The sequence below is a fragment of the Diadema antillarum genome, unplaced genomic scaffold (assembly GCF_040938485.1).
Source record: "Diadema antillarum isolate AM-2024a unplaced genomic scaffold, OU_Dant_1.0 scf00000014, whole genome shotgun sequence".
NCBI classification, from domain to species: Eukaryota; Metazoa; Echinodermata; class Echinoidea; order Diadematoida; family Diadematidae; genus Diadema; species Diadema antillarum.
Window position 1 is genome coordinate 2687645 of NW_027270903.1, and position 144179 is coordinate 2831823.

The 144179-nt window shown below is 38.4% G+C and overlaps 4 protein-coding genes across 4 annotated transcripts; 1 reads left to right on the top strand and 3 right to left on the bottom strand.

Moving 5' to 3' along the window:
• The first annotated feature begins 23235 nt into the window (after window positions 1-23235).
• On the top strand, window positions 23236-26299 carry LOC139721863 (G-protein coupled receptor GRL101-like). The gene is made up of 4 exons (XM_071633189.1): window positions 23236-24108; window positions 24878-25016; window positions 25598-25827; window positions 26162-26299. Exons 1-4 carry the CDS (start codon window positions 23302-23304, stop codon window positions 26297-26299), a joined length of 1314 nt encoding a protein of 437 aa, XP_071489290.1. The 5' UTR covers window positions 23236-23301.
• Window positions 26300-29837: 3538 nt separating this feature from the next.
• Window positions 29838-33616, bottom strand: LOC139721874 (histamine N-methyltransferase-like). Its single transcript, XM_071633199.1, has 3 exons — window positions 33391-33616; window positions 32242-32577; window positions 29838-30202 (listed from the first exon to the last, which is right to left on the bottom strand). The coding sequence occupies exons 1-3, from the start codon at window positions 33614-33616 to the stop codon at window positions 29838-29840; spliced, it is 927 nt and encodes a 308-aa protein (XP_071489300.1).
• A 14392-nt stretch (window positions 33617-48008) lies between these two features.
• LOC139723325 (uncharacterized) lies at window positions 48009-115042 on the bottom strand. The gene is made up of 8 exons (XM_071634591.1): window positions 114689-115042; window positions 98895-98937; window positions 86475-86538; window positions 83117-83218; window positions 58881-59046; window positions 52907-53138; window positions 51710-51954; window positions 48009-50561 (listed from the first exon to the last, which is right to left on the bottom strand). Exons 1-8 carry the CDS (start codon window positions 114834-114836, stop codon window positions 50389-50391), a joined length of 1173 nt encoding a protein of 390 aa, XP_071490692.1. The 5' UTR covers window positions 114837-115042; the 3' UTR covers window positions 48009-50388.
• A 17745-nt stretch (window positions 115043-132787) lies between these two features.
• LOC139721885 (magnesium transporter NIPA2-like) lies at window positions 132788-144007 on the bottom strand. The gene is made up of 6 exons (XM_071633210.1): window positions 143977-144007; window positions 142807-143055; window positions 141967-142023; window positions 138142-138232; window positions 133973-134133; window positions 132788-133428 (listed from the first exon to the last, which is right to left on the bottom strand). The coding sequence occupies exons 1-6, from the start codon at window positions 144005-144007 to the stop codon at window positions 132788-132790; spliced, it is 1230 nt and encodes a 409-aa protein (XP_071489311.1).
• Between the last annotated feature and the right edge of the window lie 172 nt (window positions 144008-144179).

Consider the following 144179-nt stretch of genomic DNA (forward strand, 5'->3'; position numbering starts at 1 on the left):
GTAAAGTTACTATTATACACAGTATATATATATATATATATATATATATATATATATATATACACACACATATATATATATATATATATATATATGAAACATTTAGGGTTGCCTCCTGTTATTACGTTTACAGTTAAAATGCATCACCTTTTAGTAGAGTCGATGTTACAATAGAGGGTTGATATTACATTTAACATTATTATTTGTTTTGCTTATGAAACCTAATTGTCTGTTACCAAAGAGAGTGAAATGTGTATGTTCTCGTCGAAAGAAAAAATAGAAATACAATGTGAATTTAATTGAATATTATATTCAAAGGGTGATGCAACACGTACGACATGTACAACTTTAACATCACGATGACGCCCCTATTCAGGTCCGTTGGATTTTAGCAGCAATGGAGGGTTCAAAATGTAATTGTGGACCTTTCTGAGGGAGTATTAAGTGCCGAGCGGGATAGGGTCTGTGAGGATCATACATTTTCTTTTGTCTTCTTGTGTCTTTTCAAGCGGATCCTGCTTGATAGTTAACCCACAACCCCCGGGGTCATCCCACAAGGTCAACACCCACAAGTCACACAGCCCACGAGTTCGACATTGAAAACAGGTCCATGAGTCATACAGTTTCCAAGTCAGCTCATGAGTTCGACGCTGGGCAATAAAGCCCATGAGTTCGACACTAGGTAAAAACAGCCCACGAGTTCGACAGATACAACAAGGTGCTTAGTGTGTCGGTCTCGTGGCCCTTGTTAGCTTAGTGTCGAACTCATGGGTTGTATGAATCGTGAGCTGTATGACTCGTGGGTGTCGGTCTCATGACGTGCACACCCCCCCCCCCCCCCCCCCCCGTTGTTACGTATTCTGCTAATACGAAACAACATCGTAAGATGCTGGTTGAAACCCATTCGATTTCCTTCTTTCAGGCGTGCTTTGATCGACCTTACTACGTCACTGGAATCCTTATCCAGGGCGGACCGGAGAGCTTTGGTTCGTGGATTACAAGTTTGACTGTTACAATGGACGACAGAGTTCAGGAGGCAAGTTCCACTTTATTTAGTTTAGCCAAATACACACAGAATATCAATAAGCGTGAAATATACCTCTTACGCAAAATCTCCGACGTAAAACTCCAAATTCAATAAGATCATTGTGATGTCCTGTTTATGTCCTATGTTATCTATTGCCTTTTTGTTTAGTCAATTTCATTAAATTAAAACTGTCACCAGAATTATGAACAACATTATTATTATTATTATTATTATTATTATTATTATTATTATCAGTGTCCACAGAGTTGGTAAATTCCAAATCGTTACAGTGTGATCCAAAATATTAGGCGGCGATATTTACCACAGTATCTGAATCTAAACGGATATTCATCGTCTGAAAGGATTAATGAGTATTTTCTTTTATAAAGGATAAATTGCAGTGAAAATCTTCATCTTCTCTAATCGCAAACAATCAAACACACTACGTGGGATGAATTGGTAGTAGACAGCTTGGTAAATTTATATTGATTTCATTCCTATAGGTTCGGTATGCAAACTGGGACCCACAGAGGGCGTCACTCATTTTATTTTCCCGCGCTTGGTCTACGAGATGCGTCAGGATTACACCACGTGCTAAAGTAACCGAGCTCGTGTCTCTCCAAATCGAGTTGCTCGGCTGTGAGAGTGGTAAGCAGATTGTTTATACCTGACTATGATGTGGTCATCCACTTGACGTCAACTTATGTAAAGAAATTGGGAATACGCATTAAAGATAAAGTGACTCATGCTCCAGTATTTGATTCGATTTTAATCATGAACAGTCGTTAATGGTTCATATAACTGTATACTACTGAGTACCCCTTGCTTCTAGCTTCCATTACACACATTTGTGGGGCGTTATGAAGGCACTGCAATTAATCGCACGATAAAGGAGACAACAAGAAAAAGAAGAAGAAGAAGAAGAAGAAGAAGAAGAAGCCCTTTTCACCACGACAGTATAATGACATGAATTCTGTCCTGTGATGGTAATTGTGCCAAACATGAGTATATAGTGGCAAAAGGTCTGTTTAAATATGAATCTCATCAGCATGAAAACTTTCTTTATTATGCCTTTCTAGTATATTATCATATTTTTGTTGTTTTATCTGCCATTACAAATTGCATGTATAGATTGCCATTTCGATATGGGATTGTCATCGCGCCACCTGCCGACTGCAAATGTCAATGCATCTTCCCTGAGCTCACAGTCGGCGTCTCTGGATGACGTCAGATTACTACCATTTGAACACTATCCCTTCACGGGATGGACACCACACGACAATGACACGGAACCTCGAGTCAATGTCACGTTTGATGACGTCACACTCATTAAGGATATCGTCATACAGCCTTGTCGTGGATCACGATTGTTAGGCTTCAATTTTTCGATAGGCAGCAATGACAGCGTCTTTACGTTACACTTTGTAAGTACCGCGTAGAGAACCAAGATACATGGCCATGCATGTTTGTAGGTGGTATTATGTGAGGTATGAAAAACAGGAAAATCAAAAGAAAGGAATAACAAGGTGAGGTTTAGCTTTCTTTGTGATGGATTTCAAATGAATTTTGAACCTTTTTGTAAGTAGGTGATGAAACTGAACATTGATTTGAGATGACTTCTCAATCAAAATGTGATTATATATTACTTTTGTTTTCAAAGATTTCATCTTTGATTCAGACTTATCGTAATTAGCATCTGATTTATTTTCAATGAACCACATTTGCTATTAAAGCTATCGACCAAACATCTAAATTTCATCATACAGGGTCTACGATGTATCTAGTTCTATCATTTCGAATGAGATACAAAGTGTTCAAAGTAGTTGCTGTGTTGTCCTAATATTCTATGGATACTTCATTTAAAGGTCAAGATTCGAACAAGCTTGACTTTGATTTTCACGCTACTCTTCAGGACATCTCTGCTTGTAATTCATCGATGTGTAAAGTGTCTCTACCTTCAAACGCAACCGAGAATCGTGCGCGCAAGTTTTCAGTTTGGCCAACTGAATGGAACGACTTCGTGTGTTTCCGATTTGAACTGTTAGGTTGCAGGTTCACTGGTAAGGATTCAACAGTTATTACTTTGATATAATTTCGACGGGAGAGATGGGACATTATGAGTATAATTATATAATATTGATTGGCCTCGAGGGAGATACCAGAAAACATTCTTTCAGTGCGGGCAATATTTATCTGGTATCTCCCTCGAGGCCAGTCAATATCATAATTATTACCTATCCCCTAGGTAAATTAGGAAAATATGTGAATACGGCTATACACGAGCCACATTTGACAACCTGTAGATCATCACCAACATGTCGAATGATTGAAAATTGTTCATCAATGTATACCATTCAACTCCAACTACCAAGATATATGTAGTTGTAACAGGCGAACTTCAAACATCTGAACGCTTTTACACTTTATTTTTGCTTCTGTTTCAATTTGGAGAGTTGTAAAAACTGATTGTCACAGTGCAGTTATTGAGCACAAATGGACTAGTCAATGTTTGACGTGTAGTGCTGCTGGAAGTGATCTACCTTGTATGAGTTGATTTATCGGCGTCCTTGAATGTCTTCGCTTTGTGGTCGACCGGAATGTTTACATCTAAAGTGATTGGCGAGACCGGAATGTTTACAGTGCACTCCCGTTATAACGAACACGGTTATAACGAAATTCTGGTTATAACGAAAGAAAACTGCCGATCCCGAGGACTTCGTTATAACAGGAGTCCACTGTATATGTAAAACCCCGGATGCTCGTGATATGCTCTAATGTCGCCTGCTGAACTCCACGACCCTGCAAAATACCAAATGCAATTGCCTCGCAAAACTACCTCGTATAGGTAATAATGGTTATTATCTTAACTATTTTGATCGCTATCTTTACTGGTGGAAACAGTTCTTTTGTAAAACCGATGACACAATGATTGCTTTCTTTGTGAAATACTGCAGGATATCCTTACTTCTTGAAGCCTCTTCTACAGTTCAAATACCCATGAATTCTTATAATATTGCCTTTGTTATGGACAACCGACTCATGATTTGCTATTCAATTAATTTCGTGGTATAATTGAATGTTATGGAAAGGGAGACAGCAAAGTTTTAAAGGAAACCAAAGTCCAAATCTAAATGTGGATTGAGTGAATTATGCAGCAGTATTATAGAAAACATCGGACAGTCAATTCGACAGGTATGAATCTTTAAGTTTCCGTGCAGCCACAGCTGAATAAGGGGATTTATACACTTCATGATGTCACTACGAACATCATTATAAATAGAATATAAAGAATTTTCAATATGTTTTCACTTTTCCAGCATAACAAAAGAGCACTTGACTTACATCTTCCAGAAAGCAATAGTATTAGAAAACCCTACCCTTATGTTAGTAACAAGTCTATGGAATATGTACTTTTGGTGAAAAATGAACTTTTGTGGAATTCTACGTCAGAAAGTCTCGGTTTTCATTTCATGCCTTTGTCATGTCTGTTGAAATTTGGTGGACATCATAGTTAATTCTTGTCTAAAGCGTTAGAATGATGTTTAGTATTCTGTGAACAGCACAGCTAGCTATTTATTTTCGTCAGACTGCGTCACCAGGTACTGCGAAGCGGACTGTTCGTCCGAGTACTTCGGGCAAAGCAATGCCGGCGGGACGCTCGCTCATCTCTCGAGACCATTCCCGCCACGTGCTGTGTGTCAGGCCGACCTCTCAGTACCCGAGGGGCTCTTTGTTGTCCTGATGCTGAGGGGTTTTAATGTGAGTATCAATTTGGTATCCTTGCTGAAATGAACGCAAAATAACCAGCATTAGGCTACGGTCACAACCTTAGAGCGGCGATCGACCGATTTGTAGCCTGCTCGGTCGCCGCTGAAACTTTGGCACTGCTGAAACTTCGGCACCGCTCAGCAGTTTTTGGAGATGTCGAGCAGGCTTTAAAACCTCGGCGATGCCGAAACGATGCCCTGTCAATTTCCCGTCAGTCACTGGTCGATTTTGGGTTAAAAAATTGCGAAATATGGGGATCTTCTTCCCGCAGAGACCGAGCAGTCACCGAGCAATGCCCCATCGGCAACTGGACGATCTCCAACCGGCTACCGGCCGATTTTTACGAAATCGCTGAGCGACCGATGGGTGATCGATTGGCTATCTATCAGTGTCCTGTAGGCGTACCGGCGGTCGCCTGCATGCCTTTCTCTGCCGGAAATTTCTCACGAGCTACCTGGGTTTATTAATGTACCTATGTGATTTGTGATGTGATAATTAATTAATTAATTAATTAATCAATTAAGATACAAATCGACGAGGCTAAAGCTTTAAGAGTTAAATTACCAACTACCAAATCTCAGTTACGTGAAACCACACATAACTAGAAATCAGGAAATCAAACAAAAGTGAGGAAAACCCAAGATGGAACAAAAATTTAATAGATTAGAATTTTTCAAATTATCTTTCTTTGCTTCTATAAATAACGGTATTTTTCTGTTCCTATTTATTGTCACATTTTCATTTCCACTTCTCTTGTCATTCATTACTTCTCCATTCAATAGGCCTTTAATAAATGATAAGATAACCAAACCATATATTACTAAGTCTATATATCAACACTAACTTTTAGCTTTCATCTCTGTTGCCCCAAAGTGGTTGTCCCTGTCTTTCATGTCCCTCATGTCGGTTGTCGAGATGTTGAGATGCTGAGATGTTGGTGGGGTTTCCTTGCCTTTATCCCTCCCATTGCTTCTTCCACATTGCCCTGGCTTCTCTTCCCCATCTAGTCCTTGGTTTCCTTCAGTGATTCTGTCATTTTTATCTTTTTCATATTTAGTCCCTAAATTGCTCGTCGGCGACCGCTCAATCTATAAATCATCACTTGGTTTTCTTCTGTGCTTTTGTGATTTTTGTCTCTGTTATTTTTGTTCCCTAAATTATTCGGTGGCGACCGCTCAATTAGGTCTGTGCCTTGGCGGTTGCTGCTCGGACACCGAGCGTATTTTGAGCAGAGAGTGAAAACTGGTCGGTCGCCGCTGAAATTCAACTCCGCGCTAAAACTTCAGCGGCGACCGACCGATGCCCTAAAAATCAGTGGTGCTTGGTCGGTCACTGGTCGGTTACTGTTCGATCGAAATTGGCTGAAAACTCGACGACCGGTCGCCAAGCAGGCTGATTTCGGGGGTTGTGACCGTCGCCTAGTAATGAAAATATTCCAGATAGCTTGCCTGTGTGCTGATTTGTGATAAATTGAATAGAATAAGTCGTACATGAATCTTGGAAAAACTTAAAAAAAATACTTGGTGAATCTTGTTTTTAGTTTTTGCCGTCATTTTTGTTGTTTGTTTGTTGAGAGTTGGTCCACAAACTGTACAAGTTTTGTCAGTGAGTTCTACTATCAGACCACATAATGTAATGGGAGTTACTATCTGTTAAATTGGCCATGTTTTAATGGTGAGCATGAACTGTTAATCGTTTCAGACGATGACGGATATCAGCGGATATCCGGATGGAAGTATTACAGTGATTGACCCAGCCACAGAAAATGTCACTGAGACCTTTGACCTCGAATTACTTCCCTACGTCTTTATCGCGTCGTCGTCAACTGTCAGACTGAAGATTTTATCTGGTCTCATGACAAACACGGCAAATATTGTCGCATCGTTTGGATCAGTTGGTATGTACACATACATTCTGCAAAGGCCAAGTCACACAGTGTACAGAAACGCAAATCTCTCGGTGCTATCTCCTTGAAATACTTTTGTACAATTCTATTGACGTAATGGTATCAAACTTGTCAAATTATCATTAATAACAATGTGAAACACGCAACGCCTAAGAAGATAGTGATAGGTCTGATTTGTTTCACTTTCAAAAAGTGCTATGAGTGTTCAAAATTTCTTTTTTTGGACTTTACTCAAGAAAATTTGCTGTGTTATTTCATACTTACAGCCGATATAGTCTTTGTTTCCTTGATATACTTGTTTTATTTCATTAAGGAAAAAAAAGGAATTAACTACATGTAAGTTCAGTTCGACTCAAATCAAATCTACGCTTTGAACAATCGCATAACAATGTAGATTTGTTTTGTGTTATTCCAATTGATGGACTTGAACTTTTTCATATGAAATTATACTAAATTGTTTAAATCGTAGAAAATTGTTGTGTTGCTAGGTATAAGCAGCAGGAAAAGAGCATGCCAAAGAAGCCATAAAACTTTCGTACTCCAGTGTAACTCAATCGCTTATCACCTTTCAATTTTCGTGTGTTGTCTCCCATTCAGAAAAGCCGAGCTGTTTTCACGACAGCACTCTAGGAACAGAGAAGACGGTTACGTGCACAACCAATCAGGGAATCGTGTCGATGCCCAACTACTACGATACTTACCGGAAACTCGATAGGCGATTGTGGCGCATCATTACCGATATCTCTGCAACGATCACTCTCTCTTTTATCGAACTCAATGTTGATTGCGATAAGGACCATCTGTTACTCAATGACTTGCAGACTTTTAGTGTTATCGGGCGATACTGTGTAGACGACTTGCCTATCGATAGCGTTGTTTCGTCGTCCAACGAATTAGAAATCCACTTCAGATCGCAGAGACGTTCTGGATTTAGTTTTCTCGTTGAGTACACCACAATGAAACGGAGTCCAAACAACGTCGAGATTTCTAAACAAGCGCATGAACGTAAGTCTCTTAGTGCCAATATAATTCGGCCACTCAAATTCCGTTAACTGATAAACTGTTCATGTCCTCATTTTGACGATAAAAGCGATACAGGTATCATAGGTTTTCACTTAGTAACATAAACCTAATAAACAAAAATTGATTACCCTCCCCCACCCATGTATATGCAGTTCTAGTGCAGAATTCTTTCAACGCAACAACGCCAACAATGGAAAAATGATCTGCATCGTTACCTGGCGCAATGAAAAAAGAAAGAAAAAAGGTGACATTAAATTATTGGAAGGAGAGGAGTTCTTGAGAAGATCATTCCTTCATTCCTGCAGAAATATAATGAATAAACACAAATAGATAATAACAATAATAATAATAAAAGGACATTTATATTGCGCAGCTACTATAATGATATACTCTACTGCGCATTACAAAATGACATGCATACAAGCAATGCACGGACACGTATATTTACATCAACGCATTATGCATGATTGTGCATCTGTTTCATTGATAGCGGTCTACGCGTGCCAGGATGGCTGGGATTACTTCTCACAGGCCTGTTATAAATTCGTCGATATCGACGAAGGTCTGTCGTGGCTCGAGGCCGAGCAGTACTGCCAGTCGAGAGAGGGCGCACATCTCGTCAGCATCCAAGACGACAACGAGATGAGATTTATTGAGTACAATGTCATGAGCTACAATAGATGGATCAGTTCTAATCTTGGAGCTGCAATTAGGATATATATTGGTAGGTCGGGAACAGTTATACGCAACAGTTTAAACGAGCTCAAATATTCGATTTTTTGATATATCCTCTATTTGATAGGCCTACGCACATGTATGGCTAGGGTAAAGTTGATATGAGTTTATGTGGTCTATTTCGTTAAGTTCGTCACTCAAATGGCGGGGAGGTGGTTCAGTCGGTTGCGTATCTGCCATTCAGTCAAATGGCTCGGTTTGGACTTAAATGAATCTTGCTGAGCAATGTTGGTGTTATCATGCCGTCCCCTCTAGTGTAGAGGCAAAACACACTCTCTCTCGGATAGTAGGACCCATCCGTGAGAGAGTCAAAACTCAGGCAGGTAAAAGATTGGGCTTCGTTCGTTCATCACAAAGAGCAGGGTGCATAACACAATAAAGTGGACCATCCCAAATAGGCCTGCTTGCAATTGGACCCCATGACTAATACAGCAGCATGCGGGCTAGCTATCCATCTTGTGAGATGGCAAACTGGCAAATGTAAACGAAACAGCAGAACACAAAACAAACAAATTGATTTTGCTATCCTTCAATTTCAAAGGCTTTGGTCACATGCAATTGATATGTCGTTCAAATTCATTTAAGATCCGTTTAATTTGTATTCAAGTCGTTAAAATGTTTACTTATCTGAGTTTAGATGAGAGAAAAAGGAAATCGGGAGAAACAATGAGTAGCAGAGGATCCATGTCTTATATCATTATTTTTTCCAAGGTTTGGGATCCAAAACGCTGCGGGGCTTTTCGAGATGGAGTGACGGCACTCCTCTCTCATACACATCCTGGAACACGTACGTTGCTTTCATTCTTATCTCACATCAGGACTACATTCTTTGCAGGTTACTGGTCGAATACTGTGTTTGTGACAGTATATATATATATATATATATATATATATACATATATTGTCACAAACGCAGTCAATATAATAGTTTCTTTTATTTTATTATTCAAATTTATAAAATTCTTCCGTCGATATGTTTTCATTGCAACTGATTGACAAATTCCCCTGTTTATTCAATGGACATGAAAAATAAAGTTAAATAAAAACGCTTGATATATGGTATTCTTACCCCTCGGTATCAAATAAAATGAGATTAATTTCACAATGACCAGTGACCCTCATATACTGCCATACACTTACGAAGCCCATGGACAAGCTCACTCACATAGACACACGCATACATGAGAAGTAGCATGTAACCCAAGAAATACGTCACAATCTGAAATTATGTATTATTAAATCTGATTATTGTGCAATGATGAGTAGTATTACCTTTCAGAAACTAGAAAACTAAAATGGTAATTTACTGACGGTAATATTCGACCAGGTACTAGTATTTGTTTCCAAACAATGCACCTATGTTGCAAAGGGCACGTGTTTTTAGTAGCATTGAATTACGATAAAATATAAAAGTTGGGAATACAGTTGAAAGTATATACTATTTATATGTTATAGACTCCACATGAAACTTATAAATGAAACTTATGAATAAAAGTTATCGGGACATTTTATTAAAGGGTATTACAGAATAAAAAATAGCTAATAAAAATAATTTAAAAAGATACCAAAGTTGGAGCAGAGGAGCTTTGCGATTATTTTGTGAATAAAGGTCGCCATTGGCAAAAAAAAAATATAGCTCCATATCAAAAAGTTGTTTTAAAGATACCTTTTTGAAAGATCCCATTTTTTGATTAATTATTTTTACCCTATGAATAAACAAGAAGTACTATGATAAAATAACTTCAAAATTAAAGTAGCTCTGGTTTTGATAATTTTATCTGATCATTTGTTAAAAGATGTCGCTCCTCACGTAATCTGTCCTTTGGTAAATGTGTATATAATATAAATATGTATATATATTCCTCAAAAGATAGATTATGAGTAGATATATGTACCAAGACTTGCCATCCAAAAGATGCTAAATCCACTTTTAATCGTAATTAACAAAAAAAAATGTATCATTACACATGAATACATATACGTAGGCCTATACCGTCATAATATGGTCGAATTAGGAGACAACAGCATGATGCAGTACATTTTGAAAATACAAGTACAATGTACATTGTAGCATCCTTCAAAGGAAGGATTAAAAAAAAAAAAAAACTGATGATGGCTCCATCGCTTCATGTCTCGAAACAGTTATCCCAAGGCCGAACCAAACGGGGGGATCGTTGAGGCCTGTACCGTCGCAAACTTCTTCAAACTTCCAAAGTCAAAGTTTGGAGTCGGCGTGTGGCGAGACATAGCCTGCGTCTATCCTGACACTACAAACTTAATCTGCGAGAGGCCCGCGATCCTCGCACAAGGTCGGAATGATGGATGTTGATATAGAAATTAGTGAACATGAAAGAACCAGATTTAAGTCACGTAGCCAGAGTATGAGATATCATTAAATGACGAATGAAAAGTATTATAGATACACAAGTTAATGTTTTCAGATATTTCACGTATGGTTTCCTAAATAATCTATGTTAACTTGTTTCAATGCAGTTAATATAATTTTCTTTTAAGGGGAAGTGGAAAATTCCCTTCTCAGACCCAATGGACACTATTCTGGGTTATCGATTCAGAACATGTAGAAACAACCAAAATGCTGGCCAAGATCGGAATTTGGATGGAATTTATTTGAGTGATGCAGCTGATATACTTTAAAAGACAAGTCAATGAATTCATTATGAAATATATCTTATTTAATGCTACCAATAAGATGCTACCCTAATGACGAAGATCTTAGATGACGCCGGGAAGTTTTGAGTTTTGTTATATAAATCCTGTTTAAGGTGAAGACGGAGTTACATTTTATGATCAGCACAACGTACATTCATTATTTTCCTTTCCATCTTTCAATGTGTATTCATGTTCAGGTGAAGAAGACAACGTTACAGCGCTGTTGGTAGAAGCTGGTAAGAAAATAAGTGTCATTTCTTCCAATGTTAGATGTTGACATAAAATACAATCACGACAATACAGGATTTCTCCTTGCCATTTTTCATTGCATGGGTTAGATGTTTTGATGCATAATTTGGAAATGAACGTATTGGTGTGATTTTAACGTTTTTCTCTCAAGTGAATGTATTTTTTTTTTTTAATGGGACTACACTTTAAGAAAAGTAGGCTCAACTTTGCACCTTTCTTACGTGTGGACACACTGGGAAAACCTTTACGAGAGCAGTTTTTTTTTTGACTGCAGGTGACTTATCCTCACAAGTTTAATTCTATCGATCTGGTAGTAATCTGTTAATCTGACAGGATTACGTAATCTGTCGTTTGGATTTCCCTAATAATCATGTCTATCTTTGATTCGCTTAAAGCTAATGGCCATGATGAGTGTGAGGTACAATGTATAAGATTTCCCGATGGATTTGAACTCTTGGCCGATCAAATTTCTTAATGTGGGGACCAAATTGGTGACCCTTTTCCACATTTTCATGCTCTTCTTGGAATGATCTGTTACCAAGTTTGGTAGGCATTGACTTTAGGGTGATGCAATAAACAAACGACATCATCCCTCAGGACCCCCCCCCATCCCACACACACTCACACACACACACACACACACACACCCCACGAATACAAGCCCTCATCCAAAGTAAACATCATCATATCTACAACCGTGCATAATCTTGATATTGTAGATCCAGGAATTACTTCCTGTGGGTCAGATCTCCTACAATGTCCTTCCGGTGAGTGCATCAGATCCGTGTTTGTGTGTGACGGGACACAGGATTGCAGGGACGGCAGTGAAGAGTTTGATTGCACCAAAGGTATGTGGATTTCATGCTTTCTTTAAATTAGCAATAACAGAGTAAACTATGTATACAATAAGTACACGATTACTTTTTGATTGATTCTAATTTGTACAATTCATACACTTGACATAATTATGGAGAAACGAGAAGATAATGCAATAAACATCAAGAGGACCTTTGCAATGTTTGGAACAAAAACTTTCCTAAGAGTCTGAAAAGTCTTTGTATGCACCTAATGGATTGGGCTTTTAATCAGGAGATGCATTAATCATTCATTCAATCATAGTTTATTTCCAATCATCGAAAATCAAAAACATAGTACAAAGTATACATGTGATGAAATAATATTGTTCAAACGTTTGCAAAAGATTCATGTAATATATATACGAGACAAATTATAGAACAACATATAATATTAATCAGCAATTATTGTATAAAATATACAAAAATTGCGTATCTGACAATGCTACTGTGTTGATAATGGTGGGTTGGAATGATAGATGAGAGGTCATCACGGGTAAGTAAGATGACGCCATATCACAAAAATTAGCTACACTACAAGTTCTGATATATACTACTACTCACGTGGTACATGTCTGAAGTGCTTGTCATTCTTTTCTACCCTTCAGGGTGCGGAGAGAACCAGTTTCAGTGCACAAATGGGACTTGTATCTCTCTTTCTTTCCTCTGTGACGTCATTCCCCACTGCCAAGACGGTTCAGACGAGAGAGCATGTGGTAACTAAACACTTTTGAGAGAAAGTAGTACGTAGTTACAATACTCATGGTATAGCGATAAGTAACAATGCAGCAGCAATTCACGTGGTAACTGTCCATTGTCTATATAGGCATAAAGGGCTTACACCTAATAAAATGGAATGTCCAAGACCCTTCACAAATTCTTACCAAAGAAACAAAAATAGATAAAGAAAAAAATAATTAAAAATCAATACTGCAGTGTGGCAAAAACGAAATAGCTGCAGATATTGAATATGAATTCCTCTACAAACTGCATTTTGGTTGGTAGATGAAAGCTTTTCTCATGGCATTTGAAAGGACTATGTTTCATTGGATGGAGGTACAGAAAATAGGTGATATTCTGAGTGAAAAGAACTCATAGTCTTGCTTTGCGGACCCTTGGACAGAGTCTGAGCCGAAGAACCAGCCTTGGGAATTTGATGGATGAAATAATATATCTCACTCGTCCAGGTTAGTGAAGATAAAACACCTCATTTCTCCCTGCTATTTTAGAGAATTTTTTGAATTTTGAATTTTAACACACGTCTCTATGGGGAATTATTTACCCATGTGAGCCCTAAAGGAGCGTCACCGCGTTAGAATACTTTCTATTAGACTATGCAGGAGAAAAGCTCTTAAAGTAGACATTATGAGAATTCGTAAAATAAAAGAAAACGTTAAAACTTACAGTTTTGCATTGCAAATATGAATTCATGAATGGCATTAAACATGGAAAGGACGACATAAAATTTGTATGATCTTTAGTGCAGTTCACTCAACGTTCAAGTTCAGTGTAAAATTACAATCAAACAAACAACGGTAAAAGTTTCATTACAATCGTTTATGAAATAAGAACGTAAGTAAGATGATTGAAAATATCCATGCCCTATATAAAAGTCTTCCGTTGTCCTGCAGTTAGATTCTCATAATTTTTTTTCTTAATTAAATAGACCAATCTGTCCATTTTGCTGCAGTTTCTTTTCTTCTTTTAACAACAAATATGGCATAATGCAGAATATCCTCAATGTAGCGAGCATGAGTTTGCCTGCCAGAGCGGAGAGTGCATTGACCTCTCGAAGCGATGTGACGTCATCGAAGATTGTCGTGATTCATCGGACGAAGAAGATTGTGGTGAGAATCAAAAGATTTTAGAATTATTCTCTTTAATCAAACGTCGAGATTACTCGCTTCTACTGTTATTACGTCAGAATAGGCCAAAAATGTAGACACTTGGTTTGATCGTGCTCTGGATAGTTATGAAGATGATGATGATGATAATAATGATAATAATAATAATAATAATAATAATAATAATAGAAATAAAAATAACAAAAACAGAAACATTGTTTCTTGACTGATTTTCCTGTGCCAGATTCCAACATTCTTACAGACCATGTTCGAGGTGTTAATTTCGAATCACCAAAAGTTCCATGTTGTAACATAAAACTAAAAACCCTTTTCTCTTCGGTTTTCTGCTTCTTTATACCTTTCCTTTTCTTCAGGATGTAAAACCTGATTTATCTTGTGTTATGTTTTTGTTGAAAAAGAGAAAAGAAGAAGAATGAAAATAAATGAATTGAATTGAAAAAAATTGAAAATTGAATTGAATTGAAGTGATTTTTGAATAAGCCAAATTTATTCAAATTCATGTTGTTGTTGTTTTTTTTTGTGGTTAATTTGTACCAGACATTGAAATTTCACTGCCAAACGTCTTCCGGTGCTATGATGGAACCCTGCTTCCCCTGACAGCCAGATGTGACGGTGAGAGGGACTGTATCGGACTCAACTATGAGGATGAGGTATCGTGTAAAGGTACGTAACTTTGTCCCGTATCCCCTGTATCCATAATAACGGAGGATACTTTGGATTCAATAATGACCATTCATGTTTATTTTATAAATATGTAGGCCTATAAAGACGAGGCATATTTAAGAAAATGTCTCAGACAATATAAAAGTGAAATGAGTTAGATTGAATCATTGCGGGACGGTTCTTTAGTGACAAGGTTCTTTAGATTCGTATATTATGAAATCGATTTTGATAATGATCGTACGTACCCACACACATTATATGATATATATATATATATATATATATATATATATTTATAGATATATATTAGTGTGTGTGTGCGTGTATGTGTGTGTATAGCCTCATGTCTGTATTTCACTACTGTATTAGGGCCTTATGATTTGTAGTATGAAAAAGTACTTGCAAAAATCCCACCCTTATCTTTATTCTCCTTTTATATCTAGCAAAGTGTGATACCGTGACTGAAATAGCATGCAAAGGCAAAAAGAAGGCTTGCACGGATCGTCGTTTTGAGTGTATTTACGAGCGAGATAAGTATGGATTTCCGAAGGGCTGTCGTGATTTCACTCATTTGGACAATTGCAGTAAGTATAATGAATGTTATATGATTTTTTTTTTTTTTGGTCTGGCGCTTGATAAAAGAGCACTCTAAAATGAAAGAGCACTCTAGAATATAGGGATTATTTCCTAGCTGAAGTTCTTTCTTCCTCGTTCAACTTTATTCTTATTATATAATTCCTTAATTCTCCGACATATGAGTTATTGTAAAGTTAAATGGGGGAACTTCCGGCTCACCAAAATAAATTCTATCTAAAAATTACAAAAGAAAGTTATACGTATTTGTACTCGATCGCATTTCCTGGCTCATACTGATTCTTTATATCATGAACTTAAAATATTTAAGGTTTTTGATTTGAATATTATTCAAGTAGCAGTAATTATGTTTAAATATATTCATGTTTAATGTTTCCAGGTTAGCATGCCTGTACAGTGACGGGGCATTAAACCGCACATTACTTGAATATGAGACCGTTCTGAAGCAAATAATTTTCACACAACAATAGATATATAATGTGCTCTTAAATGAATCCCACAAAAATTGGAACAATCATCCCCCAGCATTCCCCCAATTCCCACTGATCAGTTACTAGCCATCCCCTTTAATCGCTTACGATGGTGGTCCTCTGCATGTAATGATCTCTGTTATTTACTGAAAAATACTGTATTTTTTATTTTATGTTTTTGTGTATGTACACTGCTCAATGCAATCACCTAGTATCTATTTGTATACTGTTATCGACTTATTTCACTGCACTTGCCATTCTTTGTCTTTGTATTTTTTGAAATTTGTATTTGAATTGTATCTGATTGAATGCAGAAATAAAACAACTCAAATCAAATAAAAATCAAGAGCACTCTTTCCAACTCTACGTCGAATATCATACCGTAGACATTATGTTTCATCAGTAACAAGTCGAGGGAATGTGTACTTTTCAAAAAGCATGGAAATAATCATCAATATGAGACCCACTTTACATTTTCTTGCACAAAGTGACATCACATGAAAGTACTTTGTGCTGCATTCTTCTCATCCAGCGATGGCGATATCTGGACTAACCCGAAACTTTAGAAATTACATTATGAAAGACCTGTCCCAATTTTCCTTAATCCTTAATGACGTGCTATCCTCATCTTCACCAATAAGCTCAAATCACATTATGTGCTGAATACCAGTTTAAGTATGATAACTATACGATACAAATATAGAAACATGATTATCTATTTCTCTTCATTTGACTTTCAAGGAGAATTTGTGTGTCCCATCGGGTCCATAAAGTGTCCCGATTCTTACTGTATCCCGCTGAGATATCGGTGCGATGGAAAGATGGATTGTCAACATGGGGAAGACGAACAACTTTGCGGTAAGATTTTATAACTTATCTATCTGTATTTCAGTGCCAGATCAGTTTTGATATTTCTGAAGTGCAACAATCCGAATAGGTGATCGATTTAAAGGTTTTTGTTTAAGAATTTATTGTGTTGTCCGAAAACTGCTAGTAACTGATCAAAAGGAATCAGCGGGATTGCTGGGGATGATTGTTGCAATCCTTGTGGGATTCATTTAAGAGTACATTACATATCCATTGTTGTTTGGAAATTATTTGATTCAGAATGGTCTCATATTCAAGTAATGCGCAGTTTGATGTTTCGATGCCTGTACAGTGACCCGGCATTAAACTGCACATTACTTGAATATGAGACCACTCTGAAGCAAATAATTTTCACACAACAATAGATATCTATAATGTACTCTTAAATGAATCCCGCAGGATTTGGAACAATTATCCCCCAGCATTCCCACTGATTCCCAATGATCAGTTACCAGCCACCCCCTTTAAAATGCATGCTATTTGGGATAATATAAAGCAAATTTGTAATTATAACATGATCATTACTGCTGCAATAGTTATTGTTGTTTTTTATCATCATCATGGGGATGGGGAAGGGAAAGAAAACATGGAAATATTCCCTAGTTCCTGACTTTTGCGGGTGGAAAATGATGTGACTAGCTAATTAGGCTATTTTTCGGATCATCCCGAGAGCTAGACAATCACGACTTTACACGGCCCACGAGCTAGACATTGAAATAAAAGGTCCATGATTCATACACCCACGAGTCATGCAGCCCACCAAGTACAATTCCCACGAGTCATACAGCCCACCAAGTAAAACGGGCCATCGAGCTAGACATAATGGCCAACATACTCGACACTACGTAGGTTAAGCTTAGACTGTGATGCGAGTTCATGTGCCTTACTTGCTTAGTCTTTAGATCGTGGACCGTATAGCTAATGGACATATTTCACTCGATTTCAAGCTTGTTGGCTCTATGACTCTTGGACAGCATGAGTTGTGGGCAGAATGACTCGTGTATGGCACGCCATTTGCCCAATAATTCCGAAAAACTATGTTTATCGCCGATAAACACTGTTTATTGGCGATAAACAGAGTTTTTCGCCCGCTAAACAGAGTTTTTCGCCCGCTAAACAGAGTTTTTCCAGAATAACTCTGTTTATCACTCGATAAAAATAGTTTTTCAGAAAAACATTCTTTATCGGCAGATGAACAGTTTTTCGAGCGATAAACTTAGTTTTTCAGAAAAATTATGTTTATCACTCGATAAACATAGTTTTCGCCATAAACTATGTTTATCGCTGATAAACAATGTTTTTCGCCCGATAAACATAGTTTATCGATCGCAGAACATTGTTTATCGCCGATAAATTATTGGAATTATTGGGCAAATAGCGTGCCATACTCGTGGGTGTCGAGCTTGTGACAGCCACCCATTTTTTCATGTCATCTGGGCCCTGTTTCGTAAAGCTGTTCGTAAAGTTACGAACAACTTAAGAACGACTGGTGATCAGGTCTGATGTGCTATACTTATCAGAATTCCCATAATTCAGCACAAGAACTGATCACCAGTCGCTCGTAAGTCGTTCGTAACTTTACGAACATCTTTATGAAACACCCACAGGTTTATTCAACTTGCCGTAAGTCAGATTACATTAAAGTCCTCTGTTGATGGGTTGATTTTGGCGCCATTATTTTTAACCACGTGACCGTGTATTTCATCAGATTCGTATGTATGTCCTCCTGCATCGTACCGTTGCCATGGAGCTCCATTCTGTATCCAGCATCATCACGTGTGCGATGACGTCACGGACTGCCCAGAGAGGGACGATGAACTCTTCTGCGGTAAGATTGTCTGCTATAGGCATATCTGTAGTGTTCGTGTGCTCGAACCACATATGTACTAGTACTATATGTGCGTGTTTTTTGTATTCATGTATGCGTGTATGAAATGATACATTCATACTTCATCGTTTGAACATACACACACACACACACAAGCACACACTTTTAATTTATATACTGCATAATTTATACATCATATAGCATAATCGGTTTGAAAAAAATGTCGCTAGAACTGAGCGCACCTTGACTACCCTTGCTATAATATTACTTTCTGTATTACCAACTGCATTGCTTTGCGTAATGTGCACGATTTTGGTTATAAATATACTCAATTACAATATTACACTGTACAATATATCATTTGATGACGTTTGTCTGTTTTAGATACTTGTCCTAGTGGGTGCACCTGTGACGGATTATCCTACCGCTGCAATGTCACGTTATCGACCGTTGGTTCGCTGTCACGAAAAATCCGGAAATTGTGAGACTAATTCTTTTTTTCCTAGCTTACATTTCGTTTCATAAAATAACTTGAGTAGGCTGATGTAGTGTAGTGTTGGGTCTGAACATTTAATTTATTAAGTGCAAATTAAAGTTAGATATTACCGTACTAGAACACAAATTCAACGCACTTATATTCTTGATATAGTTGTCTTGATCTCGTTCGTTAGTTTGTTATCGAGAGACCAGTCTGACAGTATGAGACTTATATTGCATTTTTTTTTTCGTTCGATTGGCACGTGAGTTAAAGATTGATATGGCCTACTGAAGTGTCAAGCTTATGGACCGTCTCTCTATGTTCTCTTTACCGTATGCTTAATAGTTGGCCAACGGACAAATAGCTTGTCCAATTTTGTTATCCATAAAGGTTGACGTACGATTGTCAGCCATCAATGCATATTTTTTATAGGGATAGTAGTGACTTGAACGCGAGACTTGTGACTGCAGGCGAACGCCTAGGTGACTGCATCGCACAGCCATCTACCATGACCAGTGTGTTTTTCTTGTAATTAAGCAATGAACAATCTAACTTAATACTTTTATAGTAGGTAGCTTGAATATCTCAACACTTTCATACAGATGTTCGCTGCTATGACTATAAAAACAGTTTTCAATACATATTTGTCTGAAGGTTATTCGTAGGTAACACTTCGTCTTTGGTTGTGGCGACACCAACAGTAACTACTAACGTTACTGAGGGAGACCTCATGTTCGTACTGCCACCCCTACCGAATTTGATGTTCCTGTGAGTAACGTTAAAATTCATTAACTGATCCTCACCAAATTCAAGAAATATTGAGTGATTTTCAAAAAAAAAAGTATCGTTGAAATAAAATTCGATCAGTAGAATGGACAGTCATAACCTTGAACAATGAATAGTCCAGTCAATTTTAATGTTTTGCTATTATCCTGTTCTTTGTTACTTGTATTTTTGTCTTTGTTGAGTTAAACTTATATTCAGTGCACGAAGTGATTGGTCAAACTTACGTAACTGTTGATAGATCTCCAGTAGCACATATCTATACATTACACACCTGGTGCGCAGAGTATACTGAATCCGTGCGAATTATTCTGTTGCGGAGACATCGAATTTCTAATGAAGGATAAACATAGAACAGTTACTTCTTCTTACCTTAGTGATAGACAACCAAAATATGCCAGGAAGCATCTTTCCTGGAAACATTTTGTCATTGTGCTGTCCTTTTCATACTCTAAGTAAATATATTAATCTCATGTGTCCTAAGTTAGCATGCTCTAAAAAGTAAAAAAAAAAACATACTATTTTATCTTTTCTTATTGAATGTTCCCACATTACGCCAACTTTCACTTTTTCCAGAGATTTGCAGAATACTGGTGTTCACTGGATAAATCCTGGGTCTTTTGGTGAAACAAGGAATATCTTACATCTGTGAGTAAAATGATGTAGGCTACTCATGTTATATGTGATGACTCAATGACGTTTGGTAGCTATATATAATATGTATATATATATATATATATATATATATATATATATCCATTTTGAATCTTAGTTGTGCAAGCAGGCCACCATCCACCATAAGACAATATTTTTTAGTGGTCCCGGGCAATTAGAGCCCTGCGAGTTTACTGCATGTAAACGTGCAGATGGAAAGCCCACCAGCTGTGTAATCATATTATACGTCTAGTAATAGTTACCGTTTTCCTTTTGATATGTCGACATCTATTACTCAGCTTGTAGATCATTACTAAAATCATACACCAATACTTTTTCGCAAGGCCGGAAACATATATGTTTCTCTCCTCTCCCTCTCTTTATGTTTAGTACTCATGTGTGTTTTTGCTCTTTTTTTGGTATAGTGCTATATAGAATTGTGCTCCTGTTGTCAGTATACTAATGCCGATTCATTAAATTCAGCAATTCTTGGAAATGACTGAAGTGATCATTTATTACAACTGTAAACACCGATATCAGTACACTCATTACATTCTTCATATGCCTTTCAGCTACGATAGGAAGTAACGGTTAGGTGGACCCGACTGAAATAGGCAAAATGACAATACATTGAAGTACCATTATTACAATTACATTAAACTTATTTTGTGTCTCATTTTTACTTGTATGCAACATGTGAAGGAAATGGTACCATTAAAAAAGGAAAACCCGTAAATGAGTTGCTTTTTAATCAAGTTTGGACATCATGATTCCTTTTGTATGTTTTGTTTTGTTTTTTATTTTAGAAACCTAGCTGCCAATAGATTACGGTCACTGCAGTTTGGAGTTTTCCACGGCTTACAGCGATTGCTAAAATTGTAAGTGTAGATGTTCACTACATACAGTGCATAACAGATCACGCCATGTGACATGCAGTTCCCGTCCAATCACGGAGAATAATGGGTAATGAGAAATAATTTCTGTACTCTAGCATGTCTATCTGTAAGTAAACGTCAAGACACAAAAGGGCCAGAACGGTTAATTGTTTAATCTGAAACTTAACGATGAAACAAAAAAGTACAGTAGGTATTATTCTATTTTATATTTTTTGCTAAATAGCGGGGATTTCTTGAATGAGGACATTAGGATATTCAATTGGTTGTGTCTGTCATGAGAAAAGCAAGTATTATTTCATATTGTGATGGATTTCACGAAGGCAAAGTAATGTTCACTAGCACACACTTATTACGAGTGAAGTTAGCAATATAAAGCTTTTCAAACTTAAAGTTCTCACTTAAATCTAAAATTTTCTCAGAAATCTATCCGGAAATCCTCTCCAAGCAGTCGACAGAGGGACATTTGCCGCTTTGTCAAGTATTGAGGAATTGTAAGTATAATGTGTGCTCCCATTCAGCGGTTGTATCCCTTCATACTTTTAATTTTATGAGTTAATTGTTTCTTAAAATCTTTTTGGAGAAAATAATCTTATATTGTTTATTTCTATAGGCATATGATATACAATTCATTGAGAAAGGTCTTTGAGTGACATGTGTACTTATATGTTATTACCTACTATTACTATACTATCACTCCGCTGAGTTGGTCAAAAAATTAGGGGTAAAACTTAAAAAAAAAAATTAACGAGTAATGCAAAATATTCCTTCACCAAGACGCTGTATTTTTATACGGCGTTATCTCATTACTTTGTATGATCACAAACATGCCTCAATTGCACAGAAAGTTATATGAATTGTAAAACTTAAGTGAAAACAAAAAGGTAAATTTGTTGAAATAAAATCTGCTTCGACAAAACAGAGGATAGCACCAATTTCATGGAATGTAGTAAAAATGAACCTAATATGTCTTTGTATCCACGTACAGAGATATCCGTGGTGCCTCAGTTCCCATTTCTGCGACCTTAAACAATGATTTGTTTGAGGGTTTACACCTCACAACAATGTAAGTATACACGCTCCATGATAATCATGCGCTCTTTTATGGAGCGAATATAAAGATATGACCTGTACAATACAATATCGTTACGTTGATTTGTTTATCATAAAGTCATACAGTTGTATTAGTTCTAGCATTTCTGATGTGCCATGTCAGTAGTAAAGGTTGTATTGTTGAGTTTAGAAAATATATGTTTGTGTAACTGCATCTTTATATTCCATTCAATTTCAATTTATTTTCATATTTTTCAAGAGAATGTCATACAAAAAATACAATGATGCAGTGCAAAAATTGCAAAGCGCAAATTGGATGCAACTTTAGCTGAATGTACAAACGCCTTGATGTGAAAATAAACATAAGATCTGTTTACAGGGTATTGGCAACTGTAATATTACAATATGGGAGAAATAGAATGGGGCCTACATTAAACAGTTGACAGCTACCGAAGTGGAAATGCTGCAATAACATGTATGCATGCATGTTCACAGTATTTAAACGATCCTTTTTTTCTGGTAATATCACACTTGATCAGAGTCACGTCGAGCATAAACATTATAAAAGACATCTCAGCTCTCTCGAGTATTACTGGTATGATGTCGTAACTTCGTAAGATAATCAATGTATGTTGTTCGTTCGCATAGCTTTCTTTCTATGCGACACGTACAAAGAATTACTGATGAAGCATTAAGTTATACCACCAACAGGGGAAATATCGGTTGTTATCTTTGCAACGAAACCCTCTGGACCATGATACCTTAGCTCTGCAGGGACAGACACATCACTGTTTTATTTCTTTTGATATTTCTTTATGCAGACACGCAGATGAGTACAAATTATGCTGCTTAGCCGGACTGCGCGATGATGACGTAGGTTGCAAAGCACCACGTGACCAGTTTTCGTCCTGTGAAGATCTGATGTCCAACACTGTTCTGCGCCTCTTCATTTGGGTCCTTGGTTCTAGTGCTTTCATCGGTAACGCGTTTGTTGTTGGATACAGACTGGTTCATTCGAAACGTGACAGAAAGAGTAGCGTCCAGGGCAGCCTTATCACCAACCTGGCTATCTCGGACTTCTTGATGGGTCTCTACATGATTACCATAGCGGCAGCAGATCTCCAATATAGAGGAAAATATGCCCTCTATGCTAATGAGTGGCAGTCAAGTTTTCTCTGCAAACTTGCAGGGATCACGTCAGTCATCTCGAGCGAGGCCTCTGTATGTCTTGTCATGATGATCAGCATAGATCGATGCTGTCATGTGGTGGCGCCATTTAGCCATAAAATACACCTTTCTCTCAGAGGAGCGCATTATGTAGAACTCACTGTCTGGATTCTGGCCCTATCAGTTAGTCTGCCCCCGGCGCTGATACCGTCGTACGTCGAAGGGTCCTTCTATGGCCAATCTGGGGTGTGTCTAGCACTGCCCTTGACCGCCACTCGACACACGGGATGGCTCTACTCTGTTCTCCTCTTCATCGGCGTCACTTTCGGTGCGTTTCTCGTCACACTGATGTGCTACGTCGCAATCTTTGTGTCCTTCCAAATTTCAAAGCGCAGACTCGGTAAAGCGGAGAGCGGAAGCCATGAAAAGAGACGACTTATGGCTGAAATCAAGATGGCGTCCAAGATGGCGTTGGTCGTTGGAACGGATCTACTATGCTGGATGCCAGTTATCATCATGGGCATTATGTCTGCTGCAGGCAAACTTGTTATCTCGTCACAGGTATGAAGTCGAGTGATGTCCGTTGTTCCGAAGGTTCGTTAATCCCAAAATGAAATAAAGTTCGTTATTCCGCAGTTTCATTATTCCGAAACACAAAATGCCCTATTCCTGATTGAGATCCGTGAACTTGTAAATAAAATAAGGCTCGTTGATCTAAACATATGTGGCATGATTCCAAAGGTTGGTTATTCGGAATGTTCGCTAATCCGAAAGGTTATTTCATTTTCGGACCACTGAACCTTGAGAATATCGAATCTAGGCCTATATCCATTTTTGGATGAACAAATCTTTGAAATAATGAAATTTATTTCATTTTCTGAATTGCGAACCTTCGGAAAACGAACCTTACCTTATTTTCGGATTGGCGAACCTACCGAATACGAACCTTGTTTCATTTTTCGGATTAACGATCGCTATTCATTTCCGGATTAACGAACCTTCGGAACGACGAACCTCATTGAGATTTTCGGAATTACGAACCTTTGGAATAACGAACTTTATTTCATTTTGGGAATGTCGAACCCCCAAACTGACAAAAACCTTATTTCATTTTGCGGATTAAGGAACCTTCGGAATAACGAATCTTATTTTTATTTTCATTTTTGGAATTACTAACCTTCCGAATAATGAATTGAAACAAAAAAAGTATTCGTTATTGTATTTTTTCCAAGATCGTTGTTGTTGATTATTATATAGTAATCAACAAAAAGGAAAGATAACCTGAGGAAATACACGTGTATCTAGTTTCGTATTTTTCCTTCTTCACCAGGTGTATGCATGGATTTCTGTGTTCATCTTACCCGTCAACTCTTCCCTGAACCCGTACCTGTACACTCTATCAAGCGTATATGGGTCTAGGAAACGAGCCTTACCGTTTATAGGAAACGCAAGAGGCGATCACACGAAAGGTAGTGCAAGCACGCAATTTTACCTTCCAGCTTGAAGTTATTGAGAGTATTTTTGATCAGTACATTACATCCTTATTGTGACCGTGTGTCTATCTTGTTTGAAGTTTGGAATCTAATAACGATATGTAAAGAAAATAATTTCCCGTAAAGATGAGAAATGGTGAAAAGTACTACGACAGAGATAATTGACGATAACATAGGTTGTAAGTACAACAGCAGTAATGACGATATCATAAGTTGCTAGTAAGACAGAAGTAATTGCTGATGTCATAAGTTGTAAGGATGTCAGCGGCAATTGACGATATCATCAGTTGTAAAGGATGACTACCATAAAATTGACGATATTATCATAAATTGCAAGCATGACGTACCGGAGTAATAATTGATGATCATAAGTTGTAAGTACATCAGCGATATAATTGATTATATCATTTACAAGTTGTAAGGGTGACAACAGTAATTGACGATACCCTAAGTTGTGGGGATGACAGTCGGAATGACGAGCTGATAACGGTACTAACCAAAGCATTCTTGGGTGAAGATAATAATTCATTGATGTCTTGCTCTTCTTGCAATCCAAGGGAAAAACTATTTGGACGATACTTGTTCCTCGCTGGTCACATCATCTAACGGTGTACTAAGTCCTGGGTCAGAGCGCATGCGCGAGTGGCTACTACGAAACAAGCGACCTTTCACCAAGGAAGAGCTGATGATCTTGACCAATGACCTTTGTGAAGCCGCTGGTCACGTGATTGAAGGAGGAATTCAGGCAGACTACTTCTTGAACTTGGACTCGGTCGCTGTCCAAACGGTGAGCCCATAAGCCATATTACTTTTTTTATTTGATTTAATTTCCTTTGGTACTGAGGGTTAGTCTGGAAATTAGAGTCAATAAAATCTTACAAATCTTACAAATACCTTCTGTATCTACCGTTTTTTCAGTATGGTTGTGGTATAAGGCGGTGCAATCACAAACGCAAACGTGTGCAAAAGGGTTCTACATAATGTATAGACTTTATAGACAGAGATAGATCTGTCTGTCTGCATGTCTGTCTCTCAACATATATACCATATGATATGAGTGTCCTCTAATATATATTAAAAAAAAATAACATGGAAACCTATCACCCTCTATTTTCCTATAGGATGCTTCTGATTTCATCGCACGGGCATTCCTGGTCATAGACCCGTCCTCAGTAGCTGCGGAACTGACCTTATTAAACCAGCAAAAGTCCAGTGACAAGGAGCAGAGGGAGGCAAAGGCACTTGACTTCAACCCTTAAAATAGTAAATAGCCTCACCGATTGGGAAAAAAAAACTTGTAACGTCAAGAGCACATGATAGAGCTATCGCTTGTTGAAAAGTTCGCACATTAGTTGTCTCACTTAAAAGCCATTTCCCCCAATCTGTCTGGTCTCTATTATGTTCAAACGCAATGTGTACGCCGAAAGAGAGAAATTAAGCACTCGGTTACACAGTCCAATTTTCACAATGCATACGAGCATGCATATATGCTTTGGGATCATACTCGTTACGCTCATTGTATCATTATTCATCACGCACGCAAAAAAGGGATAAAACAAAATAAAAGCAATACCAAGGAAGCGTCTAAACAGAACGCAATAGTCTGTAGAGGTAATGTCCAACTTATTTTTAGTTGTGTCAAAACGAATTTTTCGCATTGAAATAAAAAAGGGTGTGTGACGATAAGTTTTCCCGTTCAATTTCGTACTTAGTGCATGGTGTGTAAAAGTAGTGATCATCAATGATAGTGATCATTGATCATTCCTCTTTGCATGACAGAGGAATAAGTTGGTCATTCGAATTCGCTTTTAATAAAAGCAACCAAATTATCCAATCGGGATAAATCAATCCATACATAGCGAAAACGAATTTTGCTCATGAAATTCCCTCGAGCTAAGAAGTTTATAGAGCATTAAAAAAAATCGTAGCCCTATATGACATTATTTGCATTTCCAATTTAGCGCATGATAAGTCTATTATGCGTTCTACATACATATATCGCTTTTTAAATCACTTTCTCATGTACTTCTCTGCTTCTCGTGTACAATTATATTGTTATGTCGTGTAGTCATAGACCTTTTCAACATATGGGATAGCTAAGAATCCAGCAAAGCGAAATGCGATCTTAAAGAAGTTAGGACGACGTTCATAAAGAAATCTATCTTTTCAGTAACATACATACATACATAATTATCTTTCATGTACTGTTTGTAATACAGTGTACATGTACACAGTTATGAATTGAATGCACTCAAAAATTGAACATCAATACCCAAAATGGGGAAATTGAATGTTCTAATTTGATCCACGTGTCCTCTTTTGAACGGTGAAAATGAATGATGTTTTTATACTTTTGAGTGCTGTATATAGCGCATTTGAATGCTCATTCTGTATTTTGGCAACCCAACGGGGAAATCGAGCTGCATATCTATATATTCTCATATGCACTATATAAATGCAAAAATACATGGAAAACTGTATACCCGGTTACACTCAAGGTTACGTATATTTTGTGAAAAAGTCGTTTCTGAAATCATTAATTTCTGAAATTATTAATTTCAGAAAGTGTCAGTGTTGGATGAATCAGAAGGAGGATCGAATATGGTAATTGTGTCTGCTAAATCTGCTATAGCATATGACAATGATAATTTCACTCATCTTGTAGACTGATACTTGAATTCGACCAAAGTATTTTTTCTCATGGCCAAATTTCATCTATTCAATGATAGAAATAGGTATACTCAAATCAGGTTAAACATAATTATGTCATGAATATGTGGTGTCATGGAAAATTAAGTCTAAGTCTAAGTCTATACCTCTATACAGTTAGGCAGACTTCGTGAACCTCGTCACAGTAGATCCTACGTGGTATTTGAAGCCCCTTATCATACTTCAGTTTGCGCATGATTATCATGATTTATAATAACTTGAATGTTTCGTATATCATTTCACTATTCATTCTTTTTTTCTTTCTTACTTGGTCAAAGTAGGTGGTATTTGAGGCACTTCATTGTAATTACCAATTTTCACTTGATTTTCTTGGTTTATTGATTCATTTAAATGCGTACTGAAATGATCGTGTTTTCACGTAATTTTTTATTTCATTGGCCACAGAAATGAAATTTGATGATTTCGTTCTTTTTTCAAATATGAAAAGTTAGTGTCGATCCTTGTATAGAAACACACTGTATAGATGCAAATGAGAACGTAAATAGAATGGCATATATACCGTATGAGCTCAGAGTGTGTTTTGTATTGTATGGTATAGATAAGTATAATTATTCATGTGTGTGTGTGAGTGAGTGTGTGTGTGTGTGTGAGTTCTCGTTGTCTGTTTTTGGTAACTGCGTTTCCCATTTCCACATTTAAGCATAGCTTTAGGGAACCATCAAAACTCCATATTTCTCATTGACTGCAGTGCAATGCAATGAAGTGGTAAGATAAAGTTCACACAGATTTATCTTTAGAAAGAATTGAATTTCGGCTACAAGCTGGCATGACATGCGTTACCAATAGTTTCATGACCAAATTTGTACTGATTTCTATCTGAACCGGAAAAGCTATTGCTGAGCGATCTTCCATTCAGCGAACAGCCATATTGGAAAAGTCCTCTGCTTTTATGTACGTGCCTTGAGGTATTGGCTGGGAAACCACTTATTTGGTTTCATTTGATATTTCCATAAGTTTCTTTTACTAAATGTATTCACATATCGCGTTAGTGTAACACGTTGTATCTAGACAAATAACACACTGGTATACTGCACAGAAATCTGTCAAAACGATCATACGGTCGAACCTATATAGCTGCAGAATTCGAATTTAGATGGAAAGTAACTACCGACCCAAAAGTAAGAAAAAAAAGGCATTACAGTTATGCTACGATAGCAGTCAACATTTATAATTTGTGCAGTAGCTACTGCTCTCCCATTCATCCACACACACACACACACACACACACAGAGTATGTATATATATATATATATATATATATATATATATATATAAACGTATAAATGAACACTATACTATATATTATGTTTAAAATCTTAAAATTACAACAACAAAACGACAACATTGTTCTCATGATTATAAAGCAACATGACCAATAATGTGTGATAAAATTGACATATATATTTTTCAATCTTGATGTATAGGTTTGTTTGAGTTCTATTCATCTGAAGTATTGATTCATATCTTTTGATAGGGACCATCCCTGAAACATTATTAGACATATCTCTGTGTGATAAGATGATTCAAATAGAACGGTGCCATCCTACTCAAATTTTTAAAGATCACAACTCAATGTTGGTATCTTATCCTGTCATCAATATTTTGCCAGGTTAGCATATTGCGAATCGTTGATAGCGTATTTGTGATCAATTATCGAAGTATAAAAGGCCTTGTTATACAGGGTTAGTGATATCCCAGCCTTCTGTCAATAGTCATAACAAGATGTTATGAAAGGAAGGAGTTGTTTACTTTATCAACAATATACGTTGTAGTTGCATCTTAGGTATTCAAAGTCATGTATGCATAACATATAGCCTCTTTCTGCTATGCTGAGCCCCATAAGCTTTCTTCTACAGTGATCTATGTTAAAACCATGCCTTAATGATTGTTGTAAGCGATGTTAAAACGTATCTACTGAGTTTTATCTAGAGCTGGACGTTTGATGACAAGTCATTCATGCATCAGATAGCATTTGTCTACTATGCTAAGCGCTATTATAGCATTCCTCTAGAGATCTATGTTTAAACCATGCCTTCACATGATTGTTGTATGGGATTCTAAAAATATTCACGGAGCTCCACTCAGAGCTGGACGTTTGATGACAACGAGGACGTCCACGGGATCATCCAGGATGTACCTTCCCATCTCATCTCTGGTTGCCAGGGATTTTAGGGAGGCGAGCGTGCTTTGGAGGAGGTCCGGAGAAGCCGAGTTCCGGAAACCTGAGACCTCGGTCAAGATGTCCAGCAACTTGGAGCCGTCTGCCGAGTGGACATCAAAGACGGAAGTTACGTCCAGGGTTGATGACGACAGTGAGAAACGTTTGACCACATGGCTGGACCCTTTCAGGTATTTCAGTATGCTTTCTGTCACGATCACTGGGAATTGGGTCCATGGTTTGTCAATCAAAAATTCTTCTGTTTGGTTTGACGCTGTGGGGGAAAAAAATCACAGAAATGTGTGTATTTGTGTAAAAGTATATAGAACTTCATGGTGTTATAGAAGTGTATTATACATTTTCTACGATGCTTGTATGTTGATCCCTGAAGTACAGGACATACGCTGAAAACTGACTTGATATAATATTATGATTATCATATGTAAATTATTTACACAAAATAGCAGTTAGGAAAACAATAGAGAACTTTATGTTAATCTTTTCACAGTTAAAAGACATAATGAAAACGGCTTGACAGTTATAACGTCTTTGAAAAGATCATTTTTTGACATAGCCTATCAAAATACTGGCAACAATCGATGCTATGCTTGATCAATTAGCGGGTGGCAAATCACACAATAGCCCTACTGTGCTCAAAAGTTGATATTCCTTTAACAGAGAGGGTACCGCATAGTTATCTTCGAATCTTGTTATTACGTTCCTCGATATTTGACGATGCATATTTTCTTTTTTTCTGTCCAACGATTTAAAGAAGTTATGACAAGGAGAATTCCACAAAATTTGATTCTTTTTAAAGAAAAGAATAATACATTGCCCTCTGATGCCAACATGTTAACGGTAATTATAATTCCCTCTGTGTTCTGAAAGACGTAACTCAATAATGATTTTTCATTCTGCTGGCAAAGTTGTCAGGTGTTGAATTATGCCGTTATTTTGTAATATCGTTCATGCGTTACGTCATGAAATGTCGTAGTCCTCTAAGCCAGACATAGCACCGAAACTTCTTAAACGCATGCATGACTTTTGAATGGATTGTCCGATTTTTGTCGAGCCCACCGGAGGTGAGGGGAGACTAAAGGGATCGCCTGCGCCGTCTGTCCGTCCGTCCGTCCGTCGTCCGTCCGTAACGCTACAAAAACTTCAATAACTCTTTACTCTGGGCTTCAATTGCAATCTAACTTCGAGGAAAGAGGGGTCATACTAAGTTTCACATTTTACCATAATATAAAGGTCACCTCAAGGTCAAAGCTCACAGGCAGGGGTCAATGAACTTCAGGGGCCAATGTTAAGTTTTTGTGGCGCGTTTCTATTATGGGTCATAACTTTTGATCCATAGGTCCATTTGTGACTAAACTTGAATGGTAGATGTCCCTTGGGGAATGGATTGTCACCACAAGGTCATTGGTCACAAGCATGGGTCAACAAACTTTTAGAGCCAAATGTTCAGTTTTTGTGGCACGTTTCTATTATGGGTCATAACGTTTGATGCATAGGTCCGTTTGTGACCAGACTTGGATGGTAGATGTACCTTGGGGAGTGGATGGTCACCACAAGGTCAAAGGTCACAGGCATGGTTCAACAAACTTTTAGAGCCCAATGTTAATTTTTTGTGGGGCGTCTATTATGGGTCATAACTTTTGATCCATAACTCCATTTGTGACTAAACTTGGATGGTAGATGTCCCTTGGGGAGTGGATGGTCACCACAAGGTCAGTGGTCACAAGCATGGGTCAACTAACTTTTAGAGCCCAATGTTAAGTTTTTATGGCGCATTTCTATTATGGGTCATAACTTTTGATCCATAGGTCCGTTTGTGACCAAACTTGGATGGTAGATGTCCCTTGGGGAGTGGATGGTCACCACAAGGTCAAAGGTCACAGGCAGGGGTCAACAAACTTTAAGGGCCCAATTTTAGGTTTTTATGGCACGTTTCTTTTTTGCCATCATTTTTTTACCCTTTTAGGCCTATATCTCTTTGTATCTGTTACATCTCTTTTGTTGTATCCGTGATATCCCATTCGCGTACAAGAAATTGTACGCGAATGGGCGAGACACATTATGGCACTTGCCTTGTTCTGAAACCTTTCTATATATATATATATTTTTATTTATTTATTTTTTTTTTTTGTGGCTAATTTCTGCATTTGCTCGATCAGATACATTCGGATTTCATTCTCCGGTAAGTGAAATTCTTAACACGTAAAATATATTCATTTTCATGTACATTCCATGATTTTGCAACAATCTAAGTAGATTTTTAACAACAACAACAACAAAAACAAAATCTTATACCTGGATTTATTTCAATGAGAAGAATACCGCCCTCTTCGAGGCTGTCAAGTAAGAAATCCATCGTGGAGTCGATATCTTGTACGTAATACAATGATTGCAGGGCGGTGATGAACGCAAATCGATGTCGTTGGGAAGCCCGCAGCGATTTCTTCATGTAACTTTCGAGTGTGATCTGGTGCCATGTGAAAGCCAGGCTGTTACCGTCAGCTCGATTTTCACGAAGCGATGCTGCAAGCTGCTGGAATTCGCGAATTATGCCGGCAGGCTCGACGACATTGACCCGGACGCGTTTGAAACACTTCCCGAGGGCGTCAATCATCGGCAGTTCTTTGCAGCCTGATGTGGGTAGGACGAAAAGGGAGTTTGCACGGTTACAGTGGGCTCCCGTTATAACGAAGTCCTCGGGACCGGCATTTTTCTTTCGTTATATCGAAATATCGTTATAACGTACCGAACAAATAAACATTGAAAAAAAAAACATAGAGTGAATAATGTTGTGATCTGAATTTGTATTTCGTTGTAACCGGAATTTCGTTACAACTGTGTTCGTTATAACGGGAGTGCACTGTATAACAAATCTATGTGAAGGTGCGACATAAGAACCAATCGCTTTTTATCACTTCTAATAAACGTTTAATAAGTTCATGCAATACCACTTTAAGTCAGATGAGTTTAATAATGAACTATTTCTCTTCTTGTAACACATTAAACAAGAATATCAGTTTAACTCAAATTAATTAGCCGAAACTGGTCTCCATTTAAGAATTACTACGTTAGAATTGACTTCTCCAAAATTCAGCACCATGCGCTACTGTCATCCTGGGGGAAAATAGTGTAAATTGAGTGCTTAAAGGGAAATGAAACTCAAATATAAATGTGAGTTGAGTGAATGTGTAGGAATATCAGTAGAACTTTGAGAAAAAATCTCCCAATCCATTCTGAAGTAATAAATCTTTAAATTGTCGGTACAATGTACCACCATGCATTGCTGGAAAAGAAAACTGCAACAATGTCTTCATGGTGTTTAGAGTAGGACAACAATAAAAAAAACCCCACGGATTTCAACATCATTTCACTTTTATGGCGTAATGAACAAGCATTTTCTAACCTGACGAAAGAGGACCGTGTCATTTTCTGAAATTCACTCACCGTTTCCGGTCCCAATTCCCAGTACGTGCATCTCGTGCTCCCCTGAAAAGCTCTGCGTCAGTCGATCGACCACTTCCCGCTGAAAGTGGTCCGTCACCCAGTATTCGATGTCGTCCCCGTCACAGACTGGCAACATTCCACCGTCGTAGGCATCGTGGTAGCTGTCCAAGTCGTCGAGAATGGAGGGGAGCTTGATGGCGGATGGAAGAAGCTCAGTTTCAGCCATCATTGCCGGTTGTCCAGATGACGTATTGAGATATTCTCAGTCACACGGTCTGAATTGCAAGCCAATATCAACGAATATTACTGAATGCAAGCGTGACCACTAGTGCGTGAGGTGATCTAGGCCGAACTTATAAGATTTCACTTTAATGTACAGGTCAGTGCTGACCATTCAACCATCGAAAAAAAGAAGAAGAAAGAATTGTTCCAACACAACCAGATTTTGTTCATTCCCACCGAAAAAAAATGTCTAGGCCACTCATTAAAAAACAAACAAACAAACAAACAAAAAACTATTATTCGCAATTTCGCCTGATTCTATGTGTGTGCAAGTCGGGCGTCGCCATTCAGTTTATATAAATACCAGGACAGTCTTATTCGTACTCTTATTGTATCTTGTCATCATACACTTCAGTGTACTAAGCTCCATGCCTCTATAGGGCTTTTTACACTTGTAAAATTTTGCTTAGCCCCGGACCAACGGTGGGGCTAAGGGGGGGGGGGGGGCCTTAGCCCCACCGTTGGTACGGGACTATCCTTAGCCCACTTTCTGTTTACACTCGTTTTTGCCAAAGTGGGCTAGCCCCACCGATAGTACGGTACTATCTGGCCCTGCAAAATAGCAGGGGTTAGCACCGCAATTGCGGTGCCAAGCAAGTGAGTGTAAACAGAACGAAAAAATAATCCTGGGCTAAGCGACGGAGACGAAGTCCGACCCTCACTGACCAATCAGAAACGAGGTAATCAAGTGCTGCCGGTGCGTGCGTGTACGTGTACAGTACACAGCGTAATTATGAATATTCATGTGGTTTGGAAAGTCCGGGGCTAAGAAATACGAGTGTAAAAAGGTCAGTTTTCTCCTTAGCCCCGGACAAGAGATAGTACGGGACTAATTGGCGAGTGTAAAAAGCTGAAAAAATTGGTACGGGACTAACGATAGTCCTGGGTCAGAGAAAGTCCGGGGTTAAGAAACACAAGTGTAAAAAGCCCTTATTAAGTGTTCGACCCTCGAAGAGCTTTAAGGGCTTTTTACACTTGTAAATTTTTGCTTAGTCCCGTACCAACGGTGGGGCCCTTAGCCCCACCGTTGGTACGGGACTATCCTTAGCCCACTTTCTGTTTACACTCGTTTTTGCCAAAGTGGGCTAGCCCCACCGATAGTCCGGTACTATCTGGCCCTGCAAAATAGCAGGGTTAGCACCGCAATTGCGGTGCCAAGCAAGTGAGTGTAAACAGAACGAAAAAATAATCCTGGGCTAAGCGACGGAGACGAAGTCCGACCCTCACTGACCAATCAGAAACGAGGTAATCAAGTGCTGCCGGTGCGTGCGTGTACGTGTACAGTACACAGCGTAATCATGAATATTCATGTGGTTTGGAAAGTCCGGGGCTAAGAAATACGAGTGTAAAAAGGTAAGTTTTCTCCTTAGCCCCGGACAAGAGATAGCACGGGACTAATTGACCAGTGTAAAAAGCTGAAAAAATTGGTACGGGACTAACGATAGTCCTGGGTCAGAGAAAGTCCGGGGTTAAGAAACACAAGTGTAAAAAGTCCTTCAGTGTTCAGTTGTTCTGAAAAAAAAAAAAAAAATCTCTCCCTCGAAGGACTTCCTGATCTCATCACAATGTCTCAAGCCTTGTCCTGTATCGTATCATCCGGATGATGGAGGACAAAGTTACAACTGAAATGAAATGAAATAGATAAATTAAAACGACGAGAGAGAGAGAGAGAGAGACTAGCACTTTTCAAAAGTATATCACTTACAAGTATCAGGAGACCCAGTGCGTGATCATCGTATAGCACAGCGTGTTGTTACATATGGCTTTAAAGTCTATATTCTTCTTCTATAGTTCAACGGCTGGAATAAGCTACCACAAATTGCCATTGACGCCCCCACACTCCTAAGTTTCAAAAGACAATTAACGCTACTGGGTTTTAAATGGGTCCTATGGGACCCCTTAACCCCGCCACACCACATTATCTGCAGAAATGTACTACCATGACTGACCGTAATAGCGAGGTGTGGCCTTCAATGTAAATTCAACGTAAATATATAGCAAAATGCAGTATACCATCACAACTAACACTATGATTCACAATAGCTTCAAAATGTTTGTTATTAGACGTCCAAGGAAAGCTATGCAAGTTCAAGTTTGAGTTCTTCATTTAAAGGGACATTCCAGATGATTTTCATAATCTTTCATATCATGTATAGTACATTCTTTATTCGCTGTTTTGATAAACCCTTTTCTATCATAACTGTTTTGTTGATCTGGTTACTACTGACTATAACTAGACGTTTTGCTCCTTTCGACTCTGATTGCTTGTTTGCAGTGTTTTTATGCTTATATTTATGTAACATGATTTTATATTTATATAGTTGGATTGTACAGGACCTTTATGTAAAACAGCACTCACCTGCTGATCTTGTTATCCTGTCAAAATATGTTGAAATAGATAGATGAATGAATAGATAAATAAGCAAGTAAATAAATAAATAAATAAATGAATAAGTAGATGAATGAATAATATTCGACATCTCCATATAGATTTGTGGAATTAATTGTCGTCCTTGAGCAGAGAAACCAATACTCTGAAAAACCTTAAACAAATTACACTGAACACATACTGTTGATGACATAGGAACGTCACATATTTCAGAAATGTAACAGTGTAATTCCATTACAATACCGCTTGCTTTTATATACGTCGTTCAACTGAGTGAAATCTACGCTTGCCTTCTTCTTTTGTTCTGCATCCTTGAGCCCCAACTCGTGCATTCTTATGGTGAGGCTGCCATGTCATCACCCTTGTTCATTGCAGTTTGTTTTAAATTTTGAAAACATTCCTCATCCCAATTACTATCAATTCCGAAATTCTCTACTCATTATCACTACTTCATAGTTTTTCAAATGTAAAAATCTGAAAATCGTGCGGAGGTCTCCTATAACACGTTGAAATCAAACACAATAAAAACATTACACAATAAAAACATATTGACACATGTTAAATCATACAACAACTTACAGAGCAGAGAGAAAACAATTCTCTTGGACTCTAATGACAAAATGATTCATTCAGATTTATATGTTGATACACACACCTACACACACATTTTGAGGTGACACGTCGATTAATATCTCTTCTTGAATTGATTTAGTGAAAAGAAAGTTCTTAGTTTATATGGTATATCATTCCATACCAAAGGACCTCTATATAGAAAACAGGATTTTTGAGCATTGAGGTATCCACAGACGGGAGATGATAATTACAGGAATTTCTTGTATACAGTGAAAAGTGTTTGCATATTTATACAATTTACAATGTCCATTTGTCAACGGTTTATCCACATCGAATCATTCCTTGTCCCTGAAAGAATAAAGCTCATCACATCAAACCAAATTCGTCTCAGAAACATGCACTCGAAAATGACTCAAGACTTCAGGCTGAAATCAACTCACCGTTTCCTTTTTCGAGTCCCGGAGTACGTATTACTCATATCTTATGCTTCGCTGAAAAGTTCTCTGTCTGTCGGACTCTGCAAGAACTCCGTCACAGGAACGACGCGCCGATCATGCTTTACATAATATTGTACTCTCTAAAAATATTCGAGTGAGTTATTCTCTCTTAAAGGACTGAATACAAAAACTGGAGTGAATTTAGAGTGAAACTAAAGTGAATTTTGAGTGAAAATGTGCATTTTCACTCATTTTGGAGTGACCAGGGATCACTCGAAGATTTTGGAGTGATCCCTGAGGTCACTCCAAAACGAGTGAAAATGAATATTTTCACTCGAAATTCACTCCAATTTCACTCTAAATTCACTCTTTTTTGTATTCACTCCTTTAAGAGTGACTATTTTCACTCGATTTTTTTTTTTAGAGAGTAGATGTCCTCGTTGCCATTTCCGCTGGTGTATGTTTCGCTGTATCCTCCGCCACGTTCACAAGACTCATCAGCTCATTATGCAACCACTACGGGTTCTGTTCGTTATTCAGAACGTTAGATATTCCGAAGGTTCTTTAATCCGAAACACACAAATTCCCTATACCTAAAGGTTCGTTAATCCTAAAATGAAAAGGGTTCGTTAATCCGAACATTTGTGGCGTCATTCAGAGGGTTCGTTATTCCGAAGATTTGTTAATCCGAAAATGAAATTCGAAATACGAACAATTGGAATAACGACCCTTCGGAATAACGAGCTGTAACCGGAACTACAGGCAATAACCAACAGTCCAGAATGCAAGAATGTAGAATGGTCCAAAACCGTTGTTTTCTTTTGATGATTATTTTTTCCGACCTCAGAACGCCCCACCTGCATCAGTGGCTGGTTCTCCTTCGCTTGATCCATTCCCAGAGCTGTGTATGACATCACGCATCCTCCGTTAATGAGGAATAGCGGACCAGAATAAAAGTTAGTCCGACAAGAAAGAGTAAATAAGAAAGAGTAAAAATATCAATGAAGTTACGCAATTGTGGAGTTCCGTAATGTGTACAAAGCAGACTCGAATGGTTGATTATATGAATATGCAAATGAGACGTGATGATGTCATCATCATGTTCTCACAACTCTTCACTGATAGTGCACGAAAAAAAAATGACGTTTAAATGTAAAACATGTTTTTCCCCTGATTAATAACTTATAAATAGTGATCAGTCAAATGTGTTTGGAGCATAATTGTGTTTGAACAAAGAAACTGAAAATTTCAAGATTTTGTGTACAAGTAAAATACAGTATATGGCAGGCAGTGAGACCCCGACATCATCAGCTCATCTACTTTGTATATTACATTGACCACTGTTGACTGTTCACGAAGCGTTTCGGGAAACTTACTGAAACTTTATAATTTCATAACTTTTTAAAGTTGTACTAGTAAAATACAGTATATGGCAGGCTGTGAGACCCCGACATCATCAGCTATCTACTTTGTATATTACATTGACTGTTCACGAAGCGTTTCGGGAAACTTACTGAAACTTTATAATTTCGTAACTTTTTAAAGTTTTAGAAGATTTTAATCACTTTTTTTTGTACTGTTGTGCTTATAAAGTCTAACCTTAAAATGTTCTGGATTTCCCTCTGAACTCATTACATGAGAATTCTTTTTATTTGCACCTTACAATGATGGTTTTTCCAACTCCCCCCCCCCCCCCACATATAGAGAGAGAGAGAGAGAGAGAGAGAGAGAGAGGGGGGGGGGTGGAGAAGGAATGACACGATAGAGAACTGCATGAATTGCCTATGTTATTCATTAAAATTAACAACTTTTCGGGGGCCTCCCCCTTCGTCAGGGATGAAAGTGTTACATATCTTTACACTCGAAGCTGTACTAAATACCAACTGCTAATAAATGCATTTCTCTGTCGTGTCATTTCTTCTATCACTATTACTACTAATAAGCAGATCAAATAAAATATATGCTGGGAAAGAGATCGTTTTCATGTCGCACAAACATAATCAAGATATGTATAGATAATTAGGTGTAAGAACATTGGTTGACGGAATAACGTAATGTTATATCTTCATTATACAGGTAATAGATTTTATCTCTTAATCGTTTGTAACTATTTATTTTTTTGTCGATGCCTGTACAATTTGTCGAAAATGTGGTGTTTTGGGAGGTTAAAGGGATGGTACAGGGCTTTTTACTTTTTGCGAGATATCAAGAAACCATTTATAAAGTAGTGAAGAGCGTAGCTCTCTAAGTGGAATTCAAAGTTCATCTGATGAAAATCAGTTTTGGAATTGCTGATACATCAAAAGATAAAGTAAAACAAAGCGATCGTAATAAAATGTGGGTCCCACATTTTCTTGGAATTGCTCCGTTTTGGGTATCTCGGCCATTTCAAAACCAATTTTCATCAAATAGACGTTGAATTCCTTTTCGAATTACATGGTCTTTCATATTTCATAAGATATTTCTCGTAATCTCATCCCAAAATGTTAGAAACCCGAGGTTAGGTCTCAACCAAAACTATACGATCCCTTTAAATGATTGAATAACTTTGAATTTGGAATAATTTGAATTTAGCTTCCATAGAATTGCAGCTGTAATTGAACTTCGAGAAATTTGCATTTTATAGTGATTCTGAAATGATGGCAAATCTTTCGTCAGAGAGGAAGAGAGGAAAAAGGGATATCGACCGTGGGGTGGATTGGGCGGTGTTTGGAGTCTGTGTATTACATTATATTCATGCATGTGAACACACACACAGAAACATATGTGTGTATATATATATATATATATATATATATATATATATATATATATATGTTTATATTCCCCCTTGATATGTAAACTGACCCGTGTATGTTCTAATTCAGCTACTCTTATAGACAATATTTTTACCAATTCTTCTGACCATCATTTCATTTCTGGTATTTTACTCTCTGATTTGAGCGACCGTTATCCAGTTTTTTTTTCATAGTGTATTATCACGGAAAATAACACCTTTGTCATTATCATCACTGATGGGCGATTTATCGAAAGCTGACTGGTCAGATATCCTTGAGCTGACCGACGCCAATCTTGCCTATGAGTTATTTTTGGACCGTTTTCTGTTTATATTAAATGAACATATGCCGCTTAGAAAAGGGGGTTCTGTTGATAAAAGGATTAAAAAGCCCTGGATCACACGTGCAATATTGAAGTCAATCAAGAAGAAAAACAGATTATTTAAATTGTACAAACTTAACCCAAACAACAGTAATGAATCATTTTATAAGCAATATCGTAATAGATTGAACTCTGTTATTCGACATGCTAAAAGAAAATATTACTATGATGAGTTTCATAAGACTAAATTTGATTCAAAACGTATGTGGAAATTTATTAACCGGACTCTGGGAAAAACTGATAGCAATCTGCCTGAAATTTTAGTACAAGGAAATGATGTTATATGTGATCAAGTTTTAATAGCAAATATTTTTAATGAACATTTTGTGGATGTTGGTCCAAATTTGTCTCGTTCGATTGATACATCAGATACGTCTATGAGTTTTTCTGATTTTCTCTCTGGTAATTTTGAACGTTCTTTCTCTTTTAAACCGGTTTCTGAATCAGAAATATATGATATTGTTCACAAAATTGATGGTAACAAGAGTGCTGGCTTTGATAACATACCCGCTTCCATTGTAAAATCAGTTATCATACTTATCATTAAACCAATTGTACATATATGTAATTTATCTCTCGAAACCGGGGTATTTCCATCCAGTATGAAAACTGCCAAAGTTATCCCTGTGTTTAAGAAAGGGGACAATAATGATTGTAATAACTACAGACCTATATCAGTACTTCCGGTTTTTGCAAAAATATTGGAGAGAATAGCATTTGATAGGCTTTACACTTTTCTTAATCAGAATGATATTCTTTGTTCTAATCAATATGGTTTCCGTTCTCATTATTCTACTGAGTTTGCTATAATTGATTTATATGATCGGGTATTGAATCTTATCGATAAAAATAAGCATGCAATTGCAATATTTATGGATTTATCGAAGGCCTTCGACACCCTTTCCCATTCAGTTTTACTATCCAAATTGCAATACTATACGGGGTTCGTGGTATACCATACCGGTGGTTTCATAGTTATTTAACTGGGCGAAAACAATATACTTTATACAATACTTACTGTTCTAATAGCAACTCATTATTATGCGGTGTTCCCCAGGGGTCCATATTAGGACCCCTTCTGCTTTTTGATATATATCAATGATATTGTAAAATGTGCACCGTTTTTTCAGTTCTTATTATTTGCAGATGACACTACTTTAGTAGCATCCCATTCTGATTTTTCAGTTTTGATTGATTCCATAAATGAAAATTTGAATTTAGTTTATACTTGGCTTCTCTGTAATAAGTTATTATTGAATGTTCTCAAAACAAAATATGTCGTATTTCGTTATTCGCAAAACTTGAGTGAAAATTATGACAACATATCATTGTATAAAATGACACTGAAATTGAACACTGCTCGGTAGTAACATACTTGGGAGTGACATTAGATCAACATTTTGCCTGGGATTTTCATATTAATCATGTCAGTTCGAAGGTATTCAGGATCATTGGTATACTTCAACAAGGCATTTTGTCCCCCTTCGTATTTTGTTCATGATGTACAATGCATTTATTCTTTCATAGCATTGCAACACTGTGTGGGCCACTGCATATACCCGTCCAAACTCTGCAAACTGGACCGTCTTCAAAAACGGGCTCCGCGTATCTGTTCAAATGCCGAATTTTATGCTCCATCTATGCCTTTATTTTATACTTTGAACACTCTAAATATTTATGATATTAATAGATTAAGTATTTGTATGATTATGCATCGCTATTTTTCCAATACATTACCTGAGTATCTGATTGAAATGTTTTCTTTGAATCTGGATGTACACAATTATGATACTAGAAATAGACAACTCTTCCACAAATCTAGAGTAACTTCCCATTCCCTGTATAAATCGATTCGGTATACTGGACCTAATAATATGTGGAATTCTCTGCCTCCATCGCTACGCAATATTAAATTTCTGAACTCATTTAAAATTAAGTGTAAGTTTCATCTTTTGTCGTTTTATGTTTAACGCAACAACTTATAGTCACTCACTTTCACACACTCGCTCACGCGCGAACACACATTGAGTTATTCTGTGCTGTACTCTAGCTATTTCTATGTCATACGTTATGGGTGTATCTACCTGTCAAGCCTCCTAGGCTTTTACTGATATGATACATCCTATTTCATTTTTCTTTATTATAATGCACTCCGTTTGTTCTATTGTATTTGTTCGCTGATAGCAATTTTTACCATTTTAACCTGTACATATTGTGTATATATGCATGATTGTTATTTTTCCAATCTTTTTATCAGAAGAATGAAATAAACGAATGAATGAATATTAATCAAGATCTGGTGGAGCTGTTCTATCCGACATTAGAGTACATAAAAACGTTTGGACTATTATAGGAGAGAAGGAAAACGAGATAACCATCAAGGGTAGCAAAATAGGATTGCAAATTTGTACATTTGTTTTCATATAATTGATGGACGTTCATTAATCATGCTTTTGATTACTGCAAATGAATATTTGGAATTAGATAAAATAAAGATTCCTGAAAAAGTGGTTCCTGAAAAAGTGGTTCCTGAATGTGTGTGTGTGTATATATATATATAAATACATATATACAGGTATATACATGTATATACACACATGTCTATATGAGTAAATAAATAAATTATATATATATATATATATATATATATATATATAGATATATATATATATACATCACAAGTGCATATACATCAGGTGTGTGTGTGTTTGCAACCAATACAAGAAATGTGTACATTTTATCATCTATACATACATATGGATACATTTCATATCACTGAAAGCACGTCAGTTGCTTCTTAGGAAAACTGGCGATCTAGATGTACATTGAATCCCAGTTTCTTGACATGAATGAGCAAACAGGAGCACGGGAAAAAAAATGAAAGAGATGAACGCGAGATTGCCATATTTTTTGTTCAAAAGGGCCTTCATTATTACTTTTATTGAGGAAAATCTGAGTTTGGCATGAATATGATGCACATATATATATTCTTTAGCTATATACATTTCTTAATAAAGACAAGATTACATAGATTAGCACATGACAGTGAACATAAACACCACCTACCTTCAAATACCTACATACACACATAACCACTCCAACTCATGTCAGACTCAAATTATACATGAAACAATTTTCGTCAGTATTTCTGTGTACAGACATAGTAGCTATTTCAGCTATCATAAAACTCAATACATGTATTCAATTGAAAATAGTTGTGAGTATCACACCAATAATACATTGATTCCCGTCGATACAGCACAGGGTAGGATGTCGATAATGTCATAATAATTTTTTTTCACATAGGAGGAGGTCACCTCTCTTCCTGCAAAAAAAAAGAAAGCACATACAAATTGCAAGGAGCGTTTCTGCTACACGAGTCTTCATTCAACACAGTATTCCCATGTAAGATTACACTCCAAGAAGAATGCATTAACTTCTGGCATACTTATCAACTCATATCAATTACACAAAAAAAAAATATTTCCATACATACACACACGCACGCAAAAAATAAAGATAGTTACATAACCATCAAACAACAATGTGGTACACCATCATACACATACATGATAATCTGCTATCTATAATGATTTATACCGGCAAGTCTGAAAGACCCTTGGACTCTGCGCATTACTGAGGAAGGATCTTTGCTTGAAAAAAAATCAAACTTTTACACAAAACAAATGTAAAGGATGCTAGTGACTCGGCTACGGGTGCATAGTTTTCAACCTTACACTTGGCAACAGGTCAATCCAGAATGTATGCCTCTGCAAACAAATCAACTCGATATAAAATACACTACCAACCTTAGTTTGGTCCTATGAGTTACTGGTAACTTGCAAAAAATACTACGCAACACAAGACTGGAAACCCCTCTAAAGTGTTCACTTATTCCAAATATCGACACAGTCAGGATATGATACCCAGGCAGTGGGATGTATTTTCACAACCTTCATATCATTGATTCTTTGCAACAGTATGGTTACAAATAGCCCTACACACTGATTCTCGGTTTATTATGTTGATCATCTGCATCAGGTTTTCTTTCCATTTTTCCACTGTCATTTAGTATTCTAGATGACACAATAAGGATGACATTAGCTCCAAGATTTTACATCATTAACATATTAGATATTTACTTAACTTTTTTTTTTTTGATTGAAAGTTTTCCTATGGGCAATTCATGATTTGGTCTTTAACTTTTAAACACCACTAAACATACAATCCTCATTGACATTTTGAAATTGTGGAAGCTGATTAAACTGCAATGATAATGATGTGGTATACATTCAGTGACTTGTACCATTAATCATACCATTGAACCACAGTGGCAGGGTCCATTGAACATCATTTCAAAGTCCACTGAAGGGAGTAATTACAATCAAAGCTGATGAGGGGTGCAGCAGTGATAGTTGAAAGTTTATTACGTTTGAGATCCAACATGAAATGTTGAAAACAGGTGTTTTGCACCTTTGGGTACTATACCATTGATTTCCTTTTTTTTTTTAGATGATCCTAATTGTTCGGCGCAAGAAGGTTATTACCACACGAAACCAGCATTGGCTAAATTCCATCACCATCAACAGTCCCACACAGCTCTTCTATCTCACTATAAGAAAATGTGTGGAACTCTTTTCTCTTACAGGATTTCATGTTTAATTCCCCCCCCCCCCCCAAAAAAAAAGCATTAACTGCAACAGTTTTGCCAGAGTTATCAGAGTTTTTTAAATATTATTGTTAGCTAACCAGTTTATACAAGAAAAAAAAAATGGAAACAGAAAGTTAGTTTGAGAGTGATTCTTCTAAATCCTAAAGTGTAATGGCAAGTAAATTACGTACAATTACAAATTATTGCAAAATGTTTACTACAATTCCTGTACATGTTACTGTATATGAGCACAATTTGCAACTCTCTGGCAAGGGATGTTGTTTCTACATGTTTTTCCTACTCCAAATGTGACAAAAATTACAATTATCAACCCATCATTTTCAGAACAGACAACTTCAAGTGGGCCTGTGCTTTGTCAAAAGTCCTCCCAAAAGTGCTTAACAACCCCACGCTTTCTTCAAATTATTGTTACGACAGCTTCCAAAAATAAACATAAAGCTAGTCTAATCACTACAACGGAAGCGAGACCATGTACCACGACAGAAAGAGCAGCGACGCCCATTCGCTATTTCTACACACTGAGCCGACCCAACAGCGCCACGGTTACGCTGCGGAGTCGGCATTTTTCACAACAAATCCCTGGACGGATGGTGAGCTAATGCTTGCATCTCAAACTTTTGGTTGTTCTCGTTGGGCAGGAGGACTACCGAAGAGCACTCTTGAGAACACCTTTCAACTAGACAAAAATTTAGTTCACTCAATATATATATCTTTTTTAGTTGGCATGGCTATCTTGCACTTATAGACAAATGCACAACTTGCAATACATTCACAAAGATAAAAAAACAAAACAAAACAACAAGAACAAGCATGCCAGAGTGGGAAGGAGATCTTGACACAAACTACTAAAAATTATTTCAAGTTATTAACATGAACACAGTAGACAAATGGGCTTGAGTCTGGTACCAATAGCCAACAGGTCTTGCAGAGCGGATTTGACGAAATTAAAAATAAAAAGAGGAAAGATAACTAACCATCAATGCGAGATGATCCTTGAATACACTTGTATTCAGTGAGTTGTAAATTTGCAAGTACTTTCATTATTTAACTTGAAAAGCAATCATCAAAATTTTGATACCAACAAGATTTTGTCAGGACACTTGGTCCAGCTCTCACAGAAAGTCGAAGTAAATGCATTAATTTCCCAGGGACCCAGGATTACTGTTTCCATCTAGTCTACTCACATATATACTGGACTTACATCCCTTTGCACTCATATTTCAGGAACTGCTCATGCATTACTATAGCAGCACAGGCCCCAGATGTCTATGTGTCTATCATATTTCAACTCTCGTGCCTATCTACGGAAAACCAGTAACAACAATAAATGCAGAACTGTGGTTTTATGCCACTCTCAAATGACAAGAAATCAAATATTAATCACATGTAAAAAGTAAGATGGAGATAAGAAACTGTTGTGCATTACCAAGTATTGCAGTTCATTTTCAAAATGTTTATGATGAATTTATACTGTTGGTCTCCAGTGAACCAACAGCTCTTGTTCAGTAATAGGGAATAGGCTAACTGATAGAAAAACATCTGTTATCTATCAAACAGAGATATGATTAATTACTCATTATGCATGCTTTCAAGAAATAGCAACTGCAATTTCATAAAATGAACCCAACAAGCACACATTATGCTATAAAGTATTGGGTGGGAATTCTGCAGTATGTCAGCATTGGTATAAATCACAAAATATGAATATGGACTTCTGCAATTAGATCAAGCTGTCTATCAACACATCTGAAACTTTTCCAAACCAACAATACTACAGATTTAATGTCTCGGACTGAATAAACCCAATAAATGTATATCAAACCAGGTAACATGCATTACCACTAAATATCACACACATACCAATGGCATCTGGGAACAAAAATGGTCCCTCCAGTTTTTTTGCCCCTCCTAAACCCCAATCTGGCCCCCATAGACCCACGCTTCTCAACCACCCACAACACTCGCAATCACATCATCATGTTTCTTTTGCAGCAATTAATGGCATATAATATATATACTTCTATATATAGTTCTGGTTTATAATATAAAACTCCAAGCATAAGTTTGTGTGTAGTAACCACAGATTTCATAATAACTGATGATCACTCTCTAGGTAGGTGGAGATCAGCACCACTAAAATAACAGAAGAAAAACAATACACAATAACTGGATCAGTTTCTGTAGAAAGAGAGGTTTCACACTAACAAAAGAACTTGTTGGAATGTTCTCAAACAAGTTTCACACTAATCCAGCTATTTTAGCATGTCTGAAGGCAAACTTGCATCATCCTTCCCCCAAACATGTCTGCCTAATCACATTTGGCCAGCTGTGGTCTTAAAAAGAGATTTCATATCCAATTCTGCGCAAAATAAGCTACGCATTTTCAGTCTGAACTATTTGACCCTTTAAAACACATTTTGGAGGAGGAGCTTATCTTGATATTGGATTTGTTTCCACAATGGTGTGAGGTTATGCATACTAATTCTTGTAGGTATGTTGCTATGAGTTGCATAATATATGATAAACTGGCCAGATATGACATAGCTATGGTATGGAATGTCGAGTGCCAGCAATAATGTCTATGTGGATTCACCAAAGCGTCTGAACATTCCGTGAATCTCTGAACACCGTTCGAAGTGCGATTACAAGCAAGTTCTTTTGAAAGTCTGAAACCCTCCACAGCCACCCAAAATGGAGTCACGCAGAATGTTTTGAAAGTATTACAAGCAGCACAAATGAAACACAAGAGTCCGACTTTTTTGAGACCTGCTTTACTCCTACAGAGATTGGTTCCCATAGCTCATGGGACAGGGTGACTTGGTTCATAGGTTTGTTATCACGTCGCTTATAATTTACGTGTGACTTAAAAGCAGAGATGATCAAAATTATGAAAAAGTCTGATCATGAGTTCCTTTATGTCATGCATTGTCTCATAATGCCATAAACTTATTTTCTCACTGGTATTTGCACTGCCTACCCCATTAAGCTGGAAAGCTAACCTCAAAGACAAGTATTCTTACAGGGACTTTCAAAGTTAGACTAACATCTAATCTAAGCCATTGGCACAAATAAGTCTCCTTTTTTTTTTCAACGTAGTCAAAAAGAAAGAATGATGACATTTAGAAAGTGTTTGTAAAAACCATATTGCAAAATCCTGCATAATATTTTCACAGCTACGGTAGGAACTTCCACTACAGTGATCTACAATATGCTATGAACACTCTCTGGCCCAAGGATCTCTGTTTGTTTTTTTCTAATGTGTCAACATTAGATGACAGGCTACAATTATAGCATACACCAGGGACATCACACAGGGTGACTTGGTTCATAGGTTTGTTATCACGTCGCTTATAATTTACGTGTGACTTAAAAGCAGAGATGATCAAAATTATATCATACTTCATAAGATTTGTGTTAAGAACCCAACCCTAAACTACATCACAGAATTTGAGATGCAAAAAAAAAACAACAACAAAGAAGATACATAGTCACCACTGCTAAACAATACGTATTACATAAACATGTCAACAATGAGTTCACACAGCAATTCACATAGTAAGCAATATTTTATCCATACCACATGTACACTGGGCAAACGTTACAGTATCGAGTTGGTCTTCACACAAGAAGCATACGGTATAGACTTGCCCAAAACACAAGAAACAAAGCAAAATCATTTTGCTTTGCACGCAAAAGCTTGTTGCCCAGTGCGCAAACTCATTTCATGGCGCAAACTGTCCTCTATCGGCACTATTTCTGTGCACAGAATTGCATTGGCCCCATAATGATTGGTTCCAGATTTGGGAAATGCAGCTGCGAGACTTTTCCCCAAGACATCCAAATGCCAAAAAATCTTGGCATTTCTTTTGCAAAAAGAAAGATGGTAAATGTCACGACTTGTACACAAACTCTCAAATTTTCTGCCAACATCAACAGTGATTGCAACACGAAAATGGTCCCAACCCTAGCCTTTCAGAGCACAACATATACACCATGCTGCATGTTCCCCATCAAAACAATCTTTCCACATCGTAATTGGCCTGAGGCTTTGACTATGACTAAAAATTTACTGTGTGAATTCGGCAATCAAATGAACTTGCTGTCTGTTACTGTGACTACTAGATTTGAATGAAACTGCGAATAGGTACTACAAAGGGCAATTACAGTGTAGGAGGTACAAAATCAGCATATTTCTGGCCAGCTAATTTAGGTAATCATATCCAACCTGGAGAGAAGTCACCACAATGCCACTTCTGATGTAGGTACTCTTCAAGTAAACATAGCGTAAAAGCAAATCCAGGCGAGCAACCAACTCACTGAATCTGTGCTAAAAAACATGTTATTCACTATACAGACGAGATATTTCTCAATGAAATGCAAAAAGTGGATGGTACACGTGTAGGCTAGGAATAATGATAATGGATGAGAGTAGGTTTAAGCTACGTGTAGAGTAATGTTCAATCATTGTTGCACCTCATACTAATAACCTTCAAAAAATGTTGAAGCATTTTATACAATTTCATCAACTGGCAGCAATTGCATAGTCTCAAGACCTCTTGATGGCTTGGATCAATACAGAGGAAATATAATTGTGAGTAAATATCAGCTAGAATATACACTGACACTTTTAATTCAATTCACCTTTGATAAATGCCTTGAGACAAAGGGTACGGCAAGTGATGTGATACCCTTAAACCATCCATGATACCTTACTACCAACAAAAACAGGGACTCTGTTGTGGGCTACACCTGCCTGATCCATACAAGAGTTTGAGCTAGACTCTCTGACTATACTGCTCTGCGTCCCTCGATTCCGTTTAACAAGACAATACACACTTACTCTAAACTCTGCAAAGATAAGTGATGGTGGTACAAAAAAAAAACAAAACACAAACACAAACACTCAAATTCACTGCCACATACTTGCACACACTAGAGTTTGGCTCACACTGTAACAGCATGCTCATTGTTTCACTGACCACTTGCAGACGTCCAGCGACACAAAATTCTTCTTGCGTGGTCAAGTCGGCAGTGCAATGGCCCATACGTACAAACTGGACCTCCGAAACAAAAGATATTCAGAGATACTAGAGCCATCGTGTGCTAAAATTGGTGCCCACCTCACAAAAAGTGTTGAGTTGGGAGGTGGGTTTCTTGCTTGGAGACATTCATTGAGTTGAGTTTGCCTCTGCAAGCACACACTACACACTCCATTCTACCCTGAGATGCACACACAAAGCCTCAAAGGGGATCAAAGTCCTTTATAATCTCCAATAATAATCCACTGATGTCTGCCTGGTGAAGACACCAATACCAATGCGTGGAATGGAGACAAGTTTTCAGGGGCCGTGGTTGAGCCCGCACAACTTCAAAGCAGCAAAGCTGTGGAAAAGGACCTCGTACCAACGGGGCAAGTTTGCCCCGCCATGCGGTAGTGGACAGAAAAAAGGTAAAGCGCGGTGGAGTGAACGCGTGCGGAACCCCGATCAGTGCCTCTTCATGTGGAGGGAGAGGTGGTCGGATCGCGAGAACGCCCTCTCGCAGTGCGGACACTTGAAGGGCTTGTCACCCGTGTGCTTGCGATAGTGTCTGGTGAGTTCGTCCGAGCGGGCAAAGCTCCACCCGCAGCCTTCCCACTGACATTTGTAAGGCTTTTCACCTGCAGGTAAAGCATAACATGGAAGAGAGAACAGGTTGAGAAAATCTACCGGTATACAATTTCCTTGGGTTAGAGCTCTAGCCTCATGTTTGATATCAAATAATCATTACCATCACAGATGACAGCCACTATGTATATACCACTGCGCACTTATAGCAAGACTTTGTGCACTTAGCAAGAGATAGCTAGCCATGCATCCAGTATTAATTTGCCATGCATTGGTCATTACTAGACACATTATAGAGAAGAATGGATTTTTCTTTAAAAAAAAAAGAGAATGTCCCCTGTTCTATAAAACAATTGATGCACACATCTCCTCATGTGTCAGTAGGAGTACTGTGCATGTGTGAACTATGGAATCTAGTCTAAACCCACTTTGCAGCCCCTCATGGGTTAAACAATTCCATATTTATCTTGTGCACACAATTCCTACTGATGCACTCAGACCTGTGCATTATTTGAACATAAATGCATTTCAACTTCAAAACTGATTGCAAACAAAAACAGCTGGGATAACTGTAAAACTGATTTATCATATCAATGCAATAAAGTCATACATAATCTGCCGTATACAAAGGAAGCAGGTAACATACTTCTGGGCCCATTATTCCAGCACAACAAAGTTCACTTCCGGCAGATGTGAACATCATCAAATAATGTGAATATTCCAGCACTAATTCACTTTTGTTAAATTTGCTGTATGTATACAGATACTGGAGGTTGAATAATTTCAGGACTTTCTAGTACCCACTTGTGCTCGTGGTACTAATCAAATCAAAAACTTCACATTTATACAGGAAGAAGGTGAAAAAAAATGTTTCAGTGGAATAAAAAGGGCTCTCTGTCAGTCTGGAGGTGAGACGTGTGTGTGTATGTGTGTGTTTGTGGAGGGTGGTTCAAAGTTGTTTTTTGTTTATTTTTGTTCTGTCATGATGAAATGATATAATCTGATCTGTCATAATTTGAGGTACAGCATGAGCAGTACTCCCCCGTAAGGACTGTTGGGTATTCTTTCTTGGGTAAGTTCACAGAGGAATGGAGCTAAGCAGTCTTGTGGCATAAAATTTGGATGGGTCGACCGTCTACTGTTGTTGATGCACACTGCACCCCAAACTCTCTACAATCATGGCATAAGAATACAAGCTCACCCGTGTGCGTTCTTCTGTGGGCCTTCAGGTGGGAGCTCTTCGTGTAGACCTTGTTGCAGCCGTCAAAGTCGCACTGGTGGACCCGGCGCCGCTTGCCGTTCTCCATGACGACCGTCTGCAGGCTGAGAGGTAGGTTGGGGTCGGCCACGTGGCCGGCGAGGGCCATCCGTGGCCTCCGGCCGCCCGGAGCGGCCTGGTGGTGACTGGTCTGCCACGACCGGGCCAGGTTGTCTGCGATGAGACTGCTGTTGGTTGTGAAAGAAAAAAAGGGCTTACAACAGTGGCAAGGACTGGATGAATGGAACCATGTAAATATACTGTAAAAATATACATTTTTGTTGTGTGGAATCTTTCACACATTTCACATGACATGAAACTTGCACAAAAATAAAGCACATGACTATTTTGCTTGTTACACTGTACATGTAATACTATTTCATATTTTGATCCCATGGGATGAAAAACACACAAAAATCAACTTACCTGGTCAGGTAAAAAAAAAAAAAAAAACTCAGCTAAAAATTTTTCACATTTACAGAAGTGTGGAGTGGTTTGCAAATACTGTGATTGTCAAGAGCACTTGACTTACCCCTTTCAAAAGGCAGGGGGAATAGTATTTTAATAGCCTTACATGTGTCAGTAACAAGTATGAGGAGTATGTTTTTTTCACACAAACACAAAAATGAAATTGTTCTAACTTTTTCTATATATTTTCTTTATATCATTCTTCATACATGGATGCTGTGTTTTTGTGGGCATTGGTTTGTCTGTTTGTAAAATATCTAAAACAGTCATGAACAGATTCGAATGCAAATTTCAGGAAAACTAGATGACATGACACAAGGAACGGATGATGAGATTTTGGTGGTGATCCCGAACACAGCAAGAAGCTAAAAGGTAGAGACACTAGAAAGGATTCTTTAACATTAAGAAATAGGGCAGAGGTCTGCACTCTTCGAATGCTTTTCTAGTTTAAGATATGTTTCTCTCTTTCTATAACACTGGAAAGGATTCTTTATCAGTAGGAAATGGGCCATTTTCAGCATAATATGTGAATGTGGGCAGAAAAGAGCTGTTTGGCAGAGGTCAGCAGTCTCCAAATGCTTATCGATTTAAGATATGTTTCTCGCTTTCTGTCATAGAAAGCCTCGATCTAGTGTCTTGCTCTTTCTCTGTATCTCAAAGACATCTGCTTACTCAGCTGCTCTGGTGATTTTGATGAGGGCGCCAGCGCCGGTTCTCTCGATGCTCTCGAGGCTGACATTGGGTTGGTCAGCGTCATCCTCCTCCTCCTCTTCCTCCTCATCCTCTTGCTCCTCAGCTATCCTGATGTCGTCGGCCTCGTTGCGGCGGCCATTGTGTCTGAGGACCGGTGAGGGGATGTTGAGGGTAGCCGCCGAATGCTTCTTCAAGTCTAGCGCACCATTGCCTGCCGCAACAAAATAGAACAGAAGTACTGAAAAACAGGCCAGCAGGACATGAATATGAAGGTGTACATCGCGATTGCATTCAATATCTATCTCAAATTGGGGTCAATTTCATCAGTTATGTGTTTACAAAGTGTATTATCACTATTATTCTGTTTTGCAGAAAACATACAATACAACCAAAAACTGAGATAAAAATAATTAATCATGGCAGTAACACAAAAATACTTTGATACTGGAAGCACCTGGCAGAACTGCCAGGCATTGGGCAAAGTTATCTGAACAAGCATAGCCCATGGACCATCCTAACCAATACCCCAGTTCAGATGCACCCAGTGTTGCAGATTTATGCAACCATGAATAATGATAATATAACATTCATAGCTATACCTTAAAAAAATCCCTTATATAAAAGAGTACAAATTGTGTCAAGACAAAGCCGTCAATATCTCACATATGTTAAATCACTATCTGGGTATTACGAAGATAAAAATAAAATGATTTTTCTATTTCATGTCTTCTCTTGTGGCATTGTCTTGTCACCTTTTTTTTTTCTTTTTAACTTGATGATATTGCTAATGGACCAAATGCGGATAATTATTTTGAGTAGTCTTGCCGACACGCGGGAGGTGCATTCGAAAAGCAAAATTATGCTTCACACAACAAGCAACTTCAAGCTTCCTATAGGACTTTGATCACAAGTCATATGCCCCAATAAGAGCATATGGTGTGCACATGGAGGTTTGATTTTTGATACATGTAGATAAACTCTGTTGATGGTCAGTGTACTTATCAAGATTCATGCTGCTAGTGACAGTACCTTGATACATGTACTACCTCTCTATCAGTGCACTCAAAATGTATTACATGCAGTGTATGTCATGTTCATAAATCATAGGAGTTTAAATAATAATTATGTGTCATGTAGTTACCATGGAAGGTAGTTACCCTGGTGTCTCCATAGGTTAAGAGTTGCTATGTATATGATTATCCCAATGTTTCTCTTGGGTTTTTTTTTTTTTTCTCTCAAATTGTTGCCAATTGTGTGTAAATAATGTGATTTTGTGTGATTTAATACAACATATAAATAGAAAAAAACTAGAAATGTCGCTATGGCGACTGATGCCTCCGCCATAATGCATGATTCTCCCAATAGGCATATAGTACAATGTCTTCACAATGTGTGATCCATGACAGTTTCACATAACTGGCAAAATATTGATATGACAGGTTTGTCAGAAATGACTCGAATGTTCACTTTCCTTGAACTGGGTTTGCTATAATTGTCGAAGAGTGAAGGGTACACATATTTGGGGATTTGAGAATTTTTACTTGAATTCTGACGGACCCTTTTATAAGTTTATGCATTGAGTAATTTCCAAGCTATGAAGAAAGAGTGTAATTACAGTTCAAAATAGATTTTTTTTTTTTTTTTTTGGGGGGGGGGGCATTGAAACCTGGCCTTTGACCCTTAACCTTTGACATTCTGGCTGGAAATTTCCTGGAGAATCTCCATTAGGCAATATATATTAAGTTTGAAAACTAATAATGCAAGCATTTCATATACTAGTGTATGAGGGAAATAGTAAAATATTGAGGAGTTGACCTTGACCTTTGACCCCATGACTATTGACCTATGACCCCTAAATTCACTAGATAATCTCTGCCAGTCAGTACATGCGTATGTACCTAGTTCAATGAAGATACATTGAACCATTTGTGAGAAAAGTGATACTACAACATTTTCACCTAACCTTTGACCTTTTGACCTTTGACCTTATGACATGAAACTCTCTCTGGAGAATCTTTATGCAGTAGTACATATCTACACCAAGTTTCAAGAAAATACCTTGGGGCATTGCATAGATATTGGGGAAATAGCAACATTTTTAGCATTTGACCTTGACCTTTTGACCTTTGACCTCTTGCCAATGTCACTAAAATCTACTCAACTAATTGTCCCATAATACATCATCTTTGGACCAAGTTTGGTGAAAGCTGCTTCATCCAGTTTTGAGTTATCACGTAAACAGATAAATTTCAGGATTTGACCTTGATCTTTGACCTTTGACCTCAGTCCGATTTCACTAAAAAACGATTATCAAGTAATTGTCCCATCATACATCATCCTCCGACAAAGTTTGGTGAAATTTGCCCGATCCAGTCTTGAGTTATCGCGTAAACGGATACAATTTCATGATTTGACCTTGACCTTTGACCTTCGACCTTTGGCGGATTTCACCCAAAATCTAATCAACTAATTGCCCCATCATACTTCATACTTGGACCAAGTTTGGTAGAATTCAAGTCAATATTACTCAAGTTATCGCGTAAACGAAAGCGGACGGACGTACGGACGTACGGACGTATGTACGGACGGACAGACAACCCGAAAACATAATGCCTCCGGCACCACTTCGTGGCGGAGGCATAAAAAGCATTTGATGTGCACATTTACATACCCTATCCTCAACAGCTCTTCGCGATCATACTGATCTGTTAGAGCTACAGTATCTAAAAATCACACATATTCAGGCATTGACACCAAAGTTGTAGACGTATCATAGTCACAATTTCTTTTCCATACTGTAAAGCAAGATGTTTTCACGGCATGAAAATTTTCAAGACTGGGAGCCAACAGCCTTTTTTCATGGCATGACATTTTCTTGCATTGCCACTGGCATTCAATGCATTTTGTACAGACAAGAACTTTTGCGTGCATTTTAATTTTGCAAATCTCGGCTACTGCGAAATTCACAAAATCAAAATGCATGTGAACATTTCTGGTTTTACAGTATCGTGACTAGGTTTGTCCATGCTGTGTATCAAAGTGTCACATCAAGGCATTGTCTCTGCTGCCACCTAGTGTTGGCTAATATCACATTTGACCTCTGCCAATGCCCTACATTATTTACAGCAAGGTTTCCATTGCATGTATACATGATATCACCTGGTACAGCTGTTAATATCTGTTGTGCCTTCCCTTACTTTGGTTTCTCTGTTAGAGCAATACTGAATACACCACATTTAGCTCAATTGCAGGAAATATGCCTATTTACAAATTTTTCTTATTCTTTTGTGTGTGTGTGTGTGTGTGTGTGTGTGTGTGTGTGCCCACATTGTATCTACAGGAATGGAAATCTCACATATATACAACACATAATTTGAATGTACTCTAAGGCTGCGTTCACATAGAAGTATTCGGTATTCGGTATTCGCTATTCGCTATTCGAGCACCGAATACACCATCACCCGCACCGTCAACTCACCATCCCATGTAGTGAGGATTTCTTCCTCCTACCTCGCAGCAAATCTTATTAACAATTTCTAAACTGCATCAGAATGTCAGTCTACATGCTTATTTTTGATAACAGGCAAATCCAGACCAAAATTGTCATTATTTCAGAAACGAGGGACGGTATACGCTGCAAGAAAATCGAACAAGCTCGATTCCCACTTTGCTATACTTTTCGCAGGTATTCGGTACTTTCGAATAGTGCCCTCCTATGTGAACCGGTGTGAGGAAATCCTATCGTTCGATTCAAGCTATTCGCGTGCCCTCGAAAAACGAGCCCGAATACCCGAATAGTATACTTCTATGTGAACGCAGCCTAAAGGTTTATAACTGCACAGCACATAACACCAGTCATATGCCACTCTCTAAACTTCCAAGATCAGCAGGAATCCACTCCGCATTTTATCAAATGTTTACATAGACTCTTTTGCTATATGTTCTTTGGTGCGCAACTACATATTATGAAGTATGATATTTTCTCTTGTGCGGATAGCCAGACAGCCTGTCAACAATATACCTGCACTCTTCTGACTTCCTGATCGTATTTCTATACACTAATGTCCTTACCTTGTCATACTGAAAAAATTAAGCCATGGTCATTTCATGCCTTCGGATGTGTATCAAATTTCTTGAAGTGTGATTTCCGTAAATACTACTAGCGAGAGCAGGATATCGACAAGAGCAAAGCACTCTCAACATATTAAAAGGGCCACATAAACTATTGACTGGTATCCCGAAGTTCAATTGTGAAGAGAACAGAGCAATGTACAATCACATATTTCCCCAATCTTTAAAGGGATCGTACAGTTATGGTTGAGACCTAATTTCCGGTTTCTAACATTTTTTTGGTGAGATAATGAGAAACCTCTTATGAAATGTGAAAGAGCATGTAATTCTATGAGGAAGTCAATGTTTATTTGATGAAAATTGGTTTTGAAATGGCTGAGATATCCAAAACAGAGCAATTCTGAAGTGGGGGACCCACACTTCTTTACGATCGCTTTGTTTTACTTTGTTTTTGGCTGTTTCAGTCATTCCAAACTTAATTTTCATCAAATAAACTTTGAATACCTCTTAAAATGGTATGCTCTGTACTATATCATAAGTGTCTTCTTGATATCTCGCAAAAAGTTAAAAGCCCAATTCTCATCTCCACCAATACTGTACCATCCCTTTAACCACTCCCCTTAATATCTTGTGTGTATGGTATTTGTGTCTTTATTCATTCTGCAAGGTGTTAATGTGAATATACGAGCGCATTTATAGGGCTACTATGTAAATTATGTATACTATGTAAATCACTTGCTGTGATCCTCAATAGATTCTCATTCCAGAGACTCCACACGATGAAAAAAAAAAAACACAACAGAAAAAAACAAATCAAATATTGCAGCCTTTTTGTCCCAATCCACTATCTTTGAAGAATCAATTCCCTGAAAATACAAAACAAAATGGTGCTTATCTCTCTAATTAAAATATAATCTTATATATCTCATCTGGGTGATTTATAAGGGTTTCATAACAAAGATATTTCATGCATAACTCGATTTAATAATTCTGCAAAAACTCATTTGCGACTCCACCCACAAAGGCCCGCCCACCACTCGTTCATTGTACTTTGGTGGCCAAACCATTTTGCTTCCTACGCCAAGGATTCACAGAATTCCGTTGTTATGTGAGGAATACTTCACTCGTGCTGATGAATCTGAACATTGGCAGTTTTGTTGCCAGGAAGCGCACAAAATATTCTCTGTGGAAGTCACTGGATTATCACAAACTTGATCAATAAGGAAATGTGGCCAACTGAGAATAGACACCCGTCCCATGTTTGAAGTTGGTTACAGGTAACACTTGACTGGCTACAAAGAAAAGGGGTAGTGTTGAATACTGTGTGGTGTTAACTGTATAAATTGTATGTTCCCATTCATTGTCATTGTGCCTGCCTTTTATTAAGACCCCATCCCTACCTCCAACTCCCCCCCCCCCCCCGTCATTTTCCACTACTTTATGAAATTTCTTTTGCCATGTACCACAGAGAAAATGTATAAAAAGTGTGTTCATGGCTTGAAATGACAGAAACCTACCTGCAAAATTATAGTATGATATTACATAGCTGCCTATTATAAAATGTAATGACATCATCGTGCATAGTTGTTGTTTTTTGGGTTTTTTTTTATTTTCATTCCAACATGACTGTAAGACATCAAAGCATTCCAGGAAAAGAGTCACAAAGGGATAGTCCCAGAATGTTCCCATGGGCATATTAGGGGGGGGGGGGGGGGGGGGGGGTTAATGTAATACTTGGCACATTTTGGTTAATGCCAGCTACTATCAATAGGTGAAATTCAGCACTTAAACGGGGAAGTGCTTGTAACAAGAGGGGTTCTACCACTAGGAAAAGACAGTGAGTGTTTCCATGAAAAAGTTCTGCGCTGCCGCCGTCACTTACTGTCGACAGGATGGTAGGACTTGAGGGCCTTGACGGGGTATATCGAGGCCTTATTGCTCTCTGGCTGGGACGTGGACCGCTTCCGATGCATGGACAGGTCGACGGGCTCGGTCTGATAGGGCTCACCATCGTCAATTAGAGGCGGTGGGGACGAGGATGTGTACTCCTGTGAGAACGAGAGAAAGAGAGAGAGTTTGTGTGAGAGAGAGATCAGGAAGGCTGACTCATTTCTGGCCTATTCCTAATGACGGGTGATTCACACTACTGATAACTCTACCCCCACCGCTACCAAAAATCATATGCTTCAACCATTTCCCTTTCAGCTGTATCTTTTCTTTGTCTCTCGTGTAAACGCCTCTTTATTTTTTTCCCCTCCATTTTCCTGTGGCTAAAACTTTTGTGCAAATGAACTTGAGGTGAAAGCCAGGCTGACAAGGTACAATAAATGCAAAAATTCCCCTCATACTAAAATAAATCAAGTTTGCATAAAAAAGGGCTTTAAAGTAAAATGCAAAATCATATGTGGCCTTATCATACTCTACAAAAATAAGATACTTTAAGTACAATGAGGAAGTGAGAAAACCTAAAAGATACAAAGAGACGATATTTGGCTGCACAAAAGTCAGGAAGCTAGCAGTCCATCCGGGTGAGTTTGTGTTTGTTTGTGTCTGTGGTGGTATGCATGAATGTACATGTATGTGTTTCTTTGTGTGTGTGTGTGTGTCTTTTACCATTGTTTTGTTTCATGCGTCTCACTGCAAAAATCATCTGGGGTTTTCCCTGCTTTGTTAAGATTCCATAATGCCTCCATCGCCACCCCCCCCCCAAAAAAAAAAAAAAAAAAAGAGGAAGAAATTGAATTTTCTTCTTAATTCCTCTAGAGTATTTCAAAGGTTACCTTTGGTTTGCACTGGGCCAGTGAACCAAAATTGCCAACAGTTTTCAAAGTAATGAAGAGCAGACAACAAACTTAGGTTAAAAATCACTCTTATTTTCACATCTTGGGGGCAGGACAGAAACTCACAGAACAGATGGCACTACAGACTTTTCCCCAACCACAATATTCGCTTACAGAGTAGCTGAAAGAAGTATGCACAATGTTACATACCACAAATTTTGTGATTTGTCTGGGTATACTTAAAGTTGGTATGAGTCAGCAGTAATCTTTTTGTTTCAACTTGTTTGCCTAAAAGGTCACAGACCTTTTGTCTGACAGCTAAAAGAATGCAAGGGCATAAAAATCATTGAAGCTTTTACATCACCTCATTCTAACCTCTCCTTCACCAAAAGATATTGAGGTATGTCAACCATGGGATACCCACCCATTTCACATGTTGATATGAAGGGGTGAAGTGAGTTATATCATGCCTATCTTTCTGCTTCACATGGTTAAGTTCTCCCTTTGTTGTCTGGAAAATGAGGAGAAAAATGCAGAAAATTTCCCAGAGGCAAACCCCAGACGCAAGACAGCGATAAATGGACCCTGTCGGACGTCTCTTTGAGACCAGGAGGGCGTTTCATCAACGAGTTCGTCGCAGGTTTTCACCGACAAATTTGCTATCAGCCAATCAGACGCAAGGATTTCAGTAGCTTTTAACAGTTGTCAGTGTAAATCAGCGACAAAAAGTTTCATGAAACGGTCCCCTGGGGAGCATTTCATGAAGCATTTTGTCCGACAAAGTTGTCGCACAAATTTGCTCTCAGCCAATCAGATGCAAGGATTTCAGTAGCTTGTAACAGTTTGTCAGAAAAATATCCGACCAAACTGCTCCATGAAATGCATCCCAGGTATGCCTCCACTCGTGCTTCACGGCACCACCCAACTCATTTATATACCCATAGTTTCAATGTAAGTTTCACCACTTATGTCACTTCAAAGGGGCTGAAATAGGGTGGTATTTCTACCAACACTGCTCGGGCAGAAAAATGTCAACACTATTTGTGTGTCGTTTTACTTGGACGTGCCTCAGTCATGGCCTCGGAGCATTGTTGTTGTTGTGATTTGTTAGCCAGTTGAAGACGAGTCCTGAGTATACTCAGGACGTGTCTATGGGAAATGCGTGTTGAAGCAAAATCTGCCAGTCCTCAATGGGTTAAAAGTGACATTCTCTCATGTCTAAGCCCCTTCTTATCCTAGGATTTTTTTTGTAGTTATTCTAGTTGTTGTCGTTTTCACAGGGTCAACATGCACAGGTGCTCAGCATGATGTGGATTTAAACAATGTCAAAAGCTGAATGTTTCTGAAAATGAAAATACTCCCACATAAGATGGCACTGGATACTAGCTTGACACTGCCTACAGGATAATCACTTTATGTATTTGATTGACACACTGATAATCAAAATGGGATTATATTCAACATGCAAAAGTATAGGCCTATCCCCACCATCTATCTCAGCTGCACTATCAATTTCTGAGCTTGGCTATAAAGGCTGTGCATACTCTACACACTTATAGGTAAACAGTTCAAAGGTCACATTAAAATCAGTTCATAGGTTACGTTAAATTCAGTTCGTATTTTATTGTATGGAGTGCAAATAATTGCTGCAAACTGCGTATGAGACCCTGGGTTGTAGGGGGAATCAGTTTTGTTCACTCTGACAGCAAAGTCTGTTTCAAATTCAAGGTTTGTATTCACTTATTAGGTGATCCGAGAATCCTCTCGGATCACCTTCTGTATCTGTACGGATTCTTTGTTCTTCTTCTTTATTTCTGGACAAAAGTTGTGCAGAGGTTAGCTCAGAAAGTCCACTTTCTATCAATGTCAAAATTATACCATATATGTATCATGTCCCAAAGACGACGGGTCAAGTAAAATCGTAGTGATCAGTCAACCGTGACGTCACTATGATGTCATTATATGAAAACACATTTTCAATCATATCTCATTAATGGAATGGAATTTTTCAATGAAATTTACGTCACGTAAATTTCAATTCAAGGGAATTCTACTCATGTTTTCAAAATTCATCGCATTGTTGAAACGTGCGCGGTACGCGCATTGAAATATTTGTATGCTCCAATCGAGCTAAAAAATTTTTTGCACACGTTTCAGACCATTTAGAGCATTTTTTGAAAAATTGAAAAAATTGGACGGACGCGTACGCGCGCGCACATATTCGCACACACAGCTCATATGCAATGGAAATTTCCCGTTTTTTTACACTTATCGGATGCCTAAAATGTCAAGGAATATTTCTACCAAGTTTCAAGTCAATCCGACTCAATATGACGTCATACGGGCCCTTCAAAGTTGAAATTCCGCGCGCGCGTCAATGGCAATATACAGTGCAACGATGCCCAAAAAACGCCAATTTTAAATCCAATTTTACTCGTCAGGATGGACGGTAACCCCCCATTTTCTTTACATATTTTAAAAGCTGATGAGTTGGACATGTTATTTCATGGGTTGACGATGCTGGCAAAATGATTAAAAGATATCAAATTTCTTAATAAAGTAAAAAAAGTAAATTTTCAAAATGACGTCATCAAATATTTCAAGTGCACTCGAGCGTATCTCACTTATCCTTGGCCAATTTACACCCAGATTTCAGTATGTTGTAGCTTATTAAATGATCTTTCATCAATATAATTACAACATTTTTATTGGATGACGGCATCACCTCGTAAAAATGGATTGAAAGTAATATTGTCGAATTTGACCAGTTTACGTGTTATCTCTATGGGAGAGCAGTTTTTCTGGCAGTGAAAATTGACATGACTCTCTTTTTCGAGCACTAGCTCACTTATGCTTCGGTGAATTTCTCCCAGATTTTAATATGTTGTAGCTGAGACTTTGGGCTATCGTAACAGTGCCCTCCATTTTTTTCATACGATGTCGGCATCACGTCGAAAAACTTGGTTGAAAATGGCACGAGGCTTCGATGCAGCGTCATTTTGCTTAATACACAGGGCCTATGGAGAATGAAATAGGTCATTGCGTAGCGCATCCGACTCGTAATCCTAAGGTCCCTGGTTCGAGGCTCACCCCTGCCAATATTTTTATTATTTTTTTTAAACACTTTTTTTCTTCTTTTTCTTTAGTTAATCTTAATCTCGCTTTCCTTACTTTATCTTTTTCTGATTTTTTTATGCTTCTCCTTCAAATTTCTATAAAATAACATTATTTTTTCTTTATTTTTCTTTCTTTCTACTACTTTCTGTGCAATAGTTGAACAACAACAATGGCTATCAATCCCATATTTTGCACATGTTTAGTACATGTCACGTACATTATTTCATAAAATAACAACTACTTAATCGGACACCATCTTGGGTATGTAAATTAGGGTCAAAGGTCATAAATGTTTCATCCTGTATCTTGGTGAATACATGTCCTATCTTTCCCATATTTTGCACACGCAAAGACCATGTTACAAGAATCATTTCATAAAATAATCACTTTTTGCTTAGACGCCATCTTGGGTGTGCAAAATGAGGTCAAAGGTCAAATATACTTCACTCTGTATTTCCGTTAGTGTATACGGAATTCGGTACCAAAGATGGCAGGTCTCACTCCCTTTTCTAAATGAGAATCCAAACATCACACGGCCAATGTCCCGTCAACACAGATGAAACCTGTATGGTCATGAATATTTGGATCAGGACTCAAATCATTGATTTTCGAAAAAGATCGGATCACCTAATTTGTCAGTGTTGACAAATTCCGGTTCTAGTCATCAACTTGTACCTTTTTTTTCCTTTACAGTGAACACCACAACTAATCTACAAAATACTATTGGGCTGAAGGAATTGCATTTTTGTATGACAACAGAACTCAAACCCAAAAGATTTTTGAAAGGAATCTTTCAAAGCAAAACATCAAGTATACAATTATGGACACCTAACATTTTCAAACAACACAAACATTTTCCTTTTCGAAAACTTAAACTTTTCATGTGATCTGGAGAAAAAAAAAAGATAGGATATGGACACAACAAGCAAATTTGAAAGTATCATATTGTATGAACATAATCACAATAAAAGAAAACAAACTGGCATGCATAGGGAGTTTGTCCTTTAATTTGAAAACAAAAAGAGAGAAGTGTTCTGATAGTACTCAGACACGCACTCAACAGGGCTGTGTACAGTTTGCTACATCAAGAGGTGTGCTCGGGTCCACGCCCTCAAAGTTGGCAAACAGGCGGATATGGCGCGGCTCGGGCCAAGGCAAGTATGTTTGCACGCGGCCCAACCCCTGGCAAAGGGCCGCTGCTGCACTTGTTGCACACCATGGTAGGAAATGGGTGCATGCATGCCCCCCCCCCCCCTCCTCTCGACAGCGGGGGACGCAAAGGAATGCGCCATTTCACCTGTACGTGGAAGATTCCCAATTACTCATTTTGGTAAATGTTGCGGTGACCTCCTTCTTGTTTGGGTCGATCATGTATCACGCAAAGGGGAGGGCAGCCATAGCTGGACTCGTTTCCGATGTTTGTCTGTCTGGCTAAATTGTCACAGTCAAAAGTACCTGTAAATAGTAAACACAGCAGGTGTTTACAGGCGATCTATCTTAATTAAAGCTGTCACGTAGAATCACTCACCCAATCTCCTCCAACTATTTATGGCTACCTGTTTAAACTGTGTTTGTCTCTCTTGACAACACTGTCGTCACATTACGCCACGTGTTACTCCATACTCCTTGAATAATCAAATATGTGTATCAATTCTTCTATTTACTGAATGCCTACAGACTGTATTGCACCTTAACCTAAAAACAAATCTTCTCTCAACCTATCTTTACTCCCAGCGCTGAAATAAAGGGGCAGACGTGATATTTCACAAGTTTCAGAACTATGTGGCATATATTTTACAGATTTTTTTATTGGCCTTCTCCAAGCTCTCTTTCTTTCCCATCATGTTGCCAACATCTTCAGTTCACTTGACAATGAAGTGTAACAACTTTCTGAGTAGATATCAGTGCAACAATTGTTTCCTGACATATTTCTCTCTTGTTTTAGGAATATGTCATCAATGGGCAATCACGTCACTGTTGCACAGTCATCATGGTTGTAGCTCCAGGCAAGCATTGGGGGAAAAAATAATGGTGAGCAGTCTGGAAGCAAGACTAGCCAGCAGTCAATGCAGTGTCAATGCAGTGTACCTACAGAAGGTACCAGAACTCTGGTTCATCCTAAAAAAATATTAGCTAGTTGACCATGCATGATTGAATGACTAACAGTTGCAAATAAGGCCCATTGTAGACATTCGTCATTATGAATGTGGCCAAAAAAAAAAAAAAAAAAAAAAAAATCTGTGCTGTCTGATTAGCGGATAATCAGGCATAGAGGAAGTAGCAAAGGGGAAGCCATGGATCACATAATTGTTGTGCATGAAGCAAACTTGAGGTCATGTTTCCTTTTCAAGTTCACAGGGACAGTGTTTATGTAATTTGTGACAGCTTGTTTCAAGTTCACCTCTAGGCTCAAATCACTGTGATTTCAATTTACCTGCAATGTACACATCAGGGATTTTTTTTTTTTAACAAGTTGCAATGTATCAACCACCTTCATGCATTAAGATGATATCAGCATTATCATAAATGGTGACTCTCCAAATGGGGAACTGTCTACTAGCTAATACTAAACATGCAGCTATTTAAAGAGCAACAAATGAAATTTGTGTATAAACTCAATAGAATTTGGGGTACATGGTAATTTGCAGCTGCAAGACTTCTCGAGTGCTGCCTCATTATAAAAATTGCTATGTTTATGAACATGACATTGTTTAATCTTGAATTGTACTTGTTAACATCATTTTGTAACACTACAAGTCTGCTTTGTATATGTAAAAATGCTGCTATGTACAATCTGTGTTGTTTCTGAGCCTTTCTTTGTAAGGAAATCACCTGTTTAAGACAGTATTAAACTAAACGGTAAAATTCATATTGTATTTTCATATTGCAGGCCCTACTTCCTTCCTGATGCTACATGCTATCTTACATCTTACCTAAAGATAGGAGGGAAAAAGTGCTGGCTAACAAGCTGTGCATTATGCAGTAATTGTTTTGGAAACAGAGAAGAGGACTGCGTGGAACGGCACGATAAATTATGCATGCACAGCAAAAAGATAGGCGCATGTGATCAGAAGCTATGCTTTACACAAAGCTGCACCCCCGTCGCCATGGCGACACTCATGAACGGACTTATGCAGGGGAAGGACGAACGGGAACATCAATCAATTCATTATGCCTACCACGTATAACCAGGGTAGTAGGAAGTACATAGTCGGAGTAGGGCAGGGCTTGGTTCTGGGTGTGTGCAGCGTGCCGTGGAGTACGTATTTCGTTAGTCTGCCACCATCAAAAATTATATACTCCATCAATATAGAAACAGTCCCACCCCCCCCCCCCCAGCTATTCATACATAACCTATCCTCTCCCACTTTCTGCTTCTAGTTACAGTGTCTGTCAGGGGTGTGAGCCCATCCCTCCATCTCCCCCTCCCCCCCCCCCCCCCATCTTCCCTTGACAAAATCCTTGCTACCCAACTGTATACCACGCCCTTTCTCTCTTGTTGTCGCTCATACAAGAAAAAGAAGTTCCTTACTGAAACAACAACAATTTTCTGCTGCATCATTTACTTGTGATGCTGCTGCCATCTCAACAGTATGCAAACTGCTTAAAAATGGCATACAAATAAGGATATCTATTTGGGCATTCAAATTAACACACACAACAACGCACTGATGCACAGTAACAGTGCAGGGTTCAAAAGTATATTGCGCCTGGGCACACAGCATGTATTCCTTCAGGTTTTTTACAATGATACATTCCAATGCAACTATGATTGCAGACTACAGGGTTTGAGTTCTATTGTTCATGCGCAATGCATACATGCCCTACCCATTTCATATAATGTCTCACAAAGAAAAAGAAGAAAAAAAAAAGAGTATCATCAATCACGCGGACATTGAGCTTTAAAAGCTGGTGCACACACTGCTTTATTGCACACCATTTGTGTGTGTCTTCCCCGCGCAATATGACACATGCAGGTTATATTTTTTTGAAGTGTTTAAACTGTGAGGCAATATTACACAAATATCTCTGCATACCATCAGCTTCTAATGTTGACCGATCTTCTCAAACTGTATTCCCTTACCTCATGAACCGTCCACAGAAACAAGGTTCTGTAAAGTATCTACTATTTAATATCCTGATGCTTATGCATCAAAATGATCTATGAAAGATGACAGTTTTAGCACACTGCCTTCATTTTCTCCACATGGTTGCCCTGTATATCCACAACGGGCATCTGGCTGCCTAAAATCAACAACTAAAGTATTGCCTAAAATGGGAATGTCTTCACCCTGAAAAGCAAATTTCACAATGAAAGCGAAGAGGATTAAAACACACATTCCCCAATGTGAATGCCCTGTTCATTACAATTCTGTTATAAACACAATGACATTGATTCTGACCAAGTACCACTGATTCCGTAGGTCTATGCAATTCTGCTTTGCCTGTTTCCATGTTACTGGACTGTGGCAAAACATAACCAGTTGAATGCGAATGTTGTGTTGCATTATGTACACTAATGGTTGTGGTGGTGGATGACAAATCATTCAGAGAATTGCACCAGTACATTGCCAAGCTATAGCTACACATGCATGTCCCTAATTGTGATTGCCAAGTCTACGCCAGAGTTTCATCTATTAGGCCCCTAGATGGAAGATCTATTAATTGAATGGGCATTATCATAGTGGTGGTGAGAGACCAATGATGAAACATTTTTTTTTTTTTCCTTTCTGGGCGAAAAGATAAATACGCAAGGTATGTATTATGGATTTACTTATCATTATTTACCTAGACTTGGCAAGGGTTATGATTGACAAAATGTAGGATGTATAGATGAAAATTTAAATCCTGAAAGGCTACCTTGTCTTTTTCATTTCCTCAATCTTCTACTTGAACATTCAAAGTCCTAGCTGTTCATGTTCACATCTAGCATTCACACATTTGAGTCAAACTGTTTGAAACCTCCTAAACAAATGGATTATTCTTCACTGCACATATACCTGTCCCAACTGTGCCTCACACCCTATACAAGTATCTGCAGATGCTGCCAAGAATTAGGAATTTCCATTCAATGATGCTTTCTCCCTCGGCAATGGGTGTACAAGCAACACCAGAGGGCAGCAAACACATGTCTTACATCTGCGGGGGCAGAAATGACTTGTTGAGCAAAGGTGTCTTGTAAGATACATGTATCTCATGCATGGCATTCAGCAGTTCACTACACTTGGCACACATACACCAAACAGACCTGGAACTTTGGTCTCCATATGCCTACAAAGAGTATACTAGTACTTTAAATCATAAGCATTTTGCTGTTTCAGACCCGATAAAACCCCCTCTCAGGAATTTAAAACTGGCAGTTGGATTTGTTAATCCAATCTTGGAAGTTCTAAAGGAAGAAGTGCAGTACTACAGTGTGGTCACTAGAGGGAGCCTACTGGTGTCCCCTGATCTTCAGAAGTCTGAATCACTAGACACTATCCCTTGCAGTGGATAATCGCACTCATCTTATCCACTTGAGAATCACATAGGCCTACTATGTACTGACCAATAGAGGCACATATCAGGGGCAGGGTGGGGAACTTGGGGGAATTCCTGAAGTTTTAGATAAAAGAAAAGCACAAGGACAAACATATTAATGATTAACACAGTATACAAACAACAAAAATTGAAGGTATGCTTGTGTCTGTGCTTTGTTTTCCTATTCTGGGTTTTCTTTTCTTTCTTTCTTTTGTGTGTGTGTGTGGGGGGGGGGGGGGTACAGAGTGGCTTTGAGGCCAGCATCGGATTATAAATTCTTAATGCATGACTATAACTGTTATTCTCTTGTGGCCTGCAAAGTAATTGATAAAGAAAGGTTTAGATGAACGGACACTAAAGAAATGGGTCATTGTGCAAACAACCTGATTGATACACGAAGGTATAGAATTGAAGATACTACACATAACAGACGATATAGAAAGAGCATGGACCTACAATGTTGCAGGTCCATGGTCCATGAGGTGGAGAAAGGAAGGGGTGGGGCAGAGAAGGGAAGGGAAGGGGTGGGGCAAGTGGGGTGGGAGGAAGTTTAGATGGGATGAGGACAAAGCCAGAGGGATGAGGGAGGGAATCTAAACCATTCTTTGGGGCCCCAGCTGACTATGAGACAGGGATTAATGACAGGGCATCTTCCTCTTAAGAAAAAAAAATGCTCTCAACCAAACTCCTAACAAGATGGAATATAGTCATATTTCAAGGCACTCATATCATTTCATTCAAATGCAAATACTGTTGCTGATAATGCAGTGTGCTATAGCTTTAGAAAAACCTCTCTCTCATGCACAATTGTATAGAAGACCAGGGTCTACAAACTCTAACAGCCACCCCATCCCCTCCCCCCATTAAAAAAAAAAGATGGTGACTTTATTTATTACTGGGTATATTATAAATTGGGGTATCTGCTTGGTAAACATAATTTATTTGCTTTTGTTGACTGAATACATATTCTGTGATTATACAGGAGGATCTGGGATAACTATATCATTTTGTATTTAATCATGATAGAAAAGAAGGACAGAAGGACAGAAGCAAAAGCAAGCAAAACTAAACATGGGGGGGGGGGGGTAAAATGAGTTGTAGATGTATGGTTTTCATTGATTTTATGTGCTGCATTACAGTGAAACTTAATTCCATATTCAAAGTGACCTACAGATCAAAGTTAATAGCAAGCAAACAGTACATCAGTTTAATCAACATGAGATATTACCAGGTAAATCACAAGAAACAAAATCTATGTAATCTCTAAATTTTACCTACAAAGGTATGGTTTACAATCAAACAAGTAGGCCTACATATATATCATGCAACTGGAAGAGGTGATGTTATCACCACATAAGTCTCTTAATAACATGTAGGGCCTACAAATATCTTTACTAAATTTTCATTTTTGTGCATACAAGTCAGTAAGAATGGGTTGCACCCTCCACACCAAATAATTGCAGTTTTGCAATAACTGTGCAATGAAGACTTTGGGGCAAAAGGGTTGCAGTTACGAACATCCCACATTATTACTCAAAAGTATGGTTTTAGTCATTTTCATGTACATACTATTATGAGTTGTGAGGCGACAGATGACATCAATGCTTCTTCTAATTTGTGTGAGTGGTTCTAATTACTGTCAATTTTTGCTGTGAAGCTCTGAAATATTGATCACTTTCTCATTTTTTATGTCTAATTATAATGAAACTCCTACCATTCTCTGCATCTGACTTTATCTAGTTCATTAACCCTTACAGTGCATCCAGAGACTTTGGACAGTGTGTACAATGATACAGAGTTTTCTGTGCCTACCAGCACTCAAAGCAAACAAAGGATTAAATTCAATTTCAATATGGAGAGGAACTGCACTTCAACATGACCATGGCATGGCATTTCTTACTCCAAGAGGTCTTAAAAATCTGAGCTGATCCTTCTGTAGGAAGAGTCTCGCTGCCTTCAAAAGGCATTCATGCTCAGACGGCTGTAGCAACGTCCTTCTGTCAGTAATTTTGATGTCTGCGGTAAGTAATTGCGAAGGTCTAAAAAAACTCAGGTAATAGAGGAAGTAGTCTACTTATTTTATACCCATTTTGGACCAACTCAATCTATTGGTCACCTGTCAAACCTTCTCTACCCTTCTGCCCCTCCCACCTCCCCTCTTCCTCGCCCCTCCCACTTCCCCTCTTCCTTGTCCCTCTTCTTTGCCCCTCACACCTCCCCTCTTCCTCTCCCCCCCCCCCAATCAATTAAAAGTTTGGCGACAATTTTGTTCTCTCCACCTACCTGTCAAATCAGAAGGCAATGATTCTTTATGAAAATTATGAAAATCACAAAGGCAAAGAGTGTCTTCAACAACAAGGGCATGCTACCACTAGGGCCAAAATTGATAAACACGCACCTTGTGTGATTTCACACAGTTTCCATGGTAGAACTTACCATATGACAGTTCCCCCTTTCAGTTGCTTTAAAACCCATTTGGAGGTACTCAGGGGGTACAGAAGGTAACTCAAATTTCAATTCAGGGTTTAATCAATGTTTCAACTGAACTCAGAGGGGAGTGCTATTCCAACAGCAGAATTTTACAGGATGTCTATTTACACTGTGTGAAAATTTCAACATTTTCATAAAAATTGCCACAGAATCGTACGATTCTTTAAACTTTACCTGTAGTTTGCAGGGACAATATGCAATGTGCAAAATTTCAATGGTCATACATCGCCCTGACATATATATCAAAATTTCCAAATGACAACATTTTTTAGGTTACAGTCTTTGGAAACTGGCAGGTGTGAAAGGGGGCATTACATTGAGAGAAGGGAGTGCCTGCTATACTGCCTAAAGGCAAGCTCTCTGACAGGCAAAGCCCAACCCCCCTTTAGCCTACTCGGAGGAGAGGAAGATGGGTGTGTATGTGTGACTGGAGGGAGAGGGGGGGGGGGGTGTAAGCAGCTGCCCAAACTTCTCTGGCAGCAGGTCGGAAAACAGGGCTTTGGTGTGTTTCCTGTTTTTCAATAGGCACATGATGGTTAGAAGTGAAGACTTCCCCCTCAGACCCCGCCGCCTGATTCATACCTAGCTAGCTCAGTCCCGTCGGCCCCCAAAGGTGAGCACCTCCGAATTATTGACTCACCCACAATCCCTATCTCGGAATCTCACCGCAAAACAAGGACTCCCTACATCAATGCATGTGAAATGTTCAAGGGAAGGTTCGTCTTCAATGTCTCTAAAAAACAAATACAGTGCAATGTCAGAGCTAAAGTCTCTTCCTTTGATGTAGGTAACTATCCAAATGTAAGGTGACTAGCAGAAAGGCACCAACGTAACTGTCACATTGCACTAAAGCCCTTCTTGCTCTCACTATGATAACAAAAGTGGCAGTGATTTTCATACCATGCTGCAGTCTGGAACTCGAGGGGAAGGTGGATGTAAGGTTAACCCAGAACTTCTTCCACGAACAGATCACAATGTTATATCCCAGGCCAGACTATATAACAATTTGTAAGCACTGGGATTTTTCTTTTCCTCATTAGGCAAACTAAAAAAGTATTCGAAGAAGAGTTCTGGCTTACATCCACAAACAGGGATGGCAAATCATAGATTTGTCTCGTTTATTGCTTTTTGTTTTTTTCATTTCCTGAACAAGTAGTAAAACATACAAAATGTAATCTTCCAGAGAAAGTCCATTATGAAAACTGCCCTAAAGGGCGATCGGGATCTGGGATATGTATTGCCAGAAAATAAATGATTACACAAGCAAAACGTAAAAAAGAAGAGAAGAAGGCATAAACACTCTCTCACTGGATTTCTTTCAACCTGTCAGTGGATTTAAGCATGAGACTGAAGACAGGGAAGATATATGTACAATGTATGCTCTACCCAGAAAATTCATGTTGAGTGGTGTTTTTGTTTTTGTTTTTGCTTTTGAAGAGAAAGCAGAGAAAGAGAGGAAGAAGATCACTAGGGGGAAAACATGCAGAACATTTTAGCATGCTTAGAAGTTACATGTAGAGATACTCTCATTTTCTGGCTGCAGTGATTTGGTATTAGCCAACACTGTTTGTATGCACCTGTAACTAGCTCATCCCATCACAGAGGGATCGGTAGGCAATGTGAGGTGGGGTAGTCATAGTAGTGCATTTCATTTTTTTTTTTTAACTGCTTGACAGATCACGGAGGGACAATTTACTATTCAAAAAACTAATATGAGCGGGAAAAGTTTTGCTTTGCTGACAAAAATATGGATCAATATTGTTTTGTTAAGCTTTGTTGTTGTTGTTTTTTATTTCATTGCTCCCCCCTGTGCAACCACATTCAAAGGATGCTGCTCCTGGCTGCCAAGCCTTATCCCAAGGCTTTTGGGGGATAATTTTTCCAAACCAGTACATCCAAAGTGTACAAGGTACACTATGCCTACACAGAAAATCACCCCACACAGTCTGGACTGAAGCCTATACTTCCCATACTCCTAACCCTTGCGCCCAGATATATGGTACTCAAGATTATAATAAAGGGTAGGGCTATACTATTGTTGTTTCTTGGACCCCGTTTACAGTGCGGGGCTGGGCCGAGCTGCGGCCGAGCCGAGGCCGAGCCCAGCCTCAATTGCAAGGCCGGGTCCCGCAATTTTGTCTGTTTACACTACTGGACTCGGCCGCACTTTTGATTCAAACCTTTCAATATGTTGTCATAGTGGCGCTCTGCTTGTTACAAATGCAATTTGGTATTGTCTGGTTTTCAGACCCTTTGCCAAATGAATTCCCTGGCGACGAAGTCGCCGTTCGGGCAAAGGCCTTTGCCGAAGGAAAAAATCCTTTGCAGGACAAAACCACCTTAAACTATACTAGTTTTCGACGTTGAGGTTAATATCCTGAATAGCGAAATACCACAGGCAGAGGGTTTGGAAGCCAGACTAAAATTGGCTGCGCATTTGGCCCACCTCCAGAGCGAGGCCAAATGCGAGGCCAATTTTGGCCCCGCATTTGGCTTTTTGCACGTTTACACTGAAGCGGGGCTGGGCCCGGCCACGGCCGAGCCGTGGCCAAGCCTCGCACTGTAAACGGGGTCTTACTGGTCTCTGACTGCTTTGTAAGTTGCAATAATCCACTTTACTTTGAGCAAACAAAAGTTTTTTTTTTCTTATTGTATTGTCTATACTAAGTGTCTGCATAGTGTGCAGTATTGGATGTTTTTATGGTTGGATGGACACTCTGTATTACTCCGTGTCTGAGCAAACAAGACATTTGGGAGAAAAAAAAGACCAGTTTCACAGTTTGTTTCCTGGATTGTAAGCTTGGAATTATGGTTGATCACACCTTGGCGGGAAGGAATGCATCTCATGTATAGTCAATGTCATGTTGAATTCTGCTGCAATGTGAGCAAACATGTGTTCTTTTCTCTATTTTTGCTTACTGTAAAAGTGGAGTAATTTTCTGCGACCAGCCAGGTAAAAGAAATTCCACATGTTTATTTCCACGGAATCAAAGAGATGAAACATCATTACATAGAAAAACAAGAATAGTCTTATGCTTTTATTTCCATGCTGGTTTCATGTGGCACGAAACAGCCAAAAAATTTCCACACAACAAAAATTTCAACTTTTAGTATGTCATTGATGTCCTTTCAAGTATCATATTCAATATATCTCTCTGAGGTGGATTTAAACATCATCTGTTGAGCCAGACAGTGATTTTTTTTTAAAGGTATTTGGAGCTAAGAAATCATCCTGGAATGTGGACTTTCAGGTTTTGCTGCCAATGTGCTTAAATCCAACAATCATTCAATTACAATTCAGGTATCAAATTCACTTCCCAAAAATAATTTTTCCATTAAAAAAACCAATAACATAACAATTGGTATATTGAACCTTCTTTTTTTTTTTCAAACCAAACCTGAATAATGGATCTTCAAGAAAACAAGTTGATGTCTAAGACTGAATTTGGCTAAACATTGTTGCTATTATCAACAGAAGAAAAAAGTGATTCTGTTACTATGGTGCTACATAGGCCTAATCATTCTCTCAAAAATCCTATTACATTTTCATGTCAAACACCTACAAAAGATACTAATATTTAGCCACACTGCCAAGACAAAGCCCTCCACAATGGGCGCAGTTTAAAAAATCAGTGTTTGAGAACATTTATCTTGAAAACCTACAGGCAAATCAACTCTGTGATAGGTCTCCATCTACTTTCATTATTCTCAAAAAACAAACAATGATGCACAACAGCCAACTGTATCCTCCTTTGTCATACCAGTTTTCTATCATCCTATGTCAAAAACTATGAGAAGTTTCTGGAAGAGATTGTCAACAAATAGCAAGCATGCAAGATCCCACAAGATTGCAGATTTGTGAAGATGGGATTTCGATAACAGTATCAAATCAGAACCATATTTCTGAATATCAAGTCAGTATTAAAACCTATCGTTTCCCCTATCACATACACACAGACATATGTGACCCGCTACAACAAAAAGGTCCTAAAGTCGCGATAACAGTCGCGATAACAGTATCAAATCAGAACCATATTTCTGAATATCAAGTCAGTATTAAAACCTATCGTTTCCCCTATCACATACACACAGACATATGTGACCCGCTACAACAAAAAGGTCCTAAAGTCGCGCAAGGTCGAAGCCGCGAAAATCGAGTTTGAAGTCAGAGCATTAAAATTGGTCAAAACTTACGATTTTCTGATTTTGCTATATTATTGGAGTCTAACATATCTTCTATCATCTGTCGAAATTTTGAAGCAAAATGATCAAAGGAAAGATTGAAAAATAGCGTTTTGCTGAGCCATGTTTTTTCGCGTTTCAACGAAGCAGAAACTGGTTCGAAAATTTGGATTGAGCGCCACAGATAGGTTCCGCCCCTAACAACGACCAGTGATCTCATTGGTCAGTTTGCTGCTTGCTGCTAACCGAAGTGTGAAGCTCGCACACTGCCCAGTCGACTGGTGCGTGCGGGCGGGGTGCGCTATGCTCAGCCGCTTCTCACATCGTGGTCACTGATTGGTTGGTGAGGAGACCGCCGACGCTGATGTGCTTGAATGAACTCTTCGGGGGTTGCTAGGGCTTACCTTCTATTGTCCAGAGGTGAAAACTGACTTGCGTGTCCCTTGTTCGCGATTGCGTCGAAAGGAAGACTTTTAGGGCGCTTTTCTCGAAACAGTGATTTTCCAGACGTCTCGACATGCTCTCTTTTAAACATCGATATCTCCGCAGCCGATCATCTTTATAAAATGTTTCATATATAAATTTAAAGCAGAAAGATTAGGGGATTATATCATGCAATTTTCAAATAATCGACCTCGCCCGACTTTAGGATCATTTTGTTGTAGCGGGTCACATATATATGTTTATTGTACTTCTCCTCTAATACACCTCACCCTGCTGACAATACTTGTTGAAAAATTTCTTAAGTAAATTTCTCGGAAATATTTCTCCACTTCTTGACTTTTCTCCTTCATATACACTGTAATCTAGAAAATATGGAAATTGCCTCCACCAACCACTTTCTAACAGTAAGGGAAATTTTGCTTTCCAAGTTGCACTGAACATTTAACACACTTTAACAGCAATGACACAAGGACTTCACATACAACAATGCATACACTGTACTTCAGAAGAGGCCATTTAGTTTGAATGACTGTGGCAATGGAAATATTGCAACTGTGTGATGCTTGCACCAATATACACAGACATGAAACGACAACAACAACAAACATCCCAGCACAAGGACTTGAAGATTATCGATGATATATTTCAGAGAGACATGACTCGGTCAAACTTTTTTGAATGCCCTTAGCCCTCCGTGGCCTGCCTTTAATCCACTTGTTAGACGCACTAATCCCCGCTGTTGTCACATGACACGAGAGAAGCGTTGAATCACGCAAGTAATTGACCCGTTCGCAGATCTTTCTCTACTACGGCCGTGTGTCACTTACAAGACCAATATCCAGTGTGTTCATGAAAACTCCCGAATTTCAGACAAGAAATTTCGGACAGATCGCTACTGTTTATGAGTACACAAAGAAAGGTGGGAGGAGGGAGAAGGGTATTATTTTTACGTAGTACTAGACCAAGGACATTCTCTAAACTAAAGCACTTTAGGTTCATATAGTCCACAATGTCACTTATGTTTTGTAGTGGAATGTGTCTTACAAGTGCTCCTCTCACATTACACAAATGGAGACAAAGAAATATCAAGTGGCATGTCAAACAAATATACTTCATATTCTGCATGAAAAAAAAAATGATTTTGAGCTCTTATTCAAAATTGTGCATTGACTGTATGCAATGAAACAATTCCCTAACCAGCCACACTAGACACTGAAATATACATTACACCCAATCTATGTCAATTTCTTGTTGTTGTTATTTTGTCTCATAGGCAGAAAAAAAAATACCATGGCGTCCTGAAATGGGCGTGTACATTTTGTTTACCCTGGAAAGGCTTGAGCAAATAGTCTCTCTTTTTTTTTTTTGGGGGGGGGGGGTGGGGGGAGATGGCACTAAATACAAACACTAATAACACACACATATGAATGCAAGAGCTGGTAATATGTAACTTGTTCCCCCAAGTTGTAGGTACACATAAAAGGAGTGATGTGCAAACAATGTTGATGGGTTGGGCAGTTTGGTAGGGGTGTGGAAGACTTGGGGGGGGGGGGGGTGATGCTTTTGTGTGTTGGAGTGATAGCTTTTACAACATGTATCAAAGGTAGCCATGAAAAGAGCCTTTATGCGAGGTCCAATCTTGTAAGACAAAGCAGCCAAATTTTTCTTTTCAAAAGGTTGCTTTCTAACATTGGGCACATTCTGCATGACTATAACCAGCAAAATACTCAAAGTACCAGTAATGGAAAAAAAATGTTGCAGATTTCCAATGCTAAAACTACCAACACAAATATGAGTACATGGGACACCCACAAAGTATCATTTTACCTCTTTCAATTTCTCTGTCTTTGTTTTTGCGTTTTGTTTATTTGTTTTTGTTTTTGCAATGTAACCTTTCACAAAAATAGAAAAGTGGAAATGTTGGACTTAACAGATGTCTTATCCAAACCTCCCTTTTCATACACATGGGCGGATCCTGAGGGGGCGCACCGGGCACGCGCACCGGGCAAGCGCCTCCCTCTTTATCTATTTTTTTGTTAAAACAAAAGAAATAAAAAGAAAAAATGGGGGCGTGCACCCCCCCCCCCTTTAATTTTGTGAAGGTGCCTCCCCTTTATGGAATTCCTGGATCTGCCCCTGATACAGTATGTATATAATGTGATCCTGTTTGAAAAAGGGAGCTTTCTACACTGCTTTGTCAGGTCTCGTCGATAGCATAGCTAGAAATCTCTACAGTCATAAACTGCACAGGTCGTTAGCTCTCGAATGCTCTGTACTCTTTTTATCCACAACTTCTCTATCACCTACCAGAATTTTCATTTGTCAAACCCCTTCCACTTGCATTCTTGGGAATGCTGCAGCTTACAAATGGGCCATGTATTGTTACTTTAGACACATGCCACTCAAATTTTATGTATTTCCTTCCATACAAACCCACTTAAACATGTCAAACTGCTCAGCTGGAAATATAGTTCCTCTTACTCATTAAACTAACATTGTGTATGAATGACACCTATTGTGTTAGCTACTCCGGCTGCTTGTTTTGTGCATGGATGGAATTGAAGCTTGCATAAATGTATTAAGTTCATGGGAAAACTAATTTCCTCCTCATCTTTCCACAAAGAAAACAAAAGAAAACACAAAGAAAGAAATATCTTATAAAGTTATCTTGATGAAGATTTTATATACATCTGACATATCAGGCAAATTAATGAGATTCACATATAAGAAATTAATCCGGATAAGGACTACATACACATGGTGTTACTGCAAACCTTTCTCTCTCAAGAAATTGAAGCTTTCATTTAACATAATCAGTGTCAAAAGTTCAATGTCTCCATCACATACTGTACATCCTCTTTCTGTTTACAGTTCATTAATCCCAAGGTTCATTAATCCAAAAATGCTGAAAGGTTCATAATTCTGCAGGTTCATCATTGTGCACCTTCTTTTAAAAATTTCAAAATTTGTTGTAGTCACTGTTCTTACTACACAATTTCGCTTCTTTTGAAAAAGAACAAAAATCACACAAATTTTTGCGATTTGGATCCTGACCTAAATCTCCTCCCCCCCCCCCCCCCCAAAAAAAAAAAAAAAAAAAAAAAACTGTTACTTCCGTTCTCACTCTAAAAATTTTGACATTTGGGTCCTGATCAGGATTGCAACCTGAAAAAAAAAAAAGAGTTTTTATTTTGAGTGTAATGAGAATGACACTAATCTCACATGGAGGGAAGGATAAAGGATGCTAAAGCAAAACAGAGAAGATAACAACTGTTCATTGGCCCTGTATGACACTACTAATGTGTGATCTTCTTTTCTTTTTTTTCTTTTTTTCTTTTTTGGTCTAGTGCCTATAGGTTTGGTCCAGAGTCAAAGTGAGTTGTACTTGTCCTTCCTTCTCACTTAATGTTTTTTTTTTCCCTCTCTTTCCACAATAAGTTTTGAATATTTTGTCATTTGTGAAATGGTATGCTCATCTACGCATTTTTACAGTGAGTTGGGAGCCCCAAGCACACTTTCAAGAATTTCTGTTTTGATTTTGCAAGGGACTCAACCAAACCATGCATGAAAACAACAAAGCACTGGCTGTTATTATGACTTGAACAGATTTTTTTTTTCTCCTACTAAATTGTGTTTGACATAACAATAGTACTGTCTGTTGCAGAAAAAATGGGGGAAAAAACAAACAAACAAACAAACACAGAATATCACAAAAGCTAGTAGTAGCTGAAATTTATCTTAAACCCTCCAAAGGTCACAATCTCAAAATACCCTTGAGATTGTACATTGTAGACAAACTCTTGGTTTTAATGGGGTTAATGAACTGTGTGTGCTATAAAGTTTGCATTGATGTAGCGGGGATAGAATTGAGTTGAAAAAGACCTCAGCATAGGAGGACAAAGCATTGTAAATCTGCCTGTTCAGGTTGTATAGGAGAGAGTCGGGCGTGGATAAGGGAGTGGCATTCATACACTGTACTACTATTATTAATAGAAAGAGCTATAGAATGGAGTGCCTCGTTCACCGGGTGCCATTTTCCAAACGTGATTACTCAACCGCTTTACACCGCCATGATATCGGTACTCTGACGCCGTGGAAACAGAAATATGTATAATACCTGGTGGGGCACTCCCATAATTGTTATTACAAGGGCGATACATGCGTGTCAATGGCTTATGCACACAGTACTCAATGCACACTTGAATAGCTGAACTAATATTGGGAGCCTGTCGCATTGTTCTTTTACGCCTCTATTAGTATTACAGGAGCAGAAATGACTATACTCGGTATGCATGAATGAGCATCAGCTGCATCTACATTGTAAGTGCTTTAACAGCCAATGTAAAATTTGCCTACATTTTTAATCAGCTTTTTGTACCGTACATCTTTTTGCTTATCATGGTACATGTAAGACACAAACAAGAGAAAGAAACATTCTCACAAAGATCGATTGTGGTGGCAAATTAGTTTGTAACTGTCTTCTTCGCTGCAGTATTATACATTTTTAAAAATCCTCCCTTTCCCAATTCCATCTGCTACCTGCACCCCGATAATCATGAAGAGAAGCCATTACATGTGCATTAATGTTAAAAACAGGCTTTAAAAAAAAAGCAGCATGCAATGACTCATAGGAGGCAGATAGTTGAGTGCATGTGTAGCACTCTCTGTCTCCATTTGTGATGGCCTAATACTGTAATGCACAGAATCTGCACTGTTAATGTGTGCTATTATTGGTCCCAATAATGGCCGAGGTTTAATCCTTATTCAGGATTGCTGCCAATAACATGTGAAATGCACATCCACATTGATCACTGCACTGTTAAACCTGTTGGGTACAGTAGTTGATTTACACTTGCACGTACAATTTGAGCATAGCGGCTCTTAAATTCATCATGGATCAGTTTCACAATGAACTCTTTTTACTTTCACTACAGCGTATTGCCATGGATAAAAATACCCATAGGGATCTAAAATGGCAGTGACTGATTTATTCATTTGTTGATATTGTTTGTTTGTTTGTTTGGTTTTGGGTTTTTTTTTTTTTTTGGGGGGGGGGGGGGGGGGGACTGTGCGACCGAGGAGAATTACACTATATACTGTACATACAGCAGTGACAGCAAACATGAAATTGGACAACAGGTCAGAGAGCTTTGACTTCCTGATGAATGCCATATAGTGATTTATGGGCAGTTTGGGTAGCCATCTTGGTTTAAAAACATAATTTACTATTTGCAAATGAAACAAAACCCCAGCTTTATTGCTTCAAAATAGTTCTAAAATTTGAGTTAGGGATAGAAACAACCACTGTCAAAATTTGAATCAGTGTAATTAATGTTACGTACTGTCAAATATACAAAATGTGAACAATAGTTATAATAAAAATGTTTCTATCAGACTAAACCATGTACAGTTATGGTTTATTGAGAAAAACAGTGTGATATCTCCTTATATTTTAGGCTTTATTGCAAAATTTTTACATGGTAGGATGTTTTGTGATACAACTGACCTCCACATTTGCATCAAATGTGATATCTCGAATTTTTTTTTAAATCACTGCTCCCAAAGGTAAACTGTACCTTTAATACAAAGACAAAGCTGTTGCTCGCATTCATAACAGAAGACACTTGGCCCACCTATTGCATTGTGTGTGATGTCGGTAATTTCTCATTTCTTTCCAAAGACAACTTCCTTCCCGACTCGAGATATTTCAAGGATATCACATTTATTACTCATCCACACAGACAACGGATGTAGTTTCCTTCGGGCTAATTCAAGGAAAACAATATTTTGATCTCTCTTGCTTGCAAAACAACTGAAAATGTCTATGTTGGAATGCTATGATTGCAAGATCATGGTGGCTACATTGTATATTGAGGTCTTTGCTGGATGCTGCAAGCGATGCTGACTGACTTTTGATGAAAAAAGAAGATACACTCACTGGATCAAATTTCTGATAAACATACAGCTCATATGAGCACCCATTTTTCATACATTATTGATACAACTGTGATAAGAGAAAAAAATAAAAGTGTGTTGGAGGAAAGAATTACGATTCATCTTCTAAACATATCAGTATATGATTCTTGTAAACAGAAGTTCACTCGATATGGGGCACCCCCAAGTTAGACCCTTTCCCATCAACAGTCTTAAGGGTTGGGCAGGAGGGGGATGAGATGTCTATCAACCTTTTAATACTCCAGTGCGTAGAACAATGAAATAAATGTCTACCACTTGGAGTCTATACAGATGAAGGCTTTTGATACATCTTTGAGCAAAAGAGTGAAGACCTCCTGGCATATTCCTGTTGATACGATGCAGCATTATTTGATATATTTCTGTTAGACCCCAATGAACAGACCTGCTTTACGAAGTATGTTTTGTATGCAGTGCAGTTAACAATGAGTCAGGCTTGTAGAATTCATATTCACATCAGCCCAAAAGAAAAAAAAAATGTGTTTGACTTCCTATTCAATTTGTTCTGTCTACGTAATATATCTATCAGCATGCCTAGCATGAGTGCCTTTTCTATCTTTTTTTTTTTTCTATAAGGGGGATGGAAGGGGAAGTTTTGATAGCCTGTTAACCACATTTTTTTCTTTTTCTTTTTTCTTTTTTTTTGGGGGGGGGGGGGAGGGGGAGACACTATAGAAATACACTTGTTTCTCACATCTCGAGCCGAGCTCCACATGGCATGTGAGAAAGTTACACATGTACTTCATAATCTGTTCGCTGCTTCCTTGTATGAAGTAAACCAACTATCACTGGGAGGAAGACCATCATAAAATCAGGCTTTTAAATGTTCCAAGCAATTTTGAAACCGAAAGTGAGTTTATCACATTCCCGCGATACCAGCAACATCACATTGTCTATGGTATAGTGTTTGATATTGTTCCTCCCCCACCATCATTTGTGAATGAAATCTGTATCAAAATAACCCCATAACTACCTCTGACTGCCACAAATCTAGGGACCAAATTCGAAGAATTTCTGCAGTCTATCAAGCAGTAAAATTTGCTGAAAAACATGTTTGTTTGTTTTTTTATGTATTGCTATCCTCTAAAAAGATAAAGGTGCTCCATCACTCACCAGAGAACAATTCTGAATGTAAACCTAATTCCTCTTTGTTATTACATTTTTTTTCCATTTTTTTAATGACGAAGGATAACATTTCTTTGTGGCAATTAACATATGACTGAACTCATTTATGCAATAATCTTCAGGTGGTCAAGTGCGCAGTGATGGAGATTAATCAACTCTGCAATATGAAGACATTGTGTGACAGATACTCATAAAAACGGAACCTCCCAGGTTCTAAATGTTCACACTCTGCAGAATGACAACATCGTGTGACAGCAACTCATAAAAACGGAACTTCTCAGGTTCTAAATGTTCACACAAGAACCAATGGACACTCTTATGCACACTTCTACAATGTACATATGTTCACTTCCATCTGCACTTGCAACAATAACGCAAACCCTATCATGCTCATATTTAGGAAGGTCAAATTCAACAGTAAGGGGAGGTGTAAAGGACCAGTCTGGGGTGAGGGAGGGGGAAGTAGCGGAGGCTGCGGTCAACTTACTGTTTTACTGTTTGCTATACTAGTGGCGGGGTGCGCTCTGTAGACGATGACTCCGTCATGCATTGTGCCGGATGACGTGGTGTGCATCACGGATGTGTGTCCCTGAATGTACACAAAAACACAGCATATACAAAGAGATCAAAAGAACACTTATTAACATACATAACACACATACAAACAAACACACACACACACATATACACAAACATTGGTGAAACCATCTGCATAAACAAATCGGCATAAACAAGTAAACATGCCACTGAATGGATGGCTGCACTTGTAAATAACACGTTGATTGTACATGAAAGCTAATATGTATGGATAATTCTTTCTCCTCACAGAATTCAATACATTTTCTATAATAACTAGATGGCATCTTTTTCCAGCAATCCTTGAGATATAAATCTATGTATGATAAATTCATCAATATCACTCGCTATACAGGATATGGCACAATATCCCATGAAAGTTACTTGATTTGACTGCGGTCAAGTCTAATGCTGGAAGCAATCCAATTCAGCTGCCTGCACTGTTTACTTTCATAACAATAACGTTTAATTACCATACAATAGCAGTCAATGCATTGACAGTCCTCTGGTTGTATACAGGGAAGCTGATATTGTAGCAAGTTTTTGCCTTGGAATTATGGAGTTTCTATCCTACTTAAGCCTAAAAACTAAATAAGGCGCGGCCAGACTGGCAAAAGATCGAGAAGTTTAAGATTGCAAAGTTTAAGATCTCAAAGTTTTGCCAGTGTGACCGCAAACTTCTAGCGAAATTTCCCGTGAAACTTCTCGATCTGTTTGCGGGCGGTGTCTCCAAAGCACGAGGCCATTGTCATGTACAGATGTGCATTGTTACGTCACAATCACTAGCCATCGGACGGCGCACTCTTTCTTGCGCACGTACCAATGGCCCAAACTTCGCGATCTTAAACTTCTCCATCTTTTGCCAGTCTGACCGTGCCTATTGTGTAACCATTTTATATCTCTACATGCACAAAATCTTTCATAAAGAGTATGCTTATCATTCTTTCTGCAAAAAGGTTGCAAAGAAAGTCTTTTGATAAATCAGTCATCATGGTACAACCATATTTTGTACGTGTAGATTCAAAATGGCTGCCGTCATTTGAATCCATGTTCTCTCTGGTTGTGCATTAAAAAAATAATACTTAATAACTTTAAGATACTGCTCTTTCTCATTACCTTTTTTTTCTGTTAAATCTCACTTGGCCAATTGCCTACTGTACATGTATAGAAACTGAACAATTGAACTGCACGAAGAAATCTGTTTGATTTATCATTTCCTAAAAGTATGGGGTCATCTACCACAATCTTTAGGTGGCCTTCCTTAGTGAATCCACTTCCTTGTGTTTAGGGTTTTTAACTTGTCATCCTTCACATACTATACGTACTATCATATACAAAAAGAAAACACAATGAAATCCAAGAACTTGGTATGAAAGGAGGGACTTTTTTTTTTCCTTCCCAATTTGATTTCATGTCAGTTGACATTGGTTCGTTTTATTTTGTTTTATATCGGATTGTAGTTTTATTCGCTGTTCTGTGTATTTTCTGAGGGTCCCATATCGTACAAGCTTTACTTCTTAGCGGGACCCTCCATTTCCATCTCCATCCTAACTTGTATTATATGCATACGCATACTAAAAAAATACAATTGTGTTTTCTTGTCTGCTACTCATTTTCATACGTACTTTGTTAAATCACATTTTTTGCAATTATTACTAGTATCTTCTGCTTATACATTGTATATAATTTCTCTGTTTATTTGATGGAAATGAAAATAAATTTGAATCTTTGAATTTGAATCTTTGAGTCTTTGACTATCCTACGGGGAGATTTCCTCTCAAAGAAAGCAGTATACAAGTTTGTAACTATGCCTCCACTTCAAATCAAAACCTAGCACAATTATCAAAAATAGCAAGAATATTCTGACTTCTACCAAGGTGGAGATTTTTGCCCTTGGTTGGGCGTAAGATGAATTTCAATTCAAGTCTTTTGCATTTTGCCTACTAGGGAAGGCATAGGGTTATAATAAGAATGAAGTGCAGTGTAAAGAAATCTTTTCATTTTATTTTGCTGATACTTCTTATCATAAAACGCATGAAAATTCCATTCTTGGATATTGGTATGATTACAGTATGTGCGTCATATTAATATGACACTGTGCATCTATAGAGCTGATCATGTTGAGATGTGAATACTGGCATAATCTGTACACAAATCCTCTATCTTCTACAAATTCACATGCATGAACATTTCACTATTGAAATTCAGTGTTTTTCTTTAAATAGGATACTGTAAAACATGATATATTCGTGGCAAGAAATTTTCGTGAATTGCCACTTGCGTTCAATGCATAAAGTGCAGATAAGAAATTTCGCGTGCATTTTAATTTCGCGAATCTTGGCGCTCGCGAAATTCGCGAAATTAAAATGCACGCGAACATTTCTCGTTTTACAGTATATCTTATTTTATGGCTCTACTCCCAAATATCATAGAAGCACTGATTTTCACACATCCTTTCAGACAGAAGGAGTTAATGACTGTATACCTTTTTGAAATACAAATTTATGTTTACAACGCATTTTGGCCATTTTTCTGCCCATCAAATTCAAAGGAAATGTGAGAGTATCATGTAAGGGCCCCCACAGATTTGTGTCTCTGATGGTTACTTTGAAAGACCCATGATGGTATGCTATGGAAGGTAATAAATGTCAACATTTACATCATCATTATTACACAATAATTTTCCTTCCTTGTGCAGATTTTCATAGATATAATACCTTTGAGTAACTGCTTTTCTTCAAAATAACTTTTTTTTTCTTTATTTGGTGGGGGCGGGGATTGACTATTGAGGTGCTAAAACACAGTCAATCTTCTGATACTCTTGCATGAAGGCTGTGTGATTTTTTTACAGGTATATTTCCTCTTCTGATATAGGATTTTCCTCTTGTGATACAGGATTTTTTTTTAAAAAGCATGCTATTTGAATTTGATCTATACCATATCTAGACCCATGTTGTTTTACTCTACATGGGCTATAGATTCACATGATAAAATCCATGTATATAGTGTATGTCTAGACCTCCGTTTTCATTCTTCTACCCACTTCTAGTGCTGGAGGATCGTGACAAAACGCACAGAAGATGACACGAAAATACAATGTCAAGTTGCAATAAATTTGTATTCATCTACACAAGTTGAATGCTGTGACTTATGCGATGAAACACAAAGCGTAAGCGAAGAGTAAACGATTTGATTTACGGCTCTCCTACGCTCCCAGCCATGCCCCCCCCCCCCTTTACTTAAGTATAGGGTGTCGACAGACAACTTACCTGGGGTGATCCTTGTACCTTCTGTTGTGCACATGGGTGTATTCCACTATTGATGTGCTTTTCACTGCAAGGAAATCAGACGAGAGATAAGAGCTAAGTCAACAAACCTTATGACACAAGAAAAGAAACAACGTCTTTGGTAAAGTGCAGACTGAAAAAATATCCGGGCAGTTACACACTTTGCGTTTTCCCACGTGACAGACTTCAGACAAAAAATGTGTTACCAATAAAAACTTAGACACAGCCCCGTCATCTTTTTTTTTTTTTTAACAACCAATAATACTTGGTATTTGGCTATCATATGGAGAAGTGTCGTGTGCATCCTCTTTATACCCCATGGGGTATTCTTTGCATGATCTACTCACGTGTTTTGTGAAGATGAATTTACGTGCTGCTTCAACACCCATTATTGCTTGGTGAGCAACCACAGAGTAAGGTGCACCATCTTCACAGTCCATGGAGTATTATCGTCTCTATTGCTCTACTCACACACAGTGTGCAGAGAATTACTTCTATACATGACTTCAACACCCTTCTACTATACACCGTTACATGCAACCAATATTTGTTTGTTTTTTCATACCAATGAAGCAAGAGAACTAGGATAGACCACATGATTTGGGATTCTACATACCCACTTGCTTGCTTACCTGCCCAAAGCAACCTGTTTGGAACCTTTTGCCTGATTACCCATTCAAGCAGTTGGGAAAAGTATACTTATGAAAACTCCTTTGTTTTGTAGAACAGAAATCAAATGTATGAAAACGACAACCCTCTTTCTCATCTTCAACACTGTTACAAAGTTATGCGCACTGACAGTGATTTACCCGAATACAAAAAGGCAAAGGACAGGAAACTTTTAAAAGAGAGGAAAAACTATAATTTTTAGTGCTCCTACATCCATTTGATGTGAATCATGTTATTGTGTGCATCTGAAGGCTTTGATGCAATCACATCATGTTGCACCTCTAGGACGAGCTAAACATCCATGCAGGGGTCATCAGCACCGCATCTTCAATTCCGCTGTGAACAGGAGCTCTATGTTCCAAGGGTGGGTACATGTCATCCCCTCCACCAACTTTGTAACTTCTGCTCTGCCCCCACCCCCAAGTGCAGATTTCATATTCTGCCTGTAAGTAGGAAAATTGCTTGTTTTTTTTTTTTTTTTGGGGGGGGGGGGGAAGGGGGAGAGGACAATACACTTTTTTGAATGACAAAGCTGGGTAAATGCTAATAGTTATGAAAAGAATATTTTACTCACACTACGAAAATTGTAAAAATTCAAAATTGACGGTAAGGGAGTACCCTTTAGTTCCCTATAGAAAATATCCTATGAACAACCTTGCACATCATAGTCCCATGTGAACTGTCCACTGAGAACCCAAGTACTGTTACGGGTCCTGGGGCTGTCCCAGGAATCGCAAGTTCCAAAACGTGTCTGTTCAACAAGCTGGGTTTACGCCATGAGCTAAACTACAAGCTAATCATGGAAGTTTAAAACTTCAAGATAGTCTTTAAGATTAGAAATGTCATGTGAACCTAACCTGTGAGTGCCAGACAACACATCTGCCATATTCCCTATTAACATACATTGTACAACATGCAAGGCATGAAACTATGTACTCACATTAAGCATGTCAAGAGATTATGGATAATGTGATTGCAATTACATACAGACACACATTGAAACATAAGCAAGAGACCCCAATTAGCTAATGAACAACAGCAGTTTCATTTGCAAAGTCCACTAATAAAAAAAATATCTGTGATAAATGGTTTAATAATGAGCATCATGAAAAGATTGCATGGTATGAAACTCACATGCCCTTTCTTCAGCAATGAATGCTAATTTTGTAAAGTTTCTGTAAAGAGTGTTGTGTCTGTTGATGCCATACAGACATCTATAAAAGTGGATATTTTCACGCGACTAATTTTTCGCGCTCGGCAGGGTAAGACGAATTTCGCATGTTTTTAATTCCGCGGAATCGAGACATCGACTGCTGGAACATGTGGCAAGCAAAAACATTTGCGTGCTTTTATTTTCGCGCTAGTTTCAGGTTCCGCAAAATGCACGAAAATTTCAACACCATGAAAATTTCCACTTTTACAGTAGCTACTGAAAACTGACTTCCTGTGATAAAGTTTATCTCTCAACGACTTCATGATACTCACATGTCATCTTATTAGACTACATACTGTATTTGTGGATTGAGCCTGAAATGTTCATTTATGACTTAACATCATTTGGTAACCCATGGCCAACTATCCTGTACCCAAAACTGTCAATCAAGAAATGTTCACGGCATGAAATTTTTGTGAATTGGAGCTGACGCCCTATTTCTCAGCAGGGAATTTACGCAAATTGTCACTGGCATCCAATGCACGTTGTGCACAAGAACTTTTGCGTGCCTTTCAATTTCATGAATCTTGGCTCTCGCGAAATTCGCGAAATTAAAATGCACATTTCCCGTTTTACAGTAATAGCCTTCTATTCTGGGTGGGTAAGCTTGAAATCTCCCACTCAGAGATAGCACAGAGAGAATCGGAGACAAAGTTTAAAAGTGTTGGCATGAAACCGCATCCCTGAAATGAAGTTATCTGACGAAAATCTGAAAGGAAAATAAGGAATATGCAGACATCGGTGGTGGGATATATGCTTACCTAAACAGCAATTGTCTGTGCAGGTACAGATCGTGATAATACAACATAATTCTCCAGTATAAATCCATAACTAAAGGCAGCCAGTCACAGAATACCAAAACCTCAAGTCACAGCTTAGCCCCGGTTACAAGAGAGTGGGAGGGGAAAGAGGGGGTACAAATCAGGAGAGATAGAGGGGGAGGGAGAGAGAGCGGGAGAGAGAGAGTGCGACCGCCAGCAAACAGCAGGTTTATGATTAAGAGGCCAATTATAGCGCTTGACAAACAAATATTCACACATTTTCTAGTCAGATCACAGACAGCCCTATACTTCCTGCTCGCTCCTCTGTTTCTCTTCATTTTTTTTCTCCCCTTTATATGGGGGGGGGGGGGGGGGCATTAATTCTGAATCTTATCTCCAAAGAGAAGTTAACTGTGGCAGCAGGTGCTGTAGTGGGGAAGTGGGTGGGGAAAGGCGGAGCTGGCAGCCCAACCCTCCATTTTTGGGGAGGTTTAAATGATTGGATATTGGTTTTTTTTAATGCTTTGATTGATCTTTCACTGCAAGACTGAGCACATTTAAACCAACCCCGTGCCTAATGGACCGTCAGGCCAAGGTTACAGGCGGTTTTTCGCAGCAGGCCGATTGTCATAAAGGAATTGCAGGCGACAAAATGACAAAAAAAAAGACAACAACAACAACAAAAAAACCTCGGGATCCTTTAGGGGAGTGACTGATGCGACATTGCTGCAGTTGCGTGATTCTTTTATTGTGCCCAAAGGAAGGTGGGTGCATAAAGTCAACATTGTCTGCTTCCTTGTTTTGTAGCAGGGTTGGGCTGAGGTCCATCATTATCAATTTTACCTTTTATCTCTTTTTTTTAGCCTTTTTACTTTTTTCATCTTTTTACTTTATTTTTTTTTTTTCATGCTCCCCTTTTTTTTAAAACTCTGGCAGACAAAGAGAAGCCTCAGTGCTTCCTTGTGGGTCTAAGAGCACAAAATCATACCATGATCAAATCACCTGGTTATCACTACTCGAACAAAGCATGAACATCTGCGATGTACAGCCGTGCATTCATTTTGGATGTTGCTCCATAATTTGCAACATACAAGTAGGCTAGTACATAGGCCTACAAGAGAATTCAGTCATTCTGCTATCAATAGCTCTAAAGAACACAGTGCATATATGTAGATATTCTTGCTGCATAAATCTAAAACCCTGAAACATTTCTGGGAAGCAGAAAACGTAAGGTCTAAAGTAGTAGTACTCTAAAATATGGGGTTACATATTACAAGGGTGGCTCAACATCATTCCATATTGTCTACCAAAAGTATTGTATCTCCAGTCTCTATAACTCTCTGCATATGCTGTTTATATAAAAAATGAAGTTTCAATTTAAATACAAAACCCATTCATTCTAAATTTTTGACAATGAAAAAGTCCTCACACCCCATTCCCTTAGAAGCAAACAAAAATATGGTACCCCCCCCCCCCCCCAACAAAACACCTGAAAATGACCTCATAGAAAATAGAGGGGTCAGCTCAGTTTGCTAAACACAAGGAAAATATTTACGAGCAGATCTGTGAGCCAGAAGATCCAGGTCACATGTTCAATGTTTATGCTGAACAAATTCAGGGAACTGAGGAGCCCACAAAAGTGCAATGGCACAGTAAAACTGGACAAAAGTGGCAAAAATTACCCTACACACCCTCCCCATTCATCACCACCAAACTTTGACAGCAAGGGCTGCTTGTTATGACCAGGAGAAATGCTAGTATCACAATGGCATACCACGACTGTTTACAGTTCTGGTAGCTAGTTACAGTAAATGTCATCTCCCCCGGAAGGTCTAGGCTTCATCTTTGAATGAGCACAATTCAAAATCAGAAAATAAAAGATACCCTAAACAGCAATCATTTCAGAGTCATACAGTGCTCATACAGAAATATTATATGTTTACATGACGAAGAAAATTTCAATGTATTAATCATTTCATGGAAGATCAGCATACAAATCACACCCAATTCTATAACTTATTTGCAAAGAAAATCTTCACTGGCATCATCCAAGTGGTTTTTGTTCGTTGTTTGTTTTTTAATCATTGGACACATCTTTCAAATGCAAATGTTTGTTTTTACAATTCCCTTGATTAAAATAAAAAGGCACTATTCAGCAACAAACCCAACTGTCCATTTGTTGTGAACAAGGTTGCTTTAACCCATTCCATACACAGGGAACCATGTGGCCTGCGTATTAAGCCAATGGGCATTTCAGAATTCAGTATGGAACGGGTTAATAGACATCACTGTGGGTCACAGACCAGAAGTAGGTTCCTGCAGCGTGTCATTGACATCAAATCTGTTGCCCTAGTTCCTAGCTGATGCCATTCTTTCCTTTATGTCAGGCAAACAACTCAAGTGGATTAAAAATAGGAAGATAGTGGAAAATGGCTCTGACCTAATCACAATGCATTCCCTACAGCCTCAATCAGCTGAAAATTTGCAGCGTCATGATCTGACTATTATAAACAAACAAACAAACAAACAAATATATGAGAGCGAAGCTTGAGCTCGCATGAAAAAACACAATGGCTTATTCTAATCCTTCACTGTCTTTCTGCACGGCTGCTACCTCATACACATTAATAATGTGTGTCTCCCTAAAGTTTGGTCCATTTCAGTCATCTGTACGGAAAGGAGGTCACTGTTCATAGCCTTTCACTTTGGGAAATATTTGTAGAGAAAAGATGACAACAACAACAACAAAAGGCTTGCATAGGCCCTGCAACAAAGAAACAATGCTGCTCACGACAAAATTCCTAAGTAAGATTTTCCACTGTTTTGGTACCAGGTCAGACAAGCTGACTCACTTTCCATTTAAAACCAAGTTACAGCTCAAACAGAACATGTTAGGCTGGTATAATGCTTCTGTTATGTTTTGGGTATGTTAGTTGTTGTTGTTATTTTTTTTGTGTGTGTTTTTGGTGTCATACAAGCTGTTGTATTAGAGCCAAAAATATCAGGAGTGCATATCATCCAATGTGTGTATTTTCTCATGGTCTGCAATAATGATTATACTGGAGTTATCATAACTTCAGTTGTACATTTGATCCTCACGTCATTGGAGACAACTTGCTATTGACAAATTGCCCTTCATCGACATAAATAAGTACTGCATTATTCAGTGTTTCAGCAGCGGCCATGATGAAATGATCATGGACATACATACAAAACTGTACTTCGGTTGGATTCGACCCAACAATCTCCTGATTACCAGATAGGCATTGTATCCACTAGACTACTGAGCTTCTGCCCGACAGCCAATGGTGGTTTTACTCCTGTACAGCAGCGGGTACTGCATACTTATTCAAATTAATGTAATCCTCCATCAGGGTGTTTTTAATAATTTCATAACCTAGCACATACTATGCCAATGAGTTTTTTTTTATCATGGCTACCACCCAAAACAACAAACAAACAAACAAACAAAAAATTCGCAAACACATACATGTGTAATCAGTGCTTATTTTCCAAGCACATAATCGGTGCTTATTTTCATCAATAAAGGGCAATTTGTCAATCAGTTGCAATAACAACTTGACACAAGAATTCATTTTATACTCATACATACTCATGGATATCTTTAGAATAAATGTGCTCATTCAGCATTATCGTTCATGCCTGGTATAGGAAGTAAGCTGTAATGTCAGGGCTCATTGGTAGCTGTAATGTCAGGGCTCATTGGTAGCTGTGAAGTTAACCCTAGCAGCAGGTGGTACCACTCTCGAATAAAGATGATTTCTTTGGGTGAACATACTGCCAAACCATTCTGTTTTCAAAGAGATGCCATCTTTTCTGAATTATCCAGTGAACACTTTAATCCGGTGAGGACTGTTTGATTTTGCTACAACAAGCATTTTCCATAGACGCTTGCCCGAGTATACTCGGGACTAGTCCTCAACGGGTTAACAGTATAACATACAGCCACTCCTAAACATCTGCCTGCCATTGCTGACAAAGATGTCAGTCCAAATATACTTTACAAAAAAGGGGGAACACCGACACACTGTGTAAGTTCTTCAAATAAAAATTTTGTATTCATGGTTCACTCATAGCAGGGTTAAATGCACCCCCCCCTCCAAAAAAAAAAGGCTATCCCTGTGCAGTAGAGCATCCAAGGCACAGGCAAGCTGAATACTTTGGATTAGTTGAGTGAAGATCTGTGTGCGTGCCTTCATTACACATCCTTTGTTAATTTGGGCATTAAGGATTTTTTTTTTCTTGGCAGAGTCCACACCTCAAGCTTATTGCTACACCCCTTTTGACGATTGACAAGCAGGGGAGGAAAAAGGGGATGGGCCGTGCCCCCTACCACCACCACCCCATGTCTTTACCCCACCCTCCCCATTTAAAGAGAGCTGATGTGACCTTAAACAAGGTCACTCCAGCTGTAAAGGAGGGCTGTGGTATCCAGGGTTGGGGAAAAGGTGGGGCAAGGTTATTTTGCAGCCACTGCTACCAACACCAAGCTCCAAACAAAACAGAGATTACTGGGGGGGGGGGGGAAATCGGCTGTCAAATCTTTTGAAGAAAAAATATGAAAAACACCTTATAAATGTCTCCATTTCTACGCCACCAATTATAACATGTAGCACAAATACATGTATGTCCAACAGCTACTTCCAAAAGTATACTATCTCCTCGAAGTCTACCGGGCAAATCATAGAAAAACAACAACAGATGTACTTTTCCCTCCTCCAAACCTCGTAAACTATCTTTAAAAACAATAAACACATAAGTTGTAGGTCAAAACAAAAAACACCTGAAACTCCTACGCTGCAGCAGAAATGTCAAAGTGTACAAGAGAGCCCTCTCTTGACAAAAGCAAGACAGTCAACATTTTCTGTCATTCCTACATTTTCAATGTCGATGTGTTCCTGTCATACACACCACTGCTTTAATATGATCGTATGCAGCACATATGACAGTATGCAGTGTGCTTTACTTGCAAGAAAGGAAACAGATTTTCATCACGTGAGTAACACTAACCTCCACAACCAAAACCTGATACTCAAATGTTAACCTTTCAAACACATCCAACTCTTCAGGGGAGTTTACACACTGTAAACAGGTAACAAATACCCCCCCCCCCCCCCACCCCAAATGAGAATAGAACACAACAAAAAAACTCTCGGCAAAAGGTCATGGAAAGATAACAGACCTTTGATGACTAATATCTGAACAACTACAGTGTAAACTGGTGCACAAAATGTGAACAGCCACACTTCCATGGCCCATGGTTTCGATGGGTTAGCTGGTACTTGCTTTTATAGAAACATCTATTTTTGCCACCACTTGCTAATTTTGTCCTAAAGAGAGAAGAGTTTGTGAGTCCTCTCTCGCCATTTTCCCCAAATACCCTTGTTCCAAATATGATGGAGTGACTAGTCCCCTATGAAAGTTTATTTTTGGGAAGAAGAGGTCTCTGATATCATTCCCAGAAAATGAAAACCAGCAAACTGTCTCAGTCAGACTCAAACACACAAGAAGGGCATGTCCATGAAATTACCATATTTTCAAAACATAGCACCAGGGTAGCACAGCCTTCGGTTTTGTTTTGACAACTCTTCCTACAATTGCAAAATATCTAAAGGTAGGAAACAATCAACTATAACGAATAATGTATTGTAAAGGGTAAACAACTGAAAGATTGAACAGTGATCTATTCCTGTTTGTTGCTACAGTTCATACAATTTGAACTCCATCAAAACAAAGATAAATTGTGATTCAGATATCTGTTTTGTAATTTGGAAAAGTATTTTAAATACCATTGTCGATCCCCTTAAATCATTTGCAAGTGGGGCCTTTTACCATTAGCTCCATGCTTCAATGTACAGGCTACAGGTAAAGTTAACAAACTGATTGATGTCCACAAACAAGTTGTCCTTGTGTAAAGGCTTGTGGAAAAATATCAATTCATATGGGAGGGTCATGGAAATAGACTAGATTCCGGGCAGTCGGTCAGACTCACTGACTTGCAGCTTGACCACTTCCAACCGCAAGTGATGTTTTTTCAACTGCCTGTCTCAAAAGTATAACAAATGCATGAACAGTTATATTTCATTGCTACAAATAGTATACAGGATTAAATTCATAGGTTTTCCAGATAACTTTTATTAGTTATAATTTGATTTAAATGGTATTCTCAGTCCCTTTTCTTTTATTCTGTATCCTTTATATTGTAAGTTTTTAATTCAAGAATTGATTAATGTTATTTGTTTTGATCTGCTTGTCCTCTTATATTTTGATTATAGTGTCATGCACAGTGGAGTATATTCCTATAAAAAACTAAACTGTGCAATATAAATTCACAATAATATTAATGATAATAGTAGTAGTAGTAGTAGTAGAAGTTGTAGTAGTAGTAGTAGAAGTTGTAGTAGTAGTAGTAGAAGTTGTAGTAGTAGTTGTAGTAGTAGTAGTAGTAGTAGTAGTAATAGTAATAATAACAATAATAATGATAACGACAACAACATATCATGGTTATGGATTTATGGAGTGACGGAGAAATCTCAGGAACACTTTTTTTTTTGAGAACTAGGAACTATGATACTTCATCTAAAGTCATTACAGTAATATATCCTTACATATTTCTTTTTTCGCCAACTGCACATACTGTAAATGCAACAGCGATAAACTTAGAAATATACAAAGACTACCTATAAATGAACCATCATGAAGCACAGGTGAAGTAGCAATGATTGTCTTCTTTTTCAAGTTCGTAAAACAACCTCTATTGCTAGAGTCAGTTTACATTTGCTTGGCAGTCTGACCCAGACCTATATGAAAGACTCTTTTATTGGGCAGCCCTGTCTGTCAGAGTTCGGTGTCAACCAGACGGAAATCTCACGTCTCTGTCGCATTCCTGAATAACATGGAAGCAAATGCTCTGTGACAAGAAGAAATACAGGTGACGATTGAAATGCAATCCTCAGAAAAAGCGGAAGAAAATATCGAAAATGGATGGCTATAAAGGGAGACACACAAAAAATATACAAGCAAATAGGCCTACATGTACATATACACACATACATTGCACACACACATCCCCCTACATATCTTCATTTGTGTATGTAAAAGTATATGGTACACAATGTATACTGGTAGTGGTATAAAACATACGGGGGGGGGGAGGAGGGTGGGAGAGGGAGGGAGAGATGGAATGTACAAAAGAGAGAAGAAAGAGAGAGAGAGACACACATGACACACACAAACACAAATAACAAGCAATCAACAAATACACATGACTGGGACTGAGGGAGATTAGAAGAGAAACAAATCATGTATTAGGACTATCTCAACCATGCACTTTAGAATAATCTACTCCACAATTAAAGAACATTCTCAACATGAATCTATTTCACTCCACACAGGAATACTCATACAGATAAAGTTATAATATTGAAGATTATGACTGAAAAACGCTTTCTCCACATACTGAAAGTGGGTCACCATCAAGGGGGTTAATTCTAGCGCTGTTCTCATCACATTCCGGGCTGCATCTTTTTTATTAAGCGTTCTCACTGTAAAAATAACAGGAAAACATTAGCCGCACGTTCTGAATAGTTGCTTTAATTGTCTATGTCTCAAGGCCAATAAAATATACCGCAGTGCGCCAAGGCACGGTAAAAATAGCAAGGAGCAACACACGTGGTGCATTGTGGGGTGTAAAATCTTGAAATTTTTAGTAGTCTCCATTCTCACTGCACAAATTTGCATCTTTCTGCAAAAATCACACTAATTTGTGCAATTTGGATCACGACCTATATTAAAAAAAAAACTGTTTTATCTGTTCTCACTGTAAAAATTTCTAAATTTGGGTCGCAAGCACGATTGCAATCAGGATTGCACCCCCCCCCCCCCCCGCAAAAAAAAACAACAACCAAAATGTGTTATTTTGAGTGCAATGAGAATGGTGCTAATTTCGAACATGAACAGCCCACAACCATCCTTATTTATAAGTGTGTGTTTGAGTAGTGCAGCGCTGTAGTTTGAAAAGGTTGGCATTACTTTAATACCCAGTACATCCTTGTATCTTCCTATTCTGCAGGGAAATCTGCACAAATATTTAATTGATTTGCCTTAAAGCTAAAACATAGTTGTCAGAAGGGCTCAAATTAAATCTTTTCATGATTTGCAATTTGCTTGAAATATGTCGAAAGGCTCTACAAAGAAACTTGTTTGGTTGATGTAATTTGCCATGATAATGAGTTGTTTTGGAATATTTTTAGATCAAAAGTGTAAAATAAATTTGATTGTACTTCACAACTCTTTATCCTAAAGTGCCTACCTGTTCAGCATTGGGCTGGCAGAACATGACTAGAATGTGACGATTGAATATAAGCCCTAGCAGTAGTAACGAATCAGCCAGGGGTAGCTAGCTTGTTAGCTACGTGCGATTCACTCTTGCACGATAGATACTGAGCTATGGTCCAATATATTGTGATTAATGTCATTGATTTTAAAACAGCAGGTATACCAACTATGATCGGGTTTGCTCAGAGATTGCAATACTTCTGGCATACCTTCTTGGTACTACACTGTACATTTTATTTTGCATATTTGAGGTTCCAAACTGAAATTGGTTATCACAGCATTGTGCATTGATGTTCCTTCATTTTAAAGGGTGAGTACAGTTCTGGTTGAGGTGAGGATTTGGCTTTTAATGTTTTGCGAGATATTCAGAAACCACTCTATGAGATGTCAAAGAGCATGCAATTCTAAGGGGTATCAAAAGTTTATTTGATGAAAATCGGTTTTGAAATGGCTGAGATATATCCAAAAACAAGGTGAAATAAAGAGATCCTAATAAAAGGCGTGGCCTGTTGCCTTTTATTATTATCACTTTTTTTGGATATCTCAGCCATTTGAAAACCAATTTTCATCAAATAAACGTTGAATCCTTCTTAAAATTACATGCTCTTTCATATTTCATAAGAGGTTTCTCATTATCTTACTTAGGAATGTTCAAAACATGAATCCTCACCTCAACCAGTACTGTACAGTCCCTTTAAAGCAAACAACAATGCTCAGTTTATGCAGTCATATGGAAACAATGTTCTACCTTTAAACCATACAATTGTGTGATTCTCCCGCTTACTTTGGTGAGTGTCATTGATGTGGCAGAAAAGTGGAGGTAGGTTGATGCACTGGTTCACACGATAACAGGCCATTATAAAGAGCTCAAACATAGAAACAGAAACCAGAAAGTTCACAGAAACCTCCATCTGGTAAATGTCTTCACTTGCACGCAAGCTATCCTCCAAACAATAGCCGTACTCCAATTACACAGATTAAGAGTCTCGAACAAATCAAATCTGCTTTTGAGCTCCTGACTTGTGAAAAAAAAACCAACAAAAACCAACAAATGGAAGAGCAGACACTTTTTTTTAAATTTCTTGTTTCCATTCTAGCAGATATGAAAGCTGTAGCAAGAATGCGCCATTCACTACAAAAATTAACCAACTCTCTTGACTAAAAAGATAAACAGGCAGATCTGTACAGGCATGTGAGCTGTTGCAACCAAAATGGCTACAAGGGATTAAATCTCTTGAAGAAATGAAAATATTACATATGGTACATAATTTTCTTTAAATACAGAATCAACGTAAGAATGTTGAACTTTGTGGCATGTCTGTTACATAGAGAGAAAAAAAAAATACAGCAAGTATCGTGGGCATCAGTAGAATCAATTAGATAGACAATGAGAAAACTTACCAAAATGTTTTCATACAATCATCACAGGCTGTGTACTCTTGAGCTGGAAAGACAAAAGTAAAAATAAAAGACATTGGTCATCTGTATTCATGACGCAAGTTGGAGACTATATTGTAAACAGTTACTGAAATGGTTGAATATTATATTTAGGCTGGCTCTATAATGTACCGGTACTAGATGAAAAATTATTGGCTTTATTTGGGCAAAACAATAAAACAACTAACTGTCAGAAAATGCACTATGACACCATGACATTTCAACACACATTTACCCTCAAACTTTATTAAGACACATGCTGCCTGAAAGTGTATGAACATACCAGTAAGGCATATATTTGTGTACATTTTGTGCATACACACACTGGGAGCCCATTCGATGATGCAGTACATAGCACTGTACATTGTTATGTACACTTGTACACACAGGAAAGAAAACACTTCCAGATGCATTATCATATTCTATGCTGCGCACAGAACGGGAGAGACATATATGCCTTGTTGGCCCTACATCATGCTGGGCTTCTAAACCACAAGGTACATGTACCATGCATCTCATGAGCTTAACATGATAATACCGAAACTGAGATCTTAGAGACTTCTTCCTAGGTGCCTTGCTTGTGTACAAGCAAATTCCATGCAAGTGATTCACCAATTGAGGCTCAAACCACAAAATTAAGGGAAAATATGAACCAAAAGCCAATTCTTATGTCTTCCCACAGGTATTGAGCTGTTTTAGCATCAGGATTATATACAAAATACTAATGTTTGCATTAAATTGGTGATATTAAGAAAAACCTTCAAGATTTCAACACTGGCAGGAAAACCACAGTCTAAACTGCATAATTTGGTAACAAAGACACCAAATGAGAAATTGTATAAAAACATGATTAGGCCAAGTAAAAAAAGAAAGTAGTTTCTCGTCCGGGTTTTTTGAGCAAGGCGATGAGGGAGGTCCTTACTATTTGATATCTTACTATTTTTTCGAGGACTGTCAAAATGAAAGTAATATGTGTTTCTCGTCCGGTAATTCTGAGAAAGGTAACGAGAGAGGGCTTTACTATTTTCTATATCCAATTTATGAAATGAAATATCACTCTGGTAGCTGTGTTATGAGAGACCACGTCCCAAGTGTATATGTCTTGCCTGCACTCTGTGCATTTTCAAACAAATAGATATAATGTGTACCATACTTGAAATGAAACTTCATGCATGCAAAAATACATTTGCTTTTTCTTTCCACTACAGATGTCAAGGGAAAATGACCATCTTAATACTGGTATTTAGTGTTGTAATGGCATTTCTGATACCAGTGTACTTGCAATTCTGATGTATTGTGCTATTAATTGAAACAGGTATAAAATATTCTATCAACAAATGTACGACTGAAATAAATTCCATGATATTCAAAACACTGCTTTATTTATCATTGGTGTTTGTGACTTTTTGTGTCCACACAGCTGGTATGTATCTGCATCTCTTCACAGCACAATTGTAGCACATTCAACTGGAAACTGCATGGCTGGTACAATTGCAGATGGATGTCAAAATGATACTGATATGGCATTATAGCATTGAACATTTAAAGATGTTTCTTCATGTTCTAAAAAGACATTTGATAATCACTCATCATTTGGAAGATGAATGATTGTATCACACTACAGGTGATACGACTCACGGCCGTGTCCGTGAATTTACATAGTAAAGAAAAGTATCCCGCAGAAATACGAGACAAACCAGAATCCGTAGAAAAGTTATTTATTTTGTAGATACACCCATTTAATAATTCTACATTTGCTGGAAACGCGCATTCATTTTCTCTTCAAAATAGAACAATACATCGCCGTCAGATGCAACGTTACAGAGCAAAGTGTTTGGGCCTCTACACATTCGAATGTGTTCATGCGTGCGTGCAGACAGCTGACAGACCAGGGGGATGGGGACCCTGACAGCTAGCTACAGACACGCATACGCGGCCGGCACGGCCACTGCACTGGCACCGTACCTTCCGACACTGCACACACATGCACATAGTCACAATGACATGAAAATGTATACATACAAACTCGATACAATCCTCACGAGCATTTGTACAGTACAATTCATCCGCTTAAAATATGAGAAACGGGGAAAAATACGAACAATATGCGCGAAATATGCGTGGAATATCAGCGATTGTTCGCAAAAAAAATGTTACCGCTATCGCGTTCACGACGTACCGAGGCGCTGGACATCACACACAGCCCAGGCCCGCGCGCCCATCCAACTACAGTTCGACTGCTTTGTGGGTCATTCCTTCTTGCCGAGCTCGCAGTGTGAAATGCATGCGTTATTACACACGCACTACAGAAGCTCCAGCTAAGTAGAGGACGCAAGGCGTAGAAATTAGAAATGACATCACGATTGGTAGGTGAATTGTCGATTTTGTTTTTTCGGCGGCCGAAAAAAATAGTAAATATCAAAAAAGTCGATGCGGCAACTGAAAGTCGATGCGGGCGGGGAGCGGGCTCGGACGAGAATTATGAATTTCTTGGTATTTTCAGCGCCATTTTGAAAATAGTAAATAGTAAAAAAATCGATGCGGCGGCCAAAATCGATGCGCGCGAGGACGAGAAACTGGTTTCTTTTTTTACTTGGCCTTATGAATGCATGACTTCATGGGTAAAGGTAGGGAACTCACTTTCAGCAAATGCTGAACAAAATGTGTGCCAGAAGGCACTAACACAAATATGGGTAAGTAGGACAATGTAATGTGAAGGAGAGCATTTTCATTGTTTCAGTTCCCTGAATCATTTTAGTAAAGGAAGTGATTTTAGATAGTCAACATCCCAAATGTTAAACCAGGATAAGAGATACTTGTGAAGTGAGAGGAAATGTTGCAATTTTAGGAATGAGTGTACATCTTCTCAAAGTGGTTTGCGCAATCAGTATCCAGTGTTACCTACACAATTGTATACCAGCAGTCCAAATGCTGCATTTAGAGTTCACTGGCATAATGGGCATAGTCCGTCTCTATTTTCTTTATTCTTTTGCACAAAATCGCAAGTAGACTTTAAGAAGTAATAAAAGTCATGCAACCATAAAATAGTGATCTTATACGTGTACATGTATGTATCATTAATTTTTTACTAGTGCATCTTCTTGGCTAATGCAAGTCAAATAAGCAAGAACAAACTCATGAAAGCAGTTTGGAATTCTGTAACACCATATATGTATATGAAGACAGAACCAGCATGAGCAGTAATGCAAGCACACAAGCAACTTTGTTAAAAAAAAAAAAAATGGAAGGGGAACAGTACATTTTCAATTCTTAAATCAAAACCCAAAGATTAAACTATACTATATAGTACAACAAACATTTTCTCACAATTACAGTTCTGCAATTTGCCACTAGTATGCGGAGTGAATCTATGTTCCTTCATATCAAACCTGCTGCATTAATTAGCAGATCACAGACATTCCTGAGGGTAATTCACACCATGCGTATAATCCTCTGCGTAAGCACGCTCGGATTTCAACGAGGCTAGGGTGTGGTCCCCAGTGATAAGGGCGTAGCTGCGTCACTAATGCAATACGTGTCTAATAGGCATACCGCTGACACTGACCTACATTGAGTACCCACACTTGACTTGCACTTCAACACATCAACATGGACTGAATAAACTTCAGTCGAACCACTACAAACATACACACACAAACACTCAAACCCTGTGACGTCTTGGGGCATTGTGTCACTGAACCCTCTGTCCCTCTCTCTCCCTCTTTGACAATTCAGAGTTCGCCTATTCCATGCAGAATGTAGCATCAAAACATGAAGCTACTTCCAACAACAACAACAAATATGTCATATGGAGATATAAAATGTTCAAATTCTCAATTTCAGATGACACATACATGGAAAGACATGACATCTGAAAAAAATTTCCAAGCACCACACAGCAGTGCAAATCATCAAATTCAAATGTATACTACTGTAAAAGTGGAAATTTTCGCGGTGTTGAAATTTCCGCGCATTTCGCGCAACCAGAAACTAGCGCAAAAATAAAAGCCCGCAAATATTTTGGCTTGCCATATGTTCCTATGCGTGATGTCTTGATTCCGCGGAATTAAAAACATGCGAAACTCTTCTTACCCAGCGAAGCGCGAAAAATTAGTCGCTTGAAAATATCCACTTTTACAGTAATGCAAAGCAGGAAATGTTCATGGCATGAAATTTTCACAAATTGCTACTGGCATCAGTTCAATTCAATTCAATTCAATTCAATTCAATTCATTTTAATCGTCCAATGAAAAAAAAAATACAGGAAATTCAATTCAATGCATATAGTGCAAGACAAGAACTTTCACATGTTATGCATTTAAACTTTACAAATCTTGGCTCGCGAAATTCGAGAAATCAAAATGCAAGCGAACATTTCTGGTTTTACAGTATGCATACGGTATCTGTAAATTGAAACTTGAAAGACATACCATAAAAATTATATACTGTAAAACAAGGAATTTTCGCGTGCACTTTAATTTCGCGAATTTCACGAGCGCCAAGATTCGCAAAATTAAAATGCACACGAAAGTCCATGTTTACATTATATGCATTGAAGCCAGTGGCACTTCGCGAAAATTAATGCCACAAAAAAGGCTGTCGGCTCCAATTCGCGAAAAATTCATGCCGCGAATACAGTATATCATGTTTTACAGTATCCAAGCAGAATATGATACGATACTGCTTCCCATTCACCTTACTCCAACCTGCCTGGAAATTAAATATAAACTGCTTTACAAGTGAAATTTTCTCAAATGCCAGGGAGAGTAGGTGCAGATTTAGTGAGGAGGAAAAGATTAGTAAAACACTTACTGAAAGCTTGAGAAAATCAGACAATCTGTTCACAAGTTATCAATTTTCAATGTTTGGGTAAATTCCATGTGATACCATTTCTAAAGGTCAGAGTAGTATGATTTAAAAAAAAATTAAGAAAAAATTCATATTATAACATTTGATGAAAAGTGTATTATTTTTATGACAGATTTATTTAAACTAAGGTATGCAGTCTTGAACATTGTATCTATAGGGTGAATATTGTTTTCTGTGCCTTGTGGAAGAGCTCAGGCAAGTCAACTAGCTGTGTCCTATGAAAATGAACTTTAATTCTTTTCAGATAAGCATTTGCATTGTTCGATTATTGTGACATCGTGAACTGTTGTACAGTTTCCACCTCAAGAGGGCAGCACACGAAATTAATCAAAACTTTTAAACATCCATAACTTAAAGGGGAAGGCTAGTAACTGATCAGTGGGAATCAGTGGAAATGCTGGGAGATGATTGTTCCAATCCTTATGGGATTCATTCAAGAGTTCATTGTATCTATTGTTGTGTGAAAATGATTTGCTTCAGAATGGTCTCATATTCAAGTAATGTGCAGTTTAATGCTTCCAGGTTAGCGTCCCTGGTCAGTGACGGAGCATTAATCTGCACATTACTTGAATATGAGACCGTTCTGAAGCAAATAATTTTCACACAACAGTAGATATATAATGTACTCTTGAATGAATCCAATAAGGATTGGAACGATCATCTCCCAGCATTTCCACTGATTCCCACTGATCAGTTACTAGCCTTCCCCTTTAACCCGTTCCATACTTCCCGTGGCGTCAACTGATATGCGGAAACGTGGTATAGCGAGGTACCCGCACCTCGTCAGGGGCCCGAATACCGTCACCCCGCTTAAAATTGTTTTAAGCGCACTAAACAAAAAATTAAGCCCGGGACTGCGTTCAGTATGCTTGAAACTTGGCAGGGCCAAGCAAATTTTTGGTGAAAACCGAACAGTTTTTCGCGAAAATCGGAAATTTTAATCGGAATAGGACCCTACGTGTTATAAGTATCACCACTGTCCCCGCACGCATCTTTTACGTGTATGTCTATGGGAGCATCACGGTCACCCGCACACGTCTTTTACGTGCTTTGTCTATGGGAGCGCGGGTGACGAGTTGCGGGCCCCTTCGTTAGCGCACAGCTATTTCGCATCGTTCGCGTTTGACGACGATAGCTGCAAATTTTCGATATCGATCAGTGAGCTTGTGGTTCCATTAGAATCTTCAGCATTTTTCCTGTATGTGAGTTGGATTTCAAAGAATTTCAGTGGCGAAATGTGATTCAAATACGCGCAAACATTAACTATGACGAGGTGCGGGTCACCCAAGTATACACCAGGTTCCCAAAATGTAGACAGGAGTGCCTGCATTCATGACCTAAATTCATGTTAATTTGTGTTTTGCTGCACAGAAATACGGTTTTGATAGAAAGATTAGCTTTTCTTCTATAAATATCTGTTTTCTTTCCATATGAAAACTGCGTGTATCGCAGTATTATTTGACTTTTTCAAATTAAATGTGCGCTTGTTTTGTTGTAAAACTCATAGAGATGTTTTGTTTATAGCGATCAACGGGTGAGCTCAGTAGATATTTGACATCGCTGACCCCATTCACGTGTGTATTACATATTAACAAAAGAGTTTGTGAGCCCATCAGCGCTCATTCTATTCACACCTTTCGCTCCATCGATATAGTTCGATGGCACATGCAGTTGACCGTGGAACAGGGGTACATGTACCGCTTGACTGCTTTTGCACACGTGGATTACCGACCTGTCTGTTCTCTGTTGCCCCGCAAAAAGAATCTTGTTTGGGGGCATTGAAGGCGCTTTGAGAATTGGGGGAGGAATGGGTTAAATTATAGATTTCAGATTTTCTTCCAGCTCCGAGGCAGCGTTTCACAAATCTTTCTATTCTAATTAAAGCAATCAAACTATTTGATCAACAAAAAAAAAAAAACTTTCCCTTTAACAAAAAGAAATATATTCACTCTCACTTAGCGAATGATTCCATATTAGAATGTGGAAAAGCTAACTGTTTCCTCAACTCCAGCCCTCACAGACTGGGATCCTTCCTGGGGAATGGTAAACAGGAGAGTCAGTTGGGTTAGCCTCTGAATTTACATACAATTGGCCCATGGGTTCGGTGGTTAGACCAAATGAAACCAAAATTATGACTAACACACCCTCAGTAAAACACTCTGTTCTTTCCTATTAAAAAAAAAATAGAAAAAAAGTTACATGATGACAAAGTTGGAAGACAAAAAAAAAATGGCAAAAATCTCTGTCACTAAAACAGCATGTACCTGTTACTGAAACAGATCACATTTACAGTTTATTCTATACTACTACTAGTTGGAAACTTGACTGAACAACTTCTAAGACCTGTATACCATAGGTGATGCAGAAGCAAAGTCATCATATGTATTCATCAGATAATCGAATGGAAATTTACAGTACACAGTGTACGTAAAGCAAAAGTGAGTTGACTTTGCTGCGAACAACCTGCTCTAGTGAGAATGAGAAGCAAATCGATTGGTCATAGTGAAACAATGTTGTACCTGTTGTTCGCTATTCACCACTTTGAGAATGAGTCACTCTCAACATTCTGAGTGATCAGGGCCATTCTCGTGGATGAGAGATTCTAATTATCATAGATGCCGCCACCTGAATAGCAAAATATTATGACTAAGATAGTAAAGAGTGGGATATTAATCCCTGTTTCCTTGGTGACACACTCACTGGCATTACTACGGAATATTTGTGCACTGCTCCAATCGTGATTAAAGTCAGATGAAATTGCCATTTACAGGAGAATTTATCTCCAAGAGTGAGATATTTTGTACCGAAAACAGCAAAAACAAGATCAAACTCTCCTGAAATATCAGACTGAAATCATACAACTGTTGTCAAGGACTTCCTTGATTATTTGAATACCGGTAGTTCTTCTGAGCATTTCTAATAGCTGCATTCCCCAACATGTGCCAATGGGCCATATCAAAACTCCACATTTTTAATAACATATTCTTAATTATGTCTCTATTTTTATTTCAAAATGTTTTCCATGATTCTGACAAAGAAATATGTCATACTAGTATTTTTAATATACATTTGATCATCTGACTTACATAAAAACCATGATTGTAGTTTCAAATAGTATCTATGTGATTGACAATAATGTGTACTGACAACCACGAACAATAGGAAAAAATATTTGAACAGTCTAAGATGACAGTGATAATATCAATGACAATAATATTGCTGAGCACTATTCATTCACTGACTAGTGATAGTAATAACAAAGACAATGACAATAAATAGCACTAATAATGCAAAATAAGAACAATAACAGTGATCTTTTTCTGGTAAACAATCTTCTAGTGTCCTTTTAATATAAGTCTACAGTGTATAAAACCATTATGGCGGAGAGACGAAGTCAAACACAATTTGTTTTCTGCTAAGTTGGGAACTGAACCAAAAAAAAAAATCTTCAAAAGGAGGTTGAACTCACTGAACCTGTGCTCTCATGGGTAGGTGAGCATTATCAAAATACCCAACAAAAATGAAAATTGTATACGCTGAATGGCCGACTTGGGTATAATTTCAAAGAGAAGACTGAGGTAAAGTGCTCATCCACACATTATATTCATGCATCCATTGCCTAAGTTGAATACTGCCCCAAGAGAGTTTGTTTAGAATGAGGCATTACATGTGTACTGAGAACTCTGGCTGGCTCCATTTTACAATATCAGCCTTCAGTGGCACTACATGAATATGTATCAGTATGATTGGAATACTATGCACACTGGCCACTGATACAATATTTCTGGCATAACAAGCACACTTGGTTTGTTTCTTTTCCACAAAGTGTCTGAAATACTGTACATACACTGTATGTAAACAAAACAACAGACTTTGTCATACAACAGCACATCACAACATGATGATCACTTTAGAGAACTTGGCCATTTTCTGTGCATAGTGTACCCTAGACAGAAAGATCCGTCTGTCCGGAGGACTCTTTTGTATTTTGCCATTAACGCTGTCCTCCGTAGACAGACGGAAGGTTGTAGTACCCATTGCTGTGTGGATGTTCCTAACCACTGTCTCTATGGAAAATTGGGTGAGGTACCTCACCCTTCTCGATTGCGTCTAATTCACGGCCCTAGGTCGGCAAATTTAAGCTTGAATAGTTAAATCAACTATTCAAGAATAGACTACACTCACCAGATTAATGAATAATCCAATATTTCGGTAGAATTTTCAACGCAAAACAGACATCAACCCGCCCGTCGCGTCGTCACGTTCAAACTGCAGAAACATACAGTATGAATCTATTAGCCAATCACATGCGAGGTAGTTTCTACGTGTTTTTTTTACTAAAAAAAGCACCTCGCATGTGATTGGTTTACAGATTCAAAATGGCGACCTACAGCTAGCGAACGGCGATGTTGCGATATGGATAAAATTTCTGCATTATAACCGCGTTACTGTGAGTATTTCGATTGCAAAATGTGAGAAATTCACCCCAAATATTGCTGCATAATGTGTCATGTCATGTCAAACTTGTTTGAATGTAAAAAAGCTGTCTGAAATTTGGTTTATCGTAATGTTTGATCTGTGCGCGTTGCTCCACACAGGAGCTGGGATCATTGACTTCGGTCTGTATACGGAGGGGATCCGTGAAGCCAGACGCAGTCTCCGCGGAACATTCCCCGACGGACAGATACAGACCGATCTTTCGGTCAAAGTGTACCCTTGCTTCATGTTTGAGCATAAAATTGAGCACCTACTCAACACTCCATGGGAAAATGAGTGTAGTAACTATGCAGCTAGGAAATCCTGACTATTATGTAAACACCTATGTTCATAATCAAAACGCTGGATGTATTTTTGTTAACCAATAGTTTTTGTTTTTTTGTTCTTTCACTTTTTTCTGCTACAGAGTGATATGTATCGACAGATTTTGGGGAATTACAAAATGTATGAACTGTTGATCTGAATATTAGTCTCATTTCTGTGGGCCCTGTAACATACCAATAATTCTTGAGCCCACTGACTGCTACAATGTGAGTCAACAAATATTTACTGTGAAGGTTACAAGGCCATGATACACAGTGTATGCACCGAGTGGCCAGCTTGGATTTTAGAAAAACTATCCAGTCAACCTTGCCTAAGTCCAATCTATTTGGACTGAAGATGACTTAGAGAAAATTTGACTTATGAGGGACTAAAATTAATGAATATAAAGAGAAGAGGACTTGAAAAGACCTGCGACTAAGGCGATTATTCGACTTATGTGAGGTCATTAAGCAAGGTTGACAGTACGTAGATGTAGTATACTCTGCACCATGTGACCAAAGTAAACACAATCATGAGTCCGCGGCGATCCACACACTATGTTGTGCATGCCTGGCAGACCCTTTTATCATCTCGCAACCATTGTAACACTCTGTTGACCTCTGACCCCTACTCCATATAGCTCACCAGACAAACAGCCATGATGACTCTGATAGTGGGAGGAAACTTTGTAAACGTTTGGCCCATTTTTGCACACACTGTGCACTTCTCATATAATATCTTCTCAGGACTCAGGTTAATGTTGTCATACTATAACTAGAGAAGCCTGTCTCATGTTTTCCTTTCAAGAGTAATTTCTGGATTTATATGGATATCTGAACTGAAAGTATTCGTAGTAAGAATTTTATCGGTTGTCTTTAATGGCAGTCATTTTCTATATGGGTCATTCCATGGGGTTGGGTCTTCTCTAGATTTTCATGTTGTGTAGGGAATAAAAGTCATATTCTGAAAAATTTATCAAATAATTGTCCGTGGTTTGCAGTTATTCTTGGAGAGAAATGTGTGAAGAATTATTTGATGAAAAAAAAACAAGCCTGTGTACAAATGTATTTTGTCTATGACTGTTTCACTAATGATGTCCCATGGTTTTTTGTGGTTTATGTTGTGACATAAAAATATGCCATTTTCATGGCAATGTAAAACAGGAATATACAACCTTTCAGCATTATGCCTATCATAATTAAGAGAGGCAAGGTGACTTCTACAAAGACTATAAGGCACATAAACATTTGTAACAAAATAAGAACACCAGAGCATCTTCAAGCAACCTCATACCTATGTTACAAACGATGTCCATGGCAATTTTTGTTGTAACATAGGTATAGCATGGTTTTACATACACTTCCAATCATAATATGATTAGAAACTTTATTTCTATAATGAGATTTATATTTCAGGAGTATTCTTATCCAAAAATTAGCATCAAAATCCTCCAAATAAACGAGAAAATATGAAACATATCACTGTACTTCAGCGCGATGTCCGGCCTCTGCGTGTAACGTAGGTAAGGAAAGATGCTCTCGCGATAAAAAGAAGAGCTACTAACTTCAGCAATCGTATTCATGTCACTGGCAGTCCTCCCCCAATGGCAGAAAAACTACTCACAGCCAATATACACCTACCTGGACAGCGCAAGATCTGTTTTTCTGCCGTTGTTCATGTAACGTAGGTACAGGAGTTTTAATGTTTCTGATGTCAATTGGTAAGCTTTTACGCTATTTTATGAAAATAATAACATTTGTCATATTCTGTAAGTCTATTAGAGGAAAAAAAACGACATCTAAACCTCTGAACTGGCCAAAAATACTGTGGACGATGATACTGTAGTCCCACATACTGAGATATTTGTTACACGTTCATGTTCATAATTTTGATTGCCAAATTTTCCGTCCATGCCGGTCTCTGCAAAAGGAGCATATATTCCTCTCTTAGAAAACCATACAAAAGTATATCAGTGTATCTTCACTGCAATATAAAATTGTTTTACCTCCCGATTATTGTGAATTTTTGGACCCTTTTGTCATTAGGTATCTACCAAGGTAGACGTGATAGAGTTAGTATTAATCACTATATACTAGTTGGAAAACGTAGATGTCCAGACTGCATCTGAACTAGAGAAATAGAGTTTGCCTTATTTTGCTGGTGATATTGAGGGAACTAGGAGCTGTGAAATTCTTTCTCTTTAACAGATTTACTTCGAAAATGTCAATGTTTTCCTTCCAAGATTTCACTGACCTGTTAGATGCTCTGATGAAGTTGTTAACATTTCACAAAGATTCACCATTTCCATTCACCATGTTCACCCAAGTGTGAAGTCTCAAAGCTAAAATGCCAGTGTCCTAAATCAGTTTGGGTGGGTAGTGGGTAGGAAAGGCTTCAATAAAATTATGAACCCCAATCAAAATTGGACTATTATTGCTCTACACTATCATTCAAAAAGAGGGCGACAATTTCGATGGGGGATGAATATAAAATAGGGCCTAGTATTATTTTAGGAGTCTATTAAGGACCATAACCGTAACCGTAACCCTGACCCTAGCCCTAACCTTAGGTAGGACACTGGGGGCAGCGACCTGCCCTTCCTACAGTGTAGCTTGCATCTGAAAACAAGTTTTTAGCATAGAGTATGAAAATGATATTTTCCTATGTTTTACATGCTATATTATTATTATTAATATTTACATCATTTTAAGCATAACCCATTTTTTTTTTCAATTTTGGTGGGAGGTACACATGGAACTCTAGCTAATGGGTATGCCAAGAGGTAGAAATGTAAGCAAAATTGTTAAAATTACTTAATTCCATTCATAAACACACAGATACATCAACAGGAATATATAGTCAACCCCGACAAAAATTTTCTTTTATTTTTTTTTATTCTATTTCTCTTTACACCTTTTGTTCAGTTTGTTGATGAATCTGCCATGGCTCCTCCTCTACCACCGCTACATGTTAAACTACATGAAAGAGTGAAAAGGACACATCCACAGCACTCCACAAACAGAGAGGAAGCCGACAAAGCAACACCCAAGAAGAGCGAATGTAACAAACTAGACAAGAAGAAAACTGCACAGAGGGAAAATGGACAAAAGAAAAACAAAAATCGAGGGCTAAATGGACATTGGACAAAAGAGCAGAAATTAATTTCAAACAAAGAACATGGAGAAGACAAGAAGACTTGTCTGATTTTTCTTTATTAGTTTTCTTAGTTAGTTGACAACTAGTTGATGATGTTGTTAGTGTATATTAGGTCAAATTGTGTAAAGCTTCACTTTCTTCTTCTTCTTCTGATTAAGTCTGCCTTCTTTCATATCAGAGTTACAAAGAATTGAAGTCTGTGTAACATAGGCATTGTTCCACAGGTGTGCAGTAGATATAATTCCAAAGAACTGTTACAATAGTGTTATTTGTGGGAACATACAATGTACATAAAGTCTATATGTGTAGGTTTTAACATCTCACACCACAATAAAGGAAATCAGTTGATATGTCGTAGTGTACCTATGTTACAAAGACATACTGTCTGTGTAACATAGGTAGTACACCGTGGGCGAGGTTGTTGTCTGAAAACCCCTGATTATAACAATAAAATCATGTTTTCACTTGAATACCCATACAAATCACTTGCTTCAATTGTGGTGCTTTTAAGAATATTGTCATTGTGTCACTCTTGATGAAAAAGTTAAACCTTTGATTGAAATTGTTAATGGTTTGTAGAAAAAAACATGTTAATAAAAGTGGCTTGCAGTTGACATCAGAACATACAATCTTATTAATAATGATCTCATGCGCCTGTTAAATAACTTGTTGATGTGCTATGGACGAAAAAAACGTGGATGTGTTCATTGTTATCATTTCAGAACACAAAATGATGAAGGATATCAACAAATGAAGTCCGTGTAACATAGGTATTTTGCCATACCTGTTTACCCATGCTGACTGAAAGTGTGCGAAGTAATAAACAGATTTCTAGTGGAATATGTTGAAGAATGGGAGTAACAAATCAGGGGGAAAAAGGAAATTTCAATTTACCCAACTTGAATTTTCAACTTGTATGTCACAATTTCAGTCCCAACCCCATGGAATTACCCATATGTAGATTATGGGGGAGGGGGCAGTCTATGTTGAGATGAAATTCTATACTCGTCTGGCATATTTTGAAGTGGTTTTCACCATTGTACTTTCTTTTCTGAAAGCACACAATAAGTATCTGAACATTGCTTTCAGATCTGTAAAGATTCTTAAAATAATGTCATTTATTTTACCATGGTGAAGACTTGCATACTTGTGTGTAGGCCCTACACAGCAAGACATGAGAGCCATACAGATTGTCTTATTAAGTGGTTATATATGTTGATTACCACTTACAAACTTACTCCATAATATAAAAAGTGCATCGTATATTTCCTTTCATTGCTAAAAAGGAAGTGATGTCTATAATTTGCTTCCTTTGACAATTTTTTGTTTTCAGATCAATTTCAAGATTAATTTCTTGCATAGATATGTATGCAGATTTCAAGAAATAACAATGACATTCATAATGTAAGGTTAAGTCACAGGTCATAGAACTATCCATTCTAATCTTTAGTTACAAGTCCAAGACACAGTACTAACAGAAATAACACAATGATTTATTATGACCTAAAAATGGAATGTACCCATTATCAAAAACAATCACGTACACAAACAACAAACAGACAAATGAATGATGTACAACTAGTCATTGTTGGAATTTGGTGGTATAACAGTGTCATGTGTACATACAGTATATGCATTCAATATTTACATAAACCCATGGATTAGATTTAAACTGTGTTAGGCTTTGGATTCCAACAATTTAACTGGCTTTATGTTTATATTATGCCAACTGCATTTATTAACAAACTATCTTTTTCATAACATAACATTTTATATACTTTCTTCTTTTTCTTTTTTTTTTCTTTTTTTTTGGGGGGGGGGGGGGGGGGCTCCTGAACTACAATGTACAAGATATTTGTATCACACATTACAATGGCAGATACCTAAGATGCATATAATGTAAAGAAATATCAAGTAACCTCCTGAACGTGTTGACATACACTGTATACCCTTTGCATTTGACATATCTTGTGGTATATATGTTGCATACATTGTACACATGGAAATTATGGATGTAACCTTTCTCACTGTCTATTGCAAACGGAAGGATTCTGTAACTAGCAGACCCTATAGAAATTTTGAATTTATATTTTGATATAGGTCTAGTACCAGTAGATCTAAATGTAGCCTATATGGATATTCAGAATCTCCATGGATTTTTTTTTTATTCTTGTTCACAGGAAAGAAAACCTTTTACCACTTGTCTACATACCATTCAAGTACTAGACTGACATTTTATTTTGTTTTGCTCTTTTGTCTGTTTTTCTCATGCCTGTTTGATCACCAAATAATCACCATTAATATATTTTAGATATTACAAAAATAATAAATTCAAAATGTAGAGTTTCTATAGCACAAGAAACAACGAGGGTTCCGTTCATGATGTAGATAATTACATCGCAGTGCACCAGCTATTCTAGCACCGTGCGTTGCAACTACAGTGTACGCACCTCTCCTGTGCAACTATGCAGGAACCCCATAATAATAAAAACAGACACTTATCTCCTGTAATAATAAAACCTTTTGATAAATTCGCGGAAAATGCATGGTTACTAGCCTATAATACTGCTTCGAAAATACGGAAAATCATGACTTGATCTACCTTGGGTGATTCGCAAACTCTGACGACAAAATACCAGCAGGCATCGGTATACAGATCTGCGAGTGGCATGCTAACGACAGGCTAGGCTCGTGTAATGAGGAACACTATCTGACGGGTTTCGGGCCGCACCCGTATCGCGATGCATACGCCCTACTGCTGCTGCCACAGTGTGCGGGTGGATGTGTGTATGTTATACCTAAACACGGGTTTGGCTGGGTTGGGCACGTATTACGAAGGGTTGGGCAAGGCAATGGGCCGACATCAAAACACCACCACCAATCGATAGATCACATTCTAAAATAGACACAAGAAACTACTTCTTTCCACTTACCATTTTCGTTACATTTGAGGTATGCACAGTATTTATTCCTCCCTAGCAAGACTTCTGTGCCTTCGTCTCGCCTCTTATCGTCAGCCGGCAGAATAGGGCGTAGTTTTTTCACCGCTGTCTCAGCCGAGCCTGACGGTGCACACTCCATGATTGTGTGTATGTTCCCCTACTCTCGCGTTTGACAGCGAACTCGCCCACAATACAAGTTGCCACACCCTTTGTCAGCATCCGGGTTCTTCTCTACAAGGCACCACCCCGACGATCATGCGACTTCGATATTGCCGCACCCTTCCAAGTGTAGGCTGTATCTCCACCGCGCCTTTTTATTACGTATTTGTTTAAGTCATTTAACGCCGATATTCTTTATTTGCACATTCGCCAGTACCAGTCGTGCTCCGCCCCTCTAAACCACTTTACCATAAGACAGTAGTTACAGTACCTGTTATTTGACATAGATCCCCTTTGAGCTCCCAATTTTAACTCAATCGCTTGTCTACCATACAAAAAAGAAAGTAGATATGAATACCCGGTTAGTAGTCTCTTGAACTTGGGTCTGGAAAGTGGGAACCTATATTATTTACAAACCAAGATGACGATAGTTATTTAATGTGAGATCAACTGGATTATAACTTCAATGTCTGCAAGTTTATGATTTTCCGATTCATTTTGTATCACCATTCCTTTGGAGCGGTAAGCTATTAATGTGACTGTAGGTGTTGGTTCCCAGCTAAATAGATAGAGCCAGGAAATAAAGAAAGGGGCGTGTAAGCTCCAGTGCTAGCGAGGACACAAGCAAAAAAAAAAAAAAAAATACAGTAGAATGATAACACGTAAATCAATCGGAGCAATTTGATATCGGTAGCTCAGTACTAATCAATTTTGCGTAAAGATAGGGGGGGGGGCATTTTCTCGTAAATAGGCGGGTGGTGTGGTTGTCATGATTGTTTGGCAGCGAGTTGGCCCTCTAAAGCCAATTTGATAAACTTGCAAACACGTTCTACTTCAGTACCACCATCTTCCCTCAATAAAGTTGGTTACGTAACATTAATACACTAATTCTGTGTATGCCATGAACGTATGTTATATGAATATTGAACAGTATGATAAAATTTAGGGTCTCGATTTCCTGTTCAAATAAGACCTCATGGATGATAATTCTGTTAAGCCCCTAGATGCTGTCGTGTAAGTATGGTGTCCGGGGATTTCCGAAGGTGCGAACCTGGATATGATTGATTAACATAGCGATATTCGCGTGCACTTTGAAGGCAACTATTGTGCGATCGAAACCGAAATACTTTCTCGCCATTCAAACCGAGAAGTGGGCGGCGGCTCTTTTTCTTACAATTTTACATTCGTGCAATTCTCTGCCTTTCAATGTCCACTGTCTGGGAATGAGAGGCAAAATATTATTGCACGCACGAAAGAATCGACCAAAGTCCACTGTCTGCATGCCTTGTATACACACTGTTCGAGAAGGGAATTTGTGCATAATAATATATCCTACATATACGCTACATGGTTCTTCTTATTAAAGTTCTACCACTGCAAAATACTGGCCGGTGGAACTCAGTGAAATGACTATATCTCCAAGTAACTAACTTGCTCGCTGCGTTGTGTATGGGGCATACAAATTGCACTCAAAATGATTATTGAACAGTTCGAGGCCATTTCAAGCATAAACGCGATGAATGAGTGTTGCATTGCATTTCGCTCCCTGCGTTTCCCCACAAACAATCCATCACAGCCAATTACGGCGTGACTCCTTTCGTATCTTCGCAAAATAATAATAATAATAAATAGATAAAACACTAATAAAAATTCGCGCCAGAAACACTGAGGATCAGGAGTCTATGGGTTAAACAGCCCCTAAGGAGCGCAGTCAAAGGTGTCTGCAGTGAGATAAATTATTCGGATCACATAGCCTTTCTCTACAGGCGCGGGGCGGATGCTCGGGGTCACACGATGTCTTTACCCGCCGGAATAAGGCTGCAGGTTTAAAAGGCCAGTGGGCGTTGTCGAGGCTTCGATCATCCAGGGGCGGGACAAGATGGCGCAGCTATGTCTCGGTTAAGAAGAAGAGGAGGAAGAAAAAACAAGCTGAAACAACAACATATCGAAACAGTACCTAGAAAGCTATAGGATAGAGAGAAAGAGAGGGCGAGAGCGGATTCGAGGGCCTATTGAGGAAAGGAAATACAACACTTGTGGAGCCCTGCGACGCAGCCATAAAAGACTCGCCCGGCCTTTTTATGCCACGCAGCGCTATTAGTCAGTGTTTATAACGATAGCATAATGTATGATGAGTTGCAATTTCGAAAAAGTTATTTTCTGTCGAAAATAGACTCACATCACCTCCCGAATGAGCGATCAAAAGTCAATTACAACACCCCTGGGACTTTTCTGTAACTTTGGAATTTGACAGAGTCGTACACTAAATAACTAACTTGTCTTTGTGACTTATAACAGTTTATAAGCGATTCCCTCCAAGAGTTATCAGTGATTAAGGATTCGAACAAAAATGTCTTAAAGAGCCTGACAACGTCACCAAGTTTATCTAGCCGTTAAGTGACTTTCTACATTAAAAAAATAAAAATAGTGAAATATAGACGTTTCCTTTAGAAATCTATTTGGGGAGTCATGGAATTTAAGCTTTCACGAAAGCATCGATTTCGGTTACAATCGGGCTTGCAGATTAGAATGAAGGGATGATGACGTAATTGCCTTACACTTTACTCTTTCATTACTTGTGTACTGTAGTATTCGTAAAACATTGTCTTCTTGAATTCTATTGTTCGTCAAAAACTTTGAAATTATTATGTAATTCCCCATTACAAAATGGGTTTTCACAAAACTTCGAGATATTTACCATTCTTGTGAAATCATAAAAAGTAGTGAAAAATGATAGCAGATCTATAATGGCGGCATATCAGATGAACACTCAACGAATGGAGTATGGTATGGTCTATGGGATGTTCCTTACGTGACTTATCTCATGCTGAACACTACTTCATATTCATCTCATGCAATGTATATTAGGCGCCATATTTCGAGGGGAAAATATCATGATACTCTGTGTTGAAGATCGCTCATATCATGATTATCTTACAGAGTGCAAGATATCTCTCTCTCTTGACCATGGAAAGAAAATGAACTCTCTTTCATCCGCATAACGTGTCAAAGCATCGTCGTGTTTCGTAGTAGCGAATAACAAGAAATCCATTTTCAGTGAGTCATCAGTCCATGTCTTATACATCTCAATAAGATCATAAAATACTTTTTATGCCTATCTATACCCATTGGAGCGCACGTGCCACGAATAGCTTAGCACACAATAACAATGTGATGATAACAATAACAACATACCCGGCGGTTTGTGCATGGGGAAAAATAACATTATGGAGTGTAAAGGAACGCAACTCTTTCAGACACGGCGATCAATGTCAAGGAAACTGATCAGCGCTCATATGAGAAACCAATAAGGGTTGGGTTTGAGAGAGACCTCTCCCATATAGTATCTCTCTATATCATTATACATAGAAGCATTTGCATACACACACACACACACACACACACACACACACACACACACACACACACATCTGGGAAAGTAAGGAATTTTTCTATAGCAATGATATTGATGACGCTATAACAGTTACTATACAGTACCTGGGAAAGTGGTACAGTATGATATGTTAATAATAATATATATTGCTAGTTGATGTTACAGTGGTAAAAGATGAGTTAATGTGGGTATCTCATTGTCATGGAGACTATACAAGTGGCGACCTGATGGTGAGTCGATTCTCGCTGGTCGCAGAGTGGTCGCGGAGACGTCTCCGCGTATAAATACGTTCAACTCTATATTCATTCATTCATTCATTCATGCGTGCTCATGGATCTTTGATTACACACGAAGTATACTGGACATCAATAAAATGCCATAGAATAATTAAAATTGCGGAAAAGGTATGTACAGTGTTATACAAAAGAACAGTGAGAAAGAGCACTTAAAAATGGTATCACGGCACAGCATGACACGAAAACGACTATTTTTTCAGAAACTGGGGCGTCAACCTCTCAACGTATATATCCTTGTCATCCGGCAGTTCAGTTGTAAGAACGATGTCATATACTAGGTTGAGTCGGATCGAACTCGGAACGCAGTCGCGACCGATTCGTGTCAGGGACTCATTGCACTGGCATTCCCGGACCAGTTGAAAGAAAAAGTAAAATTTGATAACCACAAAGGTGAAAATTTCATCAAAAAAGTGTTCATGTCATTGTTTCACATACTGTCATATATAGTTTGTACGCAAAATCATGAAACTTTTTTTTTTTCAAATTCAATTATGCCCTATGAGAAGTATACGATAAAATCCTATATAACACATCTGTCTGAGCATCGTTTTCAACTTATTCAGCCATAAATAATTACTATGTGTTACGCTTTTTTTCAGCAGAAAATGAATTTTTGTCAGTTTTTGTACGCAATCAAGAAAATGGAAAGTTGTTAGGCGATGACATCATCAGCTTATTCATTTTCATTTCCATATCAATTCGTGGATTGGTCAGCAAAAGTAGGGAATTTCACAACATCATAGGCCTAATTTAAAAAACTTTTATCCAATTTTTATCAAATCTGCACTGTTATTTACAAAATTTTAACCACACACACACACGCACGTTATAGTACACACACAAACTTTCAACCTGTCCACTGAGCTTTACCCTATACAAACGAATGATATAATTTGTTGATCCGAAGGCTCGTTATTCCGAAGATTCATTATTCCTGAACACACAGATGTTCGTTAATCTGAAAATGTAAGAGGGTTCAGTAATCCAAACATTATTGTGGAGTTATTTCGAGTTTTTGTAAGTACAAAATTCATTCGTAAGAAGGTTTGTTAATCCGAATGTATAGAATAAGGTTATTCCAAAGGTTCCTTAATCTGAAAAAAAAACCCGGTTCATTTTTCGAAGGTTCCGTTAATCCGACAATGAAAACAAACAAACAAACAAACAAACAAACGAATGTGCGGAATTATGAACTTTATTTCGTTTCCTGATTAACGGACTTTCGGAATGATGAATCTTTTCTTTTTTGTTTCCGGATTATCGAACTTTCGGAATAACGGATCTTATACATGTAGGGTACCTACATCTTCGGAATGACGAGCCTTCGGAATAACGAATCTTCCAAATAATAAATTGTAACCCTTTGAACTTCATGGACATCGCACAAGTCTCTATGCTTGACATCACATCCACCACGATTATGCCCTCGTGACACATTAAAATGAAATAAGTATAGCGCCATGGATGTTCAATTGACTTTCAGAAAGACCATGAGGGACTACATTGAACAGATTTGTAGCAATTTCGGTGAAATCTGACCTGCATGGTATTTCTTGTAGATACAGAATATTCAGGTTTCTTAAAATGTTTTCACGATTTTTAAGACTTAATATTTAAGAAAATTCAGTAAAGATTATTGTGTCATCAGGAACTTGTGGGATGATGACACCATCATCATCACATCGACATCTGAGTAAAACGATGTGACATTGTAAATCTTCTCAATTTGGTTATTCGATGAAATAATGCACTGAATATACCAATATCCGGTTCCTTTTCTCTCTGACTTTTCTCGAGCTATTGAAGTGAACTTCAAAGTGAATTATCACAATAATTCATCTTTAGTGTATTTTGTTCATCATAATATTATTGGAAAGTGGAAACATGCAAGTTATGCTCGGTGTAGGGGAAGATGAACAGTCCAATCATAATGTCTTTTCTTAATCATTATTAGTAGTTTAACAGTGATTAGCAGATGACATCACTGACAGAATCTTGGTTTGCGGGAGGATCAAGGTAATCTGGAGAAAAATATCAGTACAATTATTATTTAATATACGGCACGCATGCGTAGAAGATATTCATTTGACCAACTGAGTGCAGATCAGGGTTTTACGTAAATCATTAGTCATTCATTATGCATTTGCATTGGATCAATAGGTCCTTTAATTGTTCCATACAGGGAGGTGGGAAGAGACCTTATTGTTCTCATCTGGGTAAACCTATAGAAATCTTGGCTTAATACTCTCTCTTTTATGATACAAATTACATAATCAATCGGGCTAAGTGTAATTTAATCTATCAATTTATCTATCTTTCTTTCTATCTATTCGTACATTATTCATTTTGTCTATTTTGTCTTCATTTACTTGTTTATTTTGGGGTTCATATAACATATATTTTTCAGTCATCTAGGTAAATCTTTTCACTTTCACAGAAATACCATATCACACAGTTACGTACGCAATTCAAATTCCCTTTATAACCAATGAAAGAATATAAAGTTTAAACTGTTTCAAGGTTGTGGTCAGAGACTAGAACAATCATTGTTGGTATAAGGGATATTTCATTATCAGTTTTATCAGATGATGAAAGTGGGATTTTTAGCTTTAAACACTTTTTCATTTGCTATTTTTTGCCTTTACAATTAGGAAGAAACATAATTTGCCTAATAAAAGTCCTAGAGTTTCGATGTCTTTCAAGACAACAATTACACGGTTCTGATTATGCTTGTATTGTGACTAAAACCAGAACTAGCTGACGGGTCAAACTATGTCTGCTTTGCCTTTTGGTTTGTTTGTTTGTCTGTTTGTTTGTTTGTTTTTGTTTGGACAATCGTACCCATTTACATGAAAACATTTTAAAACTCTTGTATTATTTTTGGTCTGATCTGCAGAATATGAAAACACAATTTTCTTCGTCCGATCGTACTCATTGGAAGTTATCTATCAGGCAACTTGAACACTGCGCATGTCATATCTTGTGAATATCACTGAAAAGCGATATCATTCTACTAGTTTTAAATCTGATTTCCTTTGGCCAAATACTTGCAAATGTCGTGTAGTACATTTTATTCAAGGAAGTACATAATCAAATTGTTGTTCTGTGAAATGTAATTGAGGGACCCACAGAAAAACAAACTATTAGATTAATGTAGATCCATCACATAAACAATAATAATCCCAAGAATAAACCCTTATTCAGCTTTTAGCTTGTGTACATGCCATTAACCATAGCACCACTGCAGTAATCTCGAAATACGCACTCGTAAATGGAAGGCACTATTCTGATTCAAATCTACAGTTCGCAATTTATTTTGCCAAGTTTATTTTGAAAAGCAACGCGATACGTGTTATTGATGCCATGTAAACATGCAGTATATTATGCTAACAGTATAATAGAGAGAATAAAGTATTGAAGTGTGATAAGCAAACAAATGATCTTAAACGTTGTTTTTCAATGTATCAAATTAGTATACTAAAAAAGTTTCTTCTTCGTCATCTTCTCTTTCTTTTTCTTTTATGTTCTGTTTACTTGTTTGTCGTTTTCTTTAACAACTTATCTTACCAACCAATCCTCTCTTTATAATATGGTGATAGAAACGATTAAACGCGTGATTAAAGGAGTGATTTAATAGTTATATAGAAAGCAATTTTATCTTTGTTTATCACACCATCATTGTTACAACTGACAGTTCTCCGTGTTTCTGTATATACCCGGAGCTTGTTTGCATAAAATAGATAACATACCTGCGTGATAGGCCATCCTTATATGGTGATAATCTATTTATGTAAATCTATTTGTGAAATAGGTACTCCGATTATTTCCACACACCATGCAGTTAATTGATGTATGCCAATATTCAGTTGGTCTAATTATTGCCTGTATTAATAGATTATGCATTTTTCATTGTTTCATTTCTTAGTTATTATTGACATATTGCCATGTTATAATGCATTCTAAAATTATGTAAGTATTGTTGATAATATGCTTGTATTATTAACATCATATCAATGATTAAATGTACAATGGTATATAGATGAATTTAATATGAATGTATTTCATAAGTATATTGGTGTTGATGTTGTTTCAGTGTTCCACGTCCTTCAAGCTTGACTTTTTAGTGGAACATTTTTTTTCCATCGTGATGATTACTTCTTCTTTTTTGTTACCATGAGAAAGTGTGCATTGTTTCTTTCTGTCTTAATATTATCATTCGAGCAAGTATTGTGTTCAATGACCTGTCCTTGTCAATTAAATGAGAGTCAAATTGACACATGTAACTGCTTTGAATCATGTCTTTTTTATGGAAATAAATAAACTATTGAATTGAATTGACTTGATCGCTTTGCTATACATCATTTCATATGCGTGATGCAATGCAATTATAAAGAATTATATCTTGACAAGGACTGGATAGAAATTGTTATATATCATTATCACCATTATTTAATTTTAGTTTTTTAAAGGTTGTATTACCATTGTCAGTCTTATTATGTTCGTACAATAAACCTAATCTCCCTTCTACCGAAAATTCGTAATTCCACAAATGAAATAAAATGGTACGTTATTCTGAAGGTTCGTTAATCCAACAATGAAATAAGGGTCGTTATTCGGAAGGTTCATAAATATAAAATAAGGTTTACCATTTTGAGGGCTTGTTGATATGCACCTTTTCATTTTCGGGTTAACAAACCTAATTTCACTTTCGGTTTAACCTTCAGAATAAGGAACGGTTGGGGTTTTTTTTTTCGGATTAATGAACCTTCAGAATGATTTGAACGAGCCTGTTACACATCCTAATGAATGTTATTGTGGTCTCCCACTCATACTCACTTTGCCTCAGGCATCACGTGATAATACTCGGCGGTGCGTGGAGTTACTCTTCTTCAATGTGGAAACACTCCCAAAGGAATTCGCCTGATCACTCTCAGTATCTCTCTTCAAAATAATCTAAAGAGGTTCTTAAGGGCTTTTTACACTTGTGTTTCTTAACCCCGGACTTTCTCTGACCCAGGACTATCGTTAATAGTCCCGTACCAATTTTTTCAGCTTTTTACACTGGTCAATTAGTCCCGTACTGTCTCTTGTCCGGGGCTAAGGAGAAAACTGACCTTTTTACACTCGTATTTCTTAGCCCCGGACTTTCCAAACCATGTACATGAATATTCATGATTATGCTGTGTACTGTACACGTACACGCACGCACCGGCAGCACTTGATTACCTCGTTTCTGATTGGTCAGTGAGGGTCGGACTTCGTCTCCGTCGCTTAGCCCAGGATTTTCGTTCTGTTTACACTCACTTGCTAATTGGCACCGCAATTGCGGTGCTAACCCTGCTATTTTGCAGGGCCAGATAGTACCGAACTATCGGTGGGGCTAGCCCACTTTGGCAAAAACGAGTGTAAACAGAAAGTGGGCTAAGGATAAGTGGGCTAAGGCCCCCCCCCCCCCTTAGCCCCACCGTTGGTACGGGACTAAGCAAAAATTTACAAGTGTAAAAAGCCCTTTAGCCTCCTCTCTGAATTTCCTATGACAGTTTTCATTATGTATAGTGCATTGACTTATTGTATTCAACTGGAATGCGCTCTACAAACACTGTTCTATTGTTGTTATTATTATTATAAGATCATTAAAGAAGAAAATAAATCCACTTCAAAATTGTATCAATTTTATAGGAAAGAGAAAACAATCCCTGCAGAACAGTGCAAAACTGATCAAAATCGGATAAGAAATAATGAAGTTATGACATTCCGATTTTTTTTTTTTTTTTGCAAAACACTTCTTGACCAGTAGTTACGAATATTCAAATCAGCAATTGGTGATGTCACGCTCTCACCGTTTCTTCTTTATTTGTTATATTTTGGCATAGGATTTTTTTTTAAAACCTATATTAGGTAAGAATAGCATTTTTTTTCGAATTTCATTTAGGGCCTATAGCATACGTGAGAAATTGTGATTGCATGACATCATCAACTCCCCTACATTTGCATATTCATAAGGACTGGTCAAGAAATGTTTTCAGAAAAAATAATGTGAAATTTCAAAATGTCATACCTTCCTTCTTTTTTTTTTTTTCTTATCCGATTTTTGTCATTGTATAGGGTGTTGAAACGTTCTGTATGGATTTTTTTCTCTTTCTTTTGGAGTTTGTTTATTTAGGGTGGAGTTCTTAATATCTTTTGCTTTTGCCTTTTTTTTCAATTCTCTCCTCGATAGCATGCTAATTGTTATTTGTCAATTACTTTGCTTGCTACTTTTTGTGTCTAATGCACTTTCGACGCAAATAGTGCATTACATATACAATTCTTTTCGTGCTGGAACCTAAAAATTAGAAATATGTACCAATGAATATTGCAATTAAAGCTAATGAATCTACTCCACGACTCATGCATAATATCAAATGCTCGCTGAACAATTCGCTGGAGTAGCTAAACAAACGTTTACTAAGAGCACCTTTTACAAAAATATATTGTGTATTGTTTGGTCTCAGTGACCTCCAGACTGCGGACGCAGATAAGATACGGGCAGATAGAACTATTACAATCGAAAACATAAACCGGTTTTAGTTGCATGAGGGTACAGACCTAAGGAAGCGTTGCCTGCTAAACGAACGTGTCTCAGTTTGGTCAGTGTATTATAATGCACAAATTACAGGAAAATCCACTGCATTTGCTCACAAGCATGAATAATATTGCTGTTGTTAAACTCATAAAGAGACGGAGCTTTCACATTAGTACAATTCGAATTACTTGCAGACGTTCATGACGACAGCGAATTCAGTAGAGAAACAAACAAAAAACAAGATGAAAAACTGAAGACATGCTGTCTTTTCCTTCCACGCCTTCCACAGGGACGTCTGCTAGGGAAGAACGGGTGATTTACCGAGAAAACGCCAAAGGTTAAGGGGCGTTGGTTCGAGGGGCGTTGCCTCGACTCGATAGAGCCATGCACCCCCTCATGACGCAAAGAGGGATCGTCCGTGCGTAAGCGTTCTCGGTATAGCACGCCATTCTATGCAAGAGAGTACCTAGGTTTTCTATACAAGTATAGTAGTTCCTTTAGTTTTTCAAGGCCCCTTCCAACCAGATTTCTAGGAAAACAGCAACAACATCAACAACAATGATAACAAATTAAAGGAATACCGCGGCTTCAGTTATGAAGGGATTTTGCTTTCAACAGAACACGAATGGATAATAACAAATAGAGAGAAAATGAATAAGTCAATGCAAAGTGCGAGGCTATGATTGCTGGAAACACCCCTATATTGTATTAAGATTGATTCAATGAAAGAATAAAAAATGGGACAGAGCAAATATGAGGTTTCAGGCAATAAAAACAAACAAACAAACAAACAAACAAACAAACAAACCGATAGTTAAAGGATGAACCACCTCCACCACCCCCCCCCCTCTCTCTCTCTCTCTCTGTCGGTATTGCTATCTTCGAATGTGACATGAATACACAAAAGCAAAAATGAAAAATACTTCCTGTCTTGAAACATTTGAATATAGCTCTACAGGGTTTTGTAATCATATCTTCTTTATTTCTCGGTGAATAGAAATATTTGCTGCTGTTATCTATAGGCCTACTCGTATACTGAGAGAGCGGGGTGTATAGCAGTGATGCTTCTTATAGGTGTCATAAAAAATTAGGAATTAATGTATATATGTATGGTAATGGCATATACATGTGCATTGACGCACGCAGTTCATGCGAGAGATGATGACTGCGTATAGTTGTCACAGACATATGTTTTTACAAACGAGAATAAAAAGTCTCCACTTCCACAATAACAATGCGCCCCGGGAGTTAGGATATTCGAGCTCTTTATTGGCTCCGACAGATCAAAGCACTTGTTAGTTTGGGTGCCATAGTCAGATCCTTGGCCTAACCTTGTCTTACCCTTTGTCCTCTCTTTTTTATGTTTTGCCTTGTTTCGAAGGTTCTCAATCCGAATCTCTGTGATGCTACTCTTGAGAGTTTTGAGATGCAAGATGGCCCCCAGAATGGCCATCAATAAATCAGAAATACCTATATTTCCCGATAAAATATCAGAAACTGGAAACAAGGATGCAAGAGTTCCATCATCCAGATTTTGATTCAACATTCTCAAAATAGGATAAAACCATAACTACAACAAACAAATTGGGCGGACGGTGATAAAACAAGGTTATGCCTCTGGCACCAAGTCTATTGCTGGACGAGGACGACATGTTGCGCATGTGTTGCAGGCTGTGCAGGGGCGGATCCAGGAATTCCGTAGGGGGGGGGGAGGGGGGAGGGGGCGCAAAGCACTTTATATTTCTGGTGCCATGATATGTTGACAAGCAAAAAAAAAAAAAAAAGGCCTTAATGCAAATTTTCTCATTTCAAAAAAGAAAACAAAATTGAAGGGGGATGCGCGCCCCGTGCACCCCCCATACCCCAATGTTGTATACTCTACATTTGCATTTTGAAATTTTGCTGAAAAGCGAAACTCTGATTGGTATTATTATTTGAAGACAAACAAAGGGGCTGGAGTTTAAACGAGGATTGCACTTTGTGTTCATTTATCACTATTAACATTATAATCACCTTTGTCATCATTGCTATGCTTGTTTATTTATGAAATGATCCACGTATGCGTGTTCGTACTTGGAAGAATTTCCTATAGGTCCTAACATTTACCAAAACTTGTAGACCTTCACACTATAGAATGATGTACATGTACTTTTAAAGGGACTGCACAGTACTGGTTGAGGTGGGGATTCAGGTTTATAACATTCTTAAGTGAGATAATGAGAAACCTCTTTTGAAATAGGAAAGAGCATGTAATTTTAAGAAGGATTCAAAGTTTACTTGATGAAAATTGGTTTTCAATTGGCTGAGATATAAAAAAAAGTGATAATAATAAAAGGCGACAGGCCACGCCTTTTATTAGGATCTCTTTGTTTCACCTTGTTTTGGGATATCTCAGCCATTTTAAAGCCGATATTCATCAAATAAACTTTTGATACCCCTTAGAATTGCATGCTCTCTCACATCTCATAGAGTGATTTCTGAATATCTCGCAAAACGTTAAAAGCTAAATCCTCACCTCAACCAGAACGGTACACATCCTTTAAACTCATGTTTTCGAAGTTGCAGGGTTCATTTTGCATCATAATATGACATATTTTGTTTGGCTTAAGATCATCATTATCATCTTATTATTTTTTTTTTAGTTAGTTGTAAACATCATGAGGGGTAACCATAAAGTATGACAGAAGAGTGGAGGTTAGCATTGATAAACAGTCCGATCCTTTTTTTTTTTAATACTTCTCCGCGCATGCGTGGAATCATACAGTGATTTCCAACTTAAACACTTCATCGTCATCATTTTCAAAGTTCTTATTCCGAGAATTGAGAATTACACGGTACACGGATGATGATCAGCGTTAGATGGAGTGTGGGAGAGCCAAAAAATCGCATGTTGTTTGGAAAGGCTCCACCCCTCACGGTGGGCGGGTGAGTGCTACACTGTATGGACTATAATACCTATGATCATAAGTCATTGTAAATCGTTTGTTGGTAAGGGTTGGCAAGGACAAAGCAATACAATGTTGTCTATCACGAGAAAACATCACAGAGAGCTGCACTTATCTGTAAAAGTGGTTTCTTTCGCGTACAGAAACTTTCGCGGTTTCCATCGGTGCGGACTTTTTCGCGTGTGTTTAAATTCGCGGTCGGTAATGATAGCGTTGTACAAGCGACGAGTTCAAAACATTTTCGCGTGATGTTATATTCGCGGTTCAACCTCAAAGCGCGAAAAGCGCGAAAATTAAACCAAAGCGAAAGAAACCACTTTTCAGTATACTGTCATATGCTCGACCAAGAAGTGTGTAATACCTCCTTGGCGATCATAGACGATACGAAAAAAAAAAACACTACATGGAGCACATGTACACCACTTCAGTTGCACTACGAATAGCTTCTAAAATTGCAAGTAAAACGGTAGAGTAGAGGGAATACATGTATTGTGTTTATGCATCATACTATGTGGAGTGCTGTCTGGAGATGGCAGCAAACAGATATGCTCTGCGGACCGATTCGACAGTTGCATGGATTGCTCTAGACCCTTTTTACCAGAGTGAATCGATGCGACTTCTGTGGAATCGGTCCGCAGTGCCCATCTGTTTGCTGCCATCTCTACACAGCACTGGAGTATAACGCATAAACATAACATTCCCTCTACCGTTTTACTTGCATTCAACCACAAGAATACATGTGTTAGAAGCCGTTCGTAATTCATCTATGGGGGTCTAGGGCAATTACCCCCTTGGCAGTTACCCCGGACACTTCCCCTGACCCTAACTCTTGTCCTAATCCTGAACTTAATCTTAACCCTAACCCAAACTCTAACATCCTAAACCTTACCTCAACCCTAATCTTTACTCTAACCTTATCACAAAGCAGTATTTAGCCCGGGGGGGGGGGGGGGGGGGGGGGGGTAATTACCCTCGCCGATACGGCTAAGTAAGTGCATTTTTCATAGTAACAATGTTGTGCCGGAATTTGGGTTTACAGAGATGGTCTACAGCTCTTCTCAATCTGCTCACCGACATGAGGATTATGATTTAAAGACCATCTCAGGATGAATACATAATGTGTGTTACAAAAGATGGATTATCTTTCCACTTTGATCTTTTAAATCGCATTATACGTCCTCTTTTGATTTAAGTCTTTGAATCTTAATATTTACTTTAACTATAGTAGCAAGCTACAAGCTTCTTATTCTTATTGTTCTCTCAGTATCAACACTTGAGAAAGAAAATATATACAGTGCGTATAAAAAAAAGGTAATCCAACTTTGAAGGGCTACTACTTCATAATTGTCAGCTATGAAGAGCACAATGTTGGTTGTGAGGAAAGGGGAACTCTTCCTCTTGCCATTGATACCTAATTATGTTGACAAATGTCATGCATGACTGAGCACATGAACTTTAAAAACAAGAATGACAAATGGAACTTTTTCTAAGTTTGAGTGTCACATGAAGGAACAATGAACGTCTCACTTAATGGATGAGATAGCTGTCAATGAAAATGGCCATATGTCTATACGTGTATATAGACATGCATGGTAAACATTTTCACGTGTCTCATCTCTCGAATTATTCATAGAAAAGAATGTGAAAGTCTCTATGGAAATCATATTGTAATGGAATTCATCCCTACCATCTCCAGTGAATCATTTTCATGTTGTTGTTTTTGTGTGTGTAGTGTTATCATTATTCAATATCTGTGATCTGTAGAACTACCATGATGTAGATATCAACGGAATTATGTGAATGAAGTGTGACATGTATAAATCAAAAGTGCACCATAGCGTCAAATTGAACAATGGATCCACTTCATAGCGACCAAAAGGAAAAGGAAAGAAAAACAAAAATAAACCAAACAGAACGAAAACATCTATTTCTAGAATACGTATAAAAATTGCGCTCGGAGGATATGGACGTAATGAGTACATGTACGCACATGATTTGTTTGAGTTTGTGTTGAAAGAAAAAAAACACATAAAAGAATACTTTTATTACAACGTTACAAATATATAGCACAACGTATTTCAAAGTATTGCAATAGATACAAAACTCTCCCCAAAACACATTAATACTGACAGTCAGTGCAATGAAAGGGGCAAAAACACAACCTGTAACAATACTATTAATAGACAAAAAGAATACTTAATTTACAGAATAAAAGTTTATCACATTTTGCAAGCGATAGTTTATAACGCAATCTTTTATAGCATTGGCGACCGATAATACGTATCACATGATTTACTTCTTTCACTCACATTCTTTCTCGCAAAATGTGCAGGCACTATAGATATAATCATATATACACACATGTACATTATACTTTTGCACATACCCTGTGAAACGTTTTGATCGTATGCAGTGGTTCTGTAAAAGATCCAGAAATATAATTTTCAGAACGTGTCATTGGAAGCAATTTTTTTCACTGAATTCAGCTTTGTGGTGCTCACAACCGCTCAGGTTGAAAGAAGAGCTTTTAATATACTCATTTTATCCTAATTGAGGAGACACAACTTGGATTTCATTATATTCTCTATGGAGTGATCCAATTTGGAGAGTGTAATATATTGTGCTCTTTGAAACACCAAAATAACGTATTTTCCATGAGGATACAAAGTTACGAAATTTCAGTTGGTGTACTATCCCATTAACATTCATCGTCTTATCGTGACTGGATTCAAAGTAAATCAATATCGCCACCCCCTGACCCACCACTGACCCGGATAAGGATAGGTTACATACATGTTCCTCGAAAATAAGAATCTTTTTCTTTTTTTTTCTTTTTTCCGTTGCAGGACATAGTAATATCATCAAAAACCTTTAGGTTTATTTATTGATTCATAAATGATCCTTAAGTTGGCAACGAACTTCTGCAGATGAATTGGCATGATTAATGTTGTGATAGGTTTCTAATTTTGTGCATATCAAAGACATGTAACCAGTTCCATCTAATCTCTCTCATATCCAAGCCAACGGAGTAAAATTCAGAGTTGCCAATTTAATTTTTGCAGTAAATAACCAAGGACCTGATGGGTTTAAAGGTAATCAGAGGTGATCGTTTTTTTCCCTTTTTTTTCTTTTTTTTTCCTTTCTTTCTTTTTTTTCCATTCCCAATTATTTTGATTTTATGTCAGTTGACATAAAATTTCGTTTTATTTTGATTTATATTGCTGTCTTGTGTATTTTCTGAGGGTCCCATATCGTACAAGCTTTGCTTCTTAGTGGGACCCTCCATTGCCATCCCCATCCTTAGTTTACTTGTATTATATGCTTTATGTATATATTAACAAAGATATGATTGTGCTTCTTTTTTTCATCTGCTACTCATTTTCATATGTACTCTGTTAAATCACATTCTGTAATTATTACAAATATCTTGTGCTTATACATTGTATATAATTTCTTTGTTTATTTGATGGAAGTGAAAATAAATTTGAATCTTTGAATGGTAAGCTCAGAGTTCTAACATGCTGAAATAAGCATCTTCGTGGAGAGCGCTTGAAATTCATCTTCTTGCACTACACAAAATATATGAAATAAAGTTGAGTATGTTGAAATATGTTGAGTAGGTACAAACTTTCTCCAGAAGCACTTCAGTATGATTTCTTTAATTTGAATTTGAATGTTGTCGTCGGAAAGACGGAAACTTCTTCCCAAAGAATGAATTGTTAAGGATACAACAAACACAACAATTTTAGCACATTGCACCAGGAATGAAGACAGTGTAGATTTTTGGGATTCCACAGCGAAGCTGACAAGCTGTACTAAAATGTATTCCAACAAACAAAAAAGAAACGAAAAAGACAAACCTTGTGGTACACACTACACTCCATCTCTAAAGCGTAAGATGACCATGATTTTTTAAATATTGTTTTACATTATTATTTCTTCGGTGATACATCTGTATCTTTCTCTTTCTTTTTTTCTTCTGGTGAAATGATGATTTTATAATTATAGCTATTGTAGCACGAAATCTCTTTCGTCAGCTCTTTCCAAAGGTGATCATGGGGAATAAGTCATTCATGTGATGGACACAAATATAGAGAAAATAAGCACACGGCATGAGTAAGGCTGCGAAATGTAAGAAATGTAGAAAAATCAGTATCAAAAAGTGAAGGCCTTATATTCTGCAAAGGCACACCTTACATTTTGATCAGATTGAAATTCTTCCGAGAGCTCGTGCGTAGAATGGAGTCTGCCCCAAAGCAGAGCGTTCTTTCCTAACGAGTTTGGATTTTTTTTTCTTCACATGAGATGTGAGAGTTTATTTCAGCTTGAATATCATATGACCCAAAGTTTTTACACACAAGAACACGTCATGCACTCAAAAAAGAAGTGTAAACAGTATACTGAACAAATAAAGGTCAAATCCAAACACACAGTGTGAAACAAAGCATTACTATGTGAACGCTCTGTGAAAACCTCGTAACAGTTTGAAATCATCTTCACGCTGTTAAATTCGAGCATTTTCACAGAGTCAGCTATGTGAACACACTGTGAACACACTATATGGGACACTGTGTTCTTTTTGGTAGGGAAGTCACGAATCGGTGGTGATAAATAAACATCAGAAGAGACTGTTCCCTTACTCGACTTTCATTCATGGAGTTGACAGTGCATCGATTTAGTGAAGACATGTAGAAAATAATACAAACGGTGAGTCCTATCCGTGTCGGGCTACTATGTGGAATCTGCCCCGTCTTTGTACGGCTCAATGTCAAGGCCGATATCGTTCAGGAGCCCCACCGATTCCGTGGTGACGAAATGTTCCTCCGACTCCGACGTCGGGCGGCTGATGGTTCCCACGCTGATGTTGCCGCTCGTTGTCTTGTCGCCGGTCGGAAGGTCCGACAAGGTGAGCGGGAGCTCGCGGAAGGCGTGCAGCAGGAAGATACCGGAGATGATGACGCCGAAACCATCGAGCACGCCGATGATGTCCTCCGCCGACATCACTCGCCAGTCCTCGAACAGGATGGAGGAGGCAACAAGCACGCTGGCTGTGAAAAAGACGTAGTAGATGGGCGTGACGACGGCGGTGTTGAAGATATCCAGGGATTTATTAAGGTAGTGCATCTGCACTGTGATGAAGACGCCCATGAGGAGGAGGAGGATCCACGTGACGGGCACGGCCAGGGTATTGACCCCTTCAAAGAGCTGCACGAGCGCGATGCCGACCCCCTTACAGGCCATGACGGTCAGCGACCCGATGATGGAGCAGATGAGCACATAGACCAAGACGTTGGTGTGACCCCAACGGGGTGCGATGGCGAAGGCCAACACCAGACTGGCGGCAGCGACCAGGCACACGTAGACAACGAAGGCTGACGAGGGGTGAAATGTTTGAGCGAAAAGGATAGCGTGACAGCGAGAGGGATGCTCTGGCACAAGTAACTCAATTTTGACACTGGTTATGATAATGTGAACTCTTTTCCCCCTATGAATGTGCAAATATCATCATAGAATCAAAGAACCCCTTTACCAGTGAATACATAAAAGATTGCAAATTAAACTATTTCATACTAGTATATCCATTATCCGGGCAGATGCTGTGAATTCGTGTGATATGCAAGTTTATTGGTGAACAATTGGGGATTGTAATTTTGTACATAATTATAATGTCGTCTGATTGCATACGAAATAATGCTCCGTCACATTTAAAGCATTGCCATGTAGGATTAGAATCAGCTCATATTTCAGTTGATTGCGAGTACGTTGTGGTCTGAATAGTCATACATTGACACACATCGCTCAAAATGTGTGTGTTTGTGTGTTTTTCACTTCTCGATGATCGAACACATCCGAAAACGAACGAACAGACGATTAACGAGCAAAGAAAGATTCCCGCAAACGAAAGCGCGAACTTACCCGGCGCCCTGAGTCGTCTTGTGAGCCAGTGCAGCGTGTGGTAAGCCTCGTCCACCGGAGTGTGAATGACAATAACGATGGCTCCTAGTATGCAGAGTAAGCAGCCCACCTTACCCAGGAGATTTAAGCTCTCATTCAGACAATACGAAGAAAGCACAGCTCTGTCAGAGAGAAGGTGAAGAAGCATAAACTGGAGGATTAAACTATCAATATTGAATATAAATATACATTATTTCAATCAATTTTCCTGTCTGCTATCAAATATCTTCCTATCTATCTCACAAATCGTAACTGCCTGTCTATCTATCTATCAGTTTTCTACCTATACATAATTGTACATGTATTTCTGTTTGTGTCATTATTCTTATCAACTTGTGCTACTGACTTGAGGAGATGGCAAAGCGGACGCTAATTTACCGAGGACGATGCGTCATTCAGAGCTCTGTCGTTATTGATAAGATAGCGCCATCTTGTGGTCAAACTGCTAAGTTATCACGTCGCGATCACGGGTGAGGTACTCGGTACTGTTTTCATCTGCCAATGATCTCTGTAGCAAGATTGTATTCTAATAGTTTGATGTTTCAAGTTTTATTTCAGTTTGGGAAAACTTATCGTTTGCTTGAAGATTATGCAGAATCTATCTGCGACGGCGTTGTCTATTAGACCGTCCGAATAGAACCAAAAGTGCAGTATATCACGACCATATTAATTTTTCCACTATGGAAAAACTATTTCTAAGTAAGCCGGAACCAGGATAGCTTGCCAAGGAAGGAAATATCTATGGACCTACATTATGACCAATTCCTACCCACTCATAATAGTCACTGCTTGGCCCAGAAATTGATTCTCTTTCAACAGGAAGGAAAGGACGCAAATGAATAAAGTTCAGGTACATTTCCTCGTTGCGGATCAATATCCCGGATACGTAGACTCCAAGGTTGACCAGAACACCGGAAAGTGAGGAGCAACCCAGAAAAAAAAATACACAACTTACGTTTGACCCTTGCAGGGAAATCTGCGTTCACGCTTTGTTTTTACTTTTTAAATTAATAACAGCAAGTCAAAATTAATATTCAAGAAGGCGATTCAGCCTTTAATATCTTGCAAACAGAATAACCAACATTTCTGTAGAGTAGGACATAAGCTGTCGGTGAATTCTTCCTTTCAAAAAAAAAAAAAAAAATAGCAACCTGGTGCTATTGAAAAGTTATTACTGAACAATTACCAGCATCTTGTTTGAAACATGTCTTTGTACGGACAATAGAAAAATAAGTTTCCGGGGTTTGAAAAAGAAAAATCCTTATGACGCTTACAGCAGGTCTTCATTATATACCTTCAGACTTCTGAGAATACTGTCGGAAATACAGGAGTTACTTTTTTATCGTGAAAATGAAAGAAGATGGCATAAACCAATGTTTGACTTATTGCTGCGTGAAGCTGAAGAGTAGCAGAGTTAGGGGAGGAGCAATATTGGGAGGGCTACCTCTTTAGGCATAATGAGAGGACAACCATCCCATGCAACCTGGCTCATCGGGTGCTGTTCGTTATTCCGAAGGTTCGTTATTCCGAAGGTTCGATATTCCGAAAGTTCGTTAATCCGAAACACACAAATTCCCTATACCCAGAGGTTCGTTAATCCGAAAATGAAAAAGGGTTCGTTAATCCAAACATTTGTGGCGTTATTCCGAAAGTTCGTTATTTGGAAGGTTCGTTGATCCGAAAATGAAATAGGGTTCGCTGTTCCGAAGGCTCGTTTATCCGAAAATGAAATAGGGTTCGTTATTCCGAAGGTTCGTTGATCCGAAAATGAAATAGGGTTCGTTATTTCGAAGGTTCGTTGATCCGAAAATGAAATAGGGTCCGTTATTCAGAGGGAGAGTCCGTAACGAACCTTCGGAATAACGAGCTTTGTTTCATTTTCGGATTAACGAACCTTCGGAAAAACGACCCTTATTTCATTTTCGGATTAATGAACCTTCGGAACAACAACCCCTTATCACATTTTCGGATTAACGAACCTTCGGAATAACGAATCTTCGGAATAACGAACCTTCGGACTGAAAGAACCTTCGGAATAACGAGGGAACCTTCGGAATAACGAACTGTAACCGGCTAATCTGACGCAGTCTCAAACCACACACACAAGAGGTTCCTGTTTCAAATCCATTTAAATAGAGTCGAGGACAACTGAGCCAACTTTGTGGGCTATCAGACTCTGTCACTTGGATATAGGACAAACACGTCGTGTGCAAGAGAGCTAACGACCCATGCACGTAAAACGTTCCCACTACGTTCTGTTGCTGACATATTCAGAAAAGAAGAGCAGTTAATGATATCTATCCCTTTTGGTTCATCCATTAACGTGACTTGCAAAGATCAGACAGTATCAGTCAAAACACCGATATGCAATATGATGGAGTAGAAGGGGAAATAAAAAAAAAAAAACTAGAAATGTCGCTATGGCGACTGATGCCCCCGCCATAATGCATGATTCTCCCCCTCATTCTCATCACACATTGTGAAGACATTGTGTATAGCACAATGTCTTCACAATGTGTGATGACAGTTTCACATAATTGGCAAAATATTGAAATGATAGGTTTGTCAGAAATATCTTAAATGTTCACTTTCCTTGAACTGGGTTTGCTATAATTGTATAAGAGTGCAGGTACACATATTTGGGGAATTGAGAATTTTTACTTGACTTCTGACCAACCCTTTTATAAGTGTATGCATTGAGTAATTTTCAAGGTATGAAGAAAGAGTGTGATTACAGTATAAAATAGATTTTTTTTTTTGCATTTAAACCTTGCCTTTGACCCTTAACCTTTGACCTTCTGGCTGGAAATTTCCCAGAGAATCTCCATTAGGTAATACAAAGAAAAAAAAAACAAAAAATTCAAGCATTGCATATACTAGTATGTGAGGGAAATATTAAAATTTTGAGGAGTTGACCTTGACCCTTGACTCCTGACTATTGACCCATGACCCCTAAATTCCCTAGATAATCCCTGCCAGTCAGTACATGCGTATGTACCAAGTTCCATGAAGATACATTGAGCCATTTGCGAGAAAAGTGATATTGCAACATTTTCACCTAACCTTTGACTTTTTGACCTTTGACCTTGACATGAAACTCTCTCTGGAGAATCTTTACGCAGTAGTTCATGTCTACACTAAGTTTCAAGAAAACACCTTCGGGCATTGCTTAGATATGGGGGAAATAGCATCATTTTTACCTTTGACCTTTTGACCTTTGACCTCTTGCCAATGTCACTAAAATCTACTCAACTAATTGCCCCATCATACATCATCCTTGGACCAAGTTTGGTGAAAGCTGCTTAATCCAGTTTTGAGTTATCACGTAGATAAATTTTAGGATTTGACCTTGATCTTTGACCTTTGACCTCTGTCCGATTTCGCTAAAAAAAACTAATCAAGTAATTGTCCCATCATACATCATCCTCCGACAAAGTTTGGTGAAATTTGCTCGATCCAGTCTTGAGTTATCGCGTAAACGGATACAATTTCATGATTTGACCTTGACCTTTGACCTTTGGCTTTCGGCCGATTTCACCCAAAATCTAATCAAGTAATTGCCCCATCATACTTTATACTTCGACCAAGTTTGGTAAAATTCCAGTCAATATTACTCAAGTTATCGCGTACACGAATGCGGACGGACGTACGGACGGACGGACGGACAACCCGAAAACATAATGCCTCCGGCACCACTTCGTGGCGGAGGCATAAAAAGAGACCAAAGAAAGCGCACAAGTAAAGATGAGAAAAAAAGGAAAATGATAAAAAGAAATCGAAAATAAAAGAGAAGAGGAAGAATGCTAGAGAAGAGGACGAAAAAAAAAAAGAGCTAAGAAGCAAGAGAAGAAGGAACAAGAAAAAGAGCAGGAGCAGAATAAAGAAGTAGAAGGAAGGAGCATGCAGGAGGAAGATGAGGAGGATGGGAAGGAGCAGGATGAGAATTAGAAGGAAGAGGAGGCAGGAAAGGAGGAAGATGAGGGAGGAAGAGAAGGACAATGCAGAAAGAGAAGAAAGGGTATTATAGGAGAAAGGAGGAGGAGAGGGAGGAGGAGGAAGTGGAGCAAATGGAGGAGGAAGAAGAAGAGAGTGGAGGAGGAAAAGGATGAGTTGTTGTCATGGATACTCACGAGACAATGACACTGAGTGCACCAAGTGGAGTAACCAAGGTTGCCGGCGCGAAGGCGTAGGCCAGAAAATTACACACCTCCCCGAAGCCAACTGCAGAAAGCAGAGCGGAGCAAACAAAGATAACAGATAACTTGGGCGAAACAGTATTGTATCACAGCCGGCCAGATTTACATATTTAGAAAGGTTCGATTTGAATTCATAAAATAGGGGAATTATGACAAAGATATCAAAACTATTGAGAAAGTTCTTTGTCTTTTTGACCTTACTTCTCTGTTTGGATGCCAAGTATAATTTCTCTTGATTCCCTTCCCTAATCCAAATTTTCGCTATTGATTGTTGGTCAAATCGACTCGATTCGCTTGTGACAGATTCAAGCATGTCATATTGACTTGAATTGAATTGGATTATGATTTTCGCATGTGCAGAGAGAACGAGGTCTTTAACGCTATATGCGTCAATCGGTCTACCAATTTCGGCAACTTGTTCTTTTTATTTCTTTCTTTCATTTTTTTTTTGTCCAAGCGCACGTCTTTACACAAAGTCAAGTATATGTGCGTGTATGTTCTACCCTTTTCTTGTTATTACAAGGAATACAAGTTTGGCATATCTCAAAGTGTAGGTTATTTAGTATTTAAGTCATAAACTCGAACCGAACTTAAAGGACAAGTCCACCTTTATATACATGTGGATTGAGTGAATGCAACAATATTAGTAGAACACATCAGTAAAAGTTTGAGGAAAATCCGACAATCCGTTCAAAAGTTATTAATTCATAAAGTATCTGCGCAGTCACGGCTGAATAAGAAGACTACTACTGTGTATGATGTCACATGCGTGGAACGATATAAGGAAAATAAAAAGAGAATTTCACAAAACTTTATTTTCTGAATAAAATGCACATTTCTTCGACTTGTTACTGACGTATGTTAAGGGTAATATTATTCCCCTTGCCTTCTGAAAGAGAGAAGTCGAGTGTTCTTATTTTCTGCGAGAAAAGTGAAAATATGTTGAATTTTCTTTATACATTCTTTGTATCGATGTACACATGTGTACAACACTGGCACCAACTTGATCTTGTCATCACCAAGCGTACAGACCTTAGCAGTGTTCTCCACACACGGAGCTATCACAGCGCAGACTGCGACTCAGATCACTCCCTCGTCAGTAGCAAAGTGAGATTGATGACAAAGAAAATACATCGAACCAAAACCAAAGGTCTCCCACGCATCAACACCTGCTGTATCAACGACCTCGAGAGATGTCGACGATTTCATGACACGTTCAGTGAGAAAATGATCACTTCAATTCCAAATGACAATGATATTGATAGTAAATGGTGCCACCTTAGGGATACTATCAACTCCTCAGCCTTCTCTGTGTTCGGGAAGAAGGAACGTCGGAGCGAAGACTGGTACGAAACTCACTGGGATGAGATGCAATCAGATGTCGAAGCCAAGAGGAAAGCCCTGCTGGCATACAAGCAGAACCCCATCTCTAGCACACACGATGTCCTAAGAACTGCTCATAACAAGGTTCAACAGACTGCGCGCCGTTGTGCTAATGACTACTGGTTGAACCTGTGCCGCAGGATTCAGACAGCTGCAGTCAGCGGAAATACCAGGGACATGTACGACAGCATTAAAGCTGCAATCGGTCCCACCGCCATCAAGACTGCACCGTTGAAGACAAAGACTGGAGAAACCATCACAGACCAATGTAAGCAGCTTGAACGCTGGGTAGAACATTACCTGGAACTTTATGCAGCCTAAAATATGGTAACAGATGCTGCCTTGGACACCTTACCTAGCCTTTCAATCATGGAGGAGCTGGATGCCCTGCCTACAAAAGAAGAACTCAGCAAAGCCATTGACCGTCTATCCTGCGGGAAGGCTCCTGGAAATGATGGTATCCCACCAGAAGTTCTAAAGAGCGGCAAGCCAGTACTACTGCAACACCTCCATGAGCTCTTGTGTCTTTGCTGGGAAAAAGGCCACGTGCCCCAAGATATGCGTGATGCCAGTATCTTCACTGTCTACAAGAACAGGGGAGACCGCAGCGACTGCAACAACTATAGAGGCATCTCTCTCCTAAGTGTTGTGGGAAAAGTCTTCGCACGTGTAGTTCTGGCACGCCTGCAGAGTCTTGCCTCCCGGGTGTATCCAGAGTCACAGTGCGGCTTCAGGGCAGGCCGATCTACAGTAGACATGATCTTCTCACTACGCCAGCTGCAGGAGAAGTGCCGTGAGCAGCAAAAGCCGCTGTACATTGCCTTCATAGACCTGACGAAAGCCTTTGACCTGGTCAGCCGAAGTGGACTCTTTAGTCTCCTGCAGAAGATTGGATGCCCCCCCCCCCCCCCGAGACTGCTCCAAATTATCATTTCCTTTCACGAGAACATGCAAAGTAGAGTCTGCTACAACGGGAGAACTTCTGATGCCTTCCCTGTGAACAGCGGTGCGAAGCAAGGCTGTGTGCTCGCACCGACACTTTTCGGAATCTTCTTCTCCATGCTCCTTCAGTACGCCTTTGTTGACTGCACAGAGGGAATCTACATCCGTACCAGAGCGGATGGGAAGCTATTCAACATCGCCCGACTGCATGCCGGAACCAAAGTTAGAGAGGTTCTTATCCAAGAAATACTGTTCGCTGACGACGCTGCTCTGGTATCGCACACAGAAGCGGGATTGCAGAGGCTTGTTGATTGTCTGTCCCATGCCTGTAACGAATTTGGACTAACCATCAGCCTGAAAAAGACTAAGATCTTGACCCAAGGCACTGACTCTCCTCCAGACATCTCCATTAATGTCACACATCTGGAAGAAGTGGACTCTTTCACCTACCTTGGTTCAGCAATCTCCAGTTCCCTCTCCCTTGACAATGAGATAAGCAATAGGATAGGGAAAGCTACTGGAGTCATGGCCAAACTGAACAGGCGCGTATGGAACAACAGTCAGCTGACCAAGAACACCAAGCTCTGCGTTTACCAAGCCTGCGTCCTCAGCACCCTGCTATACGGCTCTGAGTCCTGGGCAACATATGCTGGCCAGGAGAAGAGGCTCAACACCTTTCACCTCCGTTGCCTCAGACGACTCCTGCACATAAAATGGCAGGATAGGGTGACAAATGCAGAGGTCCTCCAGCGTGCCGGCATTCTCAGCATGTTTTCACTCCTCAGCCAGAGACGCCTGTAGTGGTTGGGTCATGTGCGTCGAATGGAACCAGGTCGCATCCCGAAGGACATGCTGTACGGAGAGCTAAGCGAGGGGTCTCGCCCCATGAGAAGGCCGCATCTTCGCTTCAAAGATGTGTGCAAACGTGACATGAAGACGATGGACATCAACACCAACGCATGGGAAGGTGTAGCTGAAGATCGTCCGCTATGGAGAGGCACCGTCAGGGAGGGCGTTCAGAGAGCTGAAGCTGTAAGGCACGTACAGCAGACCGACAGGAGAGCTAAGAGAAAGGCACGGGCAGTCTTAGTATTGGCCCCAACAGACTTCATCTGCTGCAAGTGCTCTAAGGATTGCCACTCAAGAGTGGGGCTTTACAGCCACTCAAGGCAGTGCAAACTTCTTGCCTAGCTAGTGCTACGCCATCGTTTCTCGAGACGAATGGATGCCAACCACACATGTGTCATCACAAACTATAGTAGTCTTCTCATCCAGCCGTGACTGAGCAGAAACTTCAAAAATTCATAACTTTTGAACGGATTATCCGATTTTCCTCAAACTCTCAATGATGTGCTCTACTAATATTGCTGCATTCACTCAATCCACATGTCTATGAAGGTGAACTTGTCCTTTAATTCCAAGCGTCATACTTACGTAATAAGAAACCTGCCCACCACAGCCATTCGCGTAGGTAAGCATGACCACCGTCACCTGCGATCATGATAATACAGCGATGTAAGTGTTTAAATTGGTGTATATAATTCGTTTTAAAAACAAAGAGACACGCATTTCTAGGGACTGCTAGTACTTGGAACACAATCTCAAATAATTTGTATGATGACAACAGATGTAATTTGATATTACATTTCAAAACGAATCTAATTGATTGTGAAGAGAGTTATATAATGCACTACAATCATGTTGAAAAATCTAGAAGAGTGGATCGACTGGTGAGGGGAAAAAAACTTGATGTTGCGTTTATCATGCTTCCGATCTATGTTTATCACAATGTCGTGAACTGCGATTTTACTGTTCTGCGAGAATGACATTTTACATAACATTTCATAGATCCTATTCAAATTTCAATATTTTTGCTCGACAATTCTATGAGCTTACTACACGTTAGCAGATTTTAAGGCATAATTTACCATTTGAAGATGAAACAAAAACCCAGCACTGGATCCTCACAATAGTTCTAAAATGTGAGTTAGGGACAGAAACAACCAATGTAAAAATTTGAATAAGTATATACAAACTGTGAACAATAGTTATGATAAGAATTTTTCCAGACTAAGCCATCAACAGTTATGATTTATTGGGAAAAATAGTGATATCTCCTTATATCATTTTAGACTTTGCTGCGAAAATTGTAAGATGTTTTGTGATACAACTGATCTAAACATACGCATCAAATGTGATATCTTGAACATTCCTTAAATCACTGCTCCCAAAGGTAAACTGGACTTTTAACATGTTGGCTTCGAACTTTCTTACCTGCTCTAAGGGAATGCGTCGAAATCTTAATCAACGCTTGCTTCTTGATAACAAAACTCGATCCAATGAACGCACTTGAGCAGACGGCAAGAGTGAGCCCGATGTAGAAGTCCTGCGTTGCTATGGTTTCGGTCACGCTCTCGCAGACCAGCGTGCAATTTGACGTCGTTGTCTGGGTAGGCATCGTAGAGGGAGACGTTTGGAACTCGCGCCAATAATGCGTCGTTGGTGTTACCAGATTTCTGTGGCCTGGTAGAAAAATAAATTGACACATAAATAACAATGTTTAAAATGCAATATTGAGAGTGAGAGGTCTAGCATTATCTTTCCCTCTTCTTTGTAGAGTGGGAGCCAACTTGAACTTGCTTTAAAGGGACAGTATAGTTGTGGTTGAGTTAGGGATTCAGGTTTTAAATTTTTGCGAAATAATTAGAAATTTTATATGAGTACAATAATTTTAAGAGGAATTCAGAGTTTTTGATTTTGATGAAAACCGGTTTTGAAATGGCTGACACATCCAATAATATGTCAGATAAATGGTTTCTAATTATTTCCCAAAAAAGTTAAAACCTGAATCCCAATCTCAACCAAACCTATATCATCTCTTTAAGCTTGTCGAGCCTGGTAGTACCAAGGAGATACAGTAATTTCCTTTTTGGTGTTACGTGCGACTCTCATTACACTACATGTCCACATAAATCAGTCATCTGAGGAGACTTTGTATTAAATAGATTCCTTCGGCGCACCTGGTGTGAAGAGATAAAACCATGGCTCCCTGTGGGAAACAATGACCCTACTATATGAAACACAAAACCCCTCGATGAAACCCTTCTATGCCAAAAGACGACTATCCATACTCATAAATTGGTAGGCACTCCAAATTATAATCAGAGCATGTCCGTTTGGCAGCATGGATCACATACTACTCCACTATTTATCCCCATGCATGCCAAGCTAGGGTTGAGGTGTCCTACAATGCAGTATCGACATGGTATTTTACAATGAGACTGCGGTATGACGAAAATTATTGGTTTTTTTTAAATTTTTTTTATTGATTTTCAAAAACAAATCATACATAAAATTAAAACAATCAAAGCAAAAAAAATTAAAAAATAAAACAAAACAAAACAAAACAAAATTACTGGTTTTCATAGACTTATGTCGTGTTGCTGTCTTTCCTCTTGGAAGCCTCCATGGACATGGTGACTATACAATGTTATGCCTTCTTCCTAAAGGCCACGCTGAGAGAACCATGTTGTTTGGTTTCCTCACTGCAGGTTAATCACTTTTAAGAGGAGGTCCTCTTTGGAGTTATTCAGGTTTTGTTTGTTCACTACTTTGGTCTAAAGAATGGCTTGTAGGTCTGTGTAACG

Excerpts from the sequence above, each read along its gene's own strand:
- LOC139723325 (XM_071634591.1), bottom strand. The coding sequence starts at position 114,836 with ATGGAGTGTGCACCGTCAGGCTCGGCTGAGACAGCGGTGAAAAAACTA. Across the intron at positions 86,539-98,894 it reads GATTGTATGAAAACATTTTG|TGAAAAGCACATCAATAGTG; the intron begins GTAAGTTTTCTC and ends ATTTCCTTGCAG. Across the intron at positions 83,219-86,474 it reads AGGTACAAGGATCACCCCAG|GGACACACATCCGTGATGCA; the intron begins GTAAGTTGTCTG and ends GTGTACATTCAG.
- LOC139721874 (XM_071633199.1), bottom strand. The coding sequence starts at position 33,616 with ATGGCTGAAACTGAGCTTCTTCCATCCGCCATCAAGCTCCCCTCCATT. Across the intron at positions 32,578-33,390 it reads GGGAATTGGGACCGGAAACG|GCTGCAAAGAACTGCCGATG; the intron begins GTGAGTGAATTT and ends TACCCACATCAG. Across the intron at positions 30,203-32,241 it reads TCTCATTGAAATAAATCCAG|CGTCAAACCAAACAGAAGAA; the intron begins GTATAAGATTTT and ends TTTCCCCCACAG.
- LOC139721885 (XM_071633210.1), bottom strand. The coding sequence starts at position 144,007 with ATGTCCATGGAGGCTTCCAAGAGGAAAGACA. Across the intron at positions 143,056-143,976 it reads GGCTTCCAAGAGGAAAGACA|GCCACAGAAATCTGGTAACA; the intron begins GCAACACGACAT and ends TTTTTCTACCAG. Across the intron at positions 133,429-133,972 it reads AAGACGACTCAGGGCGCCGG|CCTTCGTTGTCTACGTGTGC; the intron begins GTAAGTTCGCGC and ends ACCCCTCGTCAG.
- LOC139721863 (XM_071633189.1), top strand. The coding sequence starts at position 23,302 with ATGTCCAACACTGTTCTGCGCCTCTTCATTTGGGTCCTTGGTTCTAGT. Across the intron at positions 25,017-25,597 it reads AAGAGGCGATCACACGAAAG|GGAAAAACTATTTGGACGAT; the intron begins GTAGTGCAAGCA and ends TTGCAATCCAAG. Across the intron at positions 25,828-26,161 it reads ACTCGGTCGCTGTCCAAACG|GATGCTTCTGATTTCATCGC; the intron begins GTGAGCCCATAA and ends ATTTTCCTATAG.